Here is a 144179-nt window from a genome sequence, read left to right on the forward strand (position 1 = left end):
CTCTCACATCCACACGGCAAGGCTGGCTTGACCCCACCTCCCTCTCACATCCACACGGCACGGCTGAAAACCCGGCCCCACCTCCCTCTCACACCCCACACGGCAAGGCTGACACGACCCCACCTCCCTCTCACCCCACCTGACACGGCTGGCTTGACCCCACCTCCCTGTGACATCCCACACGGCAAGGCTGGCTTGACCCACCTCCCTCACATCCACACGGCACGGCTGGCTTGACCCCACCTCCCTCTCACATCCCACACGGCAAGGCGAGGCTGGCTTCGGCCACCTCCCTGTGACCTCCCACACGGCAAGGCTGAAACTGGGCCCCTCCCTCTCACACCCCACACGGCCACCGGCTGGCTTGACCCCACCTCCCTCTCACACCCCACACGGCACGGCTGGCCCGGCCCCACCTCCCTGGCCATCCACACGGCAAGGCTGAGCGACCCCACCTCCCTCTCACCCCACACGGCACGGCTGGCCGGCCCCGTTCCTCTCACATCCCACACGACGAGCCCCACACGAAGCCGACCCCACCCTCCCTCTCACATCCCACACGGCAAGGCTGGCTTGACCCCACCTCCCTCTCATCCACACGGCAAGGCTGGCTTGACCCCACCTCCCTCTCACATCCACACGGCAAGGCTGAGAAGCAGAGCTCCCTCTCACATCCACACGGCAAGGCTGGCTTGACCCCACCTCCCTGTGACCTCCCACACGGCAAGGCTGACGACCCCACCTCCCTCTCACATCCACAAGCAAGGCTGGCTTGACCCACCTCCCTGTCACCCACACGGCAAGGCTGGCTTGACCCCACCTCCCTCTCACATCCACACGGCAAGGGCTGGCTTGACCCCACCTCCCTCTCACCTCCCACACGGCAAGGCTGGCTTGACCCCACCTCCCTCTCACCTCCCACACGGCAAGGCTGACGGCCCCACCTCGGCTCCACCTTCTGCTGGCGCATCCGGGCGGCGACAGGGTCAAGTCCGCGGCTCCCCTGCCGCCCACACTGGAAGCCGCATGGAGCTCCCGGCTCCCGGGTGCCGCCGAGCCTCGGCCCTGCCGTGGTAGAGCATTGTGGGACATGAACCGGGAGGCAGGAAAAAACATCTCAGTGTCTCTTTCTCACATCTGTAAAAATAAAATTTTTTTAAAAAAAATCATAGATGATTAGTTTTTCTCGCACACGTGTGTGCACACCAACGACGGCTTTTAACATTTCTTGGAGGGTGAAAAAAAAAATTGCGTGAAATTCAGATTTCCGTGTCCATAAACAGGATTGTGTCGGAACACAGCCACACCCTGTTCATTTGCATACTGTCTGTGGCTGCTCTCAGATTCTAAAAGCAGACAGAGCTGAACACTTTTAGTTAAAAAGTGTGAGTTTATTTTGTGACAAAAAGGTTTTGAATACCTGGGGAAAAAATGTGTATTAAAAAAATGTGTATTAAAACGGCATGCGTAGATGTCACTTATTTTGACCCATTTTAATTCAGTTCTCCAGAACATTTTCTTTTCTTTTTATTATTATTATTATTATTATTATTATTTTTGACAGGCAGAGTGGACAGTGAGAGAGAGAGACAGAGAAGGTCCTCCTTTGCCGTTGGTTTACCTTCCAAGATGGCTGCCGCGGCTGAGGCGCACTGTGCCAATCCGATGGCAGGAGCCAGGTGCTTCTCCTGGTCTCCCATGCAGGTGCAGGGTGCACTCCTTCCCCCGTAATGTCCCTCGCACCCGCAACCCTCCCCACTCCCTCCCCCTTCCTTTCACGTCAAAATTCGTGCCGATCGTGCAGGGCGCTAACTCTCTGACATCAAGCTCCGAGCTCTCGGTTCTTCCCGGAGGCTGGAACCCGCCACTTCCCCGCCATGCTCACTCGCCACGAACCAGTCACGTGACCCCGTGAGTGCACCATCACCGGGTCAAAAAAAAAAAAAAAACCCAAAAACCATTTGAATTCTGACACAGATCCATCTCGCGGTTTCCCACACTCATTCTTGAAACGAGGCCGTCTGCCCCCTGCCCCCGTCCCCGGGCTCCCCAAGCAGGTGGCACACGTCTGGCTGCCCGCCGGCCACCCCAGAGGCCGGCCAGTGTCCCTCGGGAGACGGGCACGCGGGCTCATCCAACCTACCTGGCGGGAACCGAGTCCTGGGATCCGCGATCCGGCCGTCACGGCCTCTGAAAGGTGGTGACGGCAGCTAAATCGAGGGGCGCAAGCAGTGAGCCCGCCAGCCAGCACGTCTAGGGGCGCTCGGCTCTCTGGGAGCCCCAGTGGACACGGCCACGTAGTGGCCGACGTGAGTTTTCTGCCCCAACGCCCAGACACGGCTGACCGTGACACCGAGTCAGTCAGGTAGCCCCGACGTGGAGAGTTTTCTGCCTAACGCCCAGACACGGCTGACCGTGACACCCAGTCAGTCAGGTGGCCCCGACGTGGAGAGTTTTCTGCCTAATGCCCAGACACGGCTGACCGTGACACCCAGTCAGTCAGGTGGCCCCGACGTGGACAGTTTCATGCCTAATGCCCAGACACGGCTGACCGTGACCCACGAGTCAGTCAGGGAAGAGGGTGGTGGCAGAACAAAGTGGAGAAACGTGGGGTGACAATGGACAGGGGCGAGAGAAAGAAAGATGGCCGACAATACCGAGGGCCAGGCCCGAGCGCATACGTGATGCGTCCAGCAGAACGTGACACGTCAAACCGAAAGCCATCACGAGGGGCAGCAAAGAGGACTTGCTGTGAGGGTCACCCGAGGCCGTATGGATTTACCTGGACCGGGCCGGGGGCCAGCCCTGTCCCCCACGGTCGGCACCGGAGGGTCCTGGTTGTTCTGTGAACGGGACACATCCGGTGGTACCTGCCAATGTCCCTCCAGCTCTGCCGTTCACTGCCAATTCCAGGCGGCAAAGAGTCAGTGTCTCCACGTCCAGCAAAGATCTAGAGCAGTATTTTAGTATTCGCTCAACACACACTTCAAGGAAATGCCGAGTTGAAACACCTGCTACCGACCCCGTCCGTGCACGGCCCGGTCAGCTCGGCCTGCCGCCACCACGGGAGGCCGAGTCTCCCCGCCGCCGTGGAGTTGACAGAAATCACTCACGCCCGCCAACGTGCCTGGCCCGGTAGGCTTCTGGCAACCGCAGGTTGGATTCCCGTCTTAAAATCCTTGAGGCCGGCAGGGGTCAAAGGTGACTCAGTATTATGAATAATACTTCTGCCAGCAGAGCTGTGACTCGGCATTAATACTCCGGCAGTAAGTGGCAAAGGTGATCAGTATTATGGTCTTTATGGTGACTCAGCATTACTACTCTGTTTAGGGCAGAAGCCGTGACTCGGCATTAATACTCCGGCAGGGGTCAAAAGGTGACTCAGTATTAATAATACTCCGGCAGGGGGCAAAGCCGTGACTCGGCATTAATACTCCTCTCATTGTAGTCAAAGCTACTATTAATACTCCAGCAGGGGTCAAAGGTGACTCAGTATTAATACTACTCATTGCTAGCAGAGCCGTGACTCGGCATTAATACTCCGGCAGGGGTCAAAGCTGACTCAGTATTAATAATACTTCTGCTAGCAGAGCCGCACTCGGCTTACCAAATAATGACTCAGCATTAATACTCCGGGCAGGGGTCAAAGGTGACTTAGTATTAATACTACTCTCTGCTAGCAGAGCCGTGACTCGCGCATTAATAGTCACACCAACACACCAGCTGGGTACAGATAATAATATGTAGCAGAGCCTATTCCCAACACACAGCAGGGGTCAAAGGTGACCCCAGTATTAATACTCCAGCAGGGGGTCAAAGGTGACTCAGTATTAATACTACTTCATCTATGTGCAGAGCCGTGACTCGGCATTAATACTCCGGCAGAGGTCAAAGGTGACTCAGCACACATCTGAAATGCAGACTCATAATAATAATACTCTGCTAGCAGAGCCGTGACTCGGGCATTAATACTCCCAGGGGTAAAGCTCGCATTAATACTCCGGCAGGGGGAAAGACTCCTATTAATATCGCAGGGGTAAAGGTGACCAGTATTAATAATATTGTAGCAGAGGTGACTCGTTAAGGGGTAAAGCTGACTCAGATTAATGGGGTGGTCAAAGGTGACTCAGTATTAATACTACTCATCTGCAAGCAGAGTTTACGGAATACTCTGCTAGCAGAGCCGTGACTCGGCATTAATACTCCGGCAGGGGTCAAAGGTGACTCAGCATTAATACTCCAGCAGGGGTCAAAGGTGACTCAGTATTAATACTACTCATCTGCTAGCAGAGCCGTGACTCGGCATTAATACTCCGGCAGGGGTCAAAGCTGACTCAGCATTAATACTCCGGCAGGGGTCAAAGGTGACTCAGTATTAATAATACTCTGCTAGCAGAGCCGTGACTCGGCATTAATACTCCGTCAGGGGTCAAAGCTGACTCAGCATTAATACTCCGGCAGGGGTCAAAGGTGACTCAGTATTAATAATACTCTGCTAGCAGAGCCGTGACTCGGCATTAATACTCCGGCAGGGGTCAAAGGTGACTCAGTATTAATACTCCAGCAGGGGTCAAAGGTGACTCAGTATTAATACTACTCATCTGCTAGCAGAGCCGTGACTCGGCATTAATACTCCGGCAGGGGTCAAAGCTGACTCAGCATTAATACTCCGGCAGGGGTCAAAGGTGACTCAGTATTAATAATACTCTGCTAGCAGAGCCGTGACTCGGCATTAATACTCCGTCAGGGGTCAAAGCTGACTCAGCATTAATACTCCGGCAGGGGTCAAAGGTGACTCAGTATTAATAATACTCTGCTAGCAGAGCCGTGACTCGGCATTAATACTCCGGCAGGGGTCAAAGGTGACTCAGTATTAATAATACTCTGCTAGCAGAGCCGTGACTCGGCATTAATACTCCGTCAGGGGTCAAAGCTGACTCAGCATTAATACTCCGGCAGGGGTCAAAGGTGACTCAGTATTAATAATAGTCTGCTAGCAGAGCCGTGACTCGGCATTAATACTCCGTCAGGGGTCAAAGCTGACTCAGCATTAATACTCCGGCAGGGGTCAAAGGTGACTCAGTATTAATAATACTCATCTGCTAGCAGAGCTTTGACTCGGCATTAATACTCCAGCAGGGGTCAAAGGTGACTCAGTATTAATAATATTCTGTTAGCAGAGCCGTGACTCGGCATTAATACTCCGGCAGGGGTCAAAGGTGACTCAGTATTAATAATACTCTGCTAGCAGAGCCGTGACTCGGCATTAATACTCCGGCAGGGGTCAAAGGTGACTCAGCATTAATACTCCAGCAGGGGTCAAAGGTGACTCAGTATTAATACTACTCATCTGCTAGCAGAGCCGTGACTCGGCATTAATACTCCGGCAGGGGTCAAAGCTGACTCAGCATTAATACTCCGGCAGGGGTCAAAGGTGACTCAGTATTAATAATACTCTGCTAGCAGAGCCGTGACTCGGCATTAATACTCCGTCAGGGGTCAAAGCTGACTCAGCATTAATACTCCGGCAGGGGTCAAAGGTGACTCAGTATTAATAATACTCTGCTAGCAGAGCCGTGACTCGGCATTAATACTCCGGCAGGGGTCAAAGGTGACTCAGCATTAATACTCCAGCAGGGGTCAAAGGTGACTCAGTATTAATACTACTCATCTGCTAGCAGAGCCGTGACTCGGCATTAATACTCCGGCAGGGGTCAAAGGTGACTCAGTATTAATAATACTCTGCTAGCAGAGCCGTGACTCGGCATTAATACTCCGGCAGGGGTCAATGGTGACTCAGTATTAATACTCCGGCAGGGGTCAAAGGTGACTCAGCATTAATAATACTCTGTTAGCTGAGCCGTGACTCGGCATTAATACTCCGGCAGGGGTCAAAGGTGACTCAGTATTAATAATACTCTGCTAGCAGAGCCGTGACTCGGCATTAATACTCCGGCAGGGGTCAAAGGTGACTCAGTATTAATAATACTCTGCTAGCAGAGCCGTGACTCGGCATTAATACTCCGGCAGGGGTCAAAGGTGACTCAGCATTAATACTCCGGCAGGGGTCAAAGGTAACTCAGTATGAATAATACTCTGCTATCAGAGCCGTGACTCGGCATTAATACTCCGGCAGGGGTCAAAGGTGACTCAGTATTAATACTACTCATCTGCTAGCAGAGCCGTGACTCGGCATTAATACTCCGTCAGGGGTCAAAGCTGACTCAGCATTAATACTACTCATCTGCTAGCAGAGCCGTGACTCGGCATTAATACTCCGGCAGGGGTCAAAGGTGACTCAGTATTAATAATACTCTGCTAGCAGAGCCGTGACTCGGCATTAATACTCCGGCAGGGGTCAATGGTGACTCAGTATTAATACTCCGGCAGGGGTCAAAGGTGACTCAGTATTAATAATACTCTGCTAGCAGAGCCGTGACTCGGCATTAATACTCCGGCAGGGGTCAATGGTGACTCAGTATTAATAATACTCTGTTAGCAGAGCCGGTCAAAGGTGACTCAGTATTAATAATACTCTGCTAGCAGAGCCGTGACTCGGCATTAATACTCCGGCAGGGGTCAATGGTGACTCAGTATTAATACTCCAGCAGGGGTCAAAGGTGACTCAGTATTAATACTACTCATCTGCTAGCAGAGCCGTGACTCGGCATTAATACTCCGGCAGGGGTCAAAGCTGACTCAGCATTAATACTCCGGCAGGGGTCAAAGGTGACTCAGTATTAATAATACTCTGCTAGCAGAGCCGTGACTCGGCATTAATACTCCGTCAGGGGTCAAAGCTGACTCAGCATTAATACTCCGGCAGGGGTCAAAGGTGACTCAGTATTAATAATACTCTGCTAGCAGAGCCGTGACTCGGCATTAATACTCCGGCAGGGGTCAAAGCTGACTCAGCATTAATACTCCGGCAGGGGTCAAAGGTGACTCAGTATTAATACTACTCATCTGCTAGCAGAGCCGTGACTCGGCATTAATACTCCGTCAGGGGTCAAAGCTGACTCAGCATTAATACTCCGGCAGGGGTCAAAGGTGACTCAGTATTAATAATACTCTGCTAGCAGAGCCGTGACTCGGCATTAATACTCCGGCAGGGGTCAAAGGTGACTCAGTATTAATACTCCAGCAGGGGTCAAAGGTGACTCAGTATTAATACTACTCATCTGCTAGCAGAGCTTTGACTCGGCATTAATACTCCAGCAGGGGTCAAAGGTGACTCAGTATTAATAATATTCTGTTAGCAGAGCCGTGACTCGGCATTAATACTCCGGCAGGGGTCAAAGGTGACTCAGTATTAATAATACTCTGCTAGCAGAGCCGTGACTCGGCATTAATACTCCGGCAGGGGTCAAAGCTGACTCAGCATTAATACTCCGGCAGGGGTCAAAGGTGACTCAGTATTAATACTACTCATCTGCTAGCAGAGCCGTGACTCGGCATTAATACTCCGGCAGGGGTCAAAGCTGACTCAGCATTAATACTCCGGCAGGGGTCAAAGGTGACTCAGTATTAATAATACTCTGCTAGCAGAGCCGTGACTCGGCATTAATACTCCGTCAGGGGTCAAAGCTGACTCAGCATTAATACTCCGGCAGGGGTCAAAGGTGACTCAGTATTAATAATACTCTGCTAGCAGAGCCGTGACTCGGCATTAATACTCCGGCAGGGGTCAAAGGTGACTCAGTATTAATACTCCAGCAGGGGTCAAAGGTGACTCAGTATTAATACTACTCATCTGCTAGCAGAGCCGTGACTCGGCATTAATACTCCGGCAGGGGTCAAAGCTGACTCAGCATTAATACTCCGGCAGGGGTCAAAGGTGACTCAGTATTAATAATACTCTGCTAGCAGAGCCGTGACTCGGCATTAATACTCCGTCAGGGGTCAAAGCTGACTCAGCATTAATACTCCGGCAGGGGTCAAAGCTGACTCAGCATTAATACTCCGGCAGGGGTCAAAGGTGACTCAGTATTAATAATACTCTGCTAGCAGAGCCGTGACTCGGCATTAATACTCCGTCAGGGGTCAAAGCTGACTCAGCATTAATACTCCGGCAGGGGTCAAAGGTGACTCAGTATTAATAATACTCTGCTAGCAGAGCCGTGACTCGGCATTAATACTCCGGCAGGGGTCAAAGGTGACTCAGTATTAATACTCCAGCAGGGGTCAAAGGTGACTCAGTATTAATACTACTCATCTGCTAGCAGAGCCGTGACTCGGCATTAATACTCCGGCAGGGGTCAAAGCTGACTCAGCATTAATACTCCGGCAGGGGTCAAAGGTGACTCAGTATTAATAATACTCTGCTAGCAGAGCCGTGACTCGGCATTAATACTCCGTCAGGGGTCAAAGCTGACTCAGCATTAATACTCCGGCAGGGGTCAAAGCTGACTCAGCATTAATACTCCGGCAGGGGTCAAAGGTGACTCAGTATTAATAATACTCTGCTAGCAGAGCCGTGACTCGGCATTAATACTCCGGCAGGGGTCAAAGCTGACTCAGCATTAATACTCCGGCAGGGGTCAAAGGTGACTCAGTATTAATAATACTCTGCTAGCAGAGCCGTGACTCGGCATTAATACTCCGGCAGGGGTCAATGGTGACTCAGTATTAATACTCCAGCAGGGGTCAAAGGTGACTCAGTATTAATAATACTCATCTGCTAGCAGAGCTTTGACTCGGCATTAATACTCCAGCAGTGGTCAAAGGTGACTCAGTATTAATAATATTCTGTTAGCAGAGCCGTGACTCGGCATTAATACTCCGGCAGGGGTCAAAGGTGACTCAGTATTAATAATACTCTGCTAGCAGAGCCGTGACTCGGCATTAATACTCCGGCAGGGGTCAAAGCTGACTCAGCATTAATACTCCGGCAGGGGTCAAAGGTGACTCAGTATTAATACTACTCATCTGCTAGCAGAGCCGTGACTCGGCATTAATACTCCGGCAGGGGTCAAAGCTGACTCAGCATTAATACTCCGGCAGGGGTCAAAGGTGACTCAGTATTAATAATACTCTGCTAGCAGAGCCGTGACTCGGCATTAATACTCCGTCAGGGGTCAAAGCTGACTCAGCATTAATACTCCGGCAGGGGTCAAAGGTGACTCAGTATTAATAATACTCTGCTAGCAGAGCCGTGACTCGGCATTAATACTCCGGCAGGGGTCAAAGGTGACTCAGTATTAATACTCCAGCAGGGGTCAAAGGTGACTCAGTATTAATACTACTCATCTGCTAGCAGAGCCGTGACTCGGCATTAATACTCCGGCAGGGGTCAAAGCTGACTCAGCATTAATACTCCGGCAGGGGTCAAAGGTGACTCAGTATTAATAATACTCTGCTAGCAGAGCCGTGACTCGGCATTAATACTCCGTCAGGGGTCAAAGCTGACTCGGCATTAATACTCCGGCAGGGGTCAAAGCTGACTCAGCATTAATACTCCGGCAGGGGTCAAAGGTGACTCAGTATTAATAATACTCTGCTAGCAGAGCCGTGACTCGGCATTAATACTCCGTCAGGGGTCAAAGCTGACTCAGCATTAATACTCCGGCAGGGGTCAAAGGTGACTCAGTATTAATAATACTCTGCTAGCAGAGCCGTGACTCGGCATTAATACTCCGGCAGGGGTCAATGGTGACTCAGTATTAATACTCCGGCAGGGGTCAAAGGTGACTCAGCATTAATAATACTCTGTTAGCTGAGCCGTGACTCGGCATTAATACTCCGGCAGGGGTCAAAGGTGACTCAGTATTATTAATACTCCGCTAGCAGAGCCGTGACTCGGCATTAATACTCCGGCAGGGGTCAAAGGTGACTCAGTATTAATACTACTCATCTGTTAGCAGAGCCGTGACTCGGCATTAATACTCCGGCAGGGGTCAAAGGTGACTCATTATTAATAATAGTCTGCTAGCAGAGCCGTGACTCGGCATTAATACTCCGGCAGTGGTCAAAGGTGACTCAGTATTAATACTACTCATCTGCTAGCAGAGCCGTGACTCGGCATTAATACTCCGGCAGGGGTCAAAGGTGACTCATTATTAATAATAGTCTGCTAGCAGAGCCGTGACTCGGCATTAATACTCCGGCAGTGGTCAAAGGTGACTCAGTATTAATACTACTCATCTGCTAGCAGAGCCGTGACTCGGCATTAATACTCCGGCAGGGGTCAAAGGTGACTCATTATTAATAATAGTCTGCTAGCAGAGCCGTGACTCGGCATTAATACTCCGGCACGGGTCAAAGGTGACTCAGCATTAATAATACTCTGCTAGCAGAGCCGTGACTCGGCATTAATACTCCGGCAGCGGTCAAAGGTGACTCAGTATTAATAATACTCTGCTAGCAGAGCCGTGACTCTGCATTAATACTCCAGCAGGGGTCAAAGGTGACCCGGTATTAATAATACTCTGCTAGCAGAGCCGTGACTCGGCATTAATACTCCGGCAGTGGTCAAAGGTGACTCAGTATTAATACTACTCATCTGCTAGCAGAGCCGTGACTCGGCATTAATACTCCGGCAGGGGTCAAAGGTGACTCATTATTAATAATAGTCTGCTAGCAGAGCCGTGACTCGGCATTAATACTCCGGCAGGGGTCAAAGGTGACTCAGCATTAATAATACTCTGCTAGCAGAGCCGTGACTCGGCATTAATACTCCGGCAGGGGTCAAAGGTGACTCAGTATTAATAATACTCTGCTAGCAGAGCCGGTCAAAGGTGACCCGGTATTAATAATACTCTGCTAGCAGAGCCGTGACTCGGCATTAATACTCCGGCAGGTGTCAAAGGTGACCCGGTATTAATACTACTCATCTGCTAGCAGAGCCGTGACTCGGCATTAATACTCCGGCAGGGGTCAAAGGTGACCCGGTATTAATAATACTCTGCTAGCAGAGCCGTGACTCGGCATTAATACTCCGGCAGGGGTCAAAGGTGACTCAGTATTAATACTACTCCGCAAGCAGAGCCGTGACTCGGCATTAATACTCCGGCAGGGGTCAAAGGTGACTCAGTATTAATACTACTCATCTGCTAGCAGAGCCATGACTCGGCATTAATACTCCGGCAGGGGTCAAAGGTGACTCAGTATTAATACTACTCATCTGCTAGCACAGCCGTGACTCGGCATTAATACTCCGTCAGGGGTCAAAGTTGACTCAGTATTAATAATACTCTGCTAGCAGAGCAGTGACTCGGCATGAATACTCTGGCAGGGGTCAAAGGTGACTCCGTATTAATACTACTCATCTGCTAGCACAGCCGTGACTCGGCATTAATACTCCGTCAGGGGTCAAAGGTGACTCAGTATTGATAATACTCTGCTAGCAGAGCCGTGACTCGGCATTAATACTCCAGCAGGGGTCAAAGGTGACTCAGTATTAATAATACTCTGCTAGCAGAGCCGTGACTCGGCATTAATACTGCGGCAGGGGTCAAAGGTGACTCAGTATTAATAATACTCTGCTAGCAGAGCCATGACTCAGCATTAATACTCAGCATTAATACTCCGGCAGGGGTCACAGGTGACTCAGTATAATAATACTCTGCTAGCAGAGCCGTGACTCAGCATTAATACTCCGGCAGGGGTCAAAGGTGACTCAGCATTAATACTACTCATCTGCTAGCAGAGCCGTGACTCGGCATTAATACTCCGGCAGGGGTCAAAGGTGACTCAGTATTAATAATACTCTGCTAGCAGAGCCGTTACTCGGCATTAATACTCCGACAGGGGTGAAAGGTGACTCAGTATTAATAATACTCTGCTAGCAGAGCCGTGACTCGGCATTAATACTCCGGCAGGGGTCAAAGGTGACTCAGTATTAATAATACTCTGCTAGCAGAGCCGTGACTCGGCATTAATACTCCGGCAGGGGTCAAAGGTGACTCGGTATTAATACTACTCTGCTAGCAGAGCCGTGACTCGGCATTAATACTCCGGCAGGGGTCAAAGGTGACACGGTATTAATACTCCGGCAGGTGTCAAAGGTGACTCAGTATTAATAATACTCTGCTAGCAGAGCCGTGACTCGGCATTAATACTCCGGCAGGGGTCAAAGGTGACACGGTATTAATACTCCGGCAGGTGTCAAAGGTGACTCAGTATTAATAATACTCTGCTAGCAGAGCCGTGACTCGGCATTAATACTCCGGCAGGGGTCAAAGGTGACTCAGTATTAATAGTACTCTGCTAGCAGAGCCATGAATCGGCATTAATACTCCAGCAGGTGTCAAAGGTGACTCAGTATTAATAATACTCACCTGCTAGCAGAGCCGTGACTCGGCATTAATACTCTGGCAGGGGTCAAAGCTGACTCAGCATTAATAATACTCTGCTTGTAGAGCCGTGACTCGGGATTAATACTCCGGCAGGGGTCAAAGGTGACTCAGTATTAATAATACTCTGCTAGCAGAGCCGTGACTCGGCATTAATACTCCGGCAGGGGTCAAAGGTGACTCAGTATTAATAGTACTCTGCTAGCAGAGCCATGAATCGGCATTAATACTCCAGCAGGTGTCAAAGGTGACTCAGTATTAATAATACTCATCTGCTAGCAGAGCCGTGACTCGGCATTAATACTCCGGCAGGGGTCAAAGGTGACTCAGTATTAATAATACTCTGCTAGCAGAGCCGTGACTCGCCATTAATACTCTGGCAGGGGTCAAAGGTGACTCAGTATTAATAATACTGTGCTAGCAGAGAAGTGACTCGGCATTAATACTCCGGCAGGGGTCAAAGGTGACTCAGTATTAATAATACTCTGCTAGCACAGCCGTGACTCAGCATTAATACTCCGTCAGGGGTCAATGGTGACTCAGTATTAATACTATTCTGCTAGCAGAGCCGTGACTCGGCATTAATACTCCGTCAGGGGTCAAAGGTGACTCAGTATTAATAATACTCATCTGCTAGCAGAGCCGTGACTCGGCATTAATACTCCGGCAGGGGTCAAAGGTGACTCAGTATTAATAATACTCTGCTAGCAGAGCCGTGACTCAGTATTAATACTCTGGCAGGGGTCAAAGGTGACTCAGCACTAATACTACTCACTCTGCTAGCAGAGCCTGACTCAGTATTAATACTCTCTGGAAGCGGTCAAACGTGACTCAGCATTAATAATACTCCGCTAGCAAAGCTGTGACTCAGTATTAATACTCTGGCAGGGGTCAAAGGTGACTCAGCATTAATACTCACTCTGCTAGCAGAGCCGTGACTCAGCATTAATTCTCTGGCAGGGGTCAAAGGTGGCTCAGTATTAATACTGCTCACTCTGCTAGCAGAGCCTGACTCAGTATTAATACTCTGGAAGGGGTCAAAGGTGACTTGGTATTAATACTCTGGCAGGGGTCAAAGGTGGCTCGGTATTAATACTCCTCACTCTGCTAGCAGAGCCTGACTCAGTATTAATACTCTGGAAGGGGTCAAAGGTGACTCAGTACTAATACTCTGGCAGGGGTCAAAGGTGGCTCAGTATTAATACTCCTCACTCTGCTAGCAGAGCCGCGCGTGCGCTCCAGGACTAGTTCGCTCCGTGTTAAAGGGCCAGAGGAGCGTGAGTGCACAGACACCGTGAACTCGGCACGCGGTCACCAGGGAGAAGCCAGACGGAGCAGGCGGCACTGTGCCGGGCGTCTGTCGTGACGGTCCTCTCGGCCTGTCGGGTCTACACGCCCCCGAGACGGGAACACGGTTCATTGTCAGTCAATAAAAACTACTGGAGGTGGAGACGTCACACGTCAGACCCGGAAGCAAAATCGACAAGACGAGCGACACGAGGTTTGTTGACCGCCACGTCGTTTCTCAAGTCCTCGTCTAGTCTACCGGGCGGAACCAATCAGATCTGAGTCTGTGATTCGGGGTACAGTCGGCCATCTTGTTAGTCTACCGGGCGGAACCAATCAGATCTGAGTCTGTGATTCGGGGTACAGTCGGCCATCTTATTAGTCTACCGGGCGGAACCAATCAGATCTGAGTCTGTGATTGGGGTACAGTCAGCCATCTTGTTAGTCTACCGGGCAGAACCAATCAGATCTTTGTAATCAGGGTACAGTCGGCCATCTTGTTAGTCTACCGGGCGGAACCAATCAGATCTTTGTAATCGGGGTTCAGTCGGCCATCTTGTTAGTCTAACCCTCCCCCTCCCCCGCCAGCCGCCATCTTGTCTCCCCTACCGCACGTTGAAGACTCAGAACCTACAACTGGCGAGTGACATTGAAGTACTTAGAAAAAAAAAAAAAACAAGAAAAAAAAAGACAAAAATGAGCGTCCGTGAAGTGACATGAAGGGGAAAGAACCGTAATAGTTCACTTTTTTTTTAAAATTTTTTCAGCACAAACACCCCAGTGTGCACTAGCCTGCGACGGTTCACATATACACCACGTGGTGTGGGGGAGGGGAAAACACCCAGCGACGCCTCTACCTCTCAATGGCCGCTCTGTCTCCGGCATCCCTAGAACCTTTTGTGCCGGACGCCGGAATAAAACTCCCTTCTGTCCTTGGGCTCGCGGGTGGCCGTTGCCATGGCGGCGCGGTCACGACGGGCCAAGCGGTCAGCCCACGTGGTCCGTGATGGCGGCCGCAGATTTTCAAGCCGGGTCAGGAGGAGGGCGCCGGACGCCTCTGCCTCTCAAACGGCCGCAAGCAGCTCTCAGCAGGGGGTCACGGAGCCCCCTCCCGGGGGGGGTGGGGGAGGGGCGTTGGTGACGTCTGGGGGTGGGCGGGGCAAGCGCTACTGGTATGTGGAAGCCTCCTAACCCAGACTTATCTGGGCCTCACTGCGGCTGCGCGGCACGTCTACACCCCACACGGCAAGGCTGGCTTGACCCCACCTCCCTGTGACCTCCCACACGGCAAGGCTGGCTTGACCCCACCTCCCTCTCACCTCCCACACGGCAAGGCTGGCTTGACCCCACCTCCCTCTCACATCCACACGGCAAGGCTGGCTTGACCCCACCTCCCTCTCACCTCCCACACGGCAAGGCTGGCTTGACCCCACCTCCCTCTCACATCCACACGGCAAGGCTGGCTTGACCCCACCTCCCTCTCACATCCACACGGCAAGGCTGGCTTGACCCCACCTCCCTCTCACATCCACACGGCACGGCTGGCTTGACCCCACCTCCCTCTCACACCCCACACGGCAAGGCTGGCTTGACCCCACCTCCCTCTCACACCCCACACGGCACGGCTGGCTTGACCCCACCTCCCTGTGACATCCCACACGGCAAGGCTGGCTTGACCCCACCTCCCTCTCACATCCACACGGCACGGCTGGCTTGACCCCACCTCCCTCTCACATCCCACACGGCAAGGCTGGCTTGACCCCACCTCCCTGTGACCTCCCACACGGCAAGGCTGGCTTGACCCCACCTCCCTCTCACACCCCACACGGCACGGCTGGCTTGACCCCACCTCCCTCTCACACCCCACACGGCACGGCTGGCTTGACCCCACCTCCCTGTCACATCCACACGGCAAGGCTGGCTTGACCCCACCTCCCTCTCACACCCCACACGGCACGGCTGGCTTGACCCCACGTTCCTCTCACATCCCACACGGCAAGGCTGGCTTGACCCCACCTCCCTCTCACATCCCACACGGCAAGGCTGGCTTGACCCCACCTCCCTCTCACATCCACACGGCAAGGCTGGCTTGACCCCACCTCCCTCTCACATCCACACGGCAAGGCTGGCTTGACCCCACCTCCCTCTCACATCCACACGGCAAGGCTGGCTTGACCCCACCTCCCTGTGACCTCCCACACGGCAAGGCTGGCTTGACCCCACCTCCCTCTCACATCCACACGGCAAGGCTGGCTTGACCCCACCTCCCTGTCACACCCCACACGGCAAGGCTGGCTTGACCCCACCTCCCTCTCACATCCACACGGCAAGGCTGGCTTGACCCCACCTCCCTCTCACCTCCCACACGGCAAGGCTGGCTTGACCCCACCTCCCTCTCACCTCCCACACGGCAAGGCTGGCTTGACCCCACCTCGGCTCCACCTTCTCGCTAGCGCATCCGGGCGGCGACAGGTCAAGTCCGCGGCTCCCCTGCCGCCCACACTGGAAGCCGCATGGAGCTCCCGGCTCCCGGGTGCCGCCGAGCCTCGGCCCTGCCGTGGTAGAGGCATTGTGGGACATGAACCGGGAGACGGGAAAAAACATCTCAGTGTCTCTTTCTCACATCTGTAAGAAAATAAAATTTTTTTTTTAAAAAAAATCATAGATGATTGGATTTTTCTCGCACACGTGTGTGCACACCAACGACGGCTTTTAACATTTCTTGGAGGGTGAAAAAAAAAATTGCGTGAAATTCAGATTTCCGTGTCCATAAACAGGATTGTGTCGGAACACAGCCACACCCTGTTCATTTGCATACTGTCTGTGGCTGCTCTCAGATTCTAAAAGCAGACAGAGCTGAACACTTTTAGTTAAAAAGTGTGAGTTTATTTTGTGACAAAAAAAAAGGTTTTGAATACCTGGGGAAAAAATGTGTATTAAAAAAATGTGTATTAAAACGGCATGCGTAGATGTCACTTATTTTGACCCATTTTAATTCCAGTTCTCCAGGACATTTTCTTTTCTTTTTATTATTATTATTATTATTATTATTATTTTTGACAGGCAGAGTGGACAGTGAGAGAGAGAGAGACAGAGAGAAGGTCCTCCTTTGCCGTTGGTTTACCTTCCAAGATGGCTGCCGCGGCTGGCGCACTGTGCCAATCCGATGGCAGGAGCCAGGTGCTTCTCCTGGTCTCCCATGCAGGTGCAGGGTGCACTCCCCTTCCCCCGTAATGTCCCTCGCACCCGCAACCCTCCCCACTCCCTCCCCCCTTCCTTTCACGTCAAGATTCATTTTCGATCGTGCAGGGCGCTAACTCTCTGACATCAAGCTCCGAGCTCTCGGTTCTTCCCGGAGGCTGGAACCCGCCACTTCCCGCCATGCTCACTCGCCACGAACCAGTCACGTGACCCCGTGAGTGCACCATCACCGGGTCAAAAAAAAAAAAACCCAAAAACCATTTGAATTCTGACACAGATCCATCTCGCGGTTTCCCACACTCATTCTTGAAACGAAGGCCGTCTGCCCCCTGCCCCGTCCCGGGCTCCCCAAGCAGGTGGCACACGTCTGGCTGCCCGCCGGCCACCCCCAGAGGCCGGCCAGTGTCCCTCGGGAGACGGGCACGCGGGCTCATCCAACCTACCTGGCGGGAACCGAGTCCTGGGATCCGCGATCCGGCCGTCACGGCCTCTGAAAGGTGGTGACGGCAGCTAAATCGGGGGCGCAAAGCAGTGAGCCCGCCAACCAACACGTCTAGGGGCGCTCACGGCTCTCTGGGAGCCCCAGTGGACACGGCCACGTAGTGGCCCCGACGTGGAGAGTTTTCTGCCTAACGCCCAGACACGGCTGACCGTGACACCGAGTCAGTCAGGTGGCCCCGACGTGGAGAGTTTTCTGCCTAACGCCCAGACACGGCTGACCGTGACACCCAGTCAGTCAGGTGGCCCCGACGTGGAGAGTTTTCTGCCTAATGCCCAGACACGGCTGACCGTGACACCCAGTCAGTCAGGTGGCCCCGACGTGGACAGTTTCATGCCTAATGCCCAGACACGGCTGACCGTGACCCCGAGTCAGTCAGGGAAGAGGGTGGTGGCAGAACAAAGTGGAGAAACGTGGGGTGACAATGGACAAGGGGCGAGAGAAAAGAAAGATGGCCGACAATATTTCGAGGGCCAGGCCCGAGCGCATACGTGACTGCGTCCAGCAGAACGTGACACGTCAAACCGAAAGCCATCACGAGGGGCAGCAAAGAGGACTTGCTGTGAGGGGTCACCCCGAGGCCGTATGGATTTACCTGGACCGGGCCGGGGGCCAGCCCTGTCCCCCACGGTCGGCACCGGAGGGTCCTGGTTGTTCTGTGAGCCGGGACACATCCGGTGGTACCTGCCAATGTCCACTCCAGCTCTGCCGTTCACTGCCAATTCCAGGCGGCAAAGAGTCAGTGTCTCCACGTCCAGCAAAGATCTAGAGCAGTATTTTTAGTATTCGCTCAACACACACTTCAAGGAAATGCCGAGTTGAAACACCTGCTACCGACCCCGTCCGTGCCGGCCGGTCAGCTCGGCCTGCCGCCACCGGGAAGGCCGGAGTCTCCCCGCCGCCGTGGAGTTGACAGAAATCACTCACGCCCGCCAACGTGCCTGGCCCGGTAGGCTTCTGGCAACCGCAGGTTGGATTCCCGTCTTAAAATCCTTGAGGCCGGCAGGGGTCAAAGGTAACTCAGTATTAATAATACTCTGCTAGCAGAGCCATGAGTCAGCATTAATACTCTGGCAGGGGACAAAGGTGACTCGGTATTAATACTCTGCTGGCAGAGCCGTGACTCGGCATTAATACTCTGGCAGGGGTCAAAGCTGACTCAGTATTAATAATACTCTGCTAGCAGAGCCGTGACTCGGCATTAATACTCTGGCAGGGGTCAAAGGTGACTCAGTATTAATAATACTATGCTAGCAGAGCCGTGACTCGGCATTAATACTCCGGCAGGGGTCAAAGGTGACTCAGCATTAATACTCCGGCAGGGGTCAAAGGTGACTCAGTATTAATAATACTCTGCTAGCAGAGCCGTGACTCGGCATTAATACTCTGGCAGGGCTCAAAGCTGACTCAGCATTAATACTCCGGCAGGGGTCAAAGGTAACTCAGTATGAATAATACTCTGCTATCAGAGCCGTGACTCGGCATTAATACTCCGGCAGGGGTCAAAGGTGACTCAGTATTAATAATACTCTGCTAGCAGAGCCGTGACTCGGCATTAATACTCCGGCAGGGGTCAAAGGTGACTCAGTATTAATACTACTCACTCTGCTGGCAGAGCCGTGACTCGGCATTAATACTCCGGCAGGGGTCAAAGGTGACTCAGTATTAATAATACTCTGCTAGCAGAGCCGTGACTCGGCATTAATACTCCGGCAGGGGTCAAAGGTGACTCAGTATTAATAATACTTGCTAGCAGAGCCGTGACTCGGCATTAATACACCGGCAGGGGTCAAAGCTGACTCGGCATTAATACTCCGGCAGGGGTCAAAGCTGACTCAGCATTAATACTCCGGCAGGGGTCCAAGGTGACTCAGTATTAATAATACTCATCTGCTAGCAGAGCCGTGACTCGGCATTAATACTCTGGCAGGTGTCAAACGTGACTCAGCATTAATAATACTCTGCTAGCAGAGCCATGACTCGGCATTAATACTCAGCATTAATACTCCGGCAGGGGTCAAAGGTGACTCAGTATTAATAATACTCTGCTAGCAGAGCCGTGACTCGGCATTAATACTCCGGCAGGGGTCAAAGGTGACTCAGTATTAATAATACTCTGCTAGCAGAGCCGTGACTCGGCATTAATACTCCGTCAGGGGTCAAAGCTGACTCAGCATTAATACTCCGGCAGGGGTCAAAGGTGACTCAGTATTAATAATAGTCTGCTAGCAGAGCCGTGACTCGGCATTAATACTCCGTCAGGGGTCAAAGCTGACTCAGCATTAATACTCCGGCAGGGGTCAAAGGTGACTCAGTATTAATAATACTCATCTGCTAGCAGAGCTTTGACTCGGCATTAATACTCCAGCAGGGGTCAAAGGTGACTCAGTATTAATACTACTCATCTGCTAGCAGAGCCGTGACTCGGCATTAATACTCCGGCAGGGGTCAAAGGTGACTCAGTATTAATAATACTCTGCTAGCAGAGCCGTGACTCGGCATTAATACTCCGGCAGGGGTCAAAGGTGACTCAGTATTAATAATACTCTGCTAGCAGAGCCGCGACTCGGCATTAATACTCCGGCAGGGGTCAAAGGTGACTCAGTATTAATAATACTCTGCTAGCAGAGCCGTGACTCGGCATTAATACTCAGCATTAATACTCCGGCAGGGGTCAAAGGTGACTCAGTATTAATAATACTCTGCTAGCAGAGCCGTGACTCGGCATTAATACTCCGGCAGGGGTCAAAGGTGACTCAGCATTAATAATACTCTGCTAGCAGAGCCGTGACTCGGCATTAATACTCCGGCAGGGGTCAAACGTGACTCAGCATTAATAATACTCTGCTAGCAGAGCCGTGACTCGGCATTAATACTCAGCATTAATACTCCGGCAGGGGTCAAAGGTGACTCAGTATTAATAATACTCTGCTAGCAGAGCCGTGACTCGGCATTAATACTCCGTCAGGGGTCAAAGCTGACTCAGCATTAATACTCCGGCAGGGGTCAAAGGTGACTCAGTATTAATAATACTCTGCTAGCAGAGCCGTGACTCAGCATTAATACTCCGTCAGGGGTCAAAGCTGACTCAGCATTAATACTCCGGCAGGGGTCAAAGGTGACTCAGTATTAATAATACTCTGCTAGCAGAGCCGTGACTCGGCATTAATACTCCGGCAGGGGTCAAAGCTGACTCAGCATTAATACTCCGGCAGGGGTCAAAGGTGACTCAGTATTAATAATACTCATCTGCTAGCAGAGCCGTGACTCGGCATTAATACTCTGGCAGGGGTCAAACGTGACTCAGCATTAATAATACTCTGCTAGCAGAGCCATGACTCGGCATTAATACTCCGTCAGGGGTCAAAGCTGACTCAGCATTAATACTCCGGCAGGGGTCAAAGGTGACTCAGTATTAATAATACTCTGCTAGCAGAGCCGTGTCTCGGCATTAATACTCAGCATTAATACTCCGGCAGGGGTCAAAGGTGACTCGGTATTAATAATACTCTGCTAGCAGAGCCGTGACTCGGCATTAATACTCCGGCAGGGGTCAAAGGTGACTCAGCATTAATAATACTCTGCTAGCAGAGCCGTGACTTGGCATTAATACTCCGGCAGGGGTCAAACGTGACTCAGCATTAATAATACTCTGCTAGCAGAGCCGTGACTCGGCATTAATACTCAGCATTAATACTCCGGCAGGGGTCAAAGGTGACTCAGTATTAATACTACTCTGCTGGCAGAGCTGTGACTCGGCATTAATACTCCGGCAGGGGTCAAAGGTGACCCGGTATTCATACTACTCATCTGCTAGCAGAGCCATGACTCGGCATTAATACTCCGGCAGGGTCAAAGTGACTCAGTATTAATAATACTCTGCTAGCAGAGCCGTGACTCGGCATTAATACTCAGCATTAATACTCCGGCAGGGGTCAAAGGTGACTCGGTATTAATAATACTCTGCTAGCAGAGCCGTGACTCGGCATTAATACTCCGGCAGGGGTCAAAGGTGACTCAGTATTAATAATACTCTGCTAGCAGAGCCGTGACTCGGCATTAATACTCCGGCAGGGGTCAAAGGTGACTCAGTTTTAATACTACTCATCTGCTAGCAGAGCCCTGACTCGGCATTAATACTCTGGCAGGGGTCAAAGGTGACTCAGCATTAATAATACTCTGCTAGCAGAGCCGTGACTCGGCATTAATACTCCGGCAGGGGTCAAAGGTGACCAAGTATTAATAATACTCTGCTAGCAGAGCCGTGACTCGGCATTAATACTCCGGCAGGGGTCAAAGGTGACCCGGTATTAATAATACTCTGCTAGCAGAGCCGTGAGTCGGCATTAATACTCCGGCAGGGGTCAAAGGTGACTCAGTATTAATAATACTCACTCTGCTAGCAGAGCCGTGACTCGGCATTAATACTCCGGCAGGGGTCAAAGGTGACTCAGTATTAATAATACTCACTTTGCTAGCAGAGCCGTGACTCGGCATTAATACTCCGGCAGGGGTCAAAGGTGACTCAGTATTAATAATACTCACTCTGCTAGCAGAGCCGTGACTCGGCATTAATACTCCGGCAGGGGTCAAAGGTGACCCGGTATTAATAATACTCTGCTAGCAGAGCCGTGACTCGGCATTAATACTCCGGCAGGGGTCAAAGGTGACTCAGTATTAATACTACTCATCTGCTAGCAGAGCCGTGACTCGGCATTAATACTCCGGCAGGGGTCAAAGCTGACTCAGTATTAATACTACTCATCTGCTAGCAGAGACGTGACTCAGCATTAATACTCCGGCAGGGGTCAAAGGTGACTCAGTTTTAATACTTCTCATCTGCTAGCAGAGCCCTGACTCGGCATTAATACTCTGGCAGGGATCAAAGGTGACTCAGTATTAATAATACTCATCTGCTAGCAGAGACGTGACTCGGCATTAATACTCCGGCAGGGGTCAAAGGTGACCAAGTATTAATAATACTCATCTGCTAGCAGAGACGTGACTGGGCATTAATACTCCGGCAGGGGTCAAAGGTGACTCAGTTTTAATACTACTCATCTGCTAGCAGAGCCCTGACTCGGCATTAATACTCTGGCAGGGGTCAAAGGTGACTCAGCATTAATAATACTCTGCTAGCAGAGCCGTGACTCGGCATTAATACTCCGGCAGGGGTCAAAGGTGACCAAGTATTAATAATACTCTGCTAGCAGAGCCGTGACTCGGCATTAATACTCCGGCAGGGGTCAAAGGTGACTCAGTATTAATAATACTCAGCTAGCAGAGCCGTGACTCGGCATTAATACTCCGGCAGGGGTCAAAGGTGACTCAGTATTAATAATACTCAGCTAGCAGAGCCGTGACTTGGCATTAATACTCCGGCAGGGGTCAAAGGTGACTCGGTATTAATAATACTCACTCTGCTAGCAGAGCCGTGAATCGGCATTAATACTCCGGCAGGGGTCAAAGGTGACTCAGTATTAATAATACTCTGCTAGCAGAGCCGTGACTCGGCATTAATACTCCGGCAGGGGTCAAAGGTGACTCAGTATTAATAATACTCTGCTAGCAGAGCCGTGACTCGGCATTAATACTCCGGCAGGGGTCAAAGGTGACTCAGTATTAATAATAATCTGCTAGCAGAGCCGTGACTCGGCATTAATACTCCGGCAGGGGTCAAAGGTGACTCAGTATTAATAATACTCTGCTAGCAGAGCCGCGACTCGGCATTAATACTCCGGCAGGGGTCAAAGGTGACTCAGTATTAATACTACTCATCTGCTAGCAGAGCCGTGACACGGCATTAATACTCCGGCAGGGGTCAAAGGTGACCAAGTATTAATACTACTCATCTGCTAGCAGAGACGTGACTCAGCATTAATACTCCGGCAGGGGTCAAAGGTGACTCAGTTTTAATACTTCTCATCTGCTAGCAGAGCCGTGACTCGGCATTAATACTCCGGCAGGGGTCAAAGGTGACTCAGTATTAATAATACTCATCTGCTAGCAGAGACGTGACTCGGCATTAATACTCTGGCAGGGGTCAAAGGTGACTCAGCATTAATAATACTCTGCTAGCAGAGCCGTGACTCGGCATTAATACTCCGGCAGGGGTCAAAGGTGACCAAGTATTAATAATACTCTGCTAGCAGAGCCGTGACTCGGCATTAATACTCCGGCAGGGGTCAAAGGTGACTCAGTATTAATAATACTCTGCTAGCAGAGCCGTGACTTGGCATTAACACTCCGGCAGGGGTCAAAGGTGACTCGGTATTAATAATACTCTGCTAGCAGAGCCGTGACTCGGCATTAATACTCCGGCAGGTGTCAAAGGTGACTCAGCATTCATAATACTCTGCTGGCAGAGCCGTGACTCGGCATTAATACTCTGGCAGGGGTCAAAGGTGACTCAGTATTAATAATACTCTGCTAGGAGAGCCGTGACTCGGCATTAATACTGTGGTAGGGGTCAAAGGTGACTCAGTATTAATAATACTCACTCTGCTAGCAGAGCCGTGACTCGGCATTAATACTCCGGCAGGGGTCAAAGGTGACTCAGTATTAATAATACTCAGCTAGCAGAGCCGTGACTTGGCATTAATACTCCGGCAGGGGTCAAAGGTGACTCAGTATTAATAATACTCTGCTAGCAGAGCCGTGACTCGGCATTAATACTCCGGCAGGGGTCAAAGGTGACTCAGTATTAATACTACCCATCTGCTAGCAGAGCCGTGACTCGGCATTAATACTCCGGCAGGGGTCAAAGCTGACTCAGTATTAATACTACTCATCTGCTAGCAGAGCCGTGACTCGGCATTAATACTCCGGCAGGGGTCAAAGCTGACTCAGTATTAATACTACTCATCTGCTAGCAGAGCCGTGACTCGGCATTAATACTCCGGCAGGGGTCAAAGCTGACTCAGTATTAATACTACTCATCTGCTAGCAGAGCCGTGACTCGGCATTAATACTCTGGCAGGGGTCAAAGGTGACTCGGTATTAATACTATTCACTCTGCTAGCAGAGCCGTGACTCGGCATTAATACTCCGGCAGGGGTCAAAGGTGACTCAGTATTTATACTACTCATCTGCTAGCAGAGCCGTGACTCGGCATTAATACTCCGGCAGGGGTCAAAGGTGACTCAGTTTTAATACTACTCATCTGCTAGCAGAGCCCTGACTCGGCATTAATACTCCGGCAGGGGTCAAAGGTGACTCAGTATTAATACTACTCATCTGCTAGCAGAGCCGTGACTCGGCATTAATACTCCGGCAGGGGTCAAAGGTGACCAAGTATTAATAATACTCATCTGCTAGCAGAGCCGTGACTCGGCATTAATACTCCGGCAGGGGTCAAAGGTGACTCAGTATTAATAATACTCACTCTGCTTGCAGAGCCGTGACTCGGCATTAATACTCCGGCAGGGGTCAAAGGTGACTCAGTATTAATACTACTCATCTGCTAGCAGAGCCGTGACTCGGCATTAATACTCCGGCAGGGGTCAAAGGTGACTCAGTATTAATAATACTCATCTGCTAGCAGAGCCGTGACTCGGCATTAATACTCCGGCAGGGGTCAAAGGTGACTCAGTATTAATAATACTCATCTGCTAGCAGAGACGTGACTCGGCATTAATACTCCGGCAGGGGTCAAAGGTGACTCAGTTTTAAAACTACTCATCTGCTAGCAGAGCCGTGACTCGGCATTAATACTCCGGCAGGGGTCAATGGTGACTCAGTATTAATAATACTCACTCTGCTAGCAGAGCCGTGACTCGGCATTAATACTCCGGCAGGGGTCAAAGGTGACTCAGTATTAATACTACTCATCTGCTAGCAGAGCCGTGACTCGGCATTAATACACCGGCAGGGGTCAAAGGTGACCAAGTATTAATAATACTCTGCTAGCAGAGCCGTGACTCGGCATTAATACTCCGGAAGGGGTCAAAGGTGACCAAGTATTAATAATACTCTGCTAGCAGAGCCGTGACTCGGCATTAATACTCCGGCAGGGGTCAAAGCTGACTCAGCATTAATACTCCGGCAGGGGTCCAAGGTGACTCAGTATTAATAATACTCATCTGCTAGCAGAGCCGTGACTCGGCATTAATACTCCGGCAGGGGTCAAAGCTGACTCAGTATTAATACTACTCATCTGCTAACAGAACCGTGACTCGGCATTAATACTCCAGCAGGGGTCAAAGCTGACTCAGTATTAATACTACTCATCTGCTAGCAGAGCCGTGACTCGGCATTAATACTCTGGCAGGGGTCAAAGGTGACTCAGTATTAATAATACTATGCTAGCAGAGCCGTGACTCGGCATTAATACTCCGGCAGGGGTCAAAGGTGACTCAGCATTAATACTCCGGCAGGGGTCAAAGGTGACTCAGTATTAATAATACTCTGCTAGCAGAGCCGTGACTCGGCATTAATACTCCGGCAGGGGTCAAAGCTGACTCAGCATTAATACTCCGGCAGGGGTCAAAGGTGACTCAGTATTAATACTCTAGCAGGGGTCAAAGGTGACTCAGTATTATTAATACTCCGCTAGCAGAGCCGTGACTCGGCATTAATACTCCAGCAGGGGTCAAAGGTGACTCAGTATTAATCCTACTCATCTGCTAGCAGAGCCGTGACTCGGCATTAATACTCCGTCAGGGGTCAAAGGTGACTCAGTATTAATCCTACTCATCTGCTAGCAGAGCCGTGACTCGGCATTAATACTCCGGCAGGGGTCAAAGGTGACTCAGCATTAATACTACTCATATGCTAGCAGAGCCGTGACTCAGCATTAATACTCCGGCAGGGGTCAAAGGTGACTCAGTATTAATACTATCCACTCTGCTAGCAGAGCCGTGACTCGGCATTAATACTCCGGCAGGGGTCAAAGGTGACTCAGTATTAATAATAGTCTGCCAGCAGAGCCATGACTCAGCATTAATACTCCGGCAGGGGTCAAAGGTGACTCAGTATTAATACTCTGGCAGTGGTCAAAGGTGACTCAGTATTAATAATACTCTGCTAGCAGAGCCGTGACTCGGCATTAATACTCCGGCAGGGGTCAAAGGTGACTCAGCATTAATAATACTCTGCTAGCAGAGCCGTGACTCGGCATTAATACTCCGGCAGGGGTCAAAGGTGACTCAGTATTAATACTATCCACTCTGCTAGCAGAGCCGTGACTCGGCATTAATACTCCGGCAGGGGTCAAAGGTGACTCAGTATTAATAATAGTCTGCCAGCAGAGCCATGACTCAGCATTAATACTCCGGCAGGGGTCAAAGGTGACTCAGTATTAATACTCTGGCAGTGGTCAAAGGTGACTCAGTATTAATAATACTCTGCTAGCAGAGCCGTGACTCGGCATTAATACTCCGGCAGGGGTCAAAGGTGACTCAGTATTAATAATACTCTGCTAGCAGAGCCGTGACTCGGCATTAATACTCCGTCAGGGGTCAAAGCTGACTCAGCATTAATACTCCGGCAGGGGTCAAAGGTGACTCAGTATTAATAATACTCTGCTAGCAGAGCCGTGACTCGGCATTAATACTCCGTCAGGGGTCAAAGCTGACTCAGCATTAATACTCCGGCAGGGGTCAAAGGTGACTCAGTATTAATAATACTCATCTGCTAGCAGAGCTTTGACTCGGCATTAATACTCCAGCAGGGGTCAAAGGTGACTCAGTATTAATACTACTCATCTGCTAGCAGAGCCGTGACTCGGCATTAATACTCCGGCAGGGGTCAAAGGTGACTCAGTATTAATAATACTCTGCTAGCAGAGCCGTGACTCGGCATTAATACACCGGCAGGGGTCAAAGGTGACCAAGTATTAATAATACTCTGCTAGCAGAGCCGTGACTCGGCATTAATACTCCGGCAGGGGTCAAAGGTGACCAAGTATTAATAATACTCTGCTAGCAGAGCCGTGACTCGGCATTAATACTCCGGCAGGGGTCAAAGGTGATCCGGTATTAATAATACTCTGCTAGCAGAGCCGTGACTCGGCATTAATACTCCGGCAGGGGTCAAAGCTGACTCAGTATTAATACTACTCATCTGCTAGCAGAGCCGTGACTCGGCATTAATACTCCGGCAGGGGTCAAAGCTGACTCAGTATTAATACTACTCATCTGCTAGCAGAGCCGTGACTCGGCATTAATACTCCGGCAGGGGTCAAAGCTGACTCAGTATTAATACTACTCATCTGCTAGCAGAGCCGTGACTCGGCATTAATACTCCGGCAGGGGTCAAAGCTGACTCAGTATTAATACTACTCATCTGCTAGCAGAGCCGTGACTCGGCATTAATACTCCGGCAGGGGTCAAAGCTGACTCAGTATTAATACTACTCATCTGCTAGCAGAACCGTGACTCGGCATTAATACTCCGGCAGGGGTCAAAGCTGACTCAGTATTAATACTACTCATCTGCTAGCAGAGCCGTGACTCGGCATTAATACTCCGGCAGGGGTCAAAGGTGACTCGGTATTAATACTATTCACTCTGCTAGCAGAGCCGTGACTCGGCATTAATACTCCGGCAGGGGTCAAAGGTGACTCAGTATTTATACTACTCATCTGCTAGCAGAACCGTGACTCGGCATTAATACTCCGGCAGGGGTCAAAGGTGACTCAGTATTAATACTACTCATCTGCTAGCAGAGCCGTGACTCGGCATTAATACTCCGGCAGGGGTCAAAGGTGACTCAGTATTAATAATACTCACTCTGCTTGCAGAGCCGTGACTCGGCATTAATACTCCGGCAGGGGTCAAAGGTGACTCAGTATTAATACTACTCATCTGCTAGCAGAGCCGTGACTCGGCATTAATACTCCGGCAGGGGTCAAAGGTGACTCAGTATTAATAATACTCATCTGCTAGCAGAGCCGTGACTCGGCATTAATACTCCGGCAGGGGTTAAAGGTGACCAAGTATTAATAATACTCTGCTAGCAGAGCCGTGACTCGGCATTAATTCTCCGGCAGGGGTCAAAGCTGACTCAGTATTAATACTACTCATCTGCTAGCAGAGCCGTGACTCGGCATTAATACTCCGGCAGGGGTCAAAGCTGACTCAGTATTAATACTACTCATCTGCTAACAGAACCGTGACTCGGCATTAATACTCCAGCAGGGGTCAAAGCTGACTCAGTATTAATACTACTCATCTGCTAGCAGAGCCGTGACTCGGCATTAATACTCTGGCAGGGGTCAAAGGTGACTCAGTATTAATAATACTATGCTAGCAGAGCCGTGACTCGGCATTAATACTCCGGCAGGGGTCAAAGGTGACTCAGCATTAATACTCCGGCAGGGGTCAAAGGTGACTCAGTATTAATAATACTCTGCTAGCAGAGCCGTGACTCGGCATTAATACTCTGGCAGGGCTCAAAGCTGACTCAGCATTAATACTCCGGCAGGGGTCAAAGGTAACTCAGTATGAATAATACTCTGCTATCAGAGCCGTGACTCGGCATTAATACTCCGGCAGGGGTCAAAGGTGACTCAGTATTAATAATACTCTGCTAGCAGAGCCGTGACTCGGCATTAATACTCCGGCAGGGGTCAAAGGTGACTCAGTATTAATACTACTCACTCTGCTGGCAGAGCCGTGACTCGGCATTAATACTCCGGCAGGGGTCAAAGGTGACTCAGTATTAATAATACTCTGCTAGCAGAGCCGTGACTCGGCATTAATACTCCGGCAGGGGTCAAAGGTGACTCAGTATTAATAATACTTGCTAGCAGAGCCGTGACTCGGCATTAATACACCGGCAGGGGTCAAAGCTGACTCGGCATTAATACTCCGGCAGGGGTCAAAGCTGACTCAGCATTAATACTCCGGCAGGGGTCCAAGGTGACTCAGTATTAATAATACTCATCTGCTAGCAGAGCCGTGACTCGGCATTAATACTCCGGCAGGGGTCAAAGCTGACTCAGTATTAATACTACTCATCTGCTAACAGAACCGTGACTCGGCATTAATACTCCAGCAGGGGTCAAAGCTGACTCAGTATTAATACTACTCATCTGCTAGCAGAGCCGTGACTCGGCATTAATACTCTGGCAGGGGTCAAAGGTGACTCAGTATTAATAATACTATGCTAGCAGAGCCGTGACTCGGCATTAATACTCCGGCAGGGGTCAAAGGTGACTCAGCATTAATACTCCGGCAGGGGTCAAAGGTGACTCAGTATTAATAATACTCTGCTAGCAGAGCCGTGACTCGGCATTAATACTCTGGCAGGGCTCAAAGCTGACTCAGCATTAATACTCCGGCAGGGGTCAAAGGTAACTCAGTATGAATAATACTCTGCTATCAGAGCCGTGACTCGGCATTAATACTCCGGCAGGGGTCAAAGGTGACTCAGTATTAATAATACTCTGCTAGCAGAGCCGTGACTCGGCATTAATACTCCGGCAGGGGTCAAAGGTGACTCAGTATTAATACTACTCACTCTGCTGGCAGAGCCGTGACTCGGCATTAATACTCCGGCAGGGGTCAAAGGTGACTCAGTATTAATAATACTCTGCTAGCAGAGCCGTGACTCGGCATTAATACTCCGGCAGGGGTCAAAGGTGACTCAGTATTAATAATACTTGCTAGCAGAGCCGTGACTCGGCATTAATACACCGGCAGGGGTCAAAGCTGACTCGGCATTAATACTCCGGCAGGGGTCAAAGCTGACTCAGCATTAATACTCCGGCAGGGGTCCAAGGTGACTCAGTATTAATAATACTCATCTGCTAGCAGAGCCGTGACTCGGCATTAATACTCTGGCAGGTGTCAAACGTGACTCAGCATTAATAATACTCTGCTAGCAGAGCCATGACTCGGCATTAATACTCAGCATTAATACTCCGGCAGGGGTCAAAGGTGACTCAGTATTAATAATACTCTGCTAGCAGAGCCGTGACTCGGCATTAATACTCCGGCAGGGGTCAAAGGTGACTCAGTATTAATAATACTCTGCTAGCAGAGCCGTGACTCGGCATTAATACTCCGTCAGGGGTCAAAGCTGACTCAGCATTAATACTCCGGCAGGGGTCAAAGGTGACTCAGTATTAATAATACTCTGCTAGCAGAGCCGTGACTCGGCATTAATACTCCGTCAGGGGTCAAAGCTGACTCAGCATTAATACTCCGGCAGGGGTCAAAGGTGACTCAGTATTAATAATACTCATCTGCTAGCAGAGCTTTGACTCGGCATTAATACTCCAGCAGGGGTCAAAGGTGACTCAGTATTAATACTACTCATCTGCTAGCAGAGCCGTGACTCGGCATTAATACTCCGGCAGGGGTCAAAGGTGACTCAGTATTAATAATACTCTGCCAGCAGAGCCGTGACTCGGCATTAATACTCCGGCAGGGGTCAAAGGTGACTCAGTATTAATAATACTCTGCTAGCAGAGCCGTGACTCGGCATTAATACTCCGGCAGGGGTCAAAGGTGACTCAGTATTAATAATACTCTGCTAGCAGAGCCGTGACTCGGCATTAATACTCAGCATTAATACTCCGGCAGGGGTCAAAGGTGACTCAGTATTAATAATACTCTGCTAGCAGAGCCGTGACTCGGCATTAATACTCCGGCAGGGGTCAAAGGTGACTCAGCATTAATAATACTCTGCTAGCAGAGCCGTGACTCGGCATTAATACTCCGGCAGGGGTCAAACGTGACTCAGCATTAATAATACTCTGCTAGCAGAGCCGTGACTCGGCATTAATACTCAGCATTAATACTCCGGCAGGGGTCAAAGGTGACTCAGTATTAATAATACTCTGCTAGCAGAGCCGTGACTCGGCATTAATACTCCGTCAGGGGTCAAAGCTGACTCAGCATTAATACTCCGGCAGGGGTCAAAGGTGACTCAGTATTAATAATACTCTGCTAGCAGAGCCGTGACTCAGCATTAATACTCCGTCAGGGGTCAAAGCTGACTCAGCATTAATACTCCGGCAGGGGTCAAAGGTGACTCAGTATTAATAATACTCTGCTAGCAGAGCCGTGACTCGGCATTAATACTCCGGCAGGGGTCAAAGCTGACTCAGCATTAATACTCCGGCAGGGGTCAAAGGTGACTCAGTATTAATACTACTCATCTGCTAGCAGAGCCGTGACTCGGCATTAATACTCCGGCAGGGGTCAAAGCTGACTCAGCATTAATACTCCGGCAGGGGTCAAAGGTGACTCAGCATTAATAATACTCTGCTAGCAGAGCCGTGACTTGGCATTAATACTCCGGCAGGGGTCAAACGTGACTCAGCATTAATAATACTCTGCTAGCAGAGCCGTGACTCGGCATTAATACTCAGCATTAATACTCCGGCAGGGGTCAAAGGTGACTCAGTATTAATACTACTCTGCTGGCAGAGCTGTGACTCGGCATTAATACTCCGGCAGGGGTCAAAGGTGACCCGGTATTCATACTACTCATCTGCTAGCAGAGCCATGACTCGGCATTAATACTCCGGCAGGGTCAAAGTGACTCAGTATTAATAATACTCTGCTAGCAGAGCCGTGACTCGGCATTAATACTCAGCATTAATACTCCGGCAGGGGTCAAAGGTGACTCGGTATTAATAATACTCTGCTAGCAGAGCCGTGACTCGGCATTAATACTCCGGCAGGGGTCAAAGGTGACTCAGTATTAATAATACTCTGCTAGCAGAGCCGTGACTCGGCATTAATACTCCGGCAGGGGTCAAAGGTGACTCAGTTTTAATACTACTCATCTGCTAGCAGAGCCCTGACTCGGCATTAATACTCTGGCAGGGGTCAAAGGTGACTCAGCATTAATAATACTCTGCTAGCAGAGCCGTGAGTCGGCATTAATACTCCGGCAGGGGTCAAAGGTGACTCAGTATTAATAATACTAACTCTGCTAGCAGAGCCGTGACTCGGCATTAATACTCCGGCAGGGGTCAAAGGTGACTCAGTATTAATAATACTCACTTTGCTAGCAGAGCCGTGACTCGGCATTAATACTCCGGCAGGGGTCAAAGGTGACTCAGTATTAATAATACTCACTCTGCTAGCAGAGCCGTGACTCGGCATTAATACTCCGGCAGGGGTCAAAGCTGACCCGGTATTAATAATACTCTGCTAGCAGAGCCGTGACTCGGCATTAATACTCCGGCAGGGGTCAAAGGTGACTCAGTATTAATACTACTCATCTGCTAGCAGAGCCGTGACTCGGCATTAATACTCCGGCAGGGGTCAAAGCTGACTCAGTATTAATACTACTCATCTGCTAGCAGAGACGTGACTCAGCATTAATACTCCGGCAGGGGTCAAAGGTGACTCAGTTTTAATACTTCTCATCTGCTAGCAGAGCCCTGACTCGGCATTAATACTCTGGCAGGGATCAAAGGTGACTCAGTATTAATAATACTCATCTGCTAGCAGAGACGTGACTCGGCATTAATACTCCGGCAGGGGTCAAAGGTGACCAAGTATTAATAATACTCATCTGCTAGCAGAGACGTGACTGGGCATTAATACTCCGGCAGGGGTCAAAGGTGACTCAGTTTTAATACTACTCATCTGCTAGCAGAGCCCTGACTCGGCATTAATACTCTGGCAGGGGTCAAAGGTGACTCAGCATTAATAATACTCTGCTAGCAGAGCCGTGACTCGGCATTAATACTCCGGCAGGGGTCAAAGGTGACCAAGTATTAATAATACTCTGCTAGCAGAGCCGTGACTCGGCATTAATACTCCGGCAGGGGTCAAAGGTGACTCAGTATTAATAATACTCAGCTAGCAGAGTTGTGACTCGGCATTAATACTCCGGCAGGGGTCAAAGGTGACTCAGTATTAATAATACTCAGCTAGCAGAGCCGTGACTTGGCATTAATACTCCGGCAGGGGTCAAAGGTGACTCGGTATTAATAATACTCAGCTAGCAGAGCCGTGACTTGGCATTAATACTCCGGCAGGGGTCAAAGGTGACTCGGTATTAATAATACTCACTCTGCTAGCAGAGCCGTGACTCGGCATTAATACTCCGGCAGGGGTCAAAGGTGACTCAGTATTAATAATACTCTGCTAGCAGAGCCGTGACTCGGCATTAATACTCCGGCAGGGGTCAAAGGTGACCAAGTATTAATAATACTCTGCTAGCAGAGCCGTGACTCGGCATTAATACTCCGGCAGGGGTCAAAGGTGACTCAGTATTAATAATACTCTGCTAGCAGAGCCGTGACTCGGCATTAATACACCGGCAGGGGTCAAAGGTGACCAAGTATTAATAATACTCTGCTAGCAGAGCCGTGACTCGGCATTAATACTCCGGCAGGGGTCAAAGGTGACCAAGTATTAATAATACTCTGCTAGCAGAGCCGTGACTCGGCATTAATACTCCGGCAGGGGTCAAAGGTGATCCGGTATTAATAATACTCTGCTAGCAGAGCCGTGACTCGGCATTAATACTCCGGCAGGGGTCAAAGCTGACTCAGTATTAATACTACTCATCTGCTAGCAGAGCCGTGACTCGGCATTAATACTCCGGCAGGGGTCAAAGCTGACTCAGTATTAATACTACTCATCTGCTAGCAGAGCCGTGACTCGGCATTAATACTCCGGCAGGGGTCAAAGCTGACTCAGTATTAATACTACTCATCTGCTAGCAGAGCCGTGACTCGGCATTAATACTCCGGCAGGGGTCAAAGCTGACTCAGTATTAATACTACTCATCTGCTAGCAGAGCCGTGACTCGGCATTAATACTCCGGCAGGGGTCAAAGCTGACTCAGTATTAATACTACTCATCTGCTAGCAGAACCGTGACTCGGCATTAATACTCCGGCAGGGGTCAAAGCTGACTCAGTATTAATACTACTCATCTGCTAGCAGAGCCGTGACTCGGCATTAATACTCCGGCAGGGGTCAAAGGTGACTCGGTATTAATACTATTCACTCTGCTAGCAGAGCCGTGACTCGGCATTAATACTCCGGCAGGGGTCAAAGGTGACTCAGTATTTATACTACTCATCTGCTAGCAGAACCGTGACTCGGCATTAATACTCCGGCAGGGGTCAAAGGTGACTCAGTATTAATACTACTCATCTGCTAGCAGAGCCGTGACTCGGCATTAATACTCCGGCAGGGGTCAAAGGTGACTCAGTATTAATAATACTCACTCTGCTTGCAGAGCCGTGACTCGGCATTAATACTCCGGCAGGGGTCAAAGGTGACTCAGTATTAATACTACTCATCTGCTAGCAGAGCCGTGACTCGGCATTAATACTCCGGCAGGGGTCAAAGGTGACTCAGTATTAATAATACTCATCTGCTAGCAGAGCCGTGACTCGGCATTAATACTCCGGCAGGGGTTAAAGGTGACCAAGTATTAATAATACTCTGCTAGCAGAGCCGTGACTCGGCATTAATTCTCCGGCAGGGGTCAAAGGTGACCCGGTATTAATAATACTCTGCTAGCAGAGCCGTGACTCGGCATTAATACTCCGGCAGGGGTCAAAGGTGACTCAGTATTAATACTACTCATCTGCTAGCAGAGCCGTGACTCGGCATTAATACTCCGGCAGGGGTCAAAGGTGACTCAGTATTAATAATACTCATCTGCTAGCAGAGACGTGACTCGGCATTAATACTCCGGCAGGGGTCAAAGGTGACTCAGTTTTAAAACTACTCATCTGCTAGCAGAGCCGTGACTCGGCATTAATACTCCGGCAGGGGTCAAAGGTGACCAAGTATTAATAATACTCTGCTAGCAGAGCCGTGACTCGGCATTAATACTCCGGCAGGGGTCAATGGTGACTCAGTATTAATAATACTCACTCTGCTAGCAGAGCCGTGACTCGGCATTAATACTCCGGCAGGGGTCAAAGGTGACTCAGTATTAATAATACTCTGCTAGCAGAGCCGTGACTCGGCATTAATACACCGGCAGGGGTCAAAGGTGACCAAGTATTAATAATACTCTGCTAGCAGAGCCGTGACTCGGCATTAATACTCCGGAAGGGGTCAAAGGTGACCAAGTATTAATAATACTCTGCTAGCAGAGCCGTGACTCGGCATTAATACTCCGGCAGGGGTCAAAGGTGACCCGGTATTAATAATACTCTGCTAGCAGAGCCGTGACTCGGCATTAATACTCCGGCAGGGGTCAAAGCTGACTCAGTATTAATACTACTCATCTGCTAGCAGAGCCGTGACTCGGCATTAATACTCCGGCAGGGGTCAAAGCTGACTCAGTATTAATACTACTCATCTGCTAGCAGAACCGTGACTCGGCATTAATACTCCAGCAGGGGTCAAAGCTGACTCAGTATTAATACTACTCATCTGCTAGCAGAGCCGTGACTCGGCATTAATACTCTGGCAGGGGTCAAAGGTGACTCAGTATTAATAATACTATGCTAGCAGAGCCGTGACTCGGCATTAATACTCCGGCAGGGGTCAAAGGTGACTCAGCATTAATACTCCGGCAGGGGTCAAAGGTGACTCAGTATTAATAATACTCTGCTAGCAGAGCCGTGACTCGGCATTAATACTCTGGCAGGGCTCAAAGCTGACTCAGCATTAATACTCCGGCAGGGGTCAAAGGTAACTCAGTATGAATAATACTCTGCTATCAGAGCCGTGACTCGGCATTAATACTCCGGCAGGGGTCAAAGGTGACTCAGTATTAATAATACTCTGCTAGCAGAGCCGTGACTCGGCATTAATACTCCGGCAGGGGTCAAAGGTGACTCAGTATTAATACTACTCACTCTGCTGGCAGAGCCGTGACTCGGCATTAATACTCCGGCAGGGGTCAAAGGTGACTCAGTATTAATAATACTCTGCTAGCAGAGCCGTGACTCGGCATTAATACTCCGGCAGGGGTCAAAGGTGACTCAGTATTAATAATACTTGCTAGCAGAGCCGTGACTCGGCATTAATACACCGGCAGGGGTCAAAGCTGACTCGGCATTAATACTCCGGCAGGGGTCAAAGCTGACTCAGCATTAATACTCCGGCAGGGGTCCAAGGTGACTCAGTATTAATAATACTCATCTGCTAGCAGAGCCGTGACTCGGCATTAATACTCTGGCAGGTGTCAAACGTGACTCAGCATTAATAATACTCTGCTAGCAGAGCCATGACTCGGCATTAATACTCAGCATTAATACTCCGGCAGGGGTCAAAGGTGACTCAGTATTAATAATACTCTGCTAGCAGAGCCGTGACTCGGCATTAATACTCCGGCAGGGGTCAAAGGTGACTCAGTATTAATAATACTCTGCTAGCAGAGCCGTGACTCGGCATTAATACTCCGTCAGGGGTCAAAGCTGACTCAGCATTAATACTCCGGCAGGGGTCAAAGGTGACTCAGTATTAATAATACTCTGCTAGCAGAGCCGTGACTCGGCATTAATACTCCGTCAGGGGTCAAAGCTGACTCAGTATTAATAATACTCTGCCAGCAGAGCCGTGACTCGGCATTAATACTCCGGCAGGGGTCAAAGGTGACTCAGTATTAATAATACTCTGCTAGCAGAGCCGTGACTCGGCATTAATACTCCGGCAGGGGTCAAAGGTGACTCAGTATTAATAATACTCTGCTAGCAGAGCCGTGACTCGGCATTAATACTCAGCATTAATACTCCGGCAGGGGTCAAAGGTGACTCAGTATTAATAATACTCTGCTAGCAGAGCCGTGACTCGGCATTAATACTCCGGCAGGGGTCAAAGGTGACCCAGTATTAATAATACTCCGCTAGCAGAGCCATGACTTAGCATTAATACTCTGGAAGGGGTCAAATGTACTCGGTATTAATACTACTCACTCTGCTAGCAGAGCCGTGACTCAGCATTAATACTCTGGCAGGGGTCAAAGCTCACTCAGTATTAATAATACTCAGCTAGCAGAGCCGTGACTCGGCATTAATACTCCGGCAGGGGTCAAAGGTGACTCAGTATTAATAATACTCTGCTAGCAGAGCCGTGACTCGGCATTAATACTCCGGCAGGGGTCAAAGGTGACTCAGTATTAATAATACTCTGCTAGCAGAGCCGCGACTCGGCATTAATACTCCGGCAGGGGTCAAAGGTGACTCAGTATTAATACTACTCATCTGCTAGCAGAGCCGTGACTCGGCATTAATACTCCGGCAGGGGTCAAAGGTGACCAAGTATTAATACTACTCATCTGCTAGCAGAGACGTGACTCAGCATTAATACTCCGGCAGGGGTCAAAGGTGACTCAGCATTAATAATACTCTGCTAGCAGAGCCGTGACTCGGCATTAATACTCCGGCAGGGGTCAAAGGTGACTCAGTATTAATAATACTCTGCTAGCAGAGCCGTGACTCGGCATTAATACTCCGGCAGGGGTCAAAGGTGACTCAGCATTAATAATACTCTGCTAGCAGAGCCGTGACTCGGCATTAATACTCCGGCAGGGGTCAAACGTGACTCAGCATTAATAATACTCTGCTAGCAGAGCCGTGACTCGGCATTAATACTCAGCATTAATACTCCGGCAGGGGTCAAAGGTGACTCAGTATTAATAATACTCTGCTAGCAGAGCCGTGACTCGGCATTAATACTCCGTCAGGGGTCAAAGCTGACTCAGCATTAATACTCCGGCAGGGGTCAAAGGTGACTCAGTATTAATAATACTCTGCTAGCAGAGCCGTGACTCAGCATTAATACTCCGTCAGGGGTCAAAGCTGACTCAGCATTAATACTCCGGCAGGGGTCAAAGGTGACTCAGTATTAATAATACTCTGCTAGCAGAGCCGTGACTCGGCATTAATACTCCGGCAGGGGTCAAAGCTGACTCAGCATTAATACTCCGGCAGGGGTCAAAGGTGACTCAGTATTAATAATACTTGCTAGCAGAGCCGTGACTCGGCATTAATACACCGGCAGGGGTCAAAGCTGACTCGGCATTAATACTCCGGCAGGGGTCAAAGCTGACTCAGCATTAATACTCCGGCAGGGGTCCAAGGTGACTCAGTATTAATAATACTCATCTGCTAGCAGAGCCGTGACTCGGCATTAATACTCTGGCAGGTGTCAAACGTGACTCAGCATTAATAATACTCTGCTAGCAGAGCCATGACTCGGCATTAATACTCAGCATTAATACTCCGGCAGGGGTCAAAGGTGACTCAGTATTAATAATACTCTGCTAGCAGAGCCGTGACTCGGCATTAATACTCCGGCAGGGGTCAAAGGTGACTCAGTATTAATAATACTCTGCTAGCAGAGCCGTGACTCGGCATTAATACTCCGTCAGGGGTCAAAGCTGACTCAGCATTAATACTCCGGCAGGGGTCAAAGGTGACTCAGTATTAATAATACTCTGCTAGCAGAGCCGTGACTCGGCATTAATACTCCGTCAGGGGTCAAAGCTGACTCAGCATTAATACTCCGGCAGGGGTCAAAGGTGACTCAGTATTAATAATACTCATCTGCTAGCAGAGCTTTGACTCGGCATTAATACTCCAGCAGGGGTCAAAGGTGACTCAGTATTAATACTACTCATCTGCTAGCAGAGCCGTGACTCGGCATTAATACTCCGGCAGGGGTCAAAGGTGACTCAGTATTAATAATACTCTGCCAGCAGAGCCGTGACTCGGCATTAATACTCCGGCAGGGGTCAAAGGTGACTCAGTATTAATAATACTCTGCTAGCAGAGCCGTGACTCGGCATTAATACTCCGGCAGGGGTCAAAGGTGACTCAGTATTAATAATACTCTGCTAGCAGAGCCGTGACTCGGCATTAATACTCAGCATTAATACTCCGGCAGGGGTCAAAGGTGACTCAGTATTAATAATACTCTGCTAGCAGAGCCGTGACTCGGCATTAATACTCCAGCAGGGGTCAAAGGTGACTCAGCATTAATAATACTCTGCTAGCAGAGCCGTGACTCGGCATTAATACTCCGGCAGGGGTCAAACGTGACTCAGCATTAATAATACTCTGCTAGCAGAGCCGTGACTCGGCATTAATACTCAGCATTAATACTCCGGCAGGGGTCAAAGGTGACTCAGTATTAATAATACTCTGCTAGCAGAGCCGTGACTCGGCATTAATACTCCGTCAGGGGTCAAAGCTGACTCAGCATTAATACTCCGGCAGGGGTCAAAGGTGACTCAGTATTAATAATACTCTGCTAGCAGAGCCGTGACTCAGCATTAATACTCCGTCAGGGGTCAAAGCTGACTCAGCATTAATACTCCGGCAGGGGTCAAAGGTGACTCAGTATTAATAATACTCTGCTAGCAGAGCCGTGACTCGGCATTAATACTCCGGCAGGGGTCAAAGCTGACTCAGCATTAATACTCCGGCAGGGGTCAAAGGTGACTCAGTATTAATAATACTCATCTGCTAGCAGAGCCGTGACTCGGCATTAATACTCTGGCAGGGGTCAAACGTGACTCAGCATTAATAATACTCTGCTAGCAGAGCCATGACTCGGCATTAATACTCCGTCAGGGGTCAAAGCTGACTCAGCATTAATACTCCGGCAGGGGTCAAAGGTGACTCAGTATTAATAATACTCTGCTAGCAGAGCCGTGTCTCGGCATTAATACTCAGCATTAATACTCCGGCAGGGGTCAAAGGTGACTCGGTATTAATAATACTCTGCTAGCAGAGCCGTGACTCGGCATTAATACTCCGGCAGGGGTCAAAGGTGACTCAGCATTAATAATACTCTGCTAGCAGAGCCGTGACTTGGCATTAATACTCCGGCAGGGGTCAAACGTGACTCAGCATTAATAATACTCTGCTAGCAGAGCCGTGACTCGGCATTAATACTCAGCATTAATACTCCGGCAGGGGTCAAAGGTGACTCAGTATTAATACTACTCTGCTGGCAGAGCTGTGACTCGGCATTAATACTCCGGCAGGGGTCAAAGGTGACCCGGTATTCATACTACTCATCTGCTAGCAGAGCCATGACTCGGCATTAATACTCCGGCAGGGTCAAAGTGACTCAGTATTAATAATACTCTGCTAGCAGAGCCGTGACTCGGCATTAATACTCAGCATTAATACTCCGGCAGGGGTCAAAGGTGACTCGGTATTAATAATACTCTGCTAGCAGAGCCGTGACTCGGCATTAATACTCCGGCAGGGGTCAAAGGTGACTCAGTATTAATAATACTCTGCTAGCAGAGCCGTGACTCGGCATTAATACTCCGGCAGGGGTCAAAGGTGACTCAGTTTTAATACTACTCATCTGCTAGCAGAGCCCTGACTCGGCATTAATACTCTGGCAGGGGTCAAAGGTGACTCAGCATTAATAATACTCTGCTAGCAGAGCCGTGAGTCGGCATTAATACTCCGGCAGGGGTCAAAGGTGACTCAGTATTAATAATACTAACTCTGCTAGCAGAGCCGTGACTCGGCATTAATACTCCGGCAGGGGTCAAAGGTGACTCAGTATTAATAATACTCACTTTGCTAGCAGAGCCGTGACTCGGCATTAATACTCCGGCAGGGGTCAAAGTTGACTCAGTATTAATAATACTCACTCTGCTAGCAGAGCCGTGACTCGGCATTAATACTCCGGCAGGGGTCAAAGCTGACCCGGTATTAATAATACTCTGCTAGCAGAGCCGTGACTCGGCATTAATACTCCGGCAGGGGTCAAAGGTGACTCAGTATTAATACTACTCATCTGCTAGCAGAGCCGTGACTCGGCATTAATACTCCGGCAGGGGTCAAAGCTGACTCAGTATTAATACTACTCATCTGCTAGCAGAGACGTGACTCAGCATTAATACTCCGGCAGGGGTCAAAGGTGACTCAGTTTTAATACTTCTCATCTGCTAGCAGAGCCCTGACTCGGCATTAATACTCTGGCAGGGATCAAAGGTGACTCAGTATTAATAATACTCATCTGCTAGCAGAGACGTGACTCGGCATTAATACTCCGGCAGGGGTCAAAGGTGACCAAGTATTAATAATACTCATCTGCTAGCAGAGACGTGACTGGGCATTAATACTCCGGCAGGGGTCAAAGGTGACTCAGTTTTAATACTACTCATCTGCTAGCAGAGCCCTGACTCGGCATTAATACTCTGGCAGGGGTCAAAGGTGACTCAGCATTAATAATACTCTGCTAGCAGAGCCGTGACTCGGCATTAATACTCCGGCAGGGGTCAAAGGTGACCAAGTATTAATAATACTCTGCTAGCAGAGCCGTGACTCGGCATTAATACTCCGGCAGGGGTCAAAGGTGACTCAGTATTAATAATACTCAGCTAGCAGAGCCGTGACTCGGCATTAATACTCCGGCAGGGGTCAAAGGTGACTCAGTATTAATAATACTCAGCTAGCAGAGCCGTGACTTGGCATTAATACTCCGGCAGGGGTCAAAGGTGACTCGGTATTAATAATACTCAGCTAGCAGAGCCGTGACTTGGCATTAATACTCCGGCAGGGGTCAAAGGTGACTCGGTATTAATAATACTCACTCTGCTAGCAGAGCCGTGACTCGGCATTAATACTCCGGCAGGGGTCAAAGGTGACTCAGTATTAATAATACTCTGCTAGCAGAGCCGTGACTCGGCATTAATACTCCGGCAGGGGTCAAAGGTGACCAAGTATTAATAATACTCTGCTAGCAGAGCCGTGACTCGGCATTAATACTCCGGCAGGGGTCAAAGGTGACTCAGTATTAATAATACTCTGCTAGCAGAGCCGTGACTCGGCATTAATACACCGGCAGGGGTCAAAGGTGACCAAGTATTAATAATACTCTGCTAGCAGAGCCGTGACTCGGCATTAATACTCCGGCAGGGGTCAAAGGTGACCAAGTATTAATAATACTCTGCTAGCAGAGCCGTGACTCGGCATTAATACTCCGGCAGGGGTCAAAGGTGATCCGGTATTAATAATACTCTGCTAGCAGAGCCGTGACTCGGCATTAATACTCCGGCAGGGGTCAAAGCTGACTCAGTATTAATACTACTCATCTGCTAGCAGAGCCGTGACTCGGCATTAATACTCCGGCAGGGGTCAAAGCTGACTCAGTATTAATACTACTCATCTGCTAGCAGAGCCGTGACTCGGCATTAATACTCCGGCAGGGGTCAAAGCTGACTCAGTATTAATACTACTCATCTGCTAGCAGAGCCGTGACTCGGCATTAATACTCCGGCAGGGGTCAAAGCTGACTCAGTATTAATACTACTCATCTGCTAGCAGAGCCGTGACTCGGCATTAATACTCCGGCAGGGGTCAAAGCTGACTCAGTATTAATACTACTCATCTGCTAGCAGAACCGTGACTCGGCATTAATACTCCGGCAGGGGTCAAAGCTGACTCAGTATTAATACTACTCATCTGCTAGCAGAGCCGTGACTCGGCATTAATACTCCGGCAGGGGTCAAAGGTGACTCGGTATTAATACTATTCACTCTGCTAGCAGAGCCGTGACTCGGCATTAATACTCCGGCAGGGGTCAAAGGTGACTCAGTATTTATACTACTCATCTGCTAGCAGAACCGTGACTCGGCATTAATACTCCGGCAGGGGTCAAAGGTGACTCAGTATTAATACTACTCATCTGCTAGCAGAGCCGTGACTCGGCATTAATACTCCGGCAGGGGTCAAAGGTGACTCAGTATTAATAATACTCATCTGCTAGCAGAGCCGTGACTCGGCATTAATACTCCGGCAGGGGTCAAAGGTGACCAAGTATTAATAATACTCTGCTAGCAGAGCCGTGACTCGGCATTAATTCTCCGGCAGGGGTCAAAGGTGACCCGGTATTAATAATACTCTGCTAGCAGAGCCGTGACTCGGCATTAATACTCCGGCAGGGGTCAAAGGTGACTCAGTATTAATACTACTCATCTGCTAGCAGAGCCGTGACTCGGCATTAATACTCCGGCAGGGGTCAAAGGTGACTCAGTATTAATAATACTCATCTGCTAGCAGAGACGTGACTCGGCATTAATACTCCGGCAGGGGTCAAAGGTGACTCAGTTTTAAAACTACTCATCTGCTAGCAGAGCCGTGACTCGGCATTAATACTCCGGCAGGGGTCAAAGGTGACCAAGTATTAATAATACTCTGCTAGCAGAGCCGTGACTCGGCATTAATACTCCGGCAGGGGTCAATGGTGACTCAGTATTAATAATACTCACTCTGCTAGCAGAGCCGTGACTCGGCATTAATACTCCGGCAGGGGTCAAAGGTGACTCAGTATTAATAATACTCTGCTAGCAGAGCCGTGACTCGGCATTAATACACCGGCAGGGGTCAAAGGTGACCAAGTATTAATAATACTCTGCTAGCAGAGCCGTGACTCGGCATTAATACTCCGGAAGGGGTCAAAGGTGACCAAGTATTAATAATACTCTGCTAGCAGAGCCGTGACTCGGCATTAATACTCCGGCAGGGGTCAAAGGTGACCCGGTATTAATAATACTCTGCTAGCAGAGCCGTGACTCGGCATTAATACTCCGGCAGGGGTCAAAGCTGACTCAGTATTAATACTACTCATCTGCTAGCAGAGCCGTGACTCGGCATTAATACTCCGGCAGGGGTCAAAGCTGACTCAGTATTAATACTACTCATCTGCTAGCAGAACCGTGACTCGGCATTAATACTCCAGCAGGGGTCAAAGCTGACTCAGTATTAATACTACTCATCTGCTAGCAGAGCCGTGACTCGGCATTAATACTCTGGCAGGGGTCAAAGGTGACTCAGTATTAATAATACTATGCTAGCAGAGCCGTGACTCGGCATTAATACTCCGGCAGGGGTCAAAGGTGACTCAGCATTAATACTCCGGCAGGGGTCAAAGGTGACTCAGTATTAATAATACTCTGCTAGCAGAGCCGTGACTCGGCATTAATACTCTGGCAGGGCTCAAAGCTGACTCAGCATTAATACTCCGGCAGGGGTCAAAGGTAACTCAGTATGAATAATACTCTGCTATCAGAGCCGTGACTCGGCATTAATACTCCGGCAGGGGTCAAAGGTGACTCAGTATTAATAATACTCTGCTAGCAGAGCCGTGACTCGGCATTAATACTCCGGCAGGGGTCAAAGGTGACTCAGTATTAATACTACTCACTCTGCTGGCAGAGCCGTGACTCGGCATTAATACTCCGGCAGGGGTCAAAGGTGACTCAGTATTAATAATACTCTGCTAGCAGAGCCGTGACTCGGCATTAATACTCCGGCAGGGGTCAAAGGTGACTCAGTATTAATAATACTTGCTAGCAGAGCCGTGACTCGGCATTAATACACCGGCAGGGGTCAAAGCTGACTCGGCATTAATACTCCGGCAGGGGTCAAAGCTGACTCAGCATTAATACTCCGGCAGGGGTCCAAGGTGACTCAGTATTAATAATACTCATCTGCTAGCAGAGCCGTGACTCGGCATTAATACTCTGGCAGGTGTCAAACGTGACTCAGCATTAATAATACTCTGCTAGCAGAGCCATGACTCGGCATTAATACTCAGCATTAATACTCCGGCAGGGGTCAAAGGTGACTCAGTATTAATAATACTCTGCTAGCAGAGCCGTGACTCGGCATTAATACTCCGGCAGGGGTCAAAGGTGACTCAGTATTAATAATACTCTGCTAGCAGAGCCGTGACTCGGCATTAATACTCCGTCAGGGGTCAAAGCTGACTCAGCATTAATACTCCAGCAGGGGTCAAAGGTGACTCAGTATTAATAATACTCTGCTAGCAGAGCCGTGACTCGGCATTAATACTCCGTCAGGGGTCAAAGCTGACTCAGCATTAATACTCCGGCAGGGGTCAAAGGTGACTCAGTATTAATAATACTCATCTGCTAGCAGAGCTTTGACTCGGCATTAATACTCCAGCAGGGGTCAAAGGTGACTCAGTATTAATACTACTCATCTGCTAGCAGAGCCGTGACTCGGCATTAATACTCCGGCAGGGGTCAAAGGTGACTCAGTATTAATAATACTCTGCCAGCAGAGCCGTGACTCGGCATTAATACTCCGGCAGGGGTCAAAGGTGACTCAGTATTAATAATACTCTGCTAGCAGAGCCGTGACTCGGCATTAATACTCCGGCAGGGGTCAAAGGTGACTCAGTATTAATAATACTCTGCTAGCAGAGCCGTGACTCGGCATTAATACTCAGCATTAATACTCCGGCAGGGGTCAAAGGTGACTCAGTATTAATAATACTCTGCTAGCAGAGCCGTGACTCGGCATTAATACTCCGGCAGGGGTCAAAGGTGACTCAGCATTAATAATACTCTGCTAGCAGAGCCGTGACTCGGCATTAATACTCCGGCAGGGGTCAAACGTGACTCAGCATTAATAATACTCTGCTAGCAGAGCCGTGACTCGGCATTAATACTCAGCATTAATACTCCGGCAGGGGTCAAAGGTGACTCAGTATTAATAATACTCTGCTAGCAGAGCCGTGACTCGGCATTAATACTCCGTCAGGGGTCAAAGCTGACTCAGCATTAATACTCCGGCAGGGGTCAAAGGTGACTCAGTATTAATAATACTCTGCTAGCAGAGCCGTGACTCAGCATTAATACTCCGTCAGGGGTCAAAGCTGACTCAGCATTAATACTCCGGCAGGGGTCAAAGGTGACTCAGTATTAATAATACTCTGCTAGCAGAGCCGTGACTCGGCATTAATACTCCGGCAGGGGTCAAAGCTGACTCAGCATTAATACTCCGGCAGGGGTCAAAGGTGACTCAGTATTAATAATACTCATCTGCTAGCAGAGCCGTGACTCGGCATTAATACTCTGGCAGGGGTCAAACGTGACTCAGCATTAATAATACTCTGCTAGCAGAGCCATGACTCGGCATTAATACTCCGTCAGGGGTCAAAGCTGACTCAGCATTAATACTCCGGCAGGGGTCAAAGGTGACTCAGTATTAATAATACTCTGCTAGCAGAGCCGTGTCTCGGCATTAATACTCAGCATTAATACTCCGGCAGGGGTCAAAGGTGACTCGGTATTAATAATACTCTGCTAGCAGAGCCGTGACTCGGCATTAATACTCCGGCAGGGGTCAAAGGTGACTCAGCATTAATAATACTCTGCTAGCAGAGCCGTGACTTGGCATTAATACTCCGGCAGGGGTCAAACGTGACTCAGCATTAATAATACTCTGCTAGCAGAGCCGTGACTCGGCATTAATACTCAGCATTAATACTCCGGCAGGGGTCAAAGGTGACTCAGTATTAATACTACTCTGCTGGCAGAGCTGTGACTCGGCATTAATACTCCGGCAGGGGTCAAAGGTGACCCGGTATTCATACTACTCATCTGCTAGCAGAGCCATGACTCGGCATTAATACTCCGGCAGGGTCAAAGTGACTCAGTATTAATAATACTCTGCTAGCAGAGCCGTGACTCGGCATTAATACTCAGCATTAATACTCCGGCAGGGGTCAAAGGTGACTCGGTATTAATAATACTCTGCTAGCAGAGCCGTGACTCGGCATTAATACTCCGGCAGGGGTCAAAGGTGACTCAGTATTAATAATACTCTGCTAGCAGAGCCGTGACTCGGCATTAATACTCCGGCAGGGGTCAAAGGTGACTCAGTTTTAATACTACTCATCTGCTAGCAGAGCCCTGACTCGGCATTAATACTCTGGCAGGGGTCAAAGGTGACTCAGCATTAATAATACTCTGCTAGCAGAGCCGTGACTCGGCATTAATACTCCGGCAGGGGTCAAAGGTGACCAAGTATTAATAATACTCTGCTAGCAGAGCCGTGACTCGGCATTAATACTCCGGCAGGGGTCAAAGGTGACCCGGTATTAATAATACTCTGCTAGCAGAGCCGTGAGTCGGCATTAATACTCCGGCAGGGGTCAAAGGTGACTCAGTATTAATAATACTCACTCTGCTAGCAGAGCCGTGACTCGGCATTAATACTCCGGCAGGGGTCAAAGGTGACTCAGTATTAATAATACTCACTTTGCTAGCAGAGCCGTGACTCGGCATTAATACTCCGGCAGGGGTCAAAGGTGACTCAGTATTAATAATACTCACTCTGCTAGCAGAGCCGTGACTCGGCATTAATACTCCGGCAGGGGTCAAAGCTGACCCGGTATTAATAATACTCTGCTAGCAGAGCCGTGACTCGGCATTAATACTCTGGCAGGGGTCAAAGGTGACTCAGTATTAATACTACTCATCTGCTAGCAGAGCCGTGACTCGGCATTAATACTCCGGCAGGGGTCAAAGCTGACTCAGTATTAATACTACTCATCTGCTAGCAGAGACGTGACTCAGCATTAATACTCCGGCAGGGGTCAAAGGTGACTCAGTTTTAATACTTCTCATCTGCTAGCAGAGCCCTGACTCGGCATTAATACTCTGGCAGGGATCAAAGGTGACTCAGTATTAATAATACTCATCTGCTAGCAGAGACGTGACTCGGCATTAATACTCCGGCAGGGGTCAAAGGTGACCAAGTATTAATAATACTCATCTGCTAGCAGAGACGTGACTGGGCATTAATACTCCGGCAGGGGTCAAAGGTGACTCAGTTTTAATACTACTCATCTGCTAGCAGAGCCCTGACTCGGCATTAATACTCTGGCAGGGGTCAAAGGTGACTCAGCATTAATAATACTCTGCTAGCAGAGCCGTGACTCGGCATTAATACTCCGGCAGGGGTCAAAGGTGACCAAGTATTAATAATACTCTGCTAGCAGAGCCGTGACTCGGCATTAATACTCCGGCAGGGGTCAAAGGTGACTCAGTATTAATAATACTCAGCTAGCAGAGCCGTGACTCGGCATTAATACTCCGGCAGGGGTCAAAGGTGACTCAGTATTAATAATACTCAGCTAGCAGAGCCGTGACTTGGCATTAATACTCCGGCAGGGGTCAAAGGTGACTCGGTATTAATAATACTCAGCTAGCAGAGCCGTGACTTGGCATTAATACTCCGGCAGGGGTCAAAGGTGACTCGGTATTAATAATACTCACTCTGCTAGCAGAGCCGTGACTCGGCATTAATACTCCGGCAGGGGTCAAAGGTGACTCAGTATTAATAATACTCTGCTAGCAGAGCCGTGACTCGGCATTAATACTCCGGCAGGGGTCAAAGGTGACTCAGTATTAATAATACTCTGCTAGCAGAGCCGTGACTCGGCATTAATACTCCGGCAGGGGTCAAAGGTGACTCAGTATTAATAATAATCTGCTAGCAGAGCCGTGACTCGGCATTAATACTCCGGCAGGGGTCAAAGGTGACTCAGTATTAATAATACTCTGCTAGCAGAGCCGCGACTCGGCATTAATACTCCGGCAGGGGTCAAAGGTGACTCAGTATTAATACTACTCATCTGCTAGCAGAGCCGTGACTCGGCATTAATACTCCGGCAGGGGTCAAAGGTGACCAAGTATTAATACTACTCATCTGCTAGCAGAGACGTGACTCAGCATTAATACTCCGGCAGGGGTCAAAGGTGACTCAGTTTTAATACTTCTCATCTGCTAGCAGAGCCGTGACTCGGCATTAATACTCCGGCAGGGGTCAAAGGTGACTCAGTATTAATAATACTCATCTGCTAGCAGAGACGTGACTCGGCATTAATACTCCGGCAGGGGTCAAAGGTGACCAAGTATTAATAATACTCATCTGCTAGCAGAGACGTGACTGGGCATTAATACTCCGGCAGGGGTCAAAGGTGACTCAGTTTTAATACTACTCATCTGCTAGCAGAGCCCTGACTCGGCATTAATACTCTGGCAGGGGTCAAAGGTGACTCAGCATTAATAATACTCTGCTAGCAGAGCCGTGACTCGGCATTAATACTCCGGCAGGGGTCAAAGGTGACCAAGTATTAATAATACTCTGCTAGCAGAGCCGTGACTCGGCATTAATACTCTGGCAGGGGTCAAAGGTGACTCGGTATTAATAATACTCTGCTAGCAGAGCCGTGACTCGGCATTAATACTCCGGCAGGGGTCAAAGGTGACTCAGCATTCATAATACTCTGCTGGCAGAGCCGTGACTCGGCATTAATACTCTGGCAGGGGTCAAAGGTGACTCAGTATTAATAATACTCTGCTAGGAGAGCCGTGACTCGGCATTAATACTGTGGTAGGGGTCAAAGGTGACTCAGTATTAATAATACTCACTCTGCTAGCAGAGCCGTGACTCGGCATTAATACTCCGGCAGGGGTCAAAGGTGACTCAGTATTAATAATACTCAGCTAGCAGAGCCGTGACTTGGCATTAATACTCCGGCAGGGGTCAAAGGTGACTCAGTATTAATAATACTCTGCTAGCAGAGCCGTGACTCGGCATTAATACTCCGGCAGGGGTCAAAGGTGACTCAGTATTAATACTACTCATCTGCTAGCAGAGCCGTGACTCGGCATTAATACTCCGGCAGGGGTCAAAGGTGACTCAGTATTAATAATACTCTGCTAGCAGAGCCGTGACTCGGCATTAATACACCGGCAGGGGTCAAAGGTGACCAAGTATTAATAATACTCTGCTAGCAGAGCCGTGACTCGGCATTAATACTCCGGCAGGGGTCAAAGGTGACCAAGTATTAATAATACTCTGCTAGCAGAGCCGTGACTCGGCATTAATACTCCGGCAGGGGTCAAAGCTGACTCAGTATTAATACTACTCATCTGCTAGCAGAGCCGTGACTCGGCATTAATACTCCGGCAGGGGTCAAAGCTGACTCAGTATTAATACTACTCATCTGCTAGCAGAGCCGTGACTCGGCATTAATACTCCGGCAGGGGTCAAAGCTGACTCAGTATTAATACTACTCATCTGCTAGCAGAGCCGTGACTCGGCATTAATACTCCGGCAGGGGTCAAAGCTGACTCAGTATTAATACTACTCATCTGCTAGCAGAGCCGTGACTCGGCATTAATACTCCGGCAGGGGTCAAAGGTGACTCAGTATTAATACTACTCATCTGCTAGCAGAGCCGTGACTCGGCATTAATACTCCGGCAGGGGTCAAAGGTGACTCGGTATTAATGCTATTCACTCTGCTAGCAGAGCCGTGACTCGGCATTAATACTCCGGCAGGGGTCAAAGGTGACTCAGTATTTATACTACTCATCTGCTAGCAGAGCCGTGACTCGGCATTAATACTCCGGCAGGGGTCAAAGGTGACTCAGTTTTAATACTACTCATCTGCTAGCAGAGCCCTGACTCGGCATTAATACTCCGGCAGGGGTCAAAGGTGACTCAGTATTAATACTACTCATCTGCTAGCAGAGCCGTGACTCGGCATTAATACTCCGGCAGGGGTCAAAGGTGACCAAGTATTAATAATACTCATCTGCTAGCAGAGCCGTGACTCGGCATTAATACTCCGGCAGGGGTCAAAAGTGACTCAGTATTAATAATACTCACTCTGCTTGCAGAGCCGTGACTCGGCATTAATACTCCGGCAGGGGTCAAAGGTGACTCAGTATTAATACTACTCATCTGCTAGCAGAGCCGTGACTCGGCATTAATACTCCGGCAGGGGTCAAAGGTGACTCAGTATTAATAATACTCATCTGCTAGCAGAGCCGTGACTCGGCATTAATACTCCGGCAGGGGTCAAAGGTGACCAAGTATTAATAATACTCTGCTAGCAGAGCCGTGACTCGGCATTAATTCTCCGGCAGGGGTCAAAGGTGACCCGGTATTAATAATACTCTGCTAGCAGAGCCGTGACTCGGCATTAATACTCCGGCAGGGGTCAAAGGTGACTCAGTATTAATACTACTCATCTGCTAGCAGAGCCGTGACTCGGCATTAATACTCCGGCAGGGGTCAAAGGTGACTCAGTATTAATAATACTCATCTGCTAGCAGAGACGTGACTCGGCATTAATACTCCGGCAGGGGTCAAAGTGACTCAGTTTTAAAACTACTCATCTGCTAGCAGAGCCGTGACTCGGCATTAATACTCCGGCAGGGGTCAAAGGTGACCAAGTATTAATAATACTCTGCTAGCAGAGCCGTGACTCGGCATTAATACTCCGGCAGGGGTCAATGGTGACTCAGTATTAATAATACTCACTCTGCTAGCAGAGCCGTGACTCGGCATTAATACTCCGGCAGGGGTCAAAGGTGACTCAGTATTAATAATACTCTGCTAGCAGAGCCGTGACTCGGCATTAATACACCGGCAGGGGTCAAAGGTGACCAAGTATTAATAATACTCTGCTAGCAGAGGCGTGACTCGGCATTAATACTCCGGAAGGGGTCAAAGGTGACCAAGTATTAATAATACTCTGCTAGCAGAGCCGTGACTCGGCATTAATACTCCGGCAGGGGTCAAAGGTGACCCGGTATTAATAATACTCTGCTAGCAGAGCCGTGACTCGGCATTAATACTCCGGCAGGGGTCAAAGCTGACTCAGTATTAATACTACTCATCTGCTAGCAGAGCCGTGACTCGGCATTAATACTCCGGCAGGGGTCAAAGCTGACTCAGTATTAATACTACTCATCTGCTAGCAGAACCGTGACTCGGCATTAATACTCCAGCAGGGGTCAAAGCTGACTCAGTATTAATACTACTCATCTGCTAGCAGAGCCGTGACTCGGCATTAATACTCCGGCAGGGGTCAAAGGTGACTCGGTATTAATACTATTCACTCTGCTAGCAGAGCCGTGACTCGGCATTAATACTCCGGCAGGGGTCAAAGGTGACTCAGTATTTATACTACTCATCTGCTAGCAGAGCCGTGACTCGGCATTAATACTCCGGCAGGGGTCAAAGGTGACTCAGTTTTAATACTACTCATCTGCTAGCAGAGCCCTGACTCGGCATTAATACTCTGGCATGGGTCTAAGGTGACTCAGTATTAATACTACTCATCTGCTAGCAGAGCCGTGACTCGGCATTAATACTCCGGCAGGGGTCAAAGGTGACCAAGTATTAATAATACTCATCTGCTAGCAGAGCCGTGACTCGGCATTAATACTCCGGCAGGGGTCAAAGGTGACCCGGTATTAATACTACTCATCTGCTAGCAGAGCCGTGACTCGGCATTAATACTCCGGCAGGGGTCAAAGGTGACTCAGTAGTAATAATACTCATCTGCTAGCAGAGCCGTGACTCGGCATTAATACTCCGGCAGGGGTCAAAGGTGACCAAGTATTAATAATACTCTGCTAGCAGAGCCGTGACTCGGCATTAATACTCCGGCAGGGGTCAAAGGTGACCAAGTATTAATAATACTCTGCTAGCAGAGCCGTGACTCGGCATTAATACTCCGGCAGGGGTCAAAGGTGACTCAGTATTAATACTACTCATCTGCTAGCAGAGCCGTGACTCGGCATTAATACTCCGGCAGGGGTCAAAGGTGACTCAGTATTAATAATACTCATCTGCTAGCAGAGACGTGACTCAGCATTAATACTCCGGCAGGGGTCAATGGTGACTCAGTATTAATAATACTCACTCTGCTAGCAGAGCCGTGACTCGGCATTAATACTCCGGCAGGGGTCAAAGCTGACTCAGCATTAATACTCCGGCAGGGGTCAAAGGTGACCCAGTATTAATAATACTCCGCTAGCAGAGCCATGACTTAGCATTAATACTCTGGAAGGGGTCAAATGTACTCGGTATTAATACTACTCACTCTGCTAGCAGAGCCGTGACTCAGCATTAATACTCTGGCAGGGGTCAAAGCTCACTCAGTATTAATAATACTCAGCTAGCAGAGCCGTGACTCGGCATTAATACTCCGGCAGGGGTCAAAGGTGACTCAGTATTAATAATACTCTGCTAGCAGAGCCGTGACTCGGCATTAATACTCCGGCAGGGGTCAAAGGTGACTCAGTATTAATAATACTCTGCTAGCAGAGCCGCGACTCGGCATTAATACTCCGGCAGGGGTCAAAGGTGACTCAGTATTAATACTACTCATCTGCTAGCAGAGCCGTGACTCGGCATTAATACTCCGGCAGGGGTCAAAGGTGACCAAGTATTAATACTACTCATCTGCTAGCAGAGACGTGACTCAGCATTAATACTCCGGCAGGGGTCAAAGGTGACTCAGTTTTAATACTTCTCATCTGCTAGCAGAGCCGTGACTCGGCATTAATACTCCGGCAGGGGTCAAAGGTGACTCAGTATTAATAATACTCATCTGCTAGCAGAGACGTGACTCGGCATTAATACTCCGGCAGGGGTCAAAGGTGACCAAGTATTAATAATACTCATCTGCTAGCAGAGACGTGACTGGGCATTAATACTCCGGCAGGGGTCAAAGGTGACTCAGTTTTAATACTACTCATCTGCTAGCAGAGCCCTGACTCGGCATTAATACTCCGGCAGGGGTCAAAGGTGACTCAGTATTAATACTACTCATCTGCTAGCAGAGCCGTGACTCGGCATTAATACTCCGGCAGGGGTCAAAGGTGACCAAGTATTAATAATACTCATCTGCTAGCAGAGCCGTGACTCGGCATTAATACTCCGGCAGGGGTCAAAGGTGACTCAGTATTAATAATACTCATCTGCTAGCAGAGCCGTGACTCGGCATTAATACTCCGGCAGGGGTCAAAGGTGACCAAGTATTAATAATACTCTGCTAGCAGAGCCGTGACTCGGCATTAATTCTCCGGCAGGGGTCAAAGGTGACCCGGTATTAATAATACTCTGCTAGCAGAGCCGTGACTCGGCATTAATACTCCGGCAGGGGTCAAAGGTGACTCAGTATTAATACTACTCATCTGCTAGCAGAGCCGTGACTCGGCATTAATACTCCGGCAGGGGTCAAAGGTGACTCAGTATTAATAATACTCATCTGCTAGCAGAGACGTGACTCGGCATTAATACTCCGGCAGGGGTCAAAGGTGACTCAGTTTTAAAACTACTCATCTGCTAGCAGAGCCGTGACTCGGCATTAATACTCCGGCAGGGGTCAAAGGTGACCAAGTATTAATAATACTCTGCTAGCAGAGCCGTGACTCGGCATTAATACTCCGGCAGGGGTCAATGGTGACTCAGTATTAATAATACTCACTCTGCTAGCAGAGCCGTGACTCGGCATTAATACTCCGGCAGGGGTCAAAGGTGACTCAGTATTAATAATACTCTGCTAGCAGAGCCGTGACTCGGCATTAATACACCGGCAGGGGTCAAAGGTGACCAAGTATTAATAATACTCTGCTAGCAGAGCCGTGACTCGGCATTAATACTCCGGAAGGGGTCAAAGGTGACCAAGTATTAATAATACTCTGCTAGCAGAGCCGTGACTCGGCATTAATACTCCGGCAGGGGTCAAAGGTGACCCGGTATTAATAATACTCTGCTAGCAGAGCCGTGACTCGGCATTAATACTCCGGCAGGGGTCAAAGCTGACTCAGTATTAATACTACTCATCTGCTAGCAGAGCCGTGACTCGGCATTAATACTCCGGCAGGGGTCAAAGCTGACTCAGTATTAATACTACTCATCTGCTAGCAGAACCGTGACTCGGCATTAATACTCCAGCAGGGGTCAAAGCTGACTCAGTATTAATACTACTCATCTGCTAGCAGAGCCGTGACTCGGCATTAATACTCTGGCAGGGGTCAAAGCTGACTCAGTATTAATACTACTCATCTGCTAGCAGAACCGTGACTCGGCATTAATACTCCAGCAGGGGTCAAAGCTGACTCAGTATTAATACTACTCATCTGCTAGCAGAGCCGTGACTCGGCATTAATACTCCGGCAGGGGTCAAAGGTGACTCAGTATTAATAATACTATGCTAGCAGAGCCGTGACTCGGCATTAATACTCCGGCAGGGGTCAAAGGTGACTCAGCATTAATACTCCGGCAGGGGTCAAAGGTGACTCAGTATTAATAATACTCTGCTAGCAGAGCCGTGACTCGGCATTAATACTCTGGCAGGGCTCAAAGCTGACTCAGCATTAATACTCCGGCAGGGGTCAAAGGTAACTCAGTATGAATAATACTCTGCTATCAGAGCCGTGACTCGGCATTAATACTCCGGCAGGGGTCAAAGGTGACTCAGTATTAATAATACTCTGCTAGCAGAGCCGTGACTCGGCATTAATACTCCGGCAGGGGTCAAAGGTGACTCAGTATTAATACTACTCACTCTGCTGGCAGAGCCGTGACTCGGCATTAATACTCCGGCAGGGGTCAAAGGTGACTCAGTATTAATAATACTCTGCTAGCAGAGCCGTGACTCGGCATTAATACTCCGGCAGGGGTCCAAGGTGACTCAGTATTAATAATACTCATCTGCTAGCAGAGCCGTGACTCGGCATTAATACTCTGGCAGGTGTCAAACGTGACTCAGCATTAATAATACTCTGCTAGCAGAGCCATGACTCGGCATTAATACTCAGCATTAATACTCCGGCAGGGGTCAAAGGTGACTCAGTATTAATAATACTCTGCTAGCAGAGCCGTGACTCGGCATTAATACTCCGGCAGGGGTCAAAGGTGACTCAGTATTAATAATACTCTGCTAGCAGAGCCGTGACTCGGCATTAATACTCCGTCAGGGGTCAAAGCTGACTCAGCATTAATACTCCGGCAGGGGTAAAAGGTGACTCAGTATTAATAATACTCTGCTAGCAGAGCCGTGACTCGGCATTAATACTCCGTCAGGGGTCAAAGCTGACTCAGCATTAATACTCCGGCAGGGGTCAAAGGTGACTCAGTATTAATAATACTCATCTGCTAGCAGAGCTTTGACTCGGCATTAATACTCCAGCAGGGGTCAAAGGTGACTCAGTATTAATACTACTCATCTGCTAGCAGAGCCGTGACTCGGCATTAATACTCCGGCAGGGGTCAAAGGTGACTCAGTATTAATAATACTCTGCCAGCAGAGCCGTGACTCGGCATTAATACTCCGGCAGGGGTCAAAGGTGACTCAGTATTAATAATACTCTGCTAGCAGAGCCGTGACTCGGCATTAATACTCCGGCAGGGGTCAAAGGTGACTCAGTATTAATAATACTCTGCTAGCAGAGCCGTGACTCGGCATTAATACTCAGCATTAATACTCCGGCAGGGGTCAAAGGTGACTCAGTATTAATAATACTCTGCTAGCAGAGCCGTGACTCGGCATTAATACTCCGGCAGGGGTCAAAGGTGACTCAGCATTAATAATACTCTGCTAGCAGAGCCGTGACTCGGCATTAATACTCCGGCAGGGGTCAAACGTGACTCAGCATTAATAATACTCTGCTAGCAGAGCCGTGACTCGGCATTAATACTCAGCATTAATACTCCGGCAGGGGTCAAAGGTGACTCAGTATTAATAATACTCTGCTAGCAGAGCCGTGACTCAGCATTAATACTCCGTCAGGGGTCAAAGCTGACTCAGCATTAATACTCCGGCAGGGGTCAAAGGTGACTCAGTATTAATAATACTCTGCTAGCAGAGCCGTGACTCGGCATTAATACTCCGGCAGGGGTCAAAGCTGACTCAGCATTAATACTCCGGCAGGGGTCAAAGGTGACTCAGTATTAATAATACTCATCTGCTAGCAGAGCCGTGACTCGGCATTAATACTCTGGCAGGGGTCAAACGTGACTCAGCATTAATAATACTCTGCTAGCAGAGCCATGACTCGGCATTAATACTCCGTCATGGGTCAAAGCTGACTCAGCATTAATACTCCGGCAGGGGTCAAAGGTGACTCAGTATTAATAATACTCTGCTAGCAGAGCCGTGTCTCGGCATTAATACTCAGCATTAATACTCCGGCAGGGGTCAAAGGTGATTCGGTATTAATAATACTCTGCTAGCAGAGCCGTGACTCGGCATTAATACTCCGGCAGGGGTCAAAGGTGACTCAGTATTAATAATACTCTGCTAGCAGAGCCGTGACTCGGCATTAATACTCCGGCAGGGGTCAAAGGTAACTCAGTATTAATAATACTCACTCTGCTAGCAGAGCCGTGACTCGGCATTAATACTCCGGCAGGGGTCAAAGGTGACTCAGTATTAATAATACTCACTTTGCTAGCAGAGCCGTGACTCGGCATTAATACTCCGGCAGGGGTCAAAGGTGACTCAGTATTAATACTACTCATCTGCTAGCAGAGCCCTGACTCGGCATTAATACTCTGGCAGGGGTCAAAGGTGACTCAGCATTAATAATACTCTGCTAGCAGAGCCGTGACTCGGCATTAATACTCCGGCAGGGGTCAAAGGTGACCAAGTATTAATAATACTCTGCTAGCAGAGCCGTGACTCGGCATTAATACTCCGGCAGGGGTCAAAGGTGACTCAGTATTAATAATACTCAGCTAGCAGAGCCGTGACTCGGCATTAATACTCCGGCAGGGGTCAAAGGTGACTCAGTATTAATAATACTCAGCTAGCAGAGCCGTGACTTGGCATTAATACTCCGGCAGGGGTCAAAGGTGACTCGGTATTAATAATACTCAGCTAGCAGAGCCGTGACTTGGCATTAATACTCCGGCAGGGGTCAAAGGTGACTCGGTATTAATAATACTCACTCTGCTAGCAGAGCCGTGACTCGGCATTAATACTCCGGCAGGGGTCAAAGGTGACTCAGTATTAATACTACTCATCTGCTAGCAGAGCCGTGACTCGGCATTAATACTCCGGCAGGGGTCAAAGCTGACTCAGTATTAATACTACTCATCTGCTAGCAGAGACGTGACTCAGCATTAATTCTCCGGCAGGGGTCAAAGGTGACTCAGTTTTAATACTTCTCATCTGCTAGCAGAGCCCTGACTCGGCATTAATACTCTGGCAGGGATCAAAGGTGACTCAGTATTAATAATACTCATCTGCTAGCAGAGACGTGACTCGGCATTAATACTCCGGCAGGGGTCAAAGGTGACCAAGTATTAATAATACTCATCTGCTAGCAGAGACGTGACTGGGCATTAATACTCCGGCAGGGGTCAAAGGTGACTCAGTTTTAATACTACTCATCTGCTAGCAGAGCCCTGACTCGGCATTAATACTCTGGCAGGGGTCAAAGGTGACTCAGCATTAATAATACTCTGCTAGCAGAGCCGTGACTCGGCATTAATACTCCGGCAGGGGTCAAAGGTGACCAAGTATTAATAATACTCTGCTAGCAGAGCCGTGACTCGGCATTAATACTCCGGCAGGGGTCAAAGGTGACTCAGTATTAATAATACTCAGCTAGCAGAGCCGTGACTCGGCATTAATACTCCGGCAGGGGTCAAAGGTGACTCAGTATTAATAATACTCAGCTAGCAGAGCCGTGACTTGGCATTAATACTCCGGCAGGGGTCAAAGGTGACTCGGTATTAATAATACTCAGCTAGCAGAGCCGTGACTTGGCATTAATACTCCGGCAGGGGTCAAAGGTGACTCAGTATTAATAATACTCTGCTAGCAGAGCCGTGACTCGGCATTAATACTCCGGCAGGGGTCAAAGGTGACTCAGTATTAATAATACTCTGCTAGCAGAGCCGTGACTCGGCATTAATACACCGGCAGGGGTCAAAGGTGACCAAGTATTAATAATACTCTGCTAGCAGAGCCGTGACTCGGCATTAATACTCCGGCAGGGGTCAAAGGTGACCAAGTATTAATAATACTCTGCTAGCAGAGCCGTGACTCGGCATTAATACTCCGGCAGGGGTCAAAGGTGATCCGGTATTAATAATACTCTGCTAGCAGAGCCGTGACTCGGCATTAATACTCCGGCAGGGGTCAAAGCTGACTCAGTATTAATACTACTCATCTGCTAGCAGAGCCGTGACTCGGCATTAATACTCCGGCAGGGGTCAAAGCTGACTCAGTATTAATACTACTCATCTGCTAGCAGAGCCGTGACTCGGCATTAATACTCCGGCAGGGGTCAAAGCTGACTCAGTATTAATACTACTCATCTGCTAGCAGAGCCGTGACTCGGCATTAATACTCCGGCAGGGGTCAAAGCTGACTCAGTATTAATACTACTCATCTGCTAGCAGAGCCGTGACTCGGCATTAATACTCCGGCAGGGGTCAAAGCTGACTCAGTATTAATACTACTCATCTGCTAGCAGAACCGTGACTCGGCATTAATACTCCGGCAGGGGTCAAAGCTGACTCAGTATTAATACTACTCATCTGCTAGCAGAGCCGTGACTCGGCATTAATACTCCGGCAGGGGTCAAAGGTGACTCGGTATTAATACTATTCACTCTGCTAGCAGAGCCGTGACTCGGCATTAATACTCCGGCAGGGGTCAAAGGTGACTCAGTATTTATACTACTCATCTGCTAGCAGAGCCGTGACTCGGCATTAATACTCCGGCAGGGGTCAAAGGTGACTCAGTTTTAATACTACTCATCTGCTAGCAGAGCCCTGACTCGGCATTAATACTCCGGCAGGGGTCAAAGGTGACTCAGTATTAATACTACTCATCTGCTAGCAGAGCCGTGACTCGGCATTAATACTCCGGCAGGGGTCAAAGGTGACCAAGTATTAATAATACTCATCTGCTAGCAGAGCCGTGACTCGGCATTAATACTCCGGCAGGGGTCAAAGGTGACTCAGTATTAATAATACTCACTCTGCTTGCAGAGCCGTGACTCGGCATTAATACTCCGGCAGGGGTCAAAGGTGACTCAGTATTAATACTACTCATCTGCTAGCAGAGCCGTGACTCGGCATTAATACTCCGGCAGGGGTCAAAGGTGACTCAGTATTAATAATACTCATCTGCTAGCAGAGCCGTGACTCGGCATTAATACTCCGGCAGGGGTCAAAGGTGACCAAGTATTAATAATACTCTGCTAGCAGAGCCGTGACTCGGCATTAATTCTCCGGCAGGGGTCAAAGGTGACCCGGTATTAATAATACTCTGCTAGCAGAGCCGTGACTCGGCATTAATACTCCGGCAGGGGTCAAAGGTGACTCAGTATTAATACTACTCATCTGCTAGCAGAGCCGTGACTCGGCATTAATTCTCCGGCAGGGGTCAAAGGTGACCCGGTATTAATAATACTCTGCTAGCAGAGCCGTGACTCGGCATTAATACTCCGGCAGGGGTCAAAGGTGACTCAGTATTAATACTACTCATCTGCTAGCAGAGCCGTGACTCGGCATTAATACTCCGGCAGGGGTCAAAGGTGACCAAGTATTAATAATACTCTGCTAGCAGAGCCGTGACTCGGCATTAATACTCCGGCAGGGGTCAAAGGTGACTCAGTATTAATAATACTCAGCTAGCAGAGCCGTGACTTGGCATTAATACTCCGGCAGGGGTCAAAGGTGACTCGGTATTAATAATACTCACTCTGCTAGCAGAGCCGTGACTCGGCATTAATACTCCGGCAGGGGTCAAAGGTGACTCAGTATTAATAATACTCTGCTAGCAGAGCCGTGACTCGGCATTAATACTCCGGCAGGGGTCAAAGGTGACTCAGTATTAATAATACTCTGCTAGCAGAGCCGTGACTCGGCATTAATACTCCGGCAGGGGTCAAAGGTGACTCAGTATTAATAATACTCTGCTAGCAGAGCCGTGACTCGGCATTAATACTCCAGCAGGGGTCAAAGGTGACTCAGTATTAATAATACTCTGCTAGCAGAGCCGTGACTCGGCATTAATACTCCGGCAGGGGTCAAAGGTGACTCAGTATTAATACTACTCATCTGCTAGCAGAGCCGTGACTCGGCATTAATACTCCGGCAGGGGTCAAAGGTGACTCAGTATTAATAATACTCTGCTAGCAGAGCCGTGACTCGGCATTAATACTCCGGCAGGGGTCAATGGTGACTCAGTATTAATACTCCGGCAGGGGTCAAAGGTGACTCAGCATTAATAATACTCTGTTAGCTGAGCCGTGACTCGGCATTAATACTCCGGCAGGGGTCAAAGGTGACTCAGTATTAATAATAGTCTGCTAGCAGAGCCGTGACTCGGCATTAATACTCCGTCAGGGGTCAAAGCTGACTCAGCATTAATACTCCGGCAGGGGTCAAAGGTGACTCAGTATTAATAATACTCATCTGCTAGCAGAGCTTTGACTCGGCATTAATACTCCAGCAGGGGTCAAAGGTGACTCAGTATTAATAATATTCTGTTAGCAGAGCCGTGACTCGGCATTAATACTCCGGCAGGGGTCAAAGGTGACTCAGTATTAATAATACTCTGCTAGCAGAGCCGTGACTCGGCATTAATACTCCGGCAGGGGTCAATGGTGACTCAGTATTAATACTCCAGCAGGGGTCAAAGGTGACTCAGTATTAATACTACTCATCTGCTAGCAGAGCCGTGACTCGGCATTAATACTCCGGCAGGGGTCAAAGGTGACTCAGTATTAATAATACTCTGCTAGCAGAGCCGTGACTCGGCATTAATACTCCGGCAGGGGTCAAAGGTGACTCAGCATTAATACTCCAGCAGGGGTCAAAGGTGACTCAGTATTAATACTACTCATCTGCTAGCAGAGCCGTGACTCGGCATTAATACTCCGGCAGGGGTCAAAGGTGACTCAGTATTAATAATACTCTGCTAGCAGAGCCGTGACTCGGCATTAATACTCCGGCAGGGGTCAATGGTGACTCAGTATTAATACTCCGGCAGGGGTCAAAGGTGACTCAGCATTAATAATACTCTGTTAGCTGAGCCGTGACTCGGCATTAATACTCCGGCAGGGGTCAAAGGTGACTCAGTATTAATACTCCGGCAGGGGTCAAAGGTGACTCAGTATTAATACTACTCATCTGCTAGCAGAGCCGTGACTCGGCATTAATACTCCGGCAGGGGTCAAAGGTGACTCAGTATTAATAATACTCTGCTAGCAGAGCCGTGACTCGGCATTAATACTCCGGCAGGGGTCAAAGCTGACTCAGCATTAATACTCCGGCAGGGGTCAAAGGTGACTCAGTATTAATAATACTCTGCTAGCAGAGCCGTGACTCGGCATTAATACTCCGTCAGGGGTCAAAGCTGACTCAGCATTAATACTCCGGCAGGGGTCAAAGGTGACTCAGTATTAATAATACTCTGCTAGCAGAGCCGTGACTCGGCATTAATACTCCGTCAGGGGTCAAAGCTGACTCAGCATTAATACTCCGGCAGGGGTCAAAGGTGACTCAGTATTAATAATACTCTGCTAGCAGAGCCGTGACTCGGCATTAATACTCCGGCAGGGGTCAAAGGTGACTCAGTATTAATACTCCAGCAGGGGTCAAAGGTGACTCAGTATTAATACTACTCATCTGCTAGCAGAGCCGTGACTCGGCATTAATACTCCGGCAGGGGTCAAAGCTGACTCAGCATTAATACTCCGGCAGGGGTCAAAGGTGACTCAGTATTAATAATACTCTGCTAGCAGAGCCGTGACTCGGCATTAATACTCCGTCAGGGGTCAAAGCTGACTCAGCATTAATACTCCGGCAGGGGTCAAAGGTGACTCAGTATTAATAATACTCTGCTAGCAGAGCCGTGACTCGGCATTAATACTCCGGCAGGGGTCAAAGGTGACTCAGTATTAATACTCCAGCAGGGGTCAAAGGTGACTCAGTATTAATACTACTCATCTGCTAGCAGAGCCGTGACTCGGCATTAATACTCCGGCAGGGGTCAAAGCTGACTCAGCATTAATACTCCGGCAGGGGTCAAAGGTGACTCAGTATTAATAATACTCTGCTAGCAGAGCCGTGACTCGGCATTAATACTCCGTCAGGGGTCAAAGCTGACTCAGCATTAATACTCCGGCAGGGGTCAAAGCTGACTCAGCATTAATACTCCGGCAGGGGTCAAAGGTGACTCAGTATTAATAATACTCTGCTAGCAGAGCCGTGACTCGGCATTAATACTCCGTCAGGGGTCAAAGCTGACTCAGCATTAATACTCCGGCAGGGGTCAAAGGTGACTCAGTATTAATAATACTCTGCTAGCAGAGCCGTGACTCGGCATTAATACTCCGGCAGGGGTCAAAGGTGACTCAGTATTAATACTCCAGCAGGGGTCAAAGGTGACTCAGTATTAATACTACTCATCTGCTAGCAGAGCCGTGACTCGGCATTAATACTCCGGCAGGGGTCAAAGCTGACTCAGCATTAATACTCCGGCAGGGGTCAAAGGTGACTCAGTATTAATAATACTCTGCTAGCAGAGCCGTGACTCGGCATTAATACTCCGTCAGGGGTCAAAGCTGACTCAGCATTAATACTCCGGCAGGGGTCAAAGCTGACTCAGCATTAATACTCCGGCAGGGGTCAAAGGTGACTCAGTATTAATAATACTCTGCTAGCAGAGCCGTGACTCGGCATTAATACTCCGGCAGGGGTCAAAGCTGACTCAGCATTAATACTCCGGCAGGGGTCAAAGGTGACTCAGTATTAATAATACTCTGCTAGCAGAGCCGTGACTCGGCATTAATACTCCGGCAGGGGTCAATGGTGACTCAGTATTAATACTCCAGCAGGGGTCAAAGGTGACTCAGTATTAATAATACTCATCTGCTAGCAGAGCTTTGACTCGGCATTAATACTCCAGCAGGGGTCAAAGGTGACTCAGTATTAATAATATTCTGTTAGCAGAGCCGTGACTCGGCATTAATACTCCGGCAGGGGTCAAAGGTGACTCAGTATTAATAATACTCTGCTAGCAGAGCCGTGACTCGGCATTAATACTCCGGCAGGGGTCAAAGCTGACTCAGCATTAATACTCCGGCAGGGGTCAAAGGTGACTCAGTATTAATACTACTCATCTGCTAGCAGAGCCGTGACTCGGCATTAATACTCCGGCAGGGGTCAAAGCTGACTCAGCATTAATACTCCGGCAGGGGTCAAAGGTGACTCAGTATTAATAATACTCTGCTAGCAGAGCCGTGACTCGGCATTAATACTCCGTCAGGGGTCAAAGCTGACTCAGCATTAATACTCCGGCAGGGGTCAAAGGTGACTCAGTATTAATAATACTCTGCTAGCAGAGCCGTGACTCGGCATTAATACTCCGGCAGGGGTCAAAGGTGACTCAGTATTAATACTCCAGCAGGGGTCAAAGGTGACTCAGTATTAATACTACTCATCTGCTAGCAGAGCCGTGACTCGGCATTAATACTCCGGCAGGGGTCAAAGCTGACTCAGCATTAATACTCCGGCAGGGGTCAAAGGTGACTCAGTATTAATAATACTCTGCTAGCAGAGCCGTGACTCGGCATTAATACTCCGTCAGGGGTCAAAGCTGACTCGGCATTAATACTCCGGCAGGGGTCAAAGCTGACTCAGCATTAATACTCCGGCAGGGGTCAAAGGTGACTCAGTATTAATAATACTCTGCTAGCAGAGCCGTGACTCGGCATTAATACTCCGTCAGGGGTCAAAGCTGACTCAGCATTAATACTCCGGCAGGGGTCAAAGGTGACTCAGTATTAATAATACTCTGCTAGCAGAGCCGTGACTCGGCATTAATACTCCGGCAGGGGTCAAAGGTGACTCAGCATTAATACTCCGGCAGGGGTCAAAGGTGACTCAGTATTAATAATACTCTGCTAGCAGAGCCGTGACTCGGCATTAATACTCCGTCAGGGGTCAAAGCTGACTCAGCATTAATACTCCGGCAGGGGTCAAAGGTGACTCAGTATTAATAATACTCTGCTAGCAGAGCCGTGACTCGGCATTAATACTCCGGCAGGGGTCAAAGGTGACTCAGTATTAATACTACTCATCTGCTAGCAGAGCCGTGACTCGGCATTAATACTCCGGCAGGGGTCAAAGCTGACTCAGCATTAATACTCCGGCAGGGGTCAAAGGTGACTCAGTATTAATAATACTCTGCTAGCAGAGCCGTGACTCGGCATTAATACTCCGGCAGGGGTCAAAGCTGACTCAGCATTAATACTCCGGCAGGGGTCAAAGGTGACTCAGTATTAATACTACTCATCTGCTAGCAGAGCCGTGACTCGGCATTAATACTCCGGCAGGGGTCAAAGCTGACTCAGCATTAATACTCCGGCAGGGGTCAAAGGTGACTCAGTATTAATAATACTCTGCTAGCAGAGCCGTGACTCGGCATTAATACTCCGGCAGGGGTCAATGGTGACTCAGTATTAATACTCCAGCAGGGGTCAAAGGTGACTCAGTATTAATAATACTCATCTGCTAGCAGAGCTTTGACTCGGCATTAATACTCCAGCAGGGGTCAAAGGTGACTCAGTATTAATAATATTCTGTTAGCAGAGCCGTGACTCGGCATTAATACTCCGGCAGGGGTCAAAGGTGACTCAGTATTAATAATACTCTGCTAGCAGAGCCGTGACTCGGCATTAATACTCCGGCAGGGGTCAAAGCTGACTCAGCATTAATACTCCGGCAGGGGTCAAAGGTGACTCAGTATTAATAATACTCTGCTAGCAGAGCCGTGACTCGGCATTAATACTCCGTCAGGGGTCAAAGCTGACTCAGCATTAATACTCCGGCAGGGGTCAAAGGTGACTCAGTATTAATAATACTCTGCTAGCAGAGCCGTGACTCGGCATTAATACTCCGGCAGGGGTCAAAGGTGACTCAGTATTAATACTCCAGCAGGGGTCAAAGGTGACTCAGTATTAATACTACTCATCTGCTAGCAGAGCCGTGACTCGGCATTAATACTCCGGCAGGGGTCAAAGCTGACTCAGCATTAATACTCCGGCAGGGGTCAAAGGTGACTCAGTATTAATAATACTCTGCTAGCAGAGCCGTGACTCGGCATTAATACTCCGTCAGGGGTCAAAGCTGACTCAGCATTAATACTCCGGCAGGGGTCAAAGGTGACTCAGTATTAATAATACTCTGCTAGCAGAGCCGTGACTCGGCATTAATACTCCGTCAGGGGTCAAAGCTGACTCAGCATTAATACTCCGGCAGGGGTCAAAGGTGACTCAGTATTAATAATACTCTGCTAGCAGAGCCGTGACTCGGCATTAATACTCCGGCAGGGGTCAAAGCTGACTCAGCATTAATACTCCGGCAGGGGTCAAAGGTGACTCAGTATTAATAATACTCTGCTAGCAGAGCCGTGACTCGGCATTAATACTCCGTCAGGGGTCAAAGCTGACTCAGCATTAATACTCCGGCAGGGGTCAAAGCTGACTCAGCATTAATACTCCGGCAGGGGTCAAAGGTGACTCAGTATTAATAATACTCTGCTAGCAGAGCCGTGACTCGGCATTAATACTCCGTCAGGGGTCAAAGCTGACTCAGCATTAATACTCCGGCAGGGGTCAAAGGTGACTCAGTATTAATAATACTCTGCTAGCAGAGCCGTGACTCGGCATTAATACTCCGGCAGGGGTCAAAGGTGACTCAGTATTAATACTCCAGCAGGGGTCAAAGGTGACTCAGTATTAATACTACTCATCTGCTAGCAGAGCCGTGACTCGGCATTAATACTCCGGCAGGGGTCAAAGCTGACTCAGCATTAATACTCCGGCAGGGGTCAAAGGTGACTCAGTATTAATAATACTCTGCTAGCAGAGCCGTGACTCGGCATTAATACTCCGGCAGGGGTCAAAGCTGACTCAGCATTAATACTCCGGCAGGGGTCAAAGGTGACTCAGTATTAATAATACTCTGCTAGCAGAGCCGTGACTCGGCATTAATACTCCGTCAGGGGTCAAAGCTGACTCAGCATTAATACTCCGGCAGGGGTCAAAGGTGACTCAGTATTAATAATACTCTGCTAGCAGAGCCGTGACTCGGCATTAATACTCCGGCAGGGGTCAAAGCTGACTCAGCATTAATACTCCGGCAGGGGTCAAAGGTGACTCAGTATTAATAATACTCTGCTAGCAGAGCCGTGACTCGGCATTAATACTCCGTCAGGGGTCAAAGCTGACTCAGCATTAATACTCCGGCAGGGGTCAAAGGTGACTCAGTATTAATAATACTCTGCTAGCAGAGCCGTGACTCGGCATTAATACTCCGGCAGGGGTCAAAGGTGACTCAGTATTAATACTACTCATCTGCTAGCAGAGCCGTGACTCGGCATTAATACTCCGGCAGGGGTCAAAGCTGACTCAGCATTAATACTCCGGCAGGGGTCAAAGGTGACTCAGTATTAATAATACTCTGCTAGCAGAGCCGTGACTCGGCATTAATACTCCGGCAGGGGTCAAAGCTGACTCAGCATTAATACTCCGGCAGGGGTCAAAGGTGACTCAGTATTAATACTACTCATCTGCTAGCAGAGCCGTGACTCGGCATTAATACTCCGGCAGGGGTCAAAGCTGACTCAGCATTAATACTCCGGCAGGGGTCAAAGGTGACTCAGTATTAATAATACTCTGCTAGCAGAGCCGTGACTCGGCATTAATACTCCGTCAGGGGTCAAAGCTGACTCAGCATTAATACTCCGGCAGGGGTCAAAGGTGACTCAGTATTAATAATACTCTGCTAGCAGAGCCGTGACTCGGCATTAATACTCCGGCAGGGGTCAAAGGTGACTCAGTATTAATACTCCAGCAGGGGTCAAAGGTGACTCAGTATTAATACTACTCATCTGCTAGCAGAGCCGTGACTCGGCATTAATACTCCGGCAGGGGTCAAAGCTGACTCAGCATTAATACTCCGGCAGGGGTCAAAGGTGACTCAGTATTAATAATACTCTGCTAGCAGAGCCGTGACTCGGCATTAATACTCCGTCAGGGGTCAAAGCTGACTCAGCATTAATACTCCGGCAGGGGTCAAAGCTGACTCAGCATTAATACTCCGGCAGGGGTCAAAGGTGACTCAGTATTAATAATACTCTGCTAGCAGAGCCGTGACTCGGCATTAATACTCCGTCAGGGGTCAAAGCTGACTCAGCATTAATACTCCGGCAGGGGTCAAAGGTGACTCAGTATTAATAATACTCTGCTAGCAGAGCCGTGACTCGGCATTAATACTCCGGCAGGGGTCAAAGGTGACTCAGTATTAATACTCCAGCAGGGGTCAAAGGTGACTCAGTATTAATACTACTCATCTGCTAGCAGAGCCGTGACTCGGCATTAATACTCCGGCAGGGGTCAAAGCTGACTCAGCATTAATACTCCGGCAGGGGTCAAAGGTGACTCAGTATTAATAATACTCTGCTAGCAGAGCCGTGACTCGGCATTAATACTCCGTCAGGGGTCAAAGCTGACTCAGCATTAATACTCCGGCAGGGGTCAAAGCTGACTCAGCATTAATACTCCGGCAGGGGTCAAAGGTGACTCAGTATTAATAATACTCTGCTAGCAGAGCCGTGACTCGGCATTAATACTCCGGCAGGGGTCAAAGCTGACTCAGCATTAATACTCCGGCAGGGGTCAAAGGTGACTCAGTATTAATAATACTCTGCTAGCAGAGCCGTGACTCGGCATTAATACTCCGGCAGGGGTCAATGGTGACTCAGTATTAATACTCCAGCAGGGGTCAAAGGTGACTCAGTATTAATAATACTCATCTGCTAGCAGAGCTTTGACTCGGCATTAATACTCCAGCAGGGGTCAAAGGTGACTCAGTATTAATAATATTCTGTTAGCAGAGCCGTGACTCGGCATTAATACTCCGGCAGGGGTCAAAGGTGACTCAGTATTAATAATACTCTGCTAGCAGAGCCGTGACTCGGCATTAATACTCCGGCAGGGGTCAAAGCTGACTCAGCATTAATACTCCGGCAGGGGTCAAAGGTGACTCAGTATTAATACTACTCATCTGCTAGCAGAGCCGTGACTCGGCATTAATACTCCGGCAGGGGTCAAAGCTGACTCAGCATTAATACTCCGGCAGGGGTCAAAGGTGACTCAGTATTAATACTACTCATCTGCTAGCAGAGCCGTGACTCGGCATTAATACTCCGGCAGGGGTCAAAGCTGACTCAGCATTAATACTCCGGCAGGGGTCAAAGGTGACTCAGTATTAATAATACTCTGCTAGCAGAGCCGTGACTCGGCATTAATACTCCGTCAGGGGTCAAAGCTGACTCAGCATTAATACTCCGGCAGGGGTCAAAGGTGACTCAGTATTAATAATACTCTGCTAGCAGAGCCGTGACTCGGCATTAATACTCCGGCAGGGGTCAAAGGTGACTCAGTATTAATAATACTCTGCTAGCAGAGCCGTGACTCGGCATTAATACTCCGGCAGGGGTCAAAGCTGACTCAGCATTAATAATACTCTGCTAGCAGAGCCGTGACTCGGCATTAATACTCCGTCAGGGGTCAAAGCTGACTCAGCATTAATACTCCGGCAGGGGTCAAAGGTGACTCAGTATTAATAATACTCTGCTAGCAGAGCCGTGACTCGGCATTAATACTCCGGCAGGGGTCAAAGCTGACTCAGTATTAATACTACTCATCTGCTAGCAGAGCCGTGACTCGGCATTAATACTCCGGCAGGGGTCAAAGCTGACTCAGTATTAATACTACTCATCTGCTAGCAGAGCCGTGACTCGGCATTAATACTCCGGCAGGGGTCAAAGCTGACTCAGCATTAATACTCCGGCAGGGGTCAAAGGTGACTCAGTATTAATAATACTCTGCTAGCAGAGCCGTGACTCGGCATTAATACTCCGTCAGGGGTCAAAGCTGACTCAGCATTAATACTCCGGCAGGGGTCAAAGGTGACTCAGTATTAATAATACTCTGCTAGCAGAGCCGTGACTCGGCATTAATACTCCGGCAGGGGTCAAAGGTGACTCAGCATTAATACTCCAGCAGGGGTCAAAGGTGACTCAGTATTAATACTACTCATCTGCTAGCAGAGCCGTGACTCGGCATTAATACTCCGGCAGGGGTCAAAGGTGACTCAGTATTAATAATACTCTGCTAGCAGAGCCGTGACTCGGCATTAATACTCCGGCAGGGGTCAATGGTGACTCAGTATTAATACTCCGGCAGGGGTCAAAGGTGACTCAGCATTAATAATACTCTGTTAGCTGAGCCGTGACTCGGCATTAATACTCCGGCAGGGGTCAAAGGTGACTCAGTATTAATAATACTCTGCTAGCAGAGCCGTGACTCGGCATTAATACTCCGGCAGGGGTCAAAGGTGACTCAGTATTAATAATACTCTGCTAGCAGAGCCGTGACTCGGCATTAATACTCCGGCAGGGGTCAAAGGTGACTCAGCATTAATACTCCGGCAGGGGTCAAAGGTAACTCAGTATGAATAATACTCTGCTATCAGAGCCGTGACTCGGCATTAATACTCCGGCAGGGGTCAAAGGTGACTCAGTATTAATAATACTCTGCTAGCAGAGCCGTGACTCGGCATTAATACTCCGGCAGGGGTCAATGGTGACTCAGTATTAATACTCCAGCAGGGGTCAAAGGTGACTCAGTATTAATAATACTCATCTGCTAGCAGAGCTTTGACTCGGCATTAATACTCCAGCAGGGGTCAAAGGTGACTCAGTATTAATAATATTCTGTTAGCAGAGCCGTGACTCGGCATTAATACTCCGGCAGGGGTCAAAGGTGACTCAGTATTAATAATACTCTGCTAGCAGAGCCGTGACTCGGCATTAATACTCCGGCAGGGGTCAAAGCTGACTCAGCATTAATACTCCGGCAGGGGTCAAAGGTGACTCAGTATTAATACTACTCATCTGCTAGCAGAGCCGTGACTCGGCATTAATACTCCGGCAGGGGTCAAAGCTGACTCAGCATTAATACTCCGGCAGGGGTCAAAGGTGACTCAGTATTAATAATACTCTGCTAGCAGAGCCGTGACTCGGCATTAATACTCCGGCAGGGGTCAATGGTGACTCAGTATGAATAATACTCTGCTATCAGAGCCGTGACTCGGCATTAATACTCCGGCAGGGGTCAAAGGTGACTCAGTATTAATAATACTCTGCTAGCAGAGCCGTGACTCGGCATTAATACTCCGTCAGGGGTCAAAGCTGACTCAGCATTAATACTCCGGCAGGGGTCAAAGGTGACTCAGTATTAATAATACTCTGCTAGCAGAGCCGTGACTCGGCATTAATACTCCGTCAGGGGTCAAAGCTGACTCAGCATTAATACTCCGGCAGGGGTCAAAGGTGACTCAGTATTAATAATACTCATCTGCTAGCAGAGCTTTGACTCGGCATTAATACTCCAGCAGGGGTCAAAGGTGACTCAGTATTAATAATATTCTGTTAGCAGAGCCGTGACTCGGCATTAATACTCCGGCAGGGGTCAAAGGTGACTCAGCATTAATACTCCGGCAGGGGTCAAAGGTGACTCAGTATTAATTAATCACGGCTCTGCTAGCAGAGTATTATTAATACTGAGTCACCTTTGACCCCTGCCGGAGTATTAATGCCGAGTCACGGCTCAGCTAACAGAGTATTATTAATGCTGAGTCACCTTTGACCCCTGCTGGAGTATTAATGCCGAGTCAAAGCTCTGCTAGCAGATGAGTATTATTAATACTGAGTCACCTTTGACCCCTGCCGGAGTATTAATGCTGAGTCAGCTTTGACCCCTGACGGAGTATTAATGCCGAGTCACGGCTCTGCTAGCAGAGTATTATTAATACTGAGTCACCTTTGACCCCTGCCGGAGTATTAATGCTGAGTCAGCTTTGACCCCTGCCGGAGTATTAATGCCGAGTCACGGCTCTGCTAGCAGATGAGTAGTATTAATACTGAGTCACCTTTGACCCCTGCTGGAGTATTAATACTGAGTCACCATTGACCCCTGCCGGAGTATTAATGCCGAGTCACGGCTCTGCTAGCAGAGTATTATTAATACTGAGTCACCTTTGACCCCTGCCGGAGTATTAATGCCGAGTCACGGCTCTGCTAACAGAATATTATTAATACTGAGTCACCTTTGACCCCTGCTGGAGTATTAATGCCGAGTCAAAGCTCTGCTAGCAGATGAGTATTATTAATACTGAGTCACCTTTGACCCCTGCCGGAGTATTAATGCTGAGTCAGCTTTGACCCCTGACGGAGTATTAATGCCGAGTCACGGCTCTGCTAGCAGACTATTATTAATACTGAGTCACCTTTGACCCCTGCCGGAGTATTAATGCTGAGTCAGCTTTGACCCCTGACGGAGTATTAATGCCGAGTCACGGCTCTGCTAGCAGAGTATTATTAATACTGAGTCACCTTTGACCCCTGCCGGAGTATTAATGCCGAGTCACGGCTCTGATAGCAGAGTATTATTCATACTGAGTTACCTTTGACCCCTGCCGGAGTATTAATGCTGAGTCACCTTTGACCCCTGCCGGAGTATTAATGCCGAGTCACGGCTCTGCTAGCAGAGTATTATTAATACTGAGTCACCTTTGACCCCTGCCGGAGTATTAATGCTGAGTCAGCTTTGACCCCTGACGGAGTATTAATGCCGAGTCACGGCTCTGCTAGCAGAGTATTATTAATACTGAGTCACCTTTGACCCCTGCCGGAGTATTAATGCCGAGTCACGGCTCTGCTAGCAGATGAGTAGTATTAATACTGAGTCACCTTTGACCCCTGCCGGAGTATTAATGCTGAGTCACGGCTCTGCTAGCAGAATATTATTAATACTGAGTCACCTTTGACCCCTGCCGGAGTATTAATGCCGAGTCACGGCTCTGCTAGCAGATGAGTAGTATTAATACTGAGTCACCTTTGACCCCTGCCGGAGTATTAATGCTGAGTCACCTTTGACCCCTGCCGGAGTATTAATGCCGAGTCACGGCTCTGCTAACAGAATATTATTAATACTGAGTCACCTTTGACCCCTGCTGGAGTATTAATGCCGAGTCAAAGCTCTGCTAGCAGATGAGTATTATTAATACTGAGTCACCTTTGACCCCTGCCGGAGTATTAATGCTGAGTCAGCTTTGACCCCTGACGGAGTATTAATGCCGAGTCACGGCTCTGCTAGCAGAGTATTATTAATACTGAGTCACCTTTGACCCCTGCCGGAGTATTAATGCCGAGTCACGGCTCTGCTAGCAGAGTATTATTAATACTGAGTCACCTTTGACCCCTGCCGGAGTATTAATGCTGAGTCAGCTTTGACCCCTGACGGAGTATTAATGCCGAGTCACGGCTCTGCTAGCAGACTATTATTAATACTGAGTCACCTTTGACCCCTGCCGGAGTATTAATGCTGAGTCAGCTTTGACCCCTGACGGAGTATTAATGCCGAGTCACGGCTCTGCTAGCAGAGTATTATTAATACTGAGTCACCTTTGACCCCTGCCGGAGTATTAATGCCGAGTCACGGCTCTGCTAGCAGATGAGTAGTATTAATACTGAGTCACCTTTGACCCCTGCCGGAGTATTAATACTGAGTCACCTTTGACCCCTGCCGGAGTATTAATGCCGAGTCACGGCTCTGCTAGCAGAGTATTATTAATACTGAGTCACCTTTGACCCCTGCCGGAGTATTAATGCCGAGTCACGGCTCTGCTAACAGAATATTATTAATACTGAGTCACCTTTGACCCCTGCTGGAGTATTAATGCCGAGTCAAAGCTCTGCTAGCAGATGAGTATTATTAATACTGAGTCACCTTTGACCCCTGCTGGAGTATTAATGCTGAGTCAGCTTTGACCCCTGACGGAGTATTAATGCCGAGTCACGGCTCTGCTAGCAGAGTATTATTAATACTGAGTCACCTTTGACCCCTGCCGGAGTATTAATGCCGAGTCACGGCTCTGCTAGCAGATGAGTAGTATTAATACTGAGTCACCTTTGACCCCTGCCGGAGTATTAATGCTGAGTCAGCTTTGACCCCTGCCGGAGTATTAATGCCGAGTCACGGCTCTGCTAGCAGAGTATTATTAATACTGAGTCACCTTTGACCCCTGCCGGAGTATTAATGCCGAGTCACGGCTCTGCTAACAGAATATTATTAATACTGAGTCACCTTTGACCCCTGCTGGAGTATTAATGCCGAGTCAAAGCTCTGCTAGCAGATGAGTATTATTAATACTGAGTCACCTTTGACCCCTGCTGGAGTATTAATACTGAGTCACCATTGACCCCTGCCGGAGTATTAATGCCGAGTCACGGCTCTGCTAGCAGAGTATTATTAATACTGAGTCACCTTTGACCCCTGCCGGAGTATTAATGCTGAGTCAGCTTTGACCCCTGCCGGAGTATTAATGCCGAGTCACGGCTCTGCTAGCAGAGTATTATTAATACTGAGTCACCTTTGACCCCTGCCGGAGTATTAATGCCGAGTCACGGCTCTGCTAACAGAATATTATTAATACTGAGTCACCTTTGACCCCTGCCGGAGTATTAATGCCGAGTCACGGCTCTGCTAACAGAATATTATTAATACTGAGTCACCTTTGACCCCTGCTGGAGTATTAATGCCGAGTCAAAGCTCTGCTAGCAGATGAGTATTATTAATACTGAGTCACCTTTGACCCCTGCTGGAGTATTAATACTGAGTCACCATTGACCCCTGCCGGAGTATTAATGCCGAGTCACGGCTCTGATAGCAGAGTATTATTAATACTGAGTCACCATTGACCCCTGCCGGAGTATTAATGCCGAGTCACGGCTCTGCTAACAGAATATTATTAATACTGAGTCACCTTTGACCCCTGCTGGAGTATTAATGCCGAGTCAAAGCTCTGCTAGCAGATGAGTATTATTAATACTGAGTCACCTTTGACCCCTGCCGGAGTATTAATGCTGAGTCAGCTTTGACCCCTGACGGAGTATTAATGCCGAGTCACGGCTCTGCTAGCAGAGTATTATTAATACTGAGTCACCTTTGACCCCTGCCGGAGTATTAATGCTGAGTCAGCTTTGACCCCTGACGGAGTATTAATGCCGAGTCACGGCTCTGCTAGCAGAGTATTATTAATACTGAGTCACCTTTGACCCCTGCCGGAGTATTAATGCCGAGTCACGGCTCTGATAGCAGAGTATTATTCATACTGAGTTACCTTTGACCCCTGCCGGAGTATTAATGCTGAGTCACCTTTGACCCCTGCCGGAGTATTAATGCCGAGTCACGGCTCTGCTAGCAGAGTATTATTAATACTGAGTCACCTTTGACCCCTGCCGGAGTATTAATGCCGAGTCACGGCTCAGCTAACAGAGTATTATTAATGCTGAGTCACCTTTGACCCCTGCTGGAGTATTAATGCCGAGTCAAAGCTCTGCTAGCAGATGAGTATTATTAATACTGAGTCACCTTTGACCCCTGCCGGAGTATTAATGCTGAGTCAGCTTTGACCCCTGACGGAGTATTAATGCCGAGTCACGGCTCTGCTAGCAGAGTATTATTAATACTGAGTCACCTTTGACCCCTGCCGGAGTATTAATGCTGAGTCAGCTTTGACCCCTGCCGGAGTATTAATGCCGAGTCACGGCTCTGCTAGCAGATGAGTAGTATTAATACTGAGTCACCTTTGACCCCTGCTGGAGTATTAATACTGAGTCACCATTGACCCCTGCCGGAGTATTAATGCCGAGTCACGGCTCTGCTAGCAGAGTATTATTAATACTGAGTCACCTTTGACCCCTGCCGGAGTATTAATGCCGAGTCACGGCTCTGCTAACAGAATATTATTAATACTGAGTCACCTTTGACCCCTGCTGGAGTATTAATGCCGAGTCAAAGCTCTGCTAGCAGATGAGTATTATTAATACTGAGTCACCTTTGACCCCTGCCGGAGTATTAATGCTGAGTCAGCTTTGACCCCTGACGGAGTATTAATGCCGAGTCACGGCTCTGCTAGCAGAATATTATTAATACTGAGTCACCTTTGACCCCTGCCGGAGTATTAATGCCGAGTCACGGCTCTGCTAGCAGATGAGTAGTATTAATACTGAGTCACCTTTGACCCCTGCCGGAGTATTAATGCTGAGTCAGCTTTGACCCCTGCCGGAGTATTAATGCCGAGTCACGGCTCTGCTAGCAGATGAGTAGTATTAATACTGAGTCACCTTTGACCCCTGCCGGAGTATTAATGCTGAGTCAGCTTTGACCCCTGCCGGAGTATTAATGCCGAGTCACGGCTCTGCTAGCAGAGTATTATTAATACTGAGTCACCTTTGACCCCTGCCGGAGTATTAATGCCGAGTCACGGCTCTGCTAACAGAATATTATTAATACTGAGTCACCTTTGACCCCTGCTGGAGTATTAATGCCGAGTCAAAGCTCTGCTAGCAGATGAGTATTATTAATACTGAGTCACCTTTGACCCCTGCTGGAGTATTAATACTGAGTCACCATTGACCCCTGCCGGAGTATTAATGCCGAGTCACGGCTCTGCTAGCAGAGTATTATTAATACTGAGTCACCTTTGACCCCTGCCGGAGTATTAATGCTGAGTCAGCTTTGACCCCTGCCGGAGTATTAATGCCGAGTCACGGCTCTGCTAGCAGAGTATTATTAATACTGAGTCACCTTTGACCCCTGCCGGAGTATTAATGCTGAGTCAGCTTTGACCCCTGCCGGAGTATTAATGCTGAGTCAGCTTTGACCCCTGACGGAGTATTAATGCCGAGTCACGGCTCTGCTAGCAGAGTATTATTAATACTGAGTCACCTTTGACCCCTGCCGGAGTATTAATGCTGAGTCAGCTTTGACCCCTGCCGGAGTATTAATGCCGAGTCACGGCTCTGCTAGCAGATGAGTAGTATTAATACTGAGTCACCTTTGACCCCTGCTGGAGTATTAATACTGAGTCACCTTTGACCCCTGCCGGAGTATTAATGCCGAGTCACGGCTCTGCTAGCAGAGTATTATTAATACTGAGTCACCTTTGACCCCTGCCGGAGTATTAATGCTGAGTCAGCTTTGACCCCTGACGGAGTATTAATGCCGAGTCACGGCTCTGCTAGCAGAGTATTATTAATACTGAGTCACCTTTGACCCCTGCCGGAGTATTAATGCTGAGTCAGCTTTGACCCCTGCCGGAGTATTAATGCTGAGTCAGCTTTGACCCCTGACGGAGTATTAATGCCGAGTCACGGCTCTGCTAGCAGAGTATTATTAATACTGAGTCACCTTTGACCCCTGCCGGAGTATTAATGCTGAGTCAGCTTTGACCCCTGCCGGAGTATTAATGCCGAGTCACGGCTCTGCTAGCAGATGAGTAGTATTAATACTGAGTCACCTTTGACCCCTGCTGGAGTATTAATACTGAGTCACCTTTGACCCCTGCCGGAGTATTAATGCCGAGTCACGGCTCTGCTAGCAGAGTATTATTAATACTGAGTCACCTTTGACCCCTGCCGGAGTATTAATGCTGAGTCAGCTTTGACCCCTGACGGAGTATTAATGCCGAGTCACGGCTCTGCTAGCAGAGTATTATTAATACTGAGTCACCTTTGACCCCTGCCGGAGTATTAATGCTGAGTCAGCTTTGACCCCTGCCGGAGTATTAATGCCGAGTCACGGCTCTGCTAGCAGATGAGTAGTATTAATACTGAGTCACCTTTGACCCCTGCCGGAGTATTAATGCTGAGTCAGCTTTGACCCCTGCCGGAGTATTAATGCCGAGTCACGGCTCTGCTAGCAGAGTATTATTAATACTGAGTCACCTTTGACCCCTGCCGGAGTATTAATGCTGAGTCAGCTTTGACCCCTGCCGGAGTATTAATGCTGAGTCAGCTTTGACCCCTGCCGGAGTATTAATGCCGAGTCACGGCTCTGCTAGCAGAGTATTATTAATACTGAGTCACCTTTGACCCCTGCCGGAGTATTAATGCCGAGTCACGGCTCTGCTAACAGAATATTATTAATACTGAGTCACCTTTGACCCCTGCTGGAGTATTAATGCCGAGTCAAAGCTCTGCTAGCAGATGAGTATTATTAATACTGAGTCACCTTTGACCCCTGCTGGAGTATTAATACTGAGTCACCATTGACCCCTGCCGGAGTATTAATGCCGAGTCACGGCTCTGCTAGCAGAGTATTATTAATACTGAGTCACCTTTGACCCCTGCCGGAGTATTAATGCCGAGTCACGGCTCTGCTAACAGAATATTATTAATACTGAGTCACCTTTGACCCCTGCTGGAGTATTAATGCCGAGTCAAAGCTCTGCTAGCAGATGAGTATTATTAATACTGAGTCACCTTTGACCCCTGCCGGAGTATTAATGCTGAGTCAGCTTTGACCCCTGACGGAGTATTAATGCCGAGTCACGGCTCTGCTAGCAGAGTATTATTAATACTGAGTCACCTTTGACCCCTGCCGGAGTATTAATGCTGAGTCAGCTTTGACCCCTGACGGAGTATTAATGCCGAGTCACGGCTCTGCTAGCAGAGTATTATTAATACTGAGTCACCTTTGACCCCTGCCGGAGTATTAATGCTGAGTCAGCTTTGACCCCTGCCGGAGTATTAATGCCGAGTCACGGCTCTGCTAGCAGATGAGTAGTATTAATACTGAGTCACCTTTGACCCCTGCTGGAGTATTAATACTGAGTCACCATTGACCCCTGCCGGAGTATTAATGCCGAGTCACGGCTCTGCTAGCAGAGTATTATTAATACTGAGTCACCTTTGACCCCTGCCGGAGTATTAATGCCGAGTCACGGCTCTGCTAACAGAATATTATTAATACTGAGTCACCTTTGACCCCTGCTGGAGTATTAATGCCGAGTCAAAGCTCTGCTAGCAGATGAGTATTATTAATACTGAGTCACCTTTGACCCCTGCCGGAGTATTAATGCTGAGTCAGCTTTGACCCCTGACGGAGTATTAATGCCGAGTCACGGCTCTGCTAGCAGACTATTATTAATACTGAGTCACCTTTGACCCCTGCCGGAGTATTAATGCTGAGTCAGCTTTGACCCCTGACGGAGTATTAATGCCGAGTCACGGCTCTGCTAGCAGAGTATTATTAATACTGAGTCACCTTTGACCCCTGCCGGAGTATTAATGCCGAGTCACGGCTCTGATAGCAGAGTATTATTCATACTGAGTTACCTTTGACCCCTGCCGGAGTATTAATGCTGAGTCACCTTTGACCCCTGCCGGAGTATTAATGCCGAGTCACGGCTCTGCTAGCAGAGTATTATTAATACTGAGTCACCTTTGACCCCTGCCGGAGTATTAATGCCGAGTCACGGCTCAGCTAACAGAGTATTATTAATGCTGAGTCACCTTTGACCCCTGCCGGAGTATTAATACTGAGTCACCATTGACCCCTGCCGGAGTATTAATGCCGAGTCACGGCTCTGCTAGCAGAGTATTATTAATACTGAGTCACCTTTGACCCCTGCCGGAGTATTAATGCCGAGTCACGGCTCTGCTAACAGAATATTATTAATACTGAGTCAGCTTTGACCCCTTCCAGAGTATTAATACCGATCACCTTTGACCCCTGCCGGAGTAGTAATGCCGAGTCGCGGCTCTGCTAGCAGAGTATTATTAATACTGAGTCACCTTTGACCCCTGCCGGAGTATTAATGCCGAGTCACGGCTCTGCTAGCAGAGTATTATTAATACTGAGTCACCTTTGACCCCTGCCGGAGTATTAATGCCGAGTCACGGCTCTGCTAGCAGATGAGTAGTATTAATACTGAGTCACCTTTGACCCCTGCTGGAGTATTAATGCCGAGTCAAAGCTCTGCTAGCAGATGAGTATTATTAATACTGAGTCACCTTTGACCCCTGCCGGAGTATTAATGCTGAGTCAGCTTTGACCCCTGACGGAGTATTAATGCCGAGTCACGGCTCTGCTAGCAGAGTATTATTAATACTGAGTCACCTTTGACCCCTGCCGGAGTATTAATGCCGAGTACGGCTCTGCTAGCAGAGTATTATTAATACTGAGTGACCTTTGACCCCTGCCGGAGTATTAATGCCGAGTCACGGCTCTGCTAGCAGAGTATTATTAATGCTGAGTCACCTTTGACCCCTGCCGGAGTATTAATGCCGAGTCACGGCTCTGCTAGCAGAGAATTATTAATACTGAGTCAGCTTTGACCCCTGCCGGAGTATTAATGCCGAGTCACGGCTCTTCTAGCAGAGTATTATTGATACTGAGTCACCTTTGACCCCTGCCGGAGTATTAATGCCGAGTCATGGCTCTGCTAGCAGAGAATTATTAATACTGAGTCACCTTTGACCCCTGCCGGAGTATTAATGCCGAGTCGCGGCTCTGCTAACAGAGTATTATTAATGCTGAGTCACCTTTGACCCCTGCCGGAGTATTAATGCCGAGTCGCGGCTCTGCTAACAGAGTATCATTAATGCTGAGTCACCTTTGACCCCTGCCGGAGTATTAATACTGAGTCACCTTTGACCCCTGCCGGAGTATTAATGCCGAGTCGCGGCTGTGCTAGCAGAGTATTATTAATACTGAGTCAACTTTGACCCCTGCCGGAGTATTAATGCCGAGTCATGGCTCTGCTAGCAGAATATTATTAATACTGAGTCACCTTTGACCCCTGCCGGAGTATTAATGCTGAGTATTAATGCTGAGTCACGGCTCTGCTAGCAGAGTATTATTAATACTGAGTCACCTTTGACCCCTGCCGGAGTATTAACGCCGAGTCACGGCTCTGCTAGCAAGTATTATTAATACTGAGTCACCTTTGACCCCTGCCGGAGTATTAATGCCGAGTCGCGGCTGTGCTAGCAGAGTATTATTAATGCTGAGTCACTTTTGACCCCTGCCAGAGTATTAATACTGAGTCACCTTTGACCCCTGCCGGAGTATTAATGCCGAGTCGCGGCTCTGCTAACAGAGTATTATTAATGCTGAGTCACCTTTGACCCCTGCCGGAGTATTAATACTGAGTCACCTTTGACCCCTGCCGGAGTATTAATGCCGAGTCGCGGCTGTGCTAGCAGAGTATTATTAATACTGAGTCAACTTTGACCCCTGCCGGAGTATTAATGCCGAGTCACGGCTCTGCTAGCAGAGTATTATTAATACTGAGTCACCTTTGACCCCTGCCGGAGTATTAATGCCGAGTCACGGCTCTGCTAGCAGAGTATTATTAATACTGAGTCACCTTTGACCCCTGTCGGAGTATTAATGCTGAGTATTAATGCTGAGTCACGGCTCTGCTAGCAGAGTATTATTAATACTGAGTCACCTTTGACCCCTGCCGGAGTATTAATGCTGAGTATTAATGCTGAGTCACGGCTCTGCTAGCAGAGTATTATTAATACTGAGTCACCTTTGACCCCTGCCGGAGTATTAATGCCGAGTCACGGCTCTGCTAGCAGATGAGTAGTATTAATACTGAGTCACCTTTGACCCCTGCCGGAGTATTAATGCCGAGTCACGGCTCTGCAAGCAGATGAGTAGTATTAATACTGAGTCACCTTTGACCCCTGCCGGAGTATTAATGCCGAGTCACGGCTCTGCTAGCAGATGAGTATTATTAATACTGAGTCACCTTTGACCCCTGCCGGAGTATTAATGCCGAGTCATGGCTCTGCTAGCAGAGAATTATTAATACTGAGTCACCTTTGACCCCTGCCGGAGTATTAATGCCGAGTCGCGGCTCTGCTAACAGAGTATTATTAATGCTGAGTCACCTTTGACCCCTGCCGGAGTATTAATACTGAGTGACCTTTGACCCCTGCCGGAGTATTAATGCCGAGTCACGGCTCTGCTAGCAGAGTATTATTAATACTGAGTGACCTTTGACCCCTGCCGGAGTATTAATGCCGAGTCACGGCTCTGCTAGCAGAGTATTATTAATACTGAGTGACCTTTGACCCCTGCCGGAGTATTAATGCCGAGTCACGGCTCTGATAGCAGATGAGTAGTATTAATACCGGGTCACCTTTGACCCCTGCCGGAGTATTAATGCCGAGTCACGGCTGTGCTAGCAGATGAGTAGTATTAATACTGAGTCACCTTTGACCCCTGCCGGAGTATTAATGCCGAGTCACGGCTCTGCTAGCAGATGAGTAGTATTAATACTGAGTCACCTTTGACCCCTGCCGGAGTATTAAGGCCGAGTCACGGCTCTGCTAGCAGAGTATTATTAATACTGAGTCACCTTTGACTCCTGACGGAGTATTAATGCCGAGTCACGGCTCTGCTAGCAGATGAGTAGTATTAATACTGAGTCACCTTTGACCCCTGCCGGAGTATTAATGCCGAGTCACGGCTCTGCTAGCGGAGTAGTAATAATACTGAGTCACCTTTGACCCCTGCCGTAGTATTAATGCCGAGTCACGGCTCTGCTAGCAGAGTGAGTAGTATTAATACTGAGTCACCTTTGACCCCTGCCGGAGTATTAATGCCAAGTCACGGCTCTGCTAGCAGAGTAGTATTAATACTGAGTCACCTTTGACCCCTGCCAGAGTATTAATGCCGAGTCACGGCTCTGCTAGCAGAGTGAGTAGTATTAATACCGAGTACCTTTAACCCCTTCCAGAGTATTAATGCCGAGTCACGGCTCTGCTAGCAGAGTATTATTAATACTGAGTCACCTTTGACCCCTGCCGGAGTATTAATGCCGAGTCACGGCTCTGCTAGCAGAGTATTATTAATACTGAGTCACCTTTGACCCCTGCCGGAGTATTAATGCCGAGTCACGGCTCTGCTAGCAGAGTATTATTAATACTGAGTGACCTTTGACCCTTGCCGGAGTATTAATACCGAGTCACGGCTCTGCTAGCAGAGTATTATTAATACTGAGTCACCTTTGACGCCTGCCGGAGTATTAATGCCGAGTCACGGCTCTGCTAGCAGAGCATTATTAATACTGAGTCACCTTTGACCCCTGCCGGAGTATTTATGCCGAGTCACGGCTCTGCTAGCAGAGTGAGTAGTATCAATACCGAGTACTTTGACCCCTTCCAGAGTATTAATGCTGAGTCATGGCTCTGCTAGCAGAGTATTATTAATACTGAGTGACCTTTGACCCCTGCCGGAGTATTAATGCCGAGTCACGGCTCTGCTAGCAGAGTATTATTAATACTGAGTGACCTTTGACCCCTGCCGGAGTATTAATGCCGAGTCACGGCTCTGCTAGCAGAGTGAGTATTAATACCGAGTACCTTTGACCCCTGCCAGAGTATTAATGCCGAGTCACGGCTCTGGTTGCAGAGTATTATTAATACTGAGTCACCTTTGACCCCTGCCGGAGTATTAACGCCGAGTCTCGGCTCTGCTAGCAGAGTATTATTAATACTGAGTCACCTTTGACCCCTGCCGGAGTATTAATGCCGAGTCTCGGCTCTGCTAGCAGAGTATTATTAATACTGAGTCACCTTTGACCCCTGCCGGAGTATTAATGCCGAGTCTCGGCTCTGCTAGCAGAGTATTATTAATACTGAGTCACCTTTGACCGCTGCCGGAGTATTAATGCCGAGTCACGGCTCTGCTAGCAGAGTATTATTAATACTGAGTCACATTTGACCCCTTCCAGAGTATTAATGCCGAGTCACGGCTCTGCTAGCAGAGTATTATTAATACTGAGTGACCTTTGACCCTTGCCGGAGTATTAATACCGAGTCACGGCTCTGCTAGCAGAGTATTATTAATACTGAGTCACCTTTGACGCCTGCCGGAGTATTAATGCCGAGTCACGGCTCTGCTAGCAGAGCATTATTAATACTGAGTCACCTTTGACCCCTGCCGGAGTATTTATGCCGAGTCACGGCTCTGCTAGCAGAGTGAGTAGTATTAATACCGAGTACTTTGACCCCTTCCAGAGTATTAATGCTGAGTCATGGCTCTGCTAGCAGAGTATTATTAATACTGAGTGACCTTTGACCCCTGCCGGAGTATTAATGCCGAGTCACGGCTCTGCTAGCAGAGTATTATTAATACTGAGTGACCTTTGACCCCTGCCGGAGTATTAATGCCGAGTCACGGCTCTGCTAGCAGAGTGAGTATTAATACCGAGTACCTTTGACCCCTTCCAGAGTATTAATGCCGAGTCACGGCTCTGCTAGCAGAGTATTATTAATACTGAGTAACATTTGACCCTGCCGGAGTATTAATGCCGAGTCACGGCTCTGCTAGCAGAGTATTATTAATACTGAGTGACCTTTGACCCTTGCCGGAGTATTAATACCGAGTCACGGCTCTGCTAGCAGAGTATTATTAATACTGAGTGACCTTTGACCCCTGCCGGAGTATTAATGCCGAGTCACGGCTCTGCTAGCAGATGAGTAGTATTAATACTGAGTCACCTTTGACCCCTGCCGGAGTATTAATGCCGAGTCACGGCTCTGCTTGCAGAGTATTATTAATACTGAGTGACCTTTGACCCCTGCCGGAGTATTAATACTGAGTCACGGCTCTGCTTGCAGAGTATTATTAATACCGAGTGACCTTTGACCCCTGCCGGAGTATTAATACCGAGTCACGGCTCTGCTTGCAGAGTATTATTAATACTGAGTGACCTTTGACCCCTGCCGGAGTATTAATACCGAGTCACGGCTCTGCTTGCAGAGTATTATTAATACTGAGTGACCTTTGACCCCTGCCGGAGTATTAATGCCGAGTCACGGCTCTGCTAGCAGAGTGAGTAGTATTAATACTGAGTCACCTTTGACCCCTGCCGGAGTATTAATGCCAAGTCACAGCTCTGCTAGCAGAGTGTTATTAATACTGAGTGACCTTTGACCCCTGCCGGAGTATTAATGCCGAGTCACGGCTCTGCTAGCAGAGTGAGTAGTATTAATACCGAGTACCTTTGACCCCTTCCAGAGTATTAATGCCGAGTCACGGCTCTGCTAGCAGAGTATTATTAATACTGAGTGACCTTTGACCCCTGCCGGAGTATTAATGCCGAGTCACGGCTCTGCTAGCAGAGTATTATTAATACTGAGTGACCTTTGACCCCTGCCGGAGTATTAATGCCGAGTCACGGCTCTGATAGCAGATGAGTAGTATTAATACCGGGTCATCTTTGACCCCTGCCGGAGTATTAATGCCGAGTCACGGCTGTGCTAGCAGAGTGAGTATTAATACCGAGTACCTTTGACCCCTTCCAGAGTATTAATGCTGAGTCATGGCTCTGCTAGCAGATTATTATTAATACTGAGTGACCTTTGACCCTGCCGGAGTATTAATGCCAAGTCACGGCTCTGCTAGCAGAGTATTATTAATACCGAGTACCTTTGACCCCTGCCGGAGTATTAATGCCGAGTCACGGCTCTGCTAGCAGATGAGTAGTATTAATACTGAGTCACCTTTGACCCCTGCCGGAGTATTAATGCCGAGTCACGGCTCTGCTGGCGGAGTATTAATAATACTGAGTCACCTTTGACCCCTGCCGGAGTATTAATGCCGAGTCACGGCTCTGCTAGCAGAGTGAGTAGTATTAATACTGAGTGACCTTTGACCCCTGCCGGAGTATTAATGCCGAGTCACGGCTCTGCTAGCAGAGTATTATTAATACTGAGTGACCTTTGACCCCTGCCGGAGTATTAATGCCGAGTCACGGCTCTGCTAGCAGAGTGAGTATTAATACCGAGTACCTTTGACCCCTTCCAGAGTATTAATGCCGAGTCACGGCTCTGCTAGCAGAGTATTATTAATACTGAGTAACCTTTGACCCTGCCGGAGTATTAATGCCGAGTCACGGCTCTGCTAGCAGAGTATTATTAATACTGAGTGACCTTTGACCCTTGCCGGAGTATTAATACCGAGTCACGGCTCTGCTAGCAGAGTATTATTAATCCTGAGTGACCTTTGACCCCTGCCAGAGTATTAATGCCGAGTCACGGCTCTGCTAGCAGATGAGTAGTATTAATACCGGGTCACCTTTGACACCTGCCGGAGTATTAATGCCGAGTCAGCTTTGACCCCTTCCAGAGTATTAATACCGAGTCACGGCTCTGCTAGCACAGTATTATTAATACTGAGTCACCTTTGACCCCTGCCGGAGTATTAATGCCGAGTCACGGCTCCGCTAGCAGAGTGAGTAGTATTAATACCGAGTACTTTGACCCCTTCCAGAGTATTAATGCTGAGTCATGGCTCTGCTAGCAGAGTATTATTAATACTGAGTGACCTTTGACCCCTGCCGGAGTATTAATGCCGAGTCACGGCTCTGCTAGCAGATGAGTAGTATTAATACTGAGTCACCTTTGACCCCTGCCGGAGTATTAATGCCGAGTCTCGGCTCTGCTAGCAGATGAGTAGTATTAATACTGAGTCACCTTTGACCCCTGCCAGAGTATTAATGCCGAGTCACGGCTCTGGTTGCAGAGTATTATTAATACTGAGTCACCTTTGACCCCTGCCGGAGTATTAACGCCGAGTCTCGGCTCTGCTAGCAGAGTATTATTAATACTGAGTCACCTTTGACCCCTGCCGGAGTATTAATGCCGAGTCTCGGCTCTGCTAGCAGAGTATTATTAATACTGAGTCACCTTTGACCCCTGCCGGAGTATTAATGCCGAGTCTCGGCTCTGCTAGCAGAGTATTATTAATACTGAGTCACCTTTGACCGCTGCCGGAGTATTAATGCCGAGTCACGGCTCTGCTAGCAGAGTATTATTAATACTGAGTCACATTTGACCCCTGCCAGAGTATTAATGCCGAGTCACGGCTCTGATAGCAGTGTATTATTAATACTGAGTCACCTTTGACCCCTGCCGGAGTATTAATGCCGAGTCACGGCTCTGCTAGCAGATGAGTAGTATTAATACTGAGTCACCTTTGACCCCTGCTGGAGTATTAATGCCGAGTCACGGCTCTGCTAGCAGAGTAGTATTAATACTGAGTCACCTTCGACCCCTGCCGGAGTATTAATGCCGAGTCACGGCTCTGGTTGCAGAGTATTATTAATACTGAGTCACCTTTGACCCCTTCCAGAGTATTAATGCCGAGTCACGGCTCTGCTAGCAGAGTATTATTAATACTGAGTGACCTTTGACCCCTGCCGGAGTATTAATGCCGATTCACGGCTCTGCTAGCAGAGTATTATTAATACTGAGTGACCTTTGACCCCTGCCGGAGTATTAATGCCGAGTCACGGCTCTGCTAGCAGAGTATTATTAATACTGAGTGACCTTTGACCCTTGCCGGAGTATTAATACCGAGTCACGGCTCTGCTAGCAGAGTATTATTAATACTGAGTGACCTTTGACCCCTGCCGGAGTATTAATGCCGAGTCACGGCTCTGCTAGCAGATGAGTAGTATTAATACCGGGTCACCTTTGACACCTGCCGGAGTATTAATGCCGAGTCAGCTTTGACCCCTTCCAGAGTATTAATACCGAGTCACGGCTCTGCTAGCAGAGTATTATTAATACTGAGTCACCTTTGACGCCTGCCGGAGTATTAATGCCGAGTCACGGCTCTGCTAGCAGAGCATTATTAATACTGAGTCACCTTTGACCCCTGCCGGAGTATTTATGCCGAGTCACGGCTCTGCTAGCAGAGTGAGTAGTATTAATACCGAGTACTTTGACCCCTTCCAGAGTATTAATGCTGATTCATGGCTCTGCTAGCAGAGTATTATTAATACTGAGTGACCTTTGACCCCTGCCGGAGTATTAATGCCGAGTCACGGCTCTGCTAGCAGAGTATTATTAATACTGAGTGACCTTTGACCCCTGCCGGAGTATTAATGCCGAGTCACGGCTCTGCTAGGAGAGTATTATTAATACTGAGTAACCTTTGACCCTGCCGGAGTATTAATGCCGAGTCACGGCTCTGCTAGCAGAGTATTATTAATACTGAGTGACCTTTGACCCCTGCCGGAGTATTAATGCCAAGTCACAGCTCTGCTAGCAGAGTATTATTAATACTGAGTGACCTTTGACCCCTGCCGGAGTATTAATGCCGAGTCACGGCTCTGCTAGCAGATGAGTAGTATTAATATTGAGTCACCTTTGACCCCTGCCGGAGTATTTATGCCAAGTCACGGCTCTGCTAGCAGAGTGAGTAGTATTAATACCGAGTACTTTGACCCCTTCCAGAGTATTAATGCTGAGTCATGGCTCTGCTAGCAGAGTATTATTAATACTGAGTGACCTTTGACCCCTGCCGGAGTATTAATGCCGAGTCACGGCTCTGCTAGCAGAGTATTATTAATACTGAGTGACCTTTGACCCCTGCCGGAGTATTAATGCCGAGTCACGGCTCTGCTAGCAGAGTGAGTATTAATACCGAGTACCTTTGACCCCTTCCAGAGTATTAATGCTGAGTCATGGCTCTGCTAGCAGAGTATTATTAATACTGAGTGACCTTTGACCCCTGCCGGAGTATTAATGCCAAGTCACGGCTCTGCTAGCAGAGTATTATTAATACCGAGTACCTTTGACCCCTTCCAGAGTATTAATGCCGAGTCACGGCTCTGCTAGCAGAGTATTATTTATACTGAGTAACCTTTTACCCTGCCGGAGTATTAATGCCGAGTCACGGCTCTGCTAGCAGAGTATTATTAATACTGAGTGACCTTTGACCCCTGCCGGAGTATTAATACCGAGTCACGGCTCTGCTAGCAGAGTATTATTAATACTGAGTGACCTTTGACCCCTGCCGGAGTATTAATGCCGAGTCACGGCTCTGCTAGCAGAGTGAGTAGTATTAATACTGAGTCACCTTTGACCCCTGCCGGAGTATTAATGCCAAGTCACAGCTCTGCTAGCAGAGTGTTATTAATACTGAGTGACCTTTGACCCCTGCCGGAGTATTAATGCCGAGTCACGGCTGTGCTAGCAGAGTGAGTATTAATACCGAGTACCTTTGACCCCTTCCAGAGTATTAATGCTGAGTCATGGCTCTGCTAGCAGATTATTATTAATACTGAGTGACCTTTGACCCCTGCCGGAGTATTAATGCCAAGTCACGGCTCTGCTAGCAGAGTATTATTAATACCGAGTACCTTTGACCCCGTCCAGAGTATTAATGCCGAGTCACGGCTCTGCTAGCAGAGTATTATTAATACTGAGTGACCTTTGACCCCTGCCGGAGTATTAATGCCGAGTCACGGCTCTGCTAGCAGAGTATTATTAATACTGAGTGACCTTTGACCCCTGCCGGAGTATTAATACCGAGTCACGGCTCTGCTAGCAGAGTATTATTAATACTGAGTGACCTTTGACCCCTGCCGGAGTATTAATGCCGAGTCACGGCTCTGCTAGCAGATGAGTAGTATTAATACTGAGTCACCTTTGACCCCTGCCGGAGTATTAATGCCGAGTCACGGCTCTGCTAGCGGAGTATTAATAATACTGAGTCACCTTTGACCCCTGCCGGAGTATTAATGCCGAGTCACGGCTCTGCTAGCAGAGTGAGTAGTATTAATACTGAGTCACCTTTGACCCCTGCCGGAGTATTAATGCCAAGTCACAGCTCTGCTAGCAGAGTGTTATTAATACTGAGTGACCTTTGACCCCTGCCGGAGTATTAATGCCGAGTCACGGCTCTGCTAGCAGAGTGAGTAGTATTAATACTGAGTCACCTTTGACCCCTGCCGGAGTATTAATGCCGAGTCTCGGCTCTGCTAGCAGATGAGTAGTATTAATACTGAGTCACCTTTGACCCCTGCCAGAGTATTAATGCCGAGTCACGGCTCTGCAAGCAAAGTATTATTAATACCGAGTCACCTTTGACCCCTGCCGGAGTATTAATGCCGAGTCACGGCTCTGCTAGCAGAGTATTATTAATACTGAGTCACCTTTGACCCCTGCCGGAGTTTTAATGTCGAGTCACGGCTCTGCTAGCAGATGAGTAGTATTAATACTGAGTCACCTTTGACCCCTGCCGGAGTATTAATGCCGAGTCAGCTTTGACCCCTGCCGGAGTATTAATGCCGAGTCACGGCTCTGCTAGCAGAGTATTATTAATACTGAGTCACCTTTGACCCCTGCCGGAGTTTTAATGTCGAGTCACGGCTCTGCTAGCAGATGAGTAGTATTAATACTGAGTCACCTTTGACCCCTGCGGGAGTATTAATGCCGAGTCACGGCTCTGCTAGCAGAGTATTATTAATACTGAGTCACCTTTGACCCCTGCCGGAGTATTAATGCCGAGTCACGGCTCTGCTAACAGAGTATTATTAATGGTGAGTCACCTTTGACCCCTGCCGGAGTATTAATGCCGAGTCACGGTTCTGCTAGGAGAGTATTATTAATACTGAGTCACCTTTGACCCCTGCCGGAGTATTAATGCCGAGTCACGGCTCTGCTAACAGAGTATTATTAATGCTGAGAAACCTTTGACCCCTGCCGGAGTATTAATGCCGAGTCACGGCTCTGCTAACAGAGTATTATTAATGCTGAGTCACCTTTGACCCCTGCCGGAGTATTAATGCCGAGTCGCGGCTCTGCTAGCAGATGAGTAGTATTAATACTGAGTCACCTTTGACCCCTGCCGGAGTATTAATGCCGAGTCACGGCTCTGCTAGCAGAATATTATTAATACTGAGTCACCTTTGACCCCTGCCGGAGTATTAATGCCGAGTCACGGCTCTGCTAGCAGAGTATTATTAATACTGAGTCACCTTTGACAACTTCCAGAGTATTAATGCTGAGTATTAATGCCGAGTCACGGCTCTGCTAGCAGAGTATTATTAATACTGAGTCACCTTTGACAGCTGCCAGAGTATTAATGCTGAGTCAGCTTTGACCCGTGCCGGAGTATTAATGCCGAGTCACGGCTCTGCTAGCAGAGTATTATTAATACCGAGTCACTTTTGACCCCTGCCGGAGTACTAATGCCGAGTCACGGCTCTGCTAGCAGATGAGTAGTATTAATACTGAGTCACCTTTGACCCCTGCCGGAGTATTAATGCCGAGTCACGGCTCTGCTAGCAGAGTGAATAGTATTAATACCGAGTCACCTTTGAACCCTGCCCGAGTATTAATGCCGAGTCACGGCTCTGCTAGCAGAGTATTATTAATACTGAGTCACCTTTGACCCCTGCCAGAGTATTAATGCCGAGTCACGGCTCTGCTAGCAGAGTATTATTAACACCGAGTCACCTTTGACCCCTGCCGGAGTATTAATGCCGAGTCACGGCTCTTCTAGCAGTGTATTATTAATACCGAGTCACCTTTGACCCCTGCCGGAGTATTAATGCCGAGTCACGGCTCTGCTAGCAGAGTATTATTAATACTGAGTCACCTTTGACCCCTGCCAGAGTATTAATGCCGAGTCACGGCTCTGCTAGCAGAGTATTATTAACACCGAGTCACCTTTGACCCCTGCCGGAGTATTAATGCCGAGTCACGGCTCTTCTAGCAGTGTATTATTAATACCGAGTCACCTTTGACCCCTGCCGGAGTATTAATGCCGAGTCACGGCTCTGCTAGCAGAGTATTATTAATACTGAGTCACCTTTGATCCCTGCCGGAGTATTAATGCCGAGTCACGGCTCTGCTAGCAGAGTATTATTAATACTGAGTCACCTTTCACCCCTGCCGGAGTATTAATGCCGAGTCACGGCTCTGCTAGCAGAGTATTATTAATACTGAGTCACCTTTGACCCCTGCCGGAGTATTAATGCCGAGTCACGGCTCTGCTAGCAGAGTATTATTAATACTTAGTCACCTTTGACCCCTGCCGGAGTATTAATGCCGAGTCACGGCTCTGCTAGCAGAGTATTATTAATACTGAGTCACCTTTGACCCCTGCCGGAGTATTAATGCCGAGTCACGGCTCCGCTAGCAGATGAGTAGTATTAATACTGAGTCACCTTTGACCCCTGCTGGTGTATTAATGACGAGTCACAGCTCTGCTAGCAGAGTATTATTTATACTGAGTCACCTTTGACCCCTGCCGGAGTATTAATTCTGAGTCAGCTTTGACCCCTGCCGGAGTATTAATTCCGAGAGAAAGAGAGAGAGAGAGAGGGAGAGAAAGGTCTTCCTTTTTTTGCGGGCGTGAGTGATTTCTGTCAACTCCACGGCGGCGGGGAGACTCCGGCCTTCCCGGTGGCGGCAGGCCGAGCTGACCGGCCGGCACGGACGGGGTCGGTAGCAGGTGTTTTAACTCGGCATTTCCTTGAAGTGTGTGTTGAGCGAATACTAAAAGTACTGCTCTAGATCTCTGCTGGACGTGGAGACACTGACTCTTTGCCGCCTGGAATTGGCAGTGAACGGCAGAGCTGGAGTGGACATTGGCAGGTACCACCGGATGTGTCCCGGCTCACAGAACGACCAGTACCATCCGGTGCCGACCGCGGGGGACAGGGCTGGCCCCCGGCCCGGTCCAGGTAAATCCGTACGGCCTCGGGGTGACCCCTCACAGCACGTCCTCTTTGCTGCCCCTCGTGATGGCTTTCGGTTGGACGTGTCACGTTCTGCTGGACGCAGTCACGTGTGCGCTCGGGCCTGGCCCTCGAAATATTGTCGGCCATCTTTCTTTTCTCTCGCCCCTTGTCCATTGTCACCCCACGTTTCTCCACTTTGTTCTGCCACCACCCTCTTCCCTGACTGACTGGGTGTCACGGTCAGCCGTGTCTGGGCGTTAGGCATGAAACTCTCCACGTCGGGGCCGCCTGACTGACTCGGTGTCACGGTCAGCCGTGTCTGGGCATTAGGCAGAAAACTCTCCACGTCGGGGCCACCTGACTGACTCGGTGTCACGGTCAGCCGTGTCTGGGCGTTAGGCAGAAAACTCTCCACGTCGGGGCCACTACGTGGCCGTGTCCACTGTGGCTCCCAGAGAGCCGTGAGCGCCCCTAGACGTGTCGGTTGGCGGGCTCACTGCTTTGCGCCCCCGATTTAGCCGCCGTCACCACCTCTCAGAGGCCGTGACGGCCGGATCGCGGATCCCAGGACTCGGTTCCCGCCAGGTAGGTTGGATGAGGCCGCGTGCCCGTCTCCCGAGGGACACTGGCCGGCCTCTGGGGGTGGCTGGCGGGCAGCCGGACGTGTGCCACCTGCCTGGGGAGCCCGGGACGGGGCAGGGGGCAGACGGCCTTCGTTTCAAGAATGAGTGTGGGAAACCGCGAGATGGATCTGTATCAGAATTCAGAGGGTTTTGGGTTTTTTTTTTTTTTTTGACCCGGTGATGGTGCACTTGCGGGGTCACGTGACTGGTTCGTGGCGCGCGAGCACGGCGGGACGTGGCGGGTTCTGGCCTCCGGGAGGAACCGAGAGCTCGGAGCTTGACGTCAGAGAGTTAGCGCCCTGCACGACCGAAAATGAATATTAATGAGTATATAAATGAGTATTAATGCCGAGTCACGGCTCTGCTAGCAGATGAGTAGTATTAATACTGAGTCACCTTTGACCCCTGCCGGAGTATTAATACTGAGTCACCTTTGACCCCTGCCGGAGTATTAATGCCAAGTCACGGCTCTGCTAGGAGAGTAGTATTAATACCGAGTCACCTTTGACCCCTGCCAGAGTATTAATGCTGAGTATTAATGCCGAGCCACGGCTCTGCTAGCAGTTGAGTAGTATTAATACTGAGTCACCTTTGACCCCTGCCGGAGTATTAATGCCGAGTCACGGCTCTGCTAGCAGAGTATTATTAATACTGAGTCACTTTGACCCTGCCGGAGTATTAATGCCGAGTCACGGCTCTGCTAGCAGATGATTAGTATGAATACCGGGTCACCTTTGACCCCTGCCGGAGTATTAATGCCGAGTCACGGCTCTGCTAGCAGAGTATTATTAATACTGAGTCACTTTGACCCTGCCGGAGTATTAATGCCGAGTCACGGCTCTGCTAGCAGAGTATTATTAATACCGAGTCACCTTTGACCCCTGCCGGAGTATTAATGCTGAGTATTAATGCCGAGTCACGGCTCTGCTAGCAGAGTATTATTAATACTGAGTCACCTTTGACCCCTGCCGGAGTATTAATGCTGAGTCAGCTTTGACCCCTGACGGAGTATTAATGCCGAGTCACGGCTCTGCTAGCAGAGTATTATTAATGCTGAGTCACCTTTGACCCCTGCCGGAGTATTAATGCCGAGTTACGGCTCTGCTAGCAGAGTATTATTAATACTGAGTCACCTTTGACCCCTGCCGGAGTATTAATGCCGAGTCGCTGCTCTGCAAGCAGATGAGTAGTATTAATGCTGAGTCAGCTTTGACCCCTGCCGGAGTATTAATGCCGAGTCACGGCTCTGCTAGCAGAGTATTATTAATACCGGGTCACCTTTGACCCCTGCCGGAGTATTAATGCCGAGTCACGGCTCTGCTAGCAGAGTAGTATTAATACTGAGTCACCTTTGACCCCTGCCGGAGTATTGATTCCGAGTCACGGCTCTGCTAGCAGAGTATTGTTAATACTGAGTCACCTTTGACCCCTGCCAGAGTATTAATGCCGAGTCACGGCTCTGCTAGCAGAGTATTATTAATACTGAGTCACCTTTGACCCCTGCCGGAGTATTAATGCCGAGTCACGGCTCTGCTAGCAGAGTAGTATTAATACTGAGTCACCTTTGACCCCTGCCGGAGTATTGATTCCGAGTCACGGCTCTGCTAGCAGAGTATTATTAATGCTGAGTCAACTTTGACCGCTGCCGGAGTATTAATGCCGAGTCACGGCTCTGCTAGCAGAGTATTATTAATACCGAGTCACCTTTGACCACTGCTGTAGTATTAATGCTGAGTCAGATTTGACCCCTGCCGGAGTATTAATGCCGAGTCACGGCTCTGCTAGCAGAGTATTATTAATACTGAGTAACCTTTGACCGCTGCCGGAGTATTAATGCCGAGTCACGGCTCTGCTAGCAGAGTATTATTAATACCGGGTCACCTTTGACCCCTGCCGGAGTATTAATGCCGAGTCACGGCTCTGCTAGCAGAGTAGTATTAATACTGAGTCACCTTTGACCCCTGCCGGAGTATTAATGCCGAGTCACGGCTCTGCTAGCAGATGAGTAGTATTAATACTGAGTCACCTTTGACCGCTGCCGGAGTATTAATGCCGAGTCACGGCTCTGCTAGCAGAGTATTATTAATACTGAGTCACCTTTGACCCCTGCCGGAGTATTAATGCCGAGTCACGGCTCTGCTAGCAGAGTATTATTAATACTGAGTCACATTTGACCACTGCTGGAGTATTAATGCTGTGTCAGATTTGACCCCTGCCGGAGTATTAATGCCGAGTCACGGCTCTGCTAGCAGAGTATTATTAATACTGAGTCACCTTTGACCCCTCCCGGAGTATTAATGCTGAGTCAGCATTGACCCCTGCCGGAGTATTAATGCCGAGTCACGGCTCTGCTAGCAGAGTATTATTAATACTGAGTCACCTTTGACCCCTGCCGGAGTATTAATGCCGAGTCACGGCTCTGCTAGCAGATGAGTAGTATTAATACTGAGTCACCTTTGACCGCTGCCGGAGTATTAATGCCGAGTCACGGCTCTGCTAGCAGAGTATTATTAATACCGGGTCACCTTTGATCCCTGCCGGAGTATTAATGCCGAGTCACGGCTCTGCTAGCAGAGTAGTATTAATACTGAGTCACCTTTGACCCCTGCCGGAGTATTAATGCCGAGTCACGGCTCTGCTAGCAGATTATTATTAATACTGAGTCACCTTTGACCCCTGCCGGAGTATTAATGCCGAGTCACGGCTCTGCTAGCAGAGTATTATTAATACTGAGTCACATTTGACCACTGCTGGAGTATTAATGCTGTGTCAGATTTGCCCCCTGCCGGAGTATTAATGCCGAGTCACGGCTCTGCTAGCAGAGTATTATTAATACTGAGTCACCTTTGACCCCTCCCGGAGTATTAATGCTGAGTCAGCATTGACCCCTGCCGGAGTATTAATGCCGAGTCACGGCTCTGCTAGCAGAGTATTATTAATACTGAGTCACCTTTGACCCCTGCTGGAGTATTAATGCCGAGTCACGGCTCTGCTAGCAGATGAGTAGTATTAATGCTGAGTCACCTTTGACCCCTGCCGGAGTATTAATGCTGAGTCAGCTTTGACCCCTGTCGGAGTATTAATGCCGAGTCACGGCTCTGCTAGCAGATGAGTAGTATTAATACTGAGTCACCTTTGACCCCTGCCGGAGTATTAATGCCGAGTCACGGCTCTGCTAGCAGAGTATTATTAATACTGAGTCACCTTTGACCCCTGCCGGAGTATTAATGCCGAGTCACGGCTCTGCTAGCAGAGTATTATTAATACTGAGTCACATTTGACCACTGCTGGAGTATTAATGCTGTGTCAGATTTGACCCCTGCCGGAGTATTAATGCCGAGTCACGGCTCTGCTAGCAGAGTATTATTAATACTGAGTCACCTTTGACCCCTCCCGGAGTATTAATGCTGAGTCAGCATTGACCCCTGCCGGAGTATTAATGCCGAGTCACGGCTCTGCTAGCAGAGTATTATTAATACTGAGTCACCTTTGACCCCTGCCGGAGTATTAATGCCGAGTCACGGCTCTGCTAGCAGATGAGTAGTATTAATACTGAGTCACCTTTGACCCCTGCCGGAGTATTAATGCCGAGTCACGGCTCTGCTAGCAGAGTATTATTAATACTGAGTCACCTTTGACCCCTGCCGGAGTATTAATGCCGAGTCACGGCTCTGCTAGCAGAGTATTATTAATACTGAGTCACATTTGACCACTGCTGGAGTATTAATGCTGTGTCAGATTTGACCCCTGCCGGAGTATTAATGCCGAGACACGGCTCTGATAGCAGAGTATTATTAATACTGAGTCACCTTTGACCCCTCCCGGAGCATTAATGCTGAGTCAGCATTGACCCCTGCCGGAGTATTAATGCCGAGTCACGGCTCTGCTAGCAGAGTATTATTAATACTGAGTCACCTTTGACCCCTGCCGGAGTATTAATGCCGAGTCACGGCTCTGCTAGCAGATGAGTAGTATTAATACTGAGTCACCTTTGACCCCTGCCGGAGTATTAATGCCGAGTCACGGCTCTGCTAGCAGATGAGTAGTATTAATACTGAGTCACCTTTGACCGCTGCCGGAGTATTAATGCCGAGTCACGGCTCTGCTAGCAGAGTAGTATTAATACTGAGTCACCTTTGACCCCTGCCGGAGTATTAATGCCGAGTCACGGCTCTGCTAGCAGATGAGTAGTATTAATACTGAGTCACCTTTGACCGCTGCCGGAGTATTAATGCCGAGTCACGGCTCTGCTAGCAGAGTATTATTAATACCGGGTCACCTTTGACCCCTGCCGGAGTATTAATGCCGAGTCACGGCTCTGCTAGCAGAGTAGTATTAATACTGAGTCACCTTTGACCCCTGCCGGAGTATTAATGCCGAGTCACGGCTCTGCTAGCAGAGTAGTATTAATACTGAGTCACCTTTGACCCCTGCCGGAGTATTGATTCCGAGTCACGGCTCTGCTAGCAGAGTAGTATTAATACTGAGTCACCTTTGACCCCTGCCGGAGTATTGATTCCGAGTCACGGCTCTGCTAGCAGAGTATTATTAATGCTGAGTCAACTTTGACCGCTGCCGGAGTATTAATGCCGAGTCACGGCTCTGCTAGCAGAGTATTATTAATACCGAGTCACCTTTGACCACTGCTGTAGTATTAATGCTGAGTCAGATTTGACCCCTGCCGGAGTATTAATGCCGAGTCACGGCTCTGCTAGCAGAGTATTATTAATACTGAGTCACCTTTGACCCCTCCCGGAGTATTAACGCTGAGTCATCATTGACCCCTGCCGGAGTATTAATGCCGAGTCACGGCTCTGCTAGCAGAGTATTATTAATACTGAGTCACCTTTGACCCCTGCCGGAGTATTAATGCCGAGTCACGGATCTGCTAGCAGATGAGTAGTATTAATGCTGAGTCACCTTTGACCCATGCCGGAGTATTAATGCTGAGTCAGCTTTGACCCCTGTCGGAGTATTAATGCCGAGTCACGGCTCTGCTAGCAGATGAGTAGTATTAATACTGAGTCACCTTTGACCCCTGCCGGAGTATTAATGCCGAGTCACGGCTCTGCTAGCAGAGTATTATTAATACTGAGTCACCTTTGACCCCTGCCGGAGTATTAATGCCGAGTCACGGCTCTGCTAGCAGAGTATTATTAATACTGAGTCACATTTGACCACTGCTGGAGTATTAATGCTGTGTCAGATTTGACCCCTGCCGGAGTATTAATGCCGAGTCACGGCTCTGCTAGCAGAGTATTATTAATACTGAGTCACCTTTGACCCCTCCCGGAGTATTAATGCTGAGTCAGCATTGACCCCTGCCGGAGTATTAATGCCGAGTCACGGCTCTGCTAGCAGAGTATTATTAATACTGAGTCACCTTTGACCCCTGCCGGAGTATTAATGCCGAGTCACGGCTCTGCTAGCAGATGAGTAGTATTAATACTGAGTCACCTTTGACCCCTGCCGGAGTATTAATGCCGAGTCACGGCTCTGCTAGCAGAGTATTATTAATACTGAGTCACCTTTGACCCCTGCCGGAGTATTAATGCCGAGTCACGGCTCTGCTAGCAGAGTATTATTAATACTGAGTCACATTTGACCACTGCTGGAGTATTAATGCTGTGTCAGATTTGACCCCTGCCGGAGTATTAATGCCGAGTCACGGCTCTGCTAGCAGAGTATTATTAATACTGAGTCACCTTTGACCCCTCCCGGAGCATTAATGCTGAGTCAGCATTGACCCCTGCCGGAGTATTAATGCCGAGTCACGGCTCTGCTAGCAGAGTATTATTAATACTGAGTCACCTTTGACCCCTGCCGGAGTATTAATGCCGAGTCACGGCTCTGCTAGCAGATGAGTAGTATTAATACTGAGTCACCTTTGACCCCTGCCGGAGTATTAATGCCGAGTCACGGCTCTGCTAGCAGATGAGTAGTATTAATACTGAGTCACCTTTGACCGCTGCCGGAGTATTAATGCCGAGTCACGGCTCTGCTAGCAGAGTAGTATTAATACTGAGTCACCTTTGACCCCTGCCGGAGTATTAATGCCGAGTCACGGCTCTGCTAGCAGATGAGTAGTATTAATACTGAGTCACCTTTGACCGCTGCCGGAGTATTAATGCCGAGTCACGGCTCTGCTAGCAGAGTATTATTAATACCGGGTCACCTTTGACCCCTGCCGGAGTATTAATGCCGAGTCACGGCTCTGCTAGCAGAGTAGTATTAATACTGAGTCACCTTTGACCCCTGCCGGAGTATTAATGCCGAGTCACGGCTCTGCTAGCAGAGTAGTATTAATACTGAGTCACCTTTGACCCCTGCCGGAGTATTGATTCCGAGTCACGGCTCTGCTAGCAGAGTATTGTTAATACTGAGTCACCTTTGACCCCTGCCAGAGTATTAATGCCGAGTCACGGCTCTGCTAGCAGAGTATTATTAATACTGAGTCACCTTTGACCCCTGCCGGAGTATTAATGCCGAGTCACGGCTCTGCTAGCAGAGTAGTATTAATACTGAGTCACCTTTGACCCCTGCCGGAGTATTGATTCCGAGTCACGGCTCTGCTAGCAGAGTATTATTAATGCTGAGTCAACTTTGACCGCTGCCGGAGTATTAATGCCGAGTCACGGCTCTGCTAGCAGAGTATTATTAATACCGAGTCACCTTTGACCACTGCTGTAGTATTAATGCTGAGTCAGATTTGACCCCTGCCGGAGTATTAATGCCGAGTCACGGCTCTGCTAGCAGAGTATTATTAATACTGAGTCACCTTTGACCCCTCCCGGAGTATTAACGCTGAGTCATCATTGACCCCTGCCGGAGTATTAATGCCGAGTCACGGCTCTGCTAGCAGAGTATTATTAATACTGAGTCACCTTTGACCCCTGCCGGAGTATTAATGCCGAGTCACGGATCTGCTAGCAGATGAGTAGTATTAATGCTGAGTCACCTTTGACCCATGCCGGAGTATTAATGCTGAGTCAGCTTTGACCCCTGTCGGAGTATTAATGCCGAGTCACGGCTCTGCTAGCAGATGAGTAGTATTAATACTGAGTCACCTTTGACCCCTGCCGGAGTATTAATGCCGAGTCACGGCTCTGCTAGCAGAGTATTATTAATACTGAGTCACCTTTGACCCCTGCCGGAGTATTAATGCCGAGTCACGGCTCTGCTAGCAGAGTATTATTAATACTGAGTCACATTTGACCACTGCTGGAGTATTAATGCTGTGTCAGATTTGACCCCTGCCGGAGTATTAATGCCGAGTCACGGCTCTGCTAGCAGAGTATTATTAATACTGAGTCACCTTTGACCCCTCCCGGAGTATTAATGCTGAGTCAGCATTGACCCCTGCCGGAGTATTAATGCCGAGTCACGGCTCTGCTAGCAGAGTATTATTAATACTGAGTCACCTTTGACCCCTGCCGGAGTATTAATGCCGAGTCACGGCTCTGCTAGCAGATGAGTAGTATTAATACTGAGTCACCTTTGACCCCTGCCGGAGTATTAATGCCGAGTCACGGCTCTGCTAGCAGAGTATTATTAATACTGAGTCACCTTTGACCCCTGCCGGAGTATTAATGCCGAGTCACGGCTCTGCTAGCAGAGTATTATTAATACTGAGTCACATTTGACCACTGCTGGAGTATTAATGCTGTGTCAGATTTGACCCCTGCCGGAGTATTAATGCCGAGTCACGGCTCTGCTAGCAGAGTATTATTAATACTGAGTCACCTTTGACCCCTCCCGGAGTATTAATGCTGAGTCAGCATTGACCCCTGCCGGAGTATTAATGCCGAGTCACGGCTCTGCTAGCAGAGTATTATTAATACTGAGTCACCTTTGACCCCTGCCGGAGTATTAATGCCGAGTCACGGCTCTGCTAGCAGATGAGTAGTATTAATACTGAGTCACCTTTGACCCCTGCCGGAGTATTAATGCCGAGTCACGGCTCTGCTAGCAGATGAGTAGTATTAATACTGAGTCACCTTTGACCGCTGCCGGAGTATTAATGCCGAGTCACGGCTCTGCTAGCAGAGTATTATTAATACCGGGTCACCTTTGACCCCTGCCGGAGTATTAATGCCGAGTCACGGCTCTGCTAGCAGAGTAGTATTAATACTGAGTCACCTTTGACCCCTGCCGGAGTATTAATGCCGAGTCACGGCTCTGCTAGCAGATGAGTAGTATTAATACTGAGTCACCTTTGACCCCTGCCGGAGTATTAATGCCGAGTCACGGCTCTGCTAGCAGATGAGTAGTATTAATACTGAGTCACCTTTGACCGCTGCCGGAGTATTAATGCCGAGTCACGGCTCTGCTAGCAGAGTATTATTAATACCGGGTCACCTTTGACCCCTGCCGGAGTATTAATGCCGAGTCACGGCTCTGCTAGCAGAGTAGTATTAATACTGAGTCACCTTTGACCCCTGCCGGAGTATTAATGCCGAGTCACGGCTCTGCTAGCAGATGAGTAGTATTAATACTGAGTCACCTTTGACCGCTGCCGGAGTATTAATGCCGAGTCACGGCTCTGCTAGCAGAGTATTATTAATACCGGGTCACCTTTGACCCCTGCCGGAGTATTAATGCCGAGTCACGGCTCTGCTAGCAGAGTAGTATTAATACTGAGTCACCTTTGACCCCTGCCGGAGTATTAATGCCGAGTCACGGCTCTGCTAGCAGAGTAGTATTAATACTGAGTCACCTTTGACCCCTGCCGGAGTATTGATTCCGAGTCACGGCTCTGCTAGCAGAGTATTGTTAATACTGAGTCACCTTTGACCCCTGCCAGAGTATTAATGCCGAGTCACGGCTCTGCTAGCAGAGTATTATTAATACTGAGTCACCTTTGACCCCTGCCGGAGTATTAATGCCGAGTCACGGCTCTGCTAGCAGAGTAGTATTAATACTGAGTCACCTTTGACCCCTGCCGGAGTATTGATTCCGAGTCACGGCTCTGCTAGCAGAGTATTATTAATGCTGAGTCAACTTTGACCGCTGCCGGAGTATTAATGCCGAGTCACCTCTCTGCTAGCAGAGTATTATTAATACCGAGTCACCTTTGACCACTGCTGTAGTATTAATGCTGAGTCAGATTTGACCCCTGCCGGAGTATTAATGCCGAGTCACGGCTCTGCTAGCAGAGTATTATTAATAATGAGTAACCTTTGACCGCTGCCGGAGTATTAATGCCGAGTCACGGCTCTGCTAGCAGAGTATTATTAATACCGGGTCACCTTTGACCCCTGCCGGAGTATTAATGCCGAGTCACGGCTCTGCTAGCAGAGTAGTATTAATACTGAGTCACCTTTGACCCCTGCCGGAGTATTAATGCCGAGTCACGGCTCTGCTAGCAGATGAGTAGTATTAATACTGAGTCACCTTTGACCGCTGCCGGAGTATTAATGCCGAGTCACGGCTCTGCTAGCAGAGTATTATTAATACTGAGTCACCTTTGACCCCTGCCGGAGTATTAATGCCGAGTCACGGCTCTGCTAGCAGAGTATTATTAATACTGAGTCACCTTTGACCCCTGCCGGAGTATTAATGCTGTGTCAGATTTGACCCCTGCCGGAGTATTAATGCCGAGTCACGGCTCTGCTAGCAGAGTATTATTAATACTGAGTCACCTTTGACCCCTCCTGGAGTATTAATGCTGAGTCAGCATTGACCCCTGCCGGAGTATTAATGCCGAGTCACGGCTCTGCTAGCAGAGTATTATTAATACTGAGTCACCTTTGACCCCTGCCGGAGTATTAATGCCGAGTCACGGCTCTGCTAGCAGATGAGTAGTATTAATACTGAGTCACCTTTGACCGCTGCCGGAGTATTAATGCCGAGTCACGGCTCTGCTAGCAGAGTATTATTAATACCGGGTCACCTTTGACCCCTGCCGGAGTATTAATGCCGAGTCACGGCTCTGCTAGCAGAGTAGTATTAATACTGAGTCACCTTTGACCCCTGCCGGAGTATTAATGCCGAGTCACGGCTCTGCTAGCAGAGTATTATTAATACTGAGTCACCTTTGACCCCTGCCGGAGTATTAATGCCGAGTCACGGCTCTGCTAGCAGAGTATTATTAATACTGAGTCACATTTGACCACTGCTGGAGTATTAATGCTGTGTCAGATTTGACCCCTGCCGGAGTATTAATGCCGAGTCACGGCTCTGCTAGCAGAGTATTATTAATACTGAGTCACCTTTGACCCCTCCCGGAGTATTAATGCTGAGTCAGCATTGACCCCTGCCGGAGTATTAATGCCGAGTCACGGCTCTGCTAGCAGAGTATTATTAATACTGAGTCACCTTTGACCCCTGCCGGAGTATTAATGCCGAGTCACGGCTCTGCTAGCAGATGAGTAGTATTAATGCTGAGTCACCTTTGACCCCTGCCGGAGTATTAATGCTGAGTCAGCTTTGACCCCTGTCGGAGTATTAATGCCGAGTCACGGCTCTGCTAGCAGATGAGTAGTATTAATACTGAGTCACCTTTGACCCCTGCCGGAGTATTAATGCCGAGTCACGGCTCTGCTAGCAGAGTATTATTAATACTGAGTCACCTTTGACCCCTGCCGGAGTATTAATGCCGAGTCACGGCTCTGCTAGCAGAGTATTATTAATACTGAGTCACATTTGACCACTGCTGGAGTATTAATGCTGTGTCAGATTTGACCCCTGCCGGAGTATTAATGCCGAGTCACGGCTCTGCTAGCAGAGTATTATTAATACTGAGTCACCTTTGACCCCTCCCGGAGTATTAATGCTGAGTCAGCATTGACCCCTGCCGGAGTATTAATGCCGAGTCACGGCTCTGCTAGCAGAGTATTATTAATACTGAGTCACCTTTGACCCCTGCCGGAGTATTAATGCCGAGTCACGGCTCTGCTAGCAGATGAGTAGTATTAATACTGAGTCACCTTTGACCGCTGCCGGAGTATTAATGCCGAGTCACGGCTCTGCTAGCAGAGTATTATTAATACCGGGTCACCTTTGACCCCTGCCGGAGTATTAATGCCGAGTCACGGCTCTGCTAGCAGAGTAGTATTAATACTGAGTCACCTTTGACCCCTGCCGGAGTATTAATGCCGAGTCACGGCTCTGCTAGCAGATGAGTAGTATTAATACTGAGTCACCTTTGACCGCTGCCGGAGTATTAATGCCGAGTCACGGCTCTGCTAGCAGAGTATTATTAATACCGGGTCACCTTTGACCCCTGCCGGAGTATTAATGCCGAGTCACGGCTCTGCTAGCAGAGTAGTATTAATACTGAGTCACCTTTGACCCCTGCCGGAGTATTAATGCCGAGTCACGGCTCTGCTAGCAGAGTAGTATTAATACTGAGTCACCTTTGACCCCTGCCGGAGTATTGATTCCGAGTCACGGCTCTGCTAGCAGAGTATTGTTAATACTGAGTCACCTTTGACCCCTGCCAGAGTATTAATGCCGAGTCACGGCTCTGCTAGCAGAGTATTATTAATACTGAGTCACCTTTGACCCCTGCCGGAGTATTAATGCCGAGTCACGGCTCTGCTAGCAGAGTAGTATTAATACTGAGTCACCTTTGACCCCTGCCGGAGTATTGATTCCGAGTCACGGCTCTGCTAGCAGAGTATTATTAATGCTGAGTCAACTTTGACCGCTGCCGGAGTATTAATGCCGAGTCACGGCTCTGCTAGCAGAGTATTATTAATACCGAGTCACCTTTGACCACTGCTGTAGTATTAATGCTGAGTCAGATTTGACCCCTGCCAGAGTATTAATGCCGAGTCACGGCTCTGCTAGCAGAGTATTATTAATACCGAGTCACCTTTGACCCCTGCCGGAGTATTAATGCCGAGTCACGGCTCTGCTAGCAGAGTATTATTAATACTGAGTCACCTTTGACCCCTGCCGGAGTATTAATGCTGAGTCAGCTTTGACCCCTGTCGGAGTATTAATGCCGAGTCACGGCTCTGCTAGCAGAGTATTATTAATACTGAGTCACCTTTGACCCCTGCCGGAGTATTAATGCCGAGTCACGGCTCTGCTAGCAGAGTATTATTAATACTGAGTCACATTTGACCACTGCTGGAGTATTAATGCTGTGTCAGATTTGACCCCTGCCGGAGTATTAATGCCGAGTCACGGCTCTGCTAGCAGAGTATTATTAATACTGAGTCACCTTTGACCCCTCCCGGAGTATTAATGCTGAGTCAGCATTGACCCCTGCCGGAGTATTAATGCCGAGTCACGGCTCTGCTAGCAGAGTAGTATTAATACTGAGTCACCTTTGACCCCTGCCGGAGTATTAATGCCGAGTCAAGGCTCTGCTAGCAGAGTATTATTAATACTGAGTCACCTTTGACCCCTGCCGGAGTATTAATGCCGAGTCACGGCTCTGCTAGCAGAGTATTATTAATACTGAGTCACCTTTGACCCCTGCCGGAGTATTAATGCCGAGTCACGGCTCTGCTAGCAGAGTATTATTAATACTGAGTCACCTTTGACCCCTGCCGGAGTATTAATGCCGAGTCACGGCTCTGCTAGCAGATGAGTAGTATTAATACCGGGTCACCTTTGACCCCTGCCGGAGTATTAATGCCGAGTCACGGCTCTGCTAGCAGAGTGAGTATTAATACCGAGTACCTTTGACCCCTTCCAGAGTATTAATGCCGAGTCACGGCTCTGCTAGCAGAGTATTATTAACACTGAGTCACCTTTGACCCCTGCCGGAGTATTAATGCCGAGTCACGGCTCTGCTAGCAGAGTGAGTATTAATACCGAGTACCTTTGACCCCTTCCAGAGTATTAATGCCGAGTCACGGCTCTGCTAGCAGAGTAGTATTAATACTGAGTCACCTTTGACCCCTGCCGGAGTATTAATGCCGAGTCACGGCTCTGCTAGCAGAGTAGTATTAATACTGAGTCACCTTTGACCCCTGCCGGAGTATTGATTCCGAGTCACGGCTCTGCTAGCAGAGTATTGTTAATACTGAGTCACCTTTGACCCCTGCCAGAGTATTAATGCCGAGTCACGGCTCTGCTAGCAGAGTATTATTAATACTGAGTCACCTTTGACCCCTGCCGGAGTATTAATGCCGAGTCACGGCTCTGCTAGCAGAGTAGTATTAATACTGAGTCACCTTTGACCCCTGCCGGAGTATTGATTCCGAGTCATGGCTCTGCTAGCAGAGTATTATTAATGCTGAGTCAACTTTGACCGCTGCCGGAGTATTAATGCCGAGTCACGGCTCTGCTAGCAGAGTATTATTAATACCGAGTCACCTTTGACCACTGCTGTAGTATTAATGCTGAGTCAGATTTGACCCCTGCCAGAGTATTAATGCCGAGTCACGGCTCTGCTAGCAGAGTATTATTAATACCGAGTCACCTTTGACCCCTTCCGGAGTATTAATGCCGAGTCACGGCTCTGCTAGCAGAGTATTATTAATACTGAGTCACCTTTGACCCCTGCCGGAGTATTAATGCTGAGTCAGCTTTGACCCCTGTCGGAGTATTAATGCCGAGTCACGGCTCTGCTAGCAGAGTATTATTAATACTGAGTCACCTTTGACCCCTGCCGGAGTATTAATGCCGAGTCACGGCTCTGCTAGCAGAGTATTATTAATACTGAGTCACATTTGACCACTGCTGGAGTATTAATGCTGTGTCAGATTTGACCCCTGCCGGAGTATTAATGCCGAGTCACGGCTCTGCTAGCAGAGCATTATTAATACTGAGTCACCTTTGACCCCTGCCGGAGTATTAATGCCGAGTCACGGCTCTGCTAGCATATGAGTAGTATTAATACTGAGTCACCTTTGACCCTTGCCGGAGTATTAATGCCGAGTCACGGCTCCGCTAGCAGAGTAGTATTAATACTGGGTCACCTTTGACCCCTGCCGGAGTATTAATGCCGAGTCACGGCTCTGCTAGCAGATGGGTAGTATTAATACCGAGTCACCTTTGATCCCACCCGGAGTATTAATGCCGAGTCACGGCTCTGCTAGCAGAGTATTGTTAATACTGAGTCACCTTTGACCCCTGCCGGAGTATTAATGCCGAGTCACGGCTCTGCTAGCAGAGTGAATAGTATTAATACCGAGTCACCTTTGACCCCTGCCGGAGTATTAATGCCGAGTCACGGCTCTGCTAGCAGAGTATTATTAATACTGAGTCACCTTTGACCCCTGCCGGAGAATTAATGCCGAGTCATGGCTCTGCTAGCAGAGTATTATTAATACTGAGTCACCTTTGACCCCTGCCAGAGTATTAATGCTATTATTAATACTGAGTCACCTTTGACCCCTGCTGGAGTATTAATGCCGAGCCACGGCTCTGCTAGCAGATGAGTAGTAGTAATACTGAGTCCACTTTGACCCCTGCCGGAGTATTAATGCCAAGTCACGGCTCTGCTAGCAGAGTATTATTAATACCGAGTCACCTTTGACCCCTGCCAGAGTATTAATGCCGAGTCATGTCTCTGCTAACAGAGTAGTATTAATACTGGGTCACCTTTGACCCCTGCCGGAGTATTACTGCCGAGTCACGGCTCTGCTAGCGGATTATTAATAATACTGAGTCACCTTTGACCCCTGCCGGAGTATTAATGCCGAGTCACGGCTCTGCTAGCAGAGTAGTATTAATACTGAGTCACCTTTGACCCCTGCCGGAGTATTGATTCCGAGTCACGGCTCTGCTAGCAGAGTATTGTTAATACTGAGTCACCTTTGACCCCTGCCAGAGTATTAATGCCGAGTCACGGCTCTGCTAGCAGAGTATTATTAATACTGAGTCACCTTTGACCCCTGCCGGAGTATTAATGCCGAGTCACGGCTCTGCTAGCAGAGTAGTATTAATACTGAGTCACCTTTGACCCCTGCCGGAGTATTGATTCCGAGTCACGGCTCTGCTAGCAGAGTATTATTAATGCTGAGTCAACTTTGACCGCTGCCGGAGTATTAATGCCGAGTCACGGCTCTGCTAGCAGATGAGTAGTATTAATACTGAGTCACCTTTGACCCCTGCTGGAGTATTAATGCCGAGTCATGGCTCTGCTAACAGAGTAGTATTAATACTGGGTCACCTTTGACCCCTGCCGGAGTATTAATGCCGAGTCACGGCTCTGCTAGCAGAGTATTATTAATGCTGATTCACCTTTGACCCCTGCCGGAGTATTAATGCCGAGTCATGGCTCTGCTAACAGAGTAGTATTAATACTGGGTCACCTTAGACCCCTGCCGGAGTATTACTGCCGAGTCACGGCTCTGCTAGCGGATTATTAATAATACTGAGTCACCTTTGACCCCTGCCGGAGTATTAATGCCGAGTCACGGCTCTGCTAGCAGAGTAGTAATAATACTGAGTCACCTTTGACCCCTGCCGGAGTATTAATGCCGAGTCACGGCTCTGCTAGCAGATGAGTAGTATTAATACTGAGTCACCTTTGACCCCTGCTGGAGTATTAATGCCGATTCACGGCTCTGCTAGCAGATGAGTAGTATTAATACCGAGTCACCTTTGACCCCTGCCGGAGTATTAATGCCAAGTCACGGCTCTGCTAGCGGAGTGAGTATTATTAATACTGAGTCACCTTTGACACCTGCCGGAGTATTAATGCCGATTCACGGCTCTGCTAGCAGATGAGTAGTATTAATACCGAGTCACCTTTGACCCCTGCCGGAGTATTAATGCCGAGTCACGGCTCTGCTAGCAGAGTGAGTATTATTAATACTGAGTCACCTTTGACACCTGCCGGAGTATTAATGCCGAGTCACGGCTCTGCTAGCAGAGTATTATTAATACTGAGTCACCTTTGACCCCTGCCTGAGTATTAATACCGAGTCACCTTTGACCCATGCCAGAGTATTAATACCGAGTCATGGCACTGCTATCAGAGTATTATTAATACTGAGTCACATTTGACCCCTGCCAGAGTATTAATGCTGAGTATTAATGCCGAGTCACGGCTCTGCTAGCAGAGTAGTATTAATACTGAGTCACCTTTGACCCCTGCCGGAGTATTAATGCCGAGTCACGGCTCTGCTGGCAGAGTATTATTAATACTGAGTCACCTTTGACCCCTGCCGGAGTATTAATGCCGAGTCACGGCTCTGCTAGCAGAGTATTATTAATACTGAGTCACCTTTGACCCCTGCCTGAGTATTAATACCGAGTCACCTTTGACCCATGCCAGAGTATTAATACCGAGTCATGGCACTGCTATCAGAGTATTATTAATACTGAGTCACCTTTGACCCCTGCCGGAGTATTAATGCTGAGTCAGCTTTGACCCCTGACGGAGTATTAATGCCGAGTCACGGCTCTGCTAGCAGAGTATTATTAATACTGAGTCACCTTTGACCCCTGCCGGAGTATTAATGCTGAGTCAGCTTTGACCCCTGACGGAGTATTAATGCCGAGTCACGGCTCTGCTAGCAGAGTATTATTAATACTGAGTCACCTTTGACCCCTGCCGGAGTATTAATGCCGAGTCACGGCTCTGCTAGCAGAGTATTATTAATACTGAGTCACCTTTGACCCCTGCCGGAGTATTAATGCTGAGTATTAATGCCGAGTCATGGCTCTGCTAGCAGAGTATTATTAATGCTGAGTCACGTTTGACACCTGCCGGAGTATTAATGCCGAGTCACGGCTCTGCTAGCAGATGAGTATTATTAATACTGAGTCACCTTGGACCCCTGCCGGAGTATTAATGCTGAGTCAGCTTTGACCCCTGCCGGAGTATTAATGCCGAGTCACGGCTCTGCTAGCAGAGTATTATTAATACTGAGTCACCTTTGACCCCTGCCGGAGTATTAATGCTGAGTATTAATGCCGAGTCACGGCTCTGCTAGCAGAGTATTATTAATGCTGAGTCACGTTTGACCCCTGCCGGAGTATTAATGCCGAGTCACGGCTCTGCTAGCAGATGAGTATTATTAATGCTGAGTCACCTTTGACCCCTGCCGGAGTATTAATGCCGAGTCACGGCTCTGCTAGCAGAGTATTATTAATACTGAGTCACCTTTGACCCCTGCCGGAGTATTAATGCTGAGTATTAATGCCGAGTCACGGCTCTGCTAGCAGAGTATTATTAATACTGAGTCACCTTTGACCCCTGCCGGAGTATTAATGCTGAGTATTAATGCCGAGTCACGGCTCTGCTAGCAGAGTATTATTAATGCTGAGTCACGTTTGACCCCTGCCGGAGTATTAATGCCGAGTCACGGCTCTGCTAGCAGAGTATTATTAATGCTGAGTCACCTTTGACCCCTGCCGGAGTATTAATGCCGACGGCTCTGCTAGCAGATGAGTAGTATTAATACTGAGTCACCTTTGACCCCTGCCGGAGTATTAATGCCGAGTCACGGCTCTGCTAGCAGATGAGTAGTATTAATACTGAGTCACCTTTGACCCCTGCCGGAGTATTAATGCCGAGTCACGGCTCTGCTAGCAGAGTATTATTAATACCGAGTCACCTTTGACCCCTGCCGGAGTATTAATGCTGAGTCAGCTTTGACCCCTGACGGAGTATTAATGCCGAGTCACGGCTCTGCTAGCAGAGTATTATTAATGCTGAGTCACGTTTGACCCCTGCCGGAGTATTAATGCCGAGTCACGGCTCTGCTAGCAGAGTATTATTAATGCTGAGTCACCTTTGACCCCTGCCGGAGTATTAATGCCGACGGCTCTGCTAGCAGATGAGTAGTATTAATACTGAGTCACCTTTGACCCCTGCCGGAGTATTAATGCCGAGTCACGGCTCTGCTAGCAGATGAGTAGTATTAATACTGAGTCACCTTTGACCCCTGCCGGAGTATTAATGCCGAGTCACGGCTCTGCTAGCAGAGTATTATTAATACCGAGTCACCTTTGACCCCTGCCGGAGTATTAATGCTGAGTATTAATGCCGAGTCACGGCTCTGCTAGCAGAGTATTATTAATACTGAGTCACCTTTGACCCCTGCCGGAGTATTAATGCCGAGTCGCGGCTCTGCTAGCAGAGTATTATTAATACTGAGTCACCTTTGACCCCTGCCGGAGTATTAATGCCGAGTCATGGCTCTGCTAGCAGAGTATTATTAATACCGAGTCACCTTTGACCCCTGCCGGCCTCTCCAGGGTTTTTAGACGGGAATCCAACCCGCGGTTGCCAGAAGCCTACCGGGCCAGGCACGTTGGCGGGCGTGAGTGATTTGTGTCAACTCCGCGGCGGCGGGGAGACTCCGGCCTTCCCGGTGGCGGCAGGCCGAGCTGACCGGCCGGCACGGACGGGGTCGGTAGCAGGTGTTTTAACTCGGCATTTCCTTGAAGTGTGTGTTGAGCGAATACTAAAAATACTGGTCTAGATCTTTGCTGGACGTGGAGACACTGACTCTTTGCCGCCTGGAATTGGCAGTGAACGGCAGAGCTGGAGTGGACATTGGCAGGTACCACCGGATGTGTCCCGGCTCACAGAACGACCAGTACCCTCCGGTGCCGACCGCGGGGGACAGGGCTGGCCCCCGGCCCGGTCCAGGTAAATCCGTACGGCCTCGGGGTGACCCCTCACAGCAAGTCCTCTTTGCTACCCCTCGTGATGGCTTTCGGTTTGACGTTTCACGTTCTGCTTGACGCAGTCACGTGTGCGCTCGGGCCTGGCCCTCGAAATATTGTCGGCCATCTTTCTTTTCTCTCGCCCCTTGTCCATTGTCACCCCGCGTTTCTCCACTTTGTTCTGCCACCACCCTCTGCCCTGACTGACTGGGTGTCACGGTCAGCCGTGTCTGGGCGTTAGGCAGAAAACTCTCCACGTCGGGGCCACCTGACTGACTCGGTGTCACGGTCAGCCGTGTCTGGGCATTAGGCAGAAAACTGTCCACGTCGGGGCCACCTGACTGACTCGGTGTCACGGTCAGCCGTGTCTGGGCGTTAGGCATGAAACTCTCCACGTCGGGGCCACCTGACTGACTGGGTGTCACGGTCAGCCGTGTCTGGGCATTAGGCATGAAACTGTCCACGTCGGGGCCTCCTGACTGACTCGGTGTCACGGTCAGCCGTGTCTGGGCTTTAGGCAGAAAACTCTCCACGTCGGGGCACCTGACTGACTCGGTGTCCCAGTCAGCCGTGTCTGGGCATTAGGCATGAAACTGTCCACGTCGGGGCACCTGACTGACTCGGTGTCACGGTCAGCCGTGTCTGGGCGTTAGGCATGAAACTCCCCACGTCGGGGCCACCTGACTGACTCGGTGTCACGGTCAGCCGTGTCTGGGCATTAGGCAGAAAACTCTCCACGTCGGGGCCTCCTGACTGACTCGGGGTCACGGTCAGCCGTGTCTGGGCATTAGGCAGAAAACTCTCCACGTCGGGGCACTACGTGGCCGTGTCCACTGGGGCTCCCAGAGCGCCGTGAGCGCCCCTAGACGTGTTGGTTGGCGGGCTCACTGCTTTGCGCCCCCGATTTAGCCGCCGTCACCACCTTTCAGAGGCCGTGACGGCCGGATCGCGGATCCCAGGACTCGGTTCCCGCCAGGTAGGTTGGATGAGGCCGCGTGCCCGTCTCCCGAGGGACACTGGCCGGCCTCTGGGGGTGGCCGGCGGGCAGCCGGACGTGTGCCACCTGCTTGGGGAGCCCGGGACGGGGCAGGGGGCAGACGGCCTTCGTTTCAAGAATACGTGTGGGAAACCGCGAGATGGATCTGTATCAGAATTCAGAGGGTTTTGGGTTTTTTTTTTTTTTTGACCCGGTGATGGTGCACTCACGGGGTCACGTGACTGGTTCGTGGCGAGCGAGCACGGCGGGACGTGGCGGGTTCCGGCCTCCGGGAGGAACCGAGAGCTCGGAGCTTGACGTCAGAGAGTTAGCGCCCTGCACGACCGAAAATGAATCTTGACGTGAAAGGAAGGGGGGAGGGAGTGGGGAGGGTTGCGGGTGCGAGGGACATTATGGGGGGAGGGGAGTGCACCCTGCACCCGCACGGGAGACCAGGAGAAGCACCTGGCTCCTGCCATCGGATTGGCACAGTGCGCCGGCCGCGGCGGCCATCTTGGAAGGCAAACCAATGGCAAAAAGGAAGACCTTCTCTCTGTCTCTCTCTCTCACTGTCCACTCTGCCTGTCAATAATAATAATAATAATAATAATAAAAAGAAAAGAAAATGTCCAGGAGAACTGGAATTAAAATGGTGTAAAATAAGTGACATCTACGCAAGACGTTTTAATACACATTTTTTCCCCAGGTATTCAAAACCTTTTTTTTTGTCCCAAAATGAACTCACACTTTTTAACTAAAAGTGTTCAGCTCTGTCTGCTTTTAGAATCTGAGAGCAGCCACAGACAGTATGCAAATGAACAGGGTGTGGCTGTGCTCCGACACAATCCTGTTTATGGACACGGAAATCTGAATTTCGCGCAATTTTTTTTCTCGCCCTCCAGGACATGTGAAAAGCCGTCGTTGGCGTGCACACACGTGTGCGAGAAAAATCGAACCATCTAAGATTTTTTTTAAAAAAAAAAAAATTTTATTTTCTTACAGATGTGAGAAAGAGACACTGAGATGTTTCTTCCCGTCTCCCGGTTCATGTCCCACAATGCCTCTACAACGGCAGGGCCGAGGCTCGGCGGCACCCGGGAGCCGGGAGCTCCACGCGGCTTCCAGTGTGGGTGGCAGGGGAGCCGCGGACTTGACCTGTCGCCTCCCGGATGCGCTAGCAGGAATGTGGAGCCGAGGTGGGGTCAAGCCAGCCTTGCCGTGTGGATGTGAGAGGGAGGTGGGGTCAAGCCAGCCTTGCCGTGTGGGAGGTGAGAGGGAGGTGGGGTCAAGCCAGCCTTGCCGTGTGGGAGGTGAGAGGGAGGTGGGGTCAAGCCAGCCGTGCCGTGTGGGAGGTGAGAGGGAGGTGGGGTCAAGCCAGCCTTGCCGTGTGGGAGGTGAGAGGGAGGTGGGGTCAAGCCAGCCGTGCCGTGTGGGAGGTGAGAGGGAGGTGGGGTCAAGCCAGCCTTGCCGTGTGGGGTGTCACAGGGAGGTGGGGTCAAGCCAGCCGTGCCGTGTGGGATGTCACAGGGAGGTGGGGTCAAGCCAGCCTTGCCGTGTGGATGTGAGAGGGAGGTGGGGTCAAGCCAGCCTTGCCGTGTGGGGTGTCACAGGGAGGTGGGGTCAAGCCAGCCTTGCCGTGTGGGATGCAGATGTGCCGCGCAGCTGCAGTGAGGCCCAGATAAGTCTGGGTTAGGAGGCTTCCACATACCAGTAGCACTGGCCCCGCCCACCCCCAGACGTCACCAACGCCCCTCCCCCACCCCACCACGGAGGGGGCTCCGTGACCCCCTGCTGAGAGCTGCTTGCGGCCGTTTGAGAGGCAGAGGCGTCCGGCGCCCTCCTCCTGACCCGGCTTGAAAATCTGCGGCCGCCATCACGGACAACGTGGGCTGACCGCTTGGCCCGTCGTGACCGCGCCGCCATGGCGACGGCCATCCGCGAGCCCAAGGACAGAAGGGGGTTTTATTCCGGCGTCCGGCACAAAAGGTTCTAGGGATGCCGGAGACAGAACGGCCATTGAGAGGTGGAGGCGTCGCTGGGTGTTTTCCCCTCCCCCACACCACGTGGTTTATATGTGAACCGTCTCAGGCTAGTGCACACTGGGGTGTTTGTGCTTAAAAAAATTTTAAAAAAAAGTGAACTATTACGGTTCTTTCCCCTTCATGTCGCTTCACGGACGCTCATTTTTGTCTTTTTTTTCTTGTTTTTTTTTTTTCTAAGTACTTCAATGTCACTCGCCAGTTGCAGGTTCTGACTCTTCAACGTGCGGTAGGGGAGACAAGATGGCGGCTGGCGGGGGAGGGGGAGGGTTAGGAATGACCTGCTTGTGCCGCTGGGGCTGGTGGAATTTTTTTTTTTTTAGTAAAAAAAAAGTTGTAATTTCTGACATTCGCTTGAACGAAACTTGAGTGCCGAATCAGAAAAACCAAAATACCCCGTGACCCCCATGACCCCTTCCAAAATGAACACATTGAGATTTTTTTTGCCGGATACACCGACAGTGTCCATCACTGGATCAGGTCGTCCTGGTCACCTCCCCTCCCCCCCGGGAAAACCCCGGCTCTGCCAAAGCAATTCCGTGCCCTTCTTGGACCCTCCGACGGGGTCACGGCCTGGTGATGACCTCTGTGGCCCTCGGGAGATTAAGATGGCGGGAAAGCCGGCGGCCCGGGGCCTTCCCTGCTGGCGTGTCCATGAGGGCCTTGCCCGATCACGGCTTCTCTCTCTCTCTCTCTCTCTCTCTCTCTCTCTCGTCTGGGTTCAGGCTGCTTCGAGTGCTGCATCCGGTGTCTGGGCGGCGTCCCGTACGCGTCGCTGGTGGCCACCATCCTCTGCTTCTCCGGGGTCGCCTTGTTCTGCGGCTGCGGGCACGTGGCGCTGGCGGGCACCGTGGCGATCCTGGAACAGCACTTCTCCACCAACGCCAGCGACCACGCCTCGCTGAGTGAGGTGTAAGTACCGCCGCGGCGGTTGCGGGAGTCTGGGGGCCGGCGCCACCGCGGCTCACCCGGCTAATCCTCCACGGCTCACCTGGCTAATCCTCCACGGCTCACCTGGCTAATCCTCCGTGGCTCACCCGGCTAATCCTCCACGGCTCACCCGGCTAATCCTCCACGGCTCACCTGGCTAATCCTCCACCTTGCGGGTTCTAGTCCCGGTCCGAGTCCCGGTTGCCCCTCTTCCAGGCCAGGGAGGGCAGTGGAGGATGGACCCTGCACCCCCATGGGAGACCGGGAGGAAGCACCTGGCCCCCGCCATCGGATTGGCACAGCCCCCGCCATCGGATTGGCACAGCCCCCGCCACGGCGGCCATCTTGGAAGGTGAACCAACGGCAAAGGAAGACCTTTCTCTCTCTCTGTGTCTCTCTCTCTCACTGTCCACTCTGCTTGTCCAAAAATAAAATAAAAATAAAAAAAAAGACTATCTGAAGGGGGACATCCTCCGGAAGGAGATTAAAACCTAAAAAAAAATTTTTTAAACATAAAGACTGATTTATGTGAAAGAGTTGGAGGGGTCTTCCGTCCGCTGGTTCACTTTCGCCGGAGCTGTGCCGATCCGGAGCCGGGAGCCTCTTCAGGGTCTCATGTGGGGGTACAGGGGGGTCCAAGGACTCGGGCCGTCGTCCACTGCTTTCCCAGGCCACAGCAGAGAGCTGGACAGGAAGTGGAGCAGCCGGGACTCGAACCCGCGCCCAACTTCAATCCTCTGTATCTGTATCTGTCCAACTATTTTGAAATCGCTGGTTTCCGTGGCGACTTCCCACGTCCCTTGAGGCGTGACGACACGCTATTGGTCAAGGATAGAAGACGCAGTCGGGGGGCAGAGGCGGTTCTTCCGTTTGCTTCCGGTCAGTTTTAAGTTTTTTAAAATGAGTATAAACTTCCTGGATTCCGACAAGCTAAACAAGTAATCTGATGACTTGCCCTGGAGGTCTCCAACTCCTCAAAGGAGGAGCCCTGGGGGACCCGGATGTGGCCCTGGAGGGACCTAGAAGTGGCCCTGGGGGACCCGGATGTGGCCCTGGAGGGACCTAGATGTGGCCCTGGGGGACCCGGATGTGGCTCAGGGGGACCCGGAAGTGGTCCTGGGGGACCCGGATGTGGCCCTGGAGACCCGGATGTGGCCCTGGAGGGACCTAGAAGTGGCCCTGGGGGACCCGGATGTGGCCCTGGAGACCCGGATGTGGCCCTGGGGGACCCGGAAGTAGCCCTGGGGGACCCGGATGTGGCCCTGGGAGACCCGGATGTGGCCCTGGGGGACCCGGATGTGGCCCTGGAGACCCGGAAGTGGCCCTGGAGAACCGGAAGTGGCCCTGGGGGACCTAGATGTGGCCCTGGGGGACCCAGAAGTGGCCCTGGGGGACCCGGATGTGGCCCTGGAGGGACCCGGAAGTGGCCCTGGAGACCCGGATGTGGCCCTGGGGGACTCGGATGTGGCCCTCGGGGACCCGGATGTGGTCCTGGAGACCCGGATGTGGCCCTGGGGGACCCGGATGTGGCACTGGGGGACCTGGATGTGGCCCTGGAGACCCGGATGTGGCCCTGGGGGACCCGGGTGTGGCCCTGGGGGACCCGGGTGTTGTCCTGGGGGACCCGGATGTGGCCCTGGAGACCCGGATGTGGCCCTGGGGGACCTGGATGTGGCCCTGGAGGGACCCGGGTGTGGCCCTGGAGACACGGCCCATAGTTCGCGTGTCAGTTGGTATCCGGAGTGGGGAGGGCTGGCGCGGACACGAGGTGTGCTGTCGTTTGTCGCGGTAGCATTCTCTGTGGGGATTGTCCTCTTTCAGGTATCATTCCTTGGAATGCTTTCCCCGGAAAAATATGTGGTTCCGCCCTGGAGAACATCTGCAACACAAACGAGGTAACCTGCGCCCCGAGTGCCGTGGGCTCACACATGGCCGCCGTGAGCGAGTGAGACGCAAGATGGCCGCCATGAGCGAGTGAGACACAAGATGGCCGCCATGAGCGAGTGAGACGCGAGGTGGCCGCCATGAGCGAGTGAGACGCGAGGTGGCCGCCGTGAGCGAGTGAGACGCAAGATGGCCGCCGTGAGCGAGTGAGACGCGAGATGGCCGCCATGAGCGAGTGAGACGCGAGATGGCCGCCACGAGCGAGTGAGGTGCAAGATGGCCGCCGTGAGCGAGTGAGACGCGAGATGGCCGCCGTGAGCGAGTGATACGCAAGATGGCCGCTGTGAACGAGATGGCCGCCGTGAGCGAGTGAGATGCAAGATGGCCGCCGTGAGCGAACTGCCCGCTGGAGCGGGCGCCGGCCATTACATCACCCTCCCCACCAAGGCCATAACTCACGCTGGTGCCGTGTTCTTTCCTAGTTCTACGTGTCCTACCACCTGTTCATCGTGGCGTGTGCCGGAGCCGGCGCCACGGTCGTCGCCCTGGTGAGTAACCCCGTCACCCGGCACCCGCCTAGACACACCGACAGATTTCCCTTCCAGCCAGCGTCCGCCACGTCACGCACACTGTAAGCCAAGATGGACGCCGTGACCGGCAGCACGGTCCGCCCGTGCCTGAGCCGAGTTTTTTACGGCACATTATTTTTTTTTTATACCCAGCACAACATCACAGTCAACACACACACACACACACACAGCTAGAAGGATGTTTGGGGACTCGAACCCGCGCCCACATGTCTTACCGTCCTGTCTTGTTCTCTCCCGCCAGCTGACCTACATGATGGCCACCACATATAACTATGCGGTGTTGAAGTTTAAGAGTCGCGACGACTGCTGCACTAAATTCTGAGTTCCGCGAGGCCCGCGCGGGGCTCTAGACAGCGTCTGCCCTGCAGCGCGGACGTCACGCACACGCCAGAGCAGGCGCTCGCTTTGTGCAGTTTTGTCGCAGTAATTTGTAAAATAGCTTCCGTAGCGCTAGACTAACAAGATGGCCGACTGAACCCCGATTACAAAGATCTGATTGGTTCCGCCCGGTAGACTAACAAGATGGCCGACTGTACCCCGATTACAAAGATCTGATTGGTTCTGCCTGGTAGACTAACAAGATGGCCGACTGTACCCCGATTACAGACTCAGATCTGATTGGTTCCGCCCGGTAGACTAACAAGATGGCCGACTGAACCCCGATTACAAAGATCTGATTGGTTCTGCCTGGTAGACTAACAAGATGGCCGACTGTACCCCGAATCACAGACTAAGATCTGATTGGTTCTGCCTGGTAGACTAATAAGATGGCCGACTGTACCCAGAATCACAGACTAAGATCTGATTGGCTCCACCCGGTAGACTAACAAGATGGCCGACTGTACCCCGAATTACAGAGTTAGATCTGATTGGTTCTGCCTGGTAGACTAAGATGGCCGACTGTACCCCGATTACAAAGATCTGATTGGTTCTGCCTGGTAGACTAACAAGATGGCCGACTGTACCCCGAATTACAGACTCAGATTTGACTGGTTCCGCCCGGTAGACTAACAAGATGGCCGACTGTACCCCGAATTACAGACTCAGATTTGACTGGTTGCGCCTGGTAGACTAACAAGATGGCCGACTGTACCCCAATCACAGACTAAGATCTGATTGGTTCTGCCCGGTAGACTAACAAGATGGCCGACTGTACCCAGTTCCGGGTCTGACACTTTCTGACGTCTGACGTCTCCACCTCCAGGAGTTTTTATTGACTGAAAATGAACCGTGTTCCCGTCTCGGGGCCGTGTAGACCCGACAGGCCGAGAGGACGTCACGACAGACGCCCGGCACAGTGCCGCCTGCTCCGTCTGGCTTCTCCCTGGTGACCGCGTGCCGAGTTCACGGTGTCTGTGTGCTGACGCTCCTCTGGCCCTTTTAACACGGAGCGAACTAGTACTGGAGCGCACGCGCGGCTCTGCTAGCAGAGTGAGGAGTATTAATACCGAGTCACCTTTGACCCCTGCCAGAGTATTATTAATGCTGAGTCACCTTTGACCCCTTCCAGAGTATTAATACTGAGTCAGGCTCTGCTAGCAGAGTATTAATACTGAGCCACCTTTGACCCCTGCCAGAGTATTAATGCCGAGTCACGGCTCTGCTAGCAGATGAGTATTATTAATACTGAGTCACCTTTGACCCCTGCCGGAGTATTAATGCCGAGTCACGGCTCTGCTAGCAGATGAGTATTATTAATACTGAGTCACCTTTGACCCCTGCCGGAGTATTAATGCCGAGTCACGGCTCTGCTAGCAGATGAGTAGTATTAATACCGAGTCACCTTTGACCCCTGCCGGAGTATTAATGCCGAGTCACCTTTGACCCCTGCCGGAGTATTAATGCCGAGTCGCGGCTCTGCTAGCAGATGAGTAGTATTAATACTGAGTCACCTTTGACCCCTGTCCGAGTATTAATGCCAAGTCACGGCTCTGCTAGCAGATGAGTAGTATTAATGCCGAGTCACCTTTGACCCCTGCCAGAGTATTAATGCTGAGTCACGCCTCTGCTAGCAGAGTATTATTAATACTGAGTCACCTTTGACCCCTGCCGGAGTATTAATGCCGAGTCACGGCTCTGCTAGCAGAGTATTATTAATACTGAGTCACCTTTGACCCCTGCCGGAGTATTAATGCCGAGTCACGGCTCTGCTAGCAGAGTAGTATTAATACTGAGTCACCTTTGACCGCTGCCGGAGTATTAATGCCGAGTCACGGCTCTGCTAGCAGAGTATTATTAATACTGAGTCACCTTTGACCCCTGCCGGAGTATTAATGCCGAGTCACGGCTCTGCTAGCAGAGTAGTATTAATACTGAGTCACCTTTGACCGCTGCCGGAGTATTAATGCCGAGTCATGGCTCTGCTAGCAGAGTATTATTAATACTGAGTCACCTTTGACCCCTGCCGGAGTATTAATGCCGAGTCACCTTTGACCCCTGCCAGAGTATTAATGCCAAGTCACGGCTCTGCTAGCAGATGAGTAGTATTAATACTGAGTCACCTTTGACCCCTGCCGGAGTATTAATGCCGAGTCACGGCTCTTGTAGCAGAGTATTATTAATACTGAGTCACCTTTGACCCCTGCCGGAGTATTAATGCCGAGTCACGGCTCTGCTAGCAGAGTCAGTAGTATTAATACTGAGTCACCTTTGACCCCTGCCGGAGTATTAATACTGAGTCACCTTTGACCGCTGCCGGAGTATTAATGCCGAGTCACGGCTCTGCTAGCAGAGTAGTATTAATGCTGAGTCAGCTTTGACCCCTTTCAGGGTATTAATGCCGAGTCACGGCTCTGCTAGCAGAGTAATATTAATACTGAGTCACCTTTGACCCCTGCCGGAGTATTAATACCGAGTCACCTTTGACCCCTTCCGGAGTATTAATGCCGAGTCACGGCTCTGCTAGCAGAGTATTATTAATACTGAGTCACCTTTGACCCCTGCCAGAGTATTAATGCCGAGTCACGCCTCTGCTAGCAGAGTATTATTAATACTGAGTCACCTTTGACCCCTGCCGGAGTATTAATGCCGAGTCACGGCTCTGCTAGCAGAGTATTATTAATGCCGAGTCACCTTTGACCCCTGCCGGAGTATTAATGCCGACTCATGGCTCTGCTAGCAGAGTATTATTAATACTGAGTCACCTTTCACCCCTGCCGGAGTATTAATACCGAGTCACCTTTGACCCCTTCCGGAGTATTAATGCCGAGTCACGGCTCTGCTAGCAGAGTAGTATTAATACTGAGTCACCTTTGACCCCTGCCAGAGTATTAATGCCGAGTCACGGCTCTGCTAGCAGAGTATTATTAATACTGAGTCACCTTTGACCCCTGCCGGAGTATTAATGCCGAGTCACGCCTCTGCTAGCAGAGTATTATTAATACTGAGTCACCTTTGACCACTGCCGGAGTATTAATGCCGAGTCACGGCTCTGCTAGCAGAGTATTATTAATACTGAGTCACCTTTGACCCCTGCCGGAGTATTAATGCCGAGTCACCTTTGACCCCTTCTGGAGTATTAATGCCGAGTCACGGCTCTGCTAGCAGAGTATTATTAATACTGAGTCACCTTTGACCACTGCCGGAGTTTAATGCAGAGTCACGGCTCTGCTAGCAGAGTATTATTAACACTGAGTCACCTTTGACCGCTGCCGGAGTATTAATGCCGAGTCACGGCTCTGCTAGCAGAGTAGTATTAATGCTGAGTCAGCTTTGACCCCTTTCAGGGTATTAATGCCGAGTCACGGCTCTGCTAGCAGAGTATTATTAATACTGAGTCACCTTTCACCCCTGCCGGAGTATTAATACCGAGTCACCTTTGACCCCTTCCGGAGTATTAATGCCGAGTCACGGCTCTGCTAGCAGAGTATTATTAATACTGAGTCACCTTTGACCCCTGCCGGAGTATTAATGCCGAGTCACGGCTCTGCTAGCAGATGAGTAGTATTAATACTGAGTCACCTTTGACCCCTGCCGGAGTATTAATGCCGAGTCACGGCTCTGCTAGCAGAGTATTATTAATACTGAGTCACCTTTGACCCCTGCCGGAGTATTAATGCTGAGTCACGCCTCTGCTAGCAGAGTATTATTAATACTGAGTCACTTTTGACCCCTGCCGGAGTATTAATGCCGAGTCACGGCTCTGCTAGCAGAGTATTATTAATGCCGAGTCACCTTTGACCCCTGCCGGAGTATTAATGCCGACTCATGGCTCTGCTAGCAGAGTATTATTAATACTGAGTCACCTTTCACCCCTGCCGGAGTATTAATACCGAGTCACCTTTGACCCCTTCCGGAGTATTAATGCCGAGTCACGGCTCTGCTAGCAGAGTAGTATTAATACTGAGTCACCTTTGACCCCTGCCGGAGTATTAATGCTGAGTCACGCCTCTGCTAGCAGAGTATTATTAATACTGAGTCACTTTTGACCCCTGCCGGAGTATTAATGCAGAGTCACGGCTCTGCTAGCAGAGTATTATTAACACTGAGTCACCTTTGACCGCTGCCGGAGTATTAATGCCGAGTCACGGCTCTGCTAGCAGAGTAGTATTAATGCTGAGTCAGCTTTGACCCCTTTCAGGGTATTAATGCCGAGTCACGGCTCTGCTAGCAGAGTATTATTAATACTGAGTCACCTTTCACCCCTGCCGGAGTATTAATACTGAGTCACCTTTGACCCCTGCCGGAGTATTAATGCCGAGTCACGGCTCTGCTAGCAGATGAGTAGTATTAATACTGAGTCACCTTTGACCCCTGCCGGAGTATTAATGCCGAGTCACGGCTCTGCTAGCAGATGAGTAGTATTAATGCTGAGTCACCTTTGACCCCTGCCGGAGTATTAATGCCGAGTCACGGCTCTGCTAGCAGAGTATTATTAATACTGAGTCACCTTTGACCCCTGCCGGAGTATTAATGCCGAGTCACGGCTCTGCTAGCAGATGAGTAGTATTAATACTGAGTCACCTTTGACCCCTCCCGGAGTATTAATGCCGAGTCACGGCTCTGCTAGCAGAGTAGTATTAATACTGAGTCACCTTTGACCCCTGCCGGAGTATTAATGCCGAGTCACGGCTCTGCTAGCAGATGAGTAGTATTAATACCGAGTCACCTTTGACCCCTGCCGGAGTATTAATGCCGAGTCACCTTTGACCCCTGCCGGAGTATTAATGCCGAGTCACGGCTCTGGTAGTAGAGTGAGTAGTATTAATACTGAGTCACCTTTGACCCCTGCCGAAGTATTAATGCCGAGTCACGGATCTGCTAGCAGATGAGTAGTATTAATACTGAGTCACCTTTGACCCCTGCTAGAGTATTAATACAGAGTCACCTTTGACCCCTGCCGGAGTATTAATGCCGAGTCACGGATCTGCTAGCAGATGAGTAGTATTAATACTGAGTCACCTTTGACCCCTGTCCGAGTATTAATGCCAAGTCACGGCTCTGCTAGCAGATGAGTAGTATTAATGCTGAGTCACCTTTGACCCCTGCCGGAGTATTAATGCCGAGTCACGGCTCTGCTAGCAGAGTATTATTAATACTGAGTCACCTTTGACCCCTGCCGGAGTATTAATGCCGAGTCACGGCTCTGCTAGCAGATGAGTAGTATTAATACTGAGTCACCTTTGACCCCTGCCGGAGTATTAATGCCGAGTCACGGCTCTGCTAGCAGAGTAGTATTAATACTGAGTCACCTTTGACCCCTGCCGGAGTATTAATGCCGAGTCACGGCTCTGCTAGCAGATGAGTAGTATTAATACCGAGTCACCTTTGACCCCTGCCGGAGTATTAATGCCGAGTCACGCCTCTGCTAGCAGAGTATTATTAATACTGAGTCACCTTTCACCCCTGCCGGAGTATTAATACCGAGTCACCTTTGACCCCTTCCGGAGTATTAATGCCGAGTCACGGCTCTGCTAGCAGAGTAGTATTAATACTGAGTCACCTTTGACCCCTGCCAGAGTATTAATGCCGAGTCACGGCTCTGCTAGCAGAGTATTATTAATACTGAGTCACCTTTGACCCCTGCCGGAGTATTAATGCCGAGTCACGCCTCTGCTAGCAGAGTATTATTAATACTGAGTCACCTTTGACCACTGCCGGAGTATTAATGCCGAGTCACGGCTCTGCTAGCAGAGTATTATTAATACTGAGTCACCTTTGACCCCTGCCGGAGTATTAATGCCGAGTCACCTTTGACCCCTTCTGGAGTATTAATGCCGAGTCACGGCTCTGCTAGCAGAGTATTATTAATACTGAGTCACCTTTGACCACTGCCGGAGTTTAATGCAGAGTCACGGCTCTGCTAGCAGAGTATTATTAACACTGAGTCACCTTTGACCGCTGCCGGAGTATTAATGCCGAGTCACGGCTCTGCTAGCAGAGTAGTATTAATGCTGAGTCAGCTTTGACCCCTTTCAGGGTATTAATGCCGAGTCACGGCTCTGCTAGCAGAGTATTATTAATACTGAGTCACCTTTCACCCCTGCCGGAGTATTAATACCGAGTCACCTTTGACCCCTTCCGGAGTATTAATGCCGAGTCACGGCTCTGCTAGCAGAGTATTATTAATACTGAGTCACCTTTGACCCCTGCCGGAGTATTAATGCCGAGTCACGGCTCTGCTAGCAGATGAGTAGTATTAATACTGAGTCACCTTTGACCCCTGCCGGAGTATTAATGCCGAGTCACGGCTCTGCTAGCAGAGTATTATTAATACTGAGTCACCTTTGACCCCTGCCGGAGTATTAATGCTGAGTCACGCCTCTGCTAGCAGAGTATTATTAATACTGAGTCACTTTTGACCCCTGCCGGAGTATTAATGCCGAGTCACGGCTCTGCTAGCAGAGTATTATTAATGCCGAGTCACCTTTGACCCCTGCCGGAGTATTAATGCCGACTCATGGCTCTGCTAGCAGAGTATTATTAATACTGAGTCACCTTTCACCCCTGCCGGAGTATTAATACCGAGTCACCTTTGACCCCTTCCGGAGTATTAATGCCGAGTCACGGCTCTGCTAGCAGAGTAGTATTAATACTGAGTCACCTTTGACCCCTGCCGGAGTATTAATGCCGAGTCACGGCTCTGCTAGCAGAGTATTATTAATACTGAGTCACCTTTGACCCCTGCCGGAGTATTAATGCCGAGTCACGCCTCTGCTAGCAGAGTATTATTAATACTGAGTCACCTTTGACCACTGCCGGAGTATTAATGCCGAGTCACGGCTCTGCTAGCAGAGTAGTATTAATACTGAGTCACCTTTGACCCCTGCCGGAGTATTAATGCCGAGTCACCTTTGACCCCTTCCGGAGTATTAATGCCGAGTCACGGCTCTGCTAGCAGAGTATTATTAATACTGAGTCACCTTTGACCACTGCCGGAGTTTAATGCAGAGTCACGGCTCTGCTAGCAGAGTATTATTAACACTGAGTCACCTTTGACCGCTGCCGGAGTATTAATGCCGAGTCACGGCTCTGCTAGCAGAGTAGTATTAATGCTGAGTCAGCTTTGACCCCTTTCAGGGTATTAATGCCGAGTCACGGCTCTGCTAGCAGAGTATTATTAATACTGAGTCACCTTTCACCCCTGCCGGAGTATTAATACCGAGTCACCTTTGACCCCTTCCGGAGTATTAATGCCGAGTCACGGCTCTGCTAGCAGAGTATTATTAATACTGAGTCACCTTTGACCCCTGCCGGAGTATTAATGCCGAGTCACGGCTCTGCTAGCAGATGAGTAGTATTAATACTGAGTCACCTTTGACCCCTGCCGGAGTATTAATGCCGAGTCACGGCTCTGCTAGCAGATGAGTAGTATTAATGCTGAGTCACCTTTGACCCCTGCCGGAGTATTAATGCCGAGTCACGGCTCTGCTAGCAGAGTATTATTAATACTGAGTCACCTTTGACCCCTGCCGGAGTATTAATGCCGAGTCACGGCTCTGCTAGCAGATGAGTAGTATTAATACTGAGTCACCTTTGACCCCTCCCGGAGTATTAATGCCGAGTCACGGCTCTGCTAGCAGAGTAGTATTAATACTGAGTCACCTTTGACCCCTGCCGGAGTATTAATGCCGAGTCACGGCTCTGCTAGCAGATGAGTAGTATTAATACCGAGTCACCTTTGACCCCTGCCGGAGTATTAATGCCGAGTCACCTTTGACCCCTGCCGGAGTATTAATGCCGAGTCACGGCTCTGGTAGTAGAGTGAGTAGTATTAATACTGAGTCACCTTTGACCCCTGCCGAAGTATTAATGCCGAGTCACGGATCTGCTAGCAGATGAGTAGTATTAATACTGAGTCACCTTTGACCCCTGCTAGAGTATTAATACAGAGTCACCTTTGACCCCTGCCGGAGTATTAATGCCGAGTCACGGATCTGCTAGCAGATGAGTAGTATTAATACTGAGTCACCTTTGACCCCTGTCCGAGTATTAATGCCAAGTCACGGCTCTGCTAGCAGATGAGTAGTATTAATGCTGAGTCACCTTTGACCCCTGCCGGAGTATTAATGCCGAGTCACGGCTCTGCTAGCAGAGTATTATTAATACTGAGTCACCTTTGACCCCTGCCGGAGTATTAATGCCGAGTCACGGCTCTGCTAGCAGATGAGTAGTATTAATACTGAGTCACCTTTGACCCCTGCCGGAGTATTAATGCCGAGTCACGGCTCTGCTAGCAGAGTAGTATTAATACTGAGTCACCTTTGACCCCTGCCGGAGTATTAATGCCGAGTCACGGCTCTGCTAGCAGATGAGTAGTATTAATACCGAGTCACCTTTGACCCCTGCCGGAGTATTAATGCCGAGTCACCTTTGACCCCTGCCGGAGTATTAATGCCGAGTCGCGGCTCTGCTAGCAGATGAGTAGTATTAATACTGAGTCACCTTTGACCCCTGCCGAAGTATTAATGCCGAGTCACGGATCTGCTAGCAGATGAGTAGTATTAATACTGAGTCACCTTTGACCCCTGTCCGAGTATTAATGCCAAGTCACGGCTCTGCTAGCAGATGAGTAGTATTAATGCCGAGTCACCTTTGACCACTGCCGGAGTATTAATGCCGAGTCGCGGCTCTGCTAGCAGAGTATTATTAATACTGAGTCACCTTTGACCCCTGCCGGAGTATTATTGCCGAGTCATGGCTCTGCTAGCAGAGTATTATTAATACTGAATCACATTTGACCCCTGCCGGAGTATTAATAACGAGTCACCTTTGACCCCTTCCGGAGTATTAATGCCGACTCACGGTTCTGCTAGCAGATGAGTAGTATTAATGCTGAGTCACCTTTGACCCCTGCCGGAGTATTAATGCCGAGTCGCGGCTCTGCTAGCAGATGTGTAGTATTAATGCTGAGTCACCTTTGACCCCTGCCGGAGTATTAATGACGAGTCATGGCTCTGCTAGCAGATGAGTAGTATTAATACTGAGTCACCTTTGACCCCTGCCGGAGTATTTATGCCGAGTCACGGCTCTGCTAGCAGATGAGTATTATTAATACTGAGTCACCTTTGACCCCTGCCGGAGTATTAATGCCGAGTCACGGCTCTGCTAGCAGAGTAGTATTAATGCTGAGTCAGCTTTGACCCCTTTCAGGGTATTAATGCCGAGTCACGGCTCTGCTAGCAGAGTTATATTAATACTCAGTCACTTTTGACCCCTTCCGGAGTATTAATGCCGAGTCACGGCTCTGCTAGCAGAGTGAGTAGTATTAATACTGAGTCACCTTTGACCCCTGCCGGAGTATTAATGCCGAGTCACGGCTCTGCTAGCAGAGTGAGTAGTATTAATACTGAGTCACCTTTGACCCCTGCCGGAGTATTAATGCCGAGTCACGGCTCTGCTAGCAGAGTAGTATTAATACTGAGTCACCTTTGACCCCTGCCGGAGTATTAATGCCGAGTCACGGCTCTGCTAGCAGAGTATTATTAATACTGAGTCACCTTTGACCCCTGCCGGAGTATTAATGCCGAGTCACGGCTCTGCTAGCAGAGTATTATTAATACTGAGTCACCTTTGACCCCTGCCGGAGTATTAATACCGAGTCACGGCTCTGCTAGCAGATGAGTAGTATTAATACTGAGTCACCTTTGACCCCTGCCGGAGTATTAATGCCGAGTCACGGCTCTGCTAGCAGAGTATTATTAATACTGAGTCACCTTTGACCCCTGCCGGAGTATTAATGCCGAGTCACGGCTCTGCTAGCAGAGTATTATTAATACTGAGTCACCTTTGACCCCTGCCGGAGTATTAATGCCGAGTCACGGCTCTGCTAGAAGAGTAGTATTAATACTGAGTCACCTTTGACCCCTGCCGGAGTATTAATGCCGAGTCACGGCTCTGCTAGCAGAGTAGTATTAATACTGAGTCACCTTTGACCCCTGCCGGAGTATTAATGCCGAGTCACGGCTCTGCTAGCAGAGTAGTATTAATATTGAGTCACCTTTGACCCCTGCCGGAGTATTAATGCCGAGTCACGGCTCTGCTAGCAGAGTATTATTAATACTGAGTCACCTTTGACCCCTGCCGGAGTATTAATACCGAGTCACCTTTGACCCCTTCCGGAGTATTAATGCCGAGTCACGGCTCTGCTAGCAGAGTATTATTAATACTGAGTCACCTTTGACCCCTGCCAGAGTATTAATGCTGAGTCACGCCTCTGCTAGCAGAGTATTATTAATACTGAGTCACCTTTGACCCCTGCCGGAGTATTAATGCCGAGTCACGGCTCTGCTAGCAGAGTAGTATTAATGCTGAGTCAGCTTTGACCCCTTTCAGGGTATTAATGCCGAGTCACAGCTCTGCTAGCAGAGTAATATTAATACTCAGTCACCTTTGACCCCTGCCGGAGTATTAATGCCGAGTCACCTTTGACCCCTGCCGGAGTATTAATGCCGAGTCACGGCTCTGCTAGCAGAGTATTATTAATACTGAGTCAACTTTGACCCCTGCCGGAGTATTAATGCCGAGTCACGGCTCTGCCAGCAGAGTGAGTAGTATTAATACTGAGTCACCTTTGACCCCTGCCGGAGTATTAATGCCGAGTCACGGCTCTGCTAGCAGAGTGAGTAGTATTAATACTGAGTCACCTTTGACCCCTGCCGGAGTATTAATGCCGAGTCACGGCTCTGCTAGCAGAGTGAGTAGTATTAATACTGAGTCACCTTTGACCCCTGCCGGAGTATTAATGCCGAGTCACGGCTCTGCTAGCAGAATATTATTAATACTGAGTCACCTTTGACCCCTGCCGGAGTATTAATGCCGAGTCACGGCTCTGCTAGCAGAGTAGTATTAATACTGAGTCACCTTTGACCCCTGCCGGAGTATTAATGCCGAGTCACGGCTCTGCTAGCAGAGTGAGTAGTATTAATACTGAGTCACCTTTGACCCCTGCCGGAGTATTAATGCCGAGTCACGGCTCTGCTAGCAGAGTATTATTAATACTGAGTCACCTTTGACCCCTGCCGGAGTATTAATACCGAGTCACGGCTCTGCTAGCAGAGTAGTATTAATACTGAGTCACCTTTGACCTCTGCCGGAGTATTAATGCCGAGTCACGGCTCTGGTAGTAGAGTGAGTAGTATTAATACTGAGTCACCTTTGACCCCTGCCGGAGTATTAATGCCGAGTCACGGCTCTGCTAGCAGAGTAGTATTAATACTGAGTCACCTTTGACCCCTGCCGGAGTATTAATGCCGAGTCACGGCTCTGCTAGCAGAGTAGTATTAATACTGAGTCACCTTTGACCCCTGCCGGAGTATTAATACCGAGTCACGGCTCTGCTAGCAGAGTAGTATTAATACTGAGTCACCTTTGACCCCTGCCGGAGTATTAATGCCGAGTCACGGCTCTGCTAGCAGAGTAGTATTAATACTGAGTCACCTTTGACCCCTGCCGGAGTATTAATGCCGAGTCACGGCTCTGCTAGCAGAGTAGTATTAATACTGAGTCACCTTTGACCCCTGCCGGAGTATTAATACCGAGTCACGGCTCTGCTAGCAGATTAGTATTAATACTGAGTCACCTTTGACCCCTGCCGGAGTATTAATGCCGAGTCGCGGCTCTGCTAGCAGAGTATTATTAATACTGAGTCACCTTTGACCCCTGCCGGAGTATTAATGCCGAGTCATGGCTCTGCTAGCAGAGTATTATTAATACTGAGTCACCTTTGACCCCTGCCGGAGTATTAATGCTGAGTCAGCTTTGACACCTGCCGGAGTATTAATGCCGAGTCACGGCTCTGCTAGCAGAGTGAGAAGTATTAATACTGAGTCACCTTTGACCCCTGCCGGAGTATTAACGCCGAGTCACGGCTCTGCTAGCAGATGAGTAGTATTAATACCGGGTCACCTTTGACCCCTGCCGGAGTATTAACGCCGAGTCACGGCTCTGGTAGCAGAGTATTATTAATACTGAGTCACCTTTGACCCCTGCCGGAGTATTAATGCCGAGTCACGGCTCTGCTAGCAGAGTAGTATTAATACTGAGTCACCTTTGCCCCCTGCCGGAGTATTAATACCGAGTCACGGCTCTGCTAGCAGAGTAGTATTAATACTGAGTCACCTTTGCCCCCTGCCGGAGTATTAATGCCGAGTCACGTCTCTGCTAGCAGAGTAGTATTAATACTGAGTCACCTTTGACCGCTGCCGGAGTATTAATGCCGAGTCACGGCTCTGCTAGCAGAGTAGTATTAATGCTGAGTCAGCTTTGACCCCTTTCAGGGTATTAATGCCGAGTCACGGCTCTGCTAGCAGAGTTATATTAATACTCAGTCACCTTTGACCCCTGCCGGAGTATTAATACCGAGTCACCTTTGACCCCTTCCGGAGTATTAATGCCGAGTCACGGCTCTGCTAGCAGAGTATTATTAATACTGAGTCACCTTTGACCCCTGCCAGAGTATTAATGCTGAGTCACGCCTCTGCTAGCAGAGTATTATTAATACTGAGTCACCTTTGACCCCTGCCGGAGTATTAATGCCGAGTCACGGCTCTGCTAGCAGAGTATTATTAATACTGAGTCACCTTTGACCCCTGCCGGAGTATTAATGCCGAGTCACGGCTCTGCTAGCAGAGTAGTATTAATACTGAGTCACCTTTGACCGCTGCCGGAGTATTAATGCCGAGTCACGGCTCTGCTAGCAGAGTAGTATTAATGCTGAGTCAGCTTTGACCCCTTTCAGGGTATTAATGCCGAGTCACAGCTCTGCTAGCAGAGTAATATTAATACTCAGTCACCTTTGACCCCTGCCGGAGTATTAATGCCGAGTCACCTTTGACCCCTGCCGGAGTATTAATGCCGAGTCGCGGCTCTGCTAGCAGAGTATTATTAATACTGAGTCACCTTTGACCCCTGCCGGAGTATTAATGCCGAGTCACGGCTCAGCTAGCAGAGTGAGAAGTATTAATACTGAGTCACATTTGACCCCTGCCGGAGTATTAACGCCGAGTCACGGCTCTGCTAGCAGATGAGTAGTATTAATACCGGGTCACCTTTGACCCCTGCCAGAGTATTAACGACGAGTCACGGCTCTGGTAGCAGAGTATTATTAATACTGAGTCACCTTTGACCCCTGCCGGAGTATTAATGCCGAATCACGGCTCTGCTAGCAGAGTATTATTAATGCCGAGTCACCTTTGACCCCTGCCGGAGTATTAATGCCGAGTCGCGGCTCTGCTAGCAGAGTATTATTAATACTGAGTCACCTTTGACCCCTGCCGGAGTATTAATGCCGAGTCATGGCTCTGCTAGCAGAGTATTATTAATACTGAGTCACATTGGACCCCTGCCAGAGTATTAATACCGAGTCACCTTTGACCCCTGCCGGAGTATTAATGCCGAGTCACGGCTCTGCTAGCAGAGTAGTATTAATACTGAGTCACCTTTGACCCCTGCCGGAGTATTAATGCCGAGTCACGGCTCTGCTAGCAGATGAGTATTATTAATACTGAGTCACCTTTGACCCCTGCCGGAGTATTAATGCCGAGTCACGGCTCTGCTAGCAGAGTATTATTAATACTGAGTCACCTTTGACCCCTGCCGTAGTATTAATGCCGAGTCACGGCTCTGCTAGCAGAGTAGTATTAATACTGAGTCACCTTTGACCGCTGCCGGAGTATTAATGCCGAGTCACGGCTCTGCTAGCAGAGTAGTATTAATGCTGAGTCAGCTTTGACCCCTTTCAGGGTATTAATGCCGAGTCACGGCTCTGCTAGCAGAGTAATATTAATACTCAGTCACCTTTGACCCCTGCCGGAGTATTAATACCGAGTCACCTTTGACCCCTTCCGGAGTATTAATGCAGAGTCACGGCTCTGCTAGCAGAGTAGTATTAATACTGAGTCACCTTTGACCGCTGCCGGAGTATTAATGCCGAGTCACGGCTCTGCTAGCAGAGTAGTATTAATACTGAGTCACCTTTGACCCCTGCCGGAGTATTAATGCCAAGTCACGGCTCTGCTAGCAGAGTAGTATTAATACTGAGTCACCTTTGACCGCTGCCGGAGTATTAATGCCGAGTCATGGCTCTGCTAGCAGAGTATTATTAATACTGAGTCACCTTTGACCCCTGCCGGAGTATTAATGCCGAGTCACCTTTGACCCCTGCCAGAGTATTAATGCCAAGTCACGGCTCTGCTAGCAGATGAGTAGTATTAATACTGAGTCACCTTTGACCCCTGCCGGAGTATTAATGCCGAGTCACGGCTCTTGTAGCAGAGTATTATTAATACTGAGTCACCTTTGACCCCTGCCGGAGTATTAATGCCGAGTCACGGCTCTGCTAGCAGAGTCAGTAGTATTAATACTGAGTCACCTTTGACCCCTGCCGGAGTATTAATACTGAGTCACCTTTGACCGCTGCCGGAGTATTAATGCCGAGTCACGGCTCTGCTAGCAGAGTAGTATTAATGCTGAGTCAGCTTTGACCCCTTTCAGGGTATTAATGCCGAGTCACGGCTCTGCTAGCAGAGTAATATTAATACTGAGTCACCTTTGACCCCTGCCGGAGTATTAATACCGAGTCACCTTTGACCCCTTCCGGAGTATTAATGCCGAGTCACGGCTCTGCTAGCAGAGTATTATTAATACTGAGTCACCTTTGACCCCTGCCAGAGTATTAATGCTGAGTCACGCCTCTGCTAGCAGAGTATTATTAATACTGAGTCACTTTTGACCCCTGCCGGAGTATTAATGCCGAGTCACGGCTCTGCTAGCAGAGTATTATTAATGCCGAGTCACCTTTGACCCCTGCCGGAGTATTAATGCCGACTCATGGCTCTGCTAGCAGAGTATTATTAATACTGAGTCACCTTTCACCCCTGCCGGAGTATTAATACCGAGTCACCTTTGACCCCTTCCGGAGTATTAATGACGAGTCACGGCTCTGCTAGCAGAGTAGTATTAATACTGAGTCACCTTTGACCCCTGCCGGAGTATTAATGCCGAGTCACGGCTCTGCTAGCAGAGTATTATTAATACTGAGTCACCTTTGACCCCTGCCGGAGTATTAATGCCGAGTCACGCCTCTGCTAGCAGAGTATTATTAATACTGAGTCACCTTTGACCACTGCCGGAGTATTAATGCCGAGTCACGGCTCTGCTAGCAGAGTATTATTAATACTGAGTCACCTTTGACCCCTGCCGGAGTATTAATGCCGAGTCACCTTTGACCCCTTCTGGAGTATTAATGCCGAGTCACGGCTCTGCTAGCAGAGTATTATTAATACTGAGTCACCTTTGACCACTGCCGGAGTTTAATGCAGAGTCACGGCTCTGCTAGCAGAGTATTATTAACACTGAGTCACCTTTGACCGCTGCCGGAGTATTAATGCCGAGTCACGGCTCTGCTAGCAGAGTAGTATTAATGCTGAGTCAGCTTTGACCCCTTTCAGGGTATTAATGCCGAGTCACGGCTCTGCTAGCAGAGTATTATTAATACTGAGTCACCTTTCACCCCTGCCGGAGTATTAATACCGAGTCACCTTTGACCCCTTCCGGAGTATTAATGCCGAGTCTCGGCTCTGCTAGCAGAGTATTATTAATACTGAGTCACCTTTGACCCCTGCCGGAGTATTAATGCCGAGTCACGGCTCTGCTAGCAGATGAGTAGTATTAATACTGAGTCACCTTTGACCCCTGCCGGAGTATTAATGCCGAGTCACGGCTCTGCTAGCAGAGTATTATTAATACTGAGTCACCTTTGACCCCTGCCGGAGTATTAATGCTGAGTCACGCCTCTGCTAGCAGAGTATTATTAATACTGAGTCACTTTTGACCCCTGCCGGAGTATTAATGCCGAGTCACGGCTCTGCTAGCAGAGTATTATTAATGCCGAGTCACCTTTGACCCCTGCCGGAGTATTAATGCCGACTCATGGCTCTGCTAGCAGAGTATTATTAATACTGAGTCACCTTTCACCCCTGCCGGAGTATTAATACCGAGTCACCTTTGACCCCTTCCGGAGTATTAATGCCGAGTCACGGCTCTGCTAGCAGAGTATTATTAATACTGAGTCACCTTTGACCCCTGCCGGAGTATTAATGCCGAGTCACGGCTCTGCTAGCAGATGAGTAGTATTAATACTGAGTCACCTTTGACCCCTGCCGGAGTATTAATGCCGAGTCACGGCTCTGCTAGCAGATGAGTAGTATTAATGCTGAGTCACCTTTGACCCCTGCCGGAGTATTAATGCCGAGTCACGGCTCTGCTAGCAGAGTATTATTAATACTGAGTCACCTTTGACCCCTGCCGGAGTATTAATGCCGAGTCACGGCTCTGCTAGCAGATGAGTAGTATTAATACTGAGTCACCTTTGACCCCTCCCGGAGTATTAATGCCGAGTCACGGCTCTGCTAGCAGAGTAGTATTAATACTGAGTCACCTTTGACCCCTGCCGGAGTATTAATGCCGAGTCACGGCTCTGCTAGCAGATGAGTAGTATTAATACCGAGTCACCTTTGACCCCTGCCGGAGTATTAATGCCGAGTCACCTTTGACCCCTGCCGGAGTATTAATGCCGAGTCGCGGCTCTGCTAGCAGATGAGTAGTATTAATACTGAGTCACCTTTGACCCCTGCCGAAGTATTAATGCCGAGTCACGGATCTGCTAGCAGATGAGTAGTATTAATACTGAGTCACCTTTGACCCCTGACGGAGTATTAATGCCGAGTCACGGCTCTGCTAGCAGATGAGTAGGATTAATACTGAGTCACCTTTGACCCCTGCTGGAGTATTAATGCCGAGTCACGGCTCTGCTAGCGGAGTATTAATAATACTGAGTCACCTTTGACCCCTGCTAGAGTATTAATACTGAGTCACCTTTGACCCCTGCCGGAGTATTAATGCCGAGTCACGGATCTGCTAGCAGATGAGTAGTATTAATACTGAGTCACCTTTGACCCCTGTCCGAGTATTAATGCCAAGTCACGGCTCTGCTAGCAGATGAGTAGTATTAATGCTGAGTCACCTTTGACCCCTGCCGGAGTATTAATGCCGAGTCACGGCTCTGCTAGCAGAGTATTATTAATACTGAGTCACCTTTGACCCCTGCCGGAGTATTAATGCCGAGTCACGGCTCTGCTAGCAGATGAGTAGTATTAATACTGAGTCACCTTTGACCCCTCCCGGAGTATTAATGCCGAGTCACGGCTCTGCTAGCAGAGTAGTATTAATACTGAGTCACCTTTGACCCCTGCCGGAGTATTAATGCCGAGTCACGGCTCTGCTAGCAGATGAGTAGTATTAATACCGAGTCACCTTTGACCCCTGCCGGAGTATTAATGCCGAGTCGCGGCTCTGCTAGCAGAGTATTATTAATACTGAGTCACCTTTGACCCCTGCCGGAGTATTATTGCCGAGTCATGGCTCTGCTAGCAGATGAGTAGTATTAATGCTGAGTCACCTTTGACCCCTGCCGGAGTATTAATGACGAGTCATGGCTCTGCTAGCAGATGAGTAGTATTAATACTGAGTCACCTTTGACCCCTGCCGGAGTATTTATGCCGAGTCACGGCTCTGCTAGCAGATGAGTATTATTAATACTGAGTCACCTTTGACCCATGCCGGAGTATTAATGCCGAGTCACGGCTCTGCTAGCAGAGTAGTATTAATGCTGAGTCAGCTTTGACCCCTTTCAGGGTATTAATGCCGAGTCACGGCTCTGCTAGCAGAGTTATATTAATACTCAGTCACCTTTGACCCCTGCCGGAGTATTAATACCGAGTCACCTTTGACCCCTGCCGGAGTATTAATGCCGAGTCGCGGCTCTGCTAGCAGATGAGTAGTATTAATACTGAGTCACCTTTGACCCCTGCCGGAGTATTAATGCCGAGTCACGGCTCTGCTAGCAGAGTGAGTAGTATTAATACTGAGTCACCTTTGACCCCTGCCGGAGTATTAATGCCGAGTCACGGCTCTGCTAGCAGAGTAGTATTAATACTGAGTCACCTTTGACCCCTGCCGGAGTATTAATGCCGAGTCACGGCTCTGCTAGCAGAGTATTATTAATACTGAGTCACCTTTGACCCCTGCCGGAGTATTAATGCCGAGTCACGGCTCTGCTAGCAGAGTAGTATTAATACTGAGTCACCTTTGACCCCTGCCGGAGTATTAATGCCGAGTCACGGCTCTGCTAGCAGAGTAGTATTAATACTGAGTCACCTTTGACCCCTGCCGGAGTATTAATGCCGAGTCACGGCTCTGCTAGCAGAGTAGTATTAATACTGAGTCACCTTTGACCCCTGCCGGAGTATTAATGCCGAGTCACGGCTCTGCTAGCAGAGTATTATTAATACTGAGTCACCTTTGACCCCTGCCGGAGTATTAATGCCGAGTCACGGCTCTGCTAGCAGAGTAGTATTAATACTGAGTCACCTTTGACCCCTGCCGGAGTATTAATACCGAGTCACGGCTCTGCTAGCAGAGTAGTATTAATACTGAGTCACCTTTGACCCCTGCCGGAGTATTAATGCCGAGTCGCGGCTCTGCTAGCAGAGTAGTATTAATACTGAGTCACCTTTGACCCCTGCCGGAGTATTAATGCCGAGTCACGGCTCTGCTAGCGGAGTAGTAATAATACTGAGTCACCTTTGACCCCTGCTGGAGTATTAATGCCGAGTCACGGCTCTGCTAGCAGATGAGTAGTATTAATACTGAGTCACCTTTGACCCCTGCCAGAGTATTAATGCCGAGTCACGGCTCTGCTAGCAGAGTCAGTAGTATTAATACTGAGTCACCTTTGACCCCTGCCGGAGTATTAATACTGAGTCACCTTTGACCGCTGCCGGAGTATTAATGCCGAGTCACGGCTCTGCTAGCAGAGTAGTATTAATGCTGAGTCAGCTTTGACCCCTTTCAGGGTATTAATGCCGAGTCACGGCTCTGCTAGCAGAGTAATATTAATACTGAGTCACCTTTGACCCCTGCCGGAGTATTAATACCGAGTCACCTTTGACCCCTTCCGGAGTATTAATGCCGAGTCACGGCTCTGCTAGCAGAGTATTATTAATACTGAGTCACCTTTGACCCCTGCCAGAGTATTAATGCCGAGTCACGCCTCTGCTAGCAGAGTATTATTAATACTGAGTCACCTTTGACCCCTGCCGGAGTATTAATGCCGAGTCACGGCTCTGCTAGCAGAGTATTATTAATGCCGAGTCACCTTTGACCCCTGCCGGAGTATTAATGCCGACTCATGGCTCTGCTAGCAGAGTATTATTAATACTGAGTCACCTTTCACCCCTGCCGGAGTATTAATACCGAGTCACCTTTGACCCCTTCCGGAGTATTAATGCCGAGTCACGGCTCTGCTAGCAGAGTAGTATTAATACTGAGTCACCTTTGACCCCTGCCAGAGTATTAATGCCGAGTCACGGCTCTGCTAGCAGAGTATTATTAATACTGAGTCACCTTTGACCCCTGCCGGAGTATTAATGCCGAGTCACGCCTCTGCTAGCAGAGTATTATTAATACTGAGTCACCTTTGACCACTGCCGGAGTATTAATGCCGAGTCACGGCTCTGCTAGCAGAGTATTATTAATACTGAGTCACCTTTGACCCCTGCCGGAGTATTAATGCCGAGTCACCTTTGACCCCTTCTGGAGTATTAATGCCGAGTCACGGCTCTGCTAGCAGAGTATTATTAATACTGAGTCACCTTTGACCACTGCCGGAGTTTAATGCAGAGTCACGGCTCTGCTAGCAGAGTATTATTAACACTGAGTCACCTTTGACCGCTGCCGGAGTATTAATGCCGAGTCACGGCTCTGCTAGCAGAGTAGTATTAATGCTGAGTCAGCTTTGACCCCTTTCAGGGTATTAATGCCGAGTCACGGCTCTGCTAGCAGAGTATTATTAATACTGAGTCACCTTTCACCCCTGCCGGAGTATTAATACCGAGTCACCTTTGACCCCTTCCGGAGTATTAATGCCGAGTCACGGCTCTGCTAGCAGAGTATTATTAATACTGAGTCACCTTTGACCCCTGCCGGAGTATTAATGCCGAGTCACGGCTCTGCTAGCAGATGAGTAGTATTAATACTGAGTCACCTTTGACCCCTGCCGGAGTATTAATGCCGAGTCACGGCTCTGCTAGCAGAGTATTATTAATACTGAGTCACCTTTGACCCCTGCCGGAGTATTAATGCTGAGTCACGCCTCTGCTAGCAGAGTATTATTAATACTGAGTCACTTTTGACCCCTGCCGGAGTATTAATGCCGAGTCACGGCTCTGCTAGCAGAGTATTATTAATGCCGAGTCACCTTTGACCCCTGCCGGAGTATTAATGCCGACTCATGGCTCTGCTAGCAGAGTATTATTAATACTGAGTCACCTTTCACCCCTGCCGGAGTATTAATACCGAGTCACCTTTGACCCCTTCCGGAGTATTAATGCCGAGTCACGGCTCTGCTAGCAGAGTAGTATTAATACTGAGTCACCTTTGACCCCTGCCGGAGTATTAATGCTGAGTCACGCCTCTGCTAGCAGAGTATTATTAATACTGAGTCACTTTTGACCCCTGCCGGAGTATTAATGCAGAGTCACGGCTCTGCTAGCAGAGTATTATTAACACTGAGTCACCTTTGACCGCTGCCGGAGTATTAATGCCGAGTCACGGCTCTGCTAGCAGAGTAGTATTAATGCTGAGTCAGCTTTGACCCCTTTCAGGGTATTAATGCCGAGTCACGGCTCTGCTAGCAGAGTATTATTAATACTGAGTCACCTTTCACCCCTGCCGGAGTATTAATACTGAGTCACCTTTGACCCCTGCCGGAGTATTAATGCCGAGTCACGGCTCTGCTAGCAGATGAGTAGTATTAATACTGAGTCACCTTTGACCCCTGCCGGAGTATTAATGCCGAGTCACGGCTCTGCTAGCAGATGAGTAGTATTAATGCTGAGTCACCTTTGACCCCTGCCGGAGTATTAATGCCGAGTCACGGCTCTGCTAGCAGAGTATTATTAATACTGAGTCACCTTTGACCCCTGCCGGAGTATTAATGCCGAGTCACGGCTCTGCTAGCAGATGAGTAGTATTAATACTGAGTCACCTTTGACCCCTCCCGGAGTATTAATGCCGAGTCACGGCTCTGCTAGCAGAGTAGTATTAATACTGAGTCACCTTTGACCCCTGCCGGAGTATTAATGCCGAGTCACGGCTCTGCTAGCAGATGAGTAGTATTAATACCGAGTCACCTTTGACCCCTGCCGGAGTATTAATGCCGAGTCACCTTTGACCCCTGCCGGAGTATTAATGCCGAGTCACGGCTCTGGTAGTAGAGTGAGTAGTATTAATACTGAGTCACCTTTGACCCCTGCCGAAGTATTAATGCCGAGTCACGGATCTGCTAGCAGATGAGTAGTATTAATACTGAGTCACCTTTGACCCCTGCTAGAGTATTAATACAGAGTCACCTTTGACCCCTGCCGGAGTATTAATGCCGAGTCACGGATCTGCTAGCAGATGAGTAGTATTAATACTGAGTCACCTTTGACCCCTGTCCGAGTATTAATGCCAAGTCACGGCTCTGCTAGCAGATGAGTAGTATTAATGCTGAGTCACCTTTGACCCCTGCCGGAGTATTAATGCCGAGTCACGGCTCTGCTAGCAGAGTATTATTAATACTGAGTCACCTTTGACCCCTGCCGGAGTATTAATGCCGAGTCACGGCTCTGCTAGCAGATGAGTAGTATTAATACTGAGTCACCTTTGACCCCTGCCGGAGTATTAATGCCGAGTCACGGCTCTGCTAGCAGAGTAGTATTAATACTGAGTCACCTTTGACCCCTGCCGGAGTATTAATGCCGAGTCACGGCTCTGCTAGCAGATGAGTAGTATTAATACCGAGTCACCTTTGACCCCTGCCGGAGTATTAATGCCGAGTCACGCCTCTGCTAGCAGAGTATTATTAATACTGAGTCACCTTTCACCCCTGCCGGAGTATTAATACCGAGTCACCTTTGACCCCTTCCGGAGTATTAATGCCGAGTCACGGCTCTGCTAGCAGAGTAGTATTAATACTGAGTCACCTTTGACCCCTGCCAGAGTATTAATGCCGAGTCACGGCTCTGCTAGCAGAGTATTATTAATACTGAGTCACCTTTGACCCCTGCCGGAGTATTAATGCCGAGTCACGCCTCTGCTAGCAGAGTATTATTAATACTGAGTCACCTTTGACCACTGCCGGAGTATTAATGCCGAGTCACGGCTCTGCTAGCAGAGTATTATTAATACTGAGTCACCTTTGACCCCTGCCGGAGTATTAATGCCGAGTCACCTTTGACCCCTTCTGGAGTATTAATGCCGAGTCACGGCTCTGCTAGCAGAGTATTATTAATACTGAGTCACCTTTGACCACTGCCGGAGTTTAATGCAGAGTCACGGCTCTGCTAGCAGAGTATTATTAACACTGAGTCACCTTTGACCGCTGCCGGAGTATTAATGCCGAGTCACGGCTCTGCTAGCAGAGTAGTATTAATGCTGAGTCAGCTTTGACCCCTTTCAGGGTATTAATGCCGAGTCACGGCTCTGCTAGCAGAGTATTATTAATACTGAGTCACCTTTCACCCCTGCCGGAGTATTAATACCGAGTCACCTTTGACCCCTTCCGGAGTATTAATGCCGAGTCACGGCTCTGCTAGCAGAGTATTATTAATACTGAGTCACCTTTGACCCCTGCCGGAGTATTAATGCCGAGTCACGGCTCTGCTAGCAGATGAGTAGTATTAATACTGAGTCACCTTTGACCCCTGCCGGAGTATTAATGCCGAGTCACGGCTCTGCTAGCAGAGTATTATTAATACTGAGTCACCTTTGACCCCTGCCGGAGTATTAATGCTGAGTCACGCCTCTGCTAGCAGAGTATTATTAATACTGAGTCACTTTTGACCCCTGCCGGAGTATTAATGCCGAGTCACGGCTCTGCTAGCAGAGTATTATTAATGCCGAGTCACCTTTGACCCCTGCCGGAGTATTAATGCCGACTCATGGCTCTGCTAGCAGAGTATTATTAATACTGAGTCACCTTTCACCCCTGCCGGAGTATTAATACCGAGTCACCTTTGACCCCTTCCGGAGTATTAATGCCGAGTCACGGCTCTGCTAGCAGAGTAGTATTAATACTGAGTCACCTTTGACCCCTGCCGGAGTATTAATGCCGAGTCACGGCTCTGCTAGCAGAGTATTATTAATACTGAGTCACCTTTGACCCCTGCCGGAGTATTAATGCCGAGTCACGCCTCTGCTAGCAGAGTATTATTAATACTGAGTCACCTTTGACCACTGCCGGAGTATTAATGCCGAGTCACGGCTCTGCTAGCAGAGTAGTATTAATACTGAGTCACCTTTGACCCCTGCCGGAGTATTAATGCCGAGTCACCTTTGACCCCTTCCGGAGTATTAATGCCGAGTCACGGCTCTGCTAGCAGAGTATTATTAATACTGAGTCACCTTTGACCACTGCCGGAGTTTAATGCAGAGTCACGGCTCTGCTAGCAGAGTATTATTAACACTGAGTCACCTTTGACCGCTGCCGGAGTATTAATGCCGAGTCACGGCTCTGCTAGCAGAGTAGTATTAATGCTGAGTCAGCTTTGACCCCTTTCAGGGTATTAATGCCGAGTCACGGCTCTGCTAGCAGAGTATTATTAATACTGAGTCACCTTTCACCCCTGCCGGAGTATTAATACCGAGTCACCTTTGACCCCTTCCGGAGTATTAATGCCGAGTCACGGCTCTGCTAGCAGAGTATTATTAATACTGAGTCACCTTTGACCCCTGCCGGAGTATTAATGCCGAGTCACGGCTCTGCTAGCAGATGAGTAGTATTAATACTGAGTCACCTTTGACCCCTGCCGGAGTATTAATGCCGAGTCACGGCTCTGCTAGCAGATGAGTAGTATTAATGCTGAGTCACCTTTGACCCCTGCCGGAGTATTAATGCCGAGTCACGGCTCTGCTAGCAGAGTATTATTAATACTGAGTCACCTTTGACCCCTGCCGGAGTATTAATGCCGAGTCACGGCTCTGCTAGCAGATGAGTAGTATTAATACTGAGTCACCTTTGACCCCTCCCGGAGTATTAATGCCGAGTCACGGCTCTGCTAGCAGAGTAGTATTAATACTGAGTCACCTTTGACCCCTGCCGGAGTATTAATGCCGAGTCACGGCTCTGCTAGCAGATGAGTAGTATTAATACCGAGTCACCTTTGACCCCTGCCGGAGTATTAATGCCGAGTCACCTTTGACCCCTGCCGGAGTATTAATGCCGAGTCACGGCTCTGGTAGTAGAGTGAGTAGTATTAATACTGAGTCACCTTTGACCCCTGCCGAAGTATTAATGCCGAGTCACGGATCTGCTAGCAGATGAGTAGTATTAATACTGAGTCACCTTTGACCCCTGCTAGAGTATTAATACAGAGTCACCTTTGACCCCTGCCGGAGTATTAATGCCGAGTCACGGATCTGCTAGCAGATGAGTAGTATTAATACTGAGTCACCTTTGACCCCTGTCCGAGTATTAATGCCAAGTCACGGCTCTGCTAGCAGATGAGTAGTATTAATGCTGAGTCACCTTTGACCCCTGCCGGAGTATTAATGCCGAGTCACGGCTCTGCTAGCAGAGTATTATTAATACTGAGTCACCTTTGACCCCTGCCGGAGTATTAATGCCGAGTCACGGCTCTGCTAGCAGATGAGTAGTATTAATACTGAGTCACCTTTGACCCCTGCCGGAGTATTAATGCCGAGTCACGGCTCTGCTAGCAGAGTAGTATTAATACTGAGTCACCTTTGACCCCTGCCGGAGTATTAATGCCGAGTCACGGCTCTGCTAGCAGATGAGTAGTATTAATACCGAGTCACCTTTGACCCCTGCCGGAGTATTAATGCCGAGTCACCTTTGACCCCTGCCGGAGTATTAATGCCGAGTCGCGGCTCTGCTAGCAGATGAGTAGTATTAATACTGAGTCACCTTTGACCCCTGCCGAAGTATTAATGCCGAGTCACGGATCTGCTAGCAGATGAGTAGTATTAATACTGAGTCACCTTTGACCCCTGTCCGAGTATTAATGCCAAGTCACGGCTCTGCTAGCAGATGAGTAGTATTAATGCCGAGTCACCTTTGACCACTGCCGGAGTATTAATGCCGAGTCGCGGCTCTGCTAGCAGAGTATTATTAATACTGAGTCACCTTTGACCCCTGCCGGAGTATTATTGCCGAGTCATGGCTCTGCTAGCAGAGTATTATTAATACTGAATCACATTTGACCCCTGCCGGAGTATTAATAACGAGTCACCTTTGACCCCTTCCGGAGTATTAATGCCGACTCACGGTTCTGCTAGCAGATGAGTAGTATTAATGCTGAGTCACCTTTGACCCCTGCCGGAGTATTAATGCCGAGTCGCGGCTCTGCTAGCAGATGTGTAGTATTAATGCTGAGTCACCTTTGACCCCTGCCGGAGTATTAATGACGAGTCATGGCTCTGCTAGCAGATGAGTAGTATTAATACTGAGTCACCTTTGACCCCTGCCGGAGTATTTATGCCGAGTCACGGCTCTGCTAGCAGATGAGTATTATTAATACTGAGTCACCTTTGACCCCTGCCGGAGTATTAATGCCGAGTCACGGCTCTGCTAGCAGAGTAGTATTAATGCTGAGTCAGCTTTGACCCCTTTCAGGGTATTAATGCCGAGTCACGGCTCTGCTAGCAGAGTTATATTAATACTCAGTCACTTTTGACCCCTTCCGGAGTATTAATGCCGAGTCACGGCTCTGCTAGCAGAGTGAGTAGTATTAATACTGAGTCACCTTTGACCCCTGCCGGAGTATTAATGCCGAGTCACGGCTCTGCTAGCAGAGTGAGTAGTATTAATACTGAGTCACCTTTGACCCCTGCCGGAGTATTAAT

General features: G+C 49.2%; 1 protein-coding gene across 1 annotated transcript; it reads left to right on the top strand.

Moving 5' to 3' along the window:
• Positions 1–14537: 14537 nt before the first annotated feature.
• Positions 14538–118838, top strand: LOC138847690 (neuronal membrane glycoprotein M6-b). The gene is made up of 9 exons (XM_089325255.1): positions 14538–14612; positions 16034–16140; positions 110944–111008; positions 111221–111340; positions 115098–115285; positions 115968–116181; positions 117124–117197; positions 117669–117734; positions 118018–118838. Exons 1-9 carry the CDS (start codon positions 14538–14540, stop codon positions 118096–118098), a joined length of 990 nt encoding a protein of 329 aa, XP_089181381.1. The 3' UTR covers positions 118099–118838.
• Positions 118839–144179: the final 25341 nt, after the last annotated feature.

This window comes from Oryctolagus cuniculus, chromosome Y (genome assembly GCF_051225735.1).
Source record: "Oryctolagus cuniculus isolate XC-2025 breed Fujian yellow rabbit chromosome Y, ASM5122573v1, whole genome shotgun sequence".
In the NCBI taxonomy this organism is placed as follows: domain Eukaryota; kingdom Metazoa; phylum Chordata; class Mammalia; order Lagomorpha; family Leporidae; genus Oryctolagus; species Oryctolagus cuniculus.

Excerpts from the sequence above, each read along its gene's own strand:
- LOC138847690 (XM_089325255.1), top strand. The coding sequence starts at position 14,538 with ATGGCGGCGCGGTCACGACGGGCCAAGCGGTCAGCCCACGTGGTCCGT. Across the intron at positions 16,141-110,943 it reads CGAGCCTCGGCCCTGCCGTG|GGTTTTTAGACGGGAATCCA; the intron begins GTAGAGGCATTG and ends CGGCCTCTCCAG. Across the intron at positions 111,341-115,097 it reads TGGCCCCCGGCCCGGTCCAG|GCTGCTTCGAGTGCTGCATC; the intron begins GTAAATCCGTAC and ends GTCTGGGTTCAG.